This window comes from Medicago truncatula, chromosome 4 (assembly GCF_003473485.1).
Source record: "Medicago truncatula cultivar Jemalong A17 chromosome 4, MtrunA17r5.0-ANR, whole genome shotgun sequence".
In the NCBI taxonomy this organism is placed as follows: domain Eukaryota; kingdom Viridiplantae; phylum Streptophyta; class Magnoliopsida; order Fabales; family Fabaceae; genus Medicago; species Medicago truncatula.
The window spans coordinates 8,256,174-8,360,467 of NC_053045.1; the positions used below are offsets into that span (position 1 = coordinate 8,256,174).

The 104,294-nt window shown below is 32.9% G+C and overlaps 12 protein-coding genes and 4 pseudogenes across 12 annotated transcripts; 9 read left to right on the forward strand and 7 right to left on the reverse strand.

The window, feature by feature from the left end:
• The first annotated feature begins 10,469 nt into the window (after nucleotides 1-10,469).
• On the forward strand, nucleotides 10,470-14,557 carry LOC11428155 (O-fucosyltransferase 20). Its single transcript, XM_003604979.4, has 6 exons — nucleotides 10,470-11,520; nucleotides 11,942-12,107; nucleotides 12,358-12,447; nucleotides 12,530-12,813; nucleotides 13,188-13,446; nucleotides 13,909-14,557. The coding sequence occupies exons 1-6, from the start codon at nucleotides 10,679-10,681 to the stop codon at nucleotides 14,137-14,139; spliced, it is 1,872 nt and encodes a 623-aa protein (XP_003605027.1). The 5' UTR covers nucleotides 10,470-10,678; the 3' UTR covers nucleotides 14,140-14,557.
• Nucleotides 14,558-14,991: 434 nt separating this feature from the next.
• Nucleotides 14,992-19,925, reverse strand: LOC112416093 (disease resistance protein RPV1). Its single transcript, XM_024782422.2, has 5 exons — nucleotides 19,306-19,925; nucleotides 18,067-19,162; nucleotides 17,665-17,940; nucleotides 16,780-17,583; nucleotides 14,992-16,678 (listed from the first exon to the last, which is right to left on the reverse strand). The coding sequence occupies exons 1-5, from the start codon at nucleotides 19,773-19,775 to the stop codon at nucleotides 15,038-15,040; spliced, it is 4,287 nt and encodes a 1,428-aa protein (XP_024638190.2). The 5' UTR covers nucleotides 19,776-19,925; the 3' UTR covers nucleotides 14,992-15,037.
• Nucleotides 19,926-21,630: 1,705 nt separating this feature from the next.
• LOC11413092 (TMV resistance protein N) lies at nucleotides 21,631-27,275 on the reverse strand. The gene is made up of 6 exons (XM_024782418.2): nucleotides 26,761-27,275; nucleotides 25,168-26,272; nucleotides 24,786-25,061; nucleotides 23,852-24,655; nucleotides 22,004-23,740; nucleotides 21,631-21,859 (listed from the first exon to the last, which is right to left on the reverse strand). Exons 1-5 carry the CDS (start codon nucleotides 27,273-27,275, stop codon nucleotides 22,121-22,123), a joined length of 4,320 nt encoding a protein of 1,439 aa, XP_024638186.2. The 3' UTR covers nucleotides 21,631-21,859; nucleotides 22,004-22,120.
• A 1,753-nt stretch (nucleotides 27,276-29,028) lies between these two features.
• LOC11412627 (F-box/kelch-repeat protein At3g06240) lies at nucleotides 29,029-30,150 on the forward strand. Its single transcript, XM_003604983.3, has one exon. It carries the CDS (start codon nucleotides 29,029-29,031, stop codon nucleotides 30,148-30,150), a length of 1,122 nt encoding a protein of 373 aa, XP_003605031.1.
• A 4,638-nt stretch (nucleotides 30,151-34,788) lies between these two features.
• LOC11413093 (F-box/kelch-repeat protein At3g06240) lies at nucleotides 34,789-35,853 on the forward strand. The gene has a single exon (XM_003604984.1). It carries the CDS (start codon nucleotides 34,789-34,791, stop codon nucleotides 35,851-35,853), a length of 1,065 nt encoding a protein of 354 aa, XP_003605032.1.
• Nucleotides 35,854-36,117: 264 nt separating this feature from the next.
• Nucleotides 36,118-36,229, reverse strand: LOC112421462 (uncharacterized; annotated as a pseudogene).
• A 704-nt stretch (nucleotides 36,230-36,933) lies between these two features.
• Nucleotides 36,934-38,228, reverse strand: LOC11421259 (F-box/kelch-repeat protein At3g23880). Its single transcript, XM_003604985.3, has one exon. It carries the CDS (start codon nucleotides 38,193-38,195, stop codon nucleotides 37,035-37,037), a length of 1,161 nt encoding a protein of 386 aa, XP_003605033.2. The 5' UTR covers nucleotides 38,196-38,228; the 3' UTR covers nucleotides 36,934-37,034.
• Nucleotides 38,229-41,724: 3,496 nt separating this feature from the next.
• Nucleotides 41,725-41,836, reverse strand: LOC112421461 (uncharacterized; annotated as a pseudogene).
• Nucleotides 41,837-49,793: 7,957 nt separating this feature from the next.
• LOC11418934 (F-box/kelch-repeat protein At3g06240) lies at nucleotides 49,794-50,996 on the forward strand. The gene has a single exon (XM_003604988.3). The coding sequence runs from the start codon at nucleotides 49,837-49,839 to the stop codon at nucleotides 50,947-50,949; it is 1,113 nt and encodes a 370-aa protein (XP_003605036.1). The 5' UTR covers nucleotides 49,794-49,836; the 3' UTR covers nucleotides 50,950-50,996.
• Nucleotides 50,997-53,464: 2,468 nt separating this feature from the next.
• On the forward strand, nucleotides 53,465-54,529 carry LOC11423053 (F-box/kelch-repeat protein At3g23880-like; annotated as a pseudogene).
• A 1,979-nt stretch (nucleotides 54,530-56,508) lies between these two features.
• Nucleotides 56,509-56,620, reverse strand: LOC112421463 (uncharacterized; annotated as a pseudogene).
• Nucleotides 56,621-64,009: 7,389 nt separating this feature from the next.
• LOC11423054 (F-box/kelch-repeat protein At3g06240) lies at nucleotides 64,010-65,086 on the forward strand. Its single transcript, XM_003604991.1, has one exon. It carries the CDS (start codon nucleotides 64,010-64,012, stop codon nucleotides 65,084-65,086), a length of 1,077 nt encoding a protein of 358 aa, XP_003605039.1.
• An 11,765-nt stretch (nucleotides 65,087-76,851) lies between these two features.
• On the forward strand, nucleotides 76,852-77,925 carry LOC11431144 (F-box/kelch-repeat protein At3g06240). Its single transcript, XM_003604994.1, has one exon. It carries the CDS (start codon nucleotides 76,852-76,854, stop codon nucleotides 77,923-77,925), a length of 1,074 nt encoding a protein of 357 aa, XP_003605042.1.
• Nucleotides 77,926-86,334: 8,409 nt separating this feature from the next.
• On the forward strand, nucleotides 86,335-87,411 carry LOC11428637 (F-box/kelch-repeat protein At3g23880). Its single transcript, XM_003604995.3, has one exon. The coding sequence runs from the start codon at nucleotides 86,335-86,337 to the stop codon at nucleotides 87,409-87,411; it is 1,077 nt and encodes a 358-aa protein (XP_003605043.3).
• A 3,441-nt stretch (nucleotides 87,412-90,852) lies between these two features.
• Nucleotides 90,853-91,976, forward strand: LOC11430440 (TMV resistance protein N). Its single transcript, XM_024780402.2, has 3 exons — nucleotides 90,853-91,124; nucleotides 91,338-91,683; nucleotides 91,725-91,976. The coding sequence occupies exons 1-3, from the start codon at nucleotides 90,853-90,855 to the stop codon at nucleotides 91,974-91,976; spliced, it is 870 nt and encodes a 289-aa protein (XP_024636170.2).
• Nucleotides 91,977-98,547: 6,571 nt separating this feature from the next.
• On the reverse strand, nucleotides 98,548-104,054 carry LOC11434065 (TMV resistance protein N). The gene is made up of 5 exons (XM_003605001.4): nucleotides 103,400-104,054; nucleotides 101,556-102,651; nucleotides 101,185-101,460; nucleotides 100,255-101,058; nucleotides 98,548-100,157 (listed from the first exon to the last, which is right to left on the reverse strand). The coding sequence occupies exons 1-5, from the start codon at nucleotides 103,873-103,875 to the stop codon at nucleotides 98,751-98,753; spliced, it is 4,059 nt and encodes a 1,352-aa protein (XP_003605049.1). The 5' UTR covers nucleotides 103,876-104,054; the 3' UTR covers nucleotides 98,548-98,750.
• Nucleotides 104,055-104,294: the final 240 nt, after the last annotated feature.

The following is a 104,294-nucleotide window of genomic DNA, read 5'->3' on the forward strand; positions in this document are numbered from 1 at the left end:
GATCCTAAGTTAATACCATCATACCAACTCAATTGAGCTAATAAAAAATTCTTATAATTATCAAATACACATATGAAAATGTCCTTCCCTCTACATCGTTTGAATAAGTTACCTTCTTGATGTTATAACCATTATTATTATTGAAGACATACAATCCAGTACAAAAAGAACCAATATAATGGAATATCATTCACATGAAGATCCTTCAATATAATGGTATATCCCTCTTAGTTTAATATCATATAGAACCCAAAAAAAATAAATTCACGTGATTTGTTTTAATTAAATCAATAGACAAATTTGTACTAACATTTAATATTAAATAACTGCATCGTGGTATATATGTGCCAACTAATTTTGATTTAAAAAATAATGTCATTATTTTATTCAATTAATTGTATATTCAACTCTTGTTATGTTTACAAAAGAATTTCTTGTCTACATGATACAATAGGTTGTCAACATTTTTCCGATAAAAAATAGATACAATGCATGTAGGGATGATAAAATGGGTTGAACCTGTCAGATTGACCCGTTTAATCCATTTTTTTAGCGGAATGAGTTGAGATTTTAAACTCGCCACTTGTAGGGTGCTTGTTCCGCTTAACCCACGAAAAAACAAGAATGGGACGGAGTGGGTTGATCCGTTGGAGATGATGTATGTACTTATATAAATTATACTTAAGGGATACTAATACATACTCAATTCTGACCGAAATATAAACAAAATTAACTTTATTTTTAGAATAATATATATATATATGTATTATTCTAAAATACTTCTACTTAATTTCTTCAAAAAGGAATTATGAAGTTTTTACTTGGGGATTCATATCTTGGCCAAAGTAGGATCGTGTTACACGTTAATATTCCCAGAACATTAATGATATCCGGCTACATTATTTTCTTCAACTATACTCAAAGTCAAGAGCATATTACAAAAGGTTCAAGATTGCATATTCATAACCAATATTATGATATCTTAGTAAAATATAACCATTATTCAAGTGGTAACTTGTTCGTACAATATTCCTTGCTTAATAATTACAACAAAAATTGAAAAGGTTCAAGGAACTTGAGTTATTAATTAATGCATAATTCAACCTTGTTCCCCAACCATTCCTGCCTAAGAAAATGTGTGTCCTACAACGATTAACTGAAACACACCTTCATTTCTTTGTTTCTGTGTGCTTGTTTGTCATTAATTTATAGACACAAACTATATTATTCTCACATGAGTTGTTCTAATGATTTTGACCCATTAACTACCTTTTTTTGTCTTTTGTATTTGATCCAATCTTTTCTCCTATTACTTTAAAGTCTACCAAAATACCAAATGATTTTAATTTCTTCAACATGATTTACTTTAAAAGGGATTATGAAGCTTTACTTGAGTTCCAAGGATTTAAAAGGGAAATTAGGGATGGAAAAACTGATCAACCTGTCTCCGTTTTTCCTTTCTTGCAATCAATCCGTCTAAAACGAGGCGAATGATGTGTGCCGACCTAGATAGGTGGGTTGAAACTTCCACCTCGTTCCACCTCTCGAAAAAATTGTGTGTTTAAACATCAATAAAAAATAAGAAAATAAAATTAAAAACAAAACAAAAAAGTATAGATTTTTAGGCATTAAAAGAGAAAAAACTTCAAAACTTGTATATTAAAATTCAACATGTATAATCCATGAATCATAGGCAAACAAAGAACATTTATTAGATTAGTTTCTCGGGTTCAATGAAAACCACACGATTCGTACGCATATATCTAAATTTTAACACATGCTCTTATAAGATATGAGTCGTGTCGTGTACTTACTACATCAACATTTGTTTGTATAATTTCAGTTTCATCAAAAAGAAGATGGATAACTAATAGGTTAATATTGGCTTTTTTTTTTAGAGGATGATAATTGGCCCTCTTCTTTTGCCATTGATATTATGAAGTTTAATTCTGGCATGTTTGCTAAAGTCGCCTACGAAAAATCATTTTCAGATAATGACATTCGTGTAACCACTTTCTCCTAAAATAGGACAATAATTTAGAGTTAATTATTATATGGTTTAGTTGTTAGAAACAAATATACAACCACCAAATAATCACACAAAAAAAAAAAAAAAACTTAAATCATTTTTTCACCAAAAATCACCTAAACCATTAATATAATATCATATTAGAGCCCTTTTATTGGTCCAATTGGTGTAGTTAAGATATGACAATGAATCAATGATTTCTTCCAAAAACAACTCCACGTTTTGTCAAGTCTAGGGCTTAATATATGTTGAATTTGATGAATATGCCATAAGACAACCCCATGATGTGAGAAACTAGCCAGTGTGTCATAACGATGAAATGAGGCAAACCCTCATCCACATTCAACTTAAAAAAATCTTCGCTAAATAGATAGTAAATTCCTTAATCACTAAATTTGTCTCTAAATGATTGTCAAGGCAAAAGGATGGCAACATGGTTGTTATGTTTTTTTCTTTCTATAATGATGCATTTGCACCGCATTAGTCTTATACAAATAAAAAAAATATAGTGTATTTATTAATAATTAAGGATAAAAGAATTAAAAGTATATTTTTATAAAATAAAGACCTCGATCAATTATTGCATGCTCATGTGCAAATTAGAAAGTGATGTACGGTACACCAAGTAGAAACTACTCCCTCCGTCCCTTAATAAATGACCTAGTTGACAATATACATTATTGACTTGACATACTTTGACCATACTTTTCTACTAATTTACAAAGATAAATAATATCATGTAAGATGTTGTTGGATTCGTCTCGATGAATATTTTTAAAATATTAAATTTTTATAATTTTTTTTAGTAGAGAATTGAATATATCAAAGATAAAACATATGCATTGATACGTGTGTCGGAGTCAACTAGGTCATTTATTTAGGGACGGATGGAGTATAGTATAACTTCCATTTGATGAGAAAAAGAAAATAAATACAGATTACTTCCTCGTCCCTAACTACTCACACCGATTTCGTAAGTAAGAAAGAAAAAAAAATTCATGATATTATTTTTTGGTAGTAGCTGGGGTTTGAACCTCAGACCTTACATATTTGATGCATTGTCTCAACCAACTGAATTAATCTCACGACGGCTCATGATATAAAACATAAACAAAAGTGTACTAAAATTATTTAAGTATAAAAAAATTGTAGAAATTACGATGAATTCAATCCAAATACTTTGAGCGGAGATTACCAACCAAAAAGGAAACCATCAAAACCAAACATCTTATTATGTGACCCTACTACAACCCCACACACAAATTAATAAACCACATAATACGTGAAGTTGCACAGCTGGATTATCGTGTTCGAATTTAGCTTATGATTATTGATTCATTGGATAGAGAAGCATAGACAGATAGTACAAACTAGAACTATAAAGGTGTCATTCTCAATTCTTATCCTTAATTATTATAGGTTGTAATTTATCTTTTCAATTATTCTCGGACGCTTTACATATTCACATTAAAAAAAAAGTAAATTTTTAGCATAATTAGGAACAAGAATACTGAGAAGTAGAGAATGAGAGAGAAATAGAGAGAAGAGAGATGATCTATTATTCTCTTATATTGTCAATTAGGTTACATGTGAACTATGTTTATAGAGAAATATAATGACTTGCTGAATAAGCATCAACGACTTGCGAAACAAGCATAATTGTATGCATGAGTTAATAGTGACCCAATAACCCAATTGATATATGAACATCCACTTATAATATTTATAACACTCTCCATTGAATATTCATCGAGAATATGGTTCATTAAAACTTTACTAATGAAAAACCCACTTGAAAAAAATTCTAGTGAAGGAAAAAAAGTACAACATCTTTTTGTGTGGTAATCTATCTCATTAAAAACATTACCATAAAAACTCAATGAGATAAAACTATGGTTAAGAAAAAAGAGGGCAGAACACATATGTATCTTCCCATCGTAAAGATAATTATACATGAGACGAAGAAAGTCAAATAACCTTTTATACTAGTTGCTCAAAAGTTTTACTTGACGGTGACTTTATAGAAAGATCTGACTTATCTCCATGCTCTTCTCTAAATTAGCACAACTTGATATATTATCTTGATATTGAGTTGTTGAAAGAGTCTCCTTGTAGAACAAGAAAATCACATGTTTTTGTATGACAAATTCATAATCCTTAATAAAAGAGCATCCTCCACTTTCTTGATTATGTTTATGTTATTTTTCTAAGATACAAAATGTATGCTTGACTTTGTTCCGATATCTGCATTTACTAATATTGACAAAAGCAAAATACCACAATACATATAATTAACAAAATACACATCCAGTAACTATTATAAGTAAAAATCCACATTTTAGATTCATTAAATAAATAAAATATGTAATCTATAATAAAGATCACATACATCATTAATTTAATGAATTTAAAATATAAATTTTTGCTTATAATAAAGACCGGATGATGTACGTTAATGTTTCCGTTTGAACCAAGATATGATACTTCATGACCAATTCAAGTTGGTCATTATTTTCGGAAGGACATGATCTATGATGAATTTTGAAATCACATAAATAAATTTTAAAAGTTCTCACTGAGGGACCATTTTCCTCAACAAATCCGTCAGTAATGTGTATTACTGAGGGATTTGATACACTACTGAGGGATTAAATATGCCAATAATAACCAAAATTCTTATAATGACATTAATCGGATAAATAAATTTTGAAATCATGAAATGAAGGTGACATTTTTATTCTTGAGAATAAAACACAAATATCAATAACTACTCATTGTTTTCCTTAATAAAAAAAATACTCATTGTCCTAAAAATATCAAAAAATTTACCAAACACATTTATAAGAATAATATCCTCCAAAATAAACTTATGAGAAAACTATTCTAAGAATAAATTTTAGGTAAAATATATCTTTTAGTCCTTTAAGTTTGACAAAAATACTAGATTAGTCTTTTATGTTTTTTAAGTTTCAAATAAGTCCTTATTACCCTTTTAAGGACATGTTTAAAACATAAAAATTTTAAAAACTTCAAATAGGAGCATTAAATTAACGACTTAAAGGACCTAATTAAAACTTAAAAAAACTTAAAGAACATATTTGAAATTTAGAAAAACTTAAAACTATTTAAAAATTAAAAAATTTAAAGGATTAACCCAATATTATTGTCAAATTTAAAAGATCAAAATATGTATTTTGCCTAAATTTTAAAATCGTAGTCTTCGATAACATAACTCAGTTGACAGAAACGTTGTAATATGTAAGAATTGAAATTCAAATTTTAAATTTTCACTTATTTATTTAAAAAGGTGAATTTTTAGTCGGTAAACTACTTAAAGAAAAAAAGATTAATCATAAAATAATTATACCCCCCTAGAAATCAAAATTGAATGGAAAGGGTTAATGAAAAAATATAAAAGGTGAAGCACCCAAAACCGAAGAACCTTTGAAAGCTGTGAAGTCGTGGCATCAGTTGATGTGTCACCATCGTCCCCGTGGCAGATATAATATATTAGATATGACCAGGATCCAGCAGAGCATAATAATACATATACATTTTATCCAAGTAAAAAAATACTAGAAACAATCCAATATTACTGTAAGAGTTCAGCAATCAAGAATCCAGAAATAAGAAAAACAATAAAGGAGAATGTAGAAACATATTATTAAAACAAGGATCGTGCTAAACCACGTTGCTTGGGCTCTAGTGGCAAGGAGCTCCTTTCAAGTACGTATTCGAGGAATATCGGGTTCCAATCTCAGGGGTAACAACGCTTGGCCAGTGCACATGCCTCTACGCACGATCCAGATTAGTCGTCCATCTTTGGTGAATCGAAAACTGGTGCGAAAAAAAAAAACAAGGATCGTGCTAACAAGAGTTTCTCACTGGAGAGGATCCTCCAGAGATCAGGGAGAAGGTTGTCTCCTATGACTTTTTCCTCACGTGTGATCCTGACTATCTATTAAAGAAGTGAAATAACATGTTTTAATATTAAAAAAGGGAATGGAGTGTAATTAATGGTGAGATTTACTGAGAGGAGAAAACATGAGTGTTTCTCACCGGAGAGGAACATATTAAAATTCTACATAAAAATATTTATTGTTAAACATTAGTAATTTTTAACTTTTTGATGAATAAATTGACACAAGTGTTATGTACGTGTAACTCAATTGGTAGCTATCAAAGATATTATTTATTGAATTTCAATATAACTCTTTTTACATAAGTGTCATGTAAGTGTGTAACTCAATTGATAGCTATCAGAGATATTATATACAGTGATCGAGATTGAAATCTAGATTTTCCTCTGTATATTATATGTGAATCTAATCATTAAACTTGACAAAAGAAAATAAGAAAGGAAAAATACATCTATAACCACATTTTTCAATAATAAACATCTAATATTTTTACTTCATATCATGTGCCTATTTAGCCATGTAATAGATATTTAAACTGGTCCCCTCAAAAAAATAGATATTTATCCTAATGGATAATTATCTAGAATATGCACATGTAGTTCCAAAGAAAGTTTGGATTGAAGACTACTCAAGCAATCTTTCTCACATAATTAAATCTGATTGACCACTTATAGCCAGCCCATTTAATAAAAATGTTTCCCTTTCAAAGAAAAACCTAGGATAATAAGATGCATATCTTGTCAAAAAATAAATATAGATAGATAACAGGATCATCTTAACGAAAATAGATGTAGCACCTGCTAATCATATAATTAAAGGATAATGAGATTATCTTATGAAATAGATGTACTACCTACTAATTATAATTTTTTTCCTTATAAATATACTTTTTTAATCCTCTCTCAAAAAAAAAAATACAGAAAAATTAAACATAAATAGAAGACAAACAGACAACAAGTTGCATCGTTGAATCTTTTCAAATAACAAAATCAATTATTGTAAACATAATAATATATTACATCCGAATATTCATTTCTGCGTGGGGCGATGCGGTATGATAGAAGATGTAAAACACTTATTCATCTCTTGTGATTTTTTTGGCAAACTTTGGTATGACATTTCTCATTGGCTGGGTTACCAATTAGTGCTTCTGGAAAATGTGTTAGACCATTTATATCAATTTGGCACCTTTAACGGCTTCTCTAACAGCAAACGCTCAACTCTTAATCTTATTTGGCTATCTTGCGTGTGGGTGATCTGGCTTGAAAGAAATGCTCGCATATTCCACCAAAAAGAAGCTTCTTTTAATCAATTGTTAAATAAAGTTAAGCTTCAATCATACTGGTGGTTGAAAGCGAACCGACCTAGTTTTGTTTTCTCCTACCATTCATGGTGGTTGAACCCTTTACCTTGTTTAGGAATATTTATGTAGCAGGGTAGCCTTCTTTTTTGTTCTTGTTTTGGCCTTTTGACACTCTTGTAATTGACTCTTTTAGCTTAAGTTTTGGCACTCCTTGTGCTGAAATCTCCATGCTTTCAGTTTTTTAATCCATTTTAGTTTATTAAAAAAAAAACATAATAATATTTATGAATCTACAAGACATAATATTGCTACGTAGATAATATTTTAAACTCTATGTATAACGTCAACAAGCCCTATTGCCAGCAAGTCAAACACAAACCCTATCAAATTAAACTTTATTTTGTGTTTTATTATTGATCATTTTAAAATTAAAATGAATAGTAATTTTGATAATTAATACAGTAATATTTTATTGTGTTGTTATAAAGTTAGGAAAATGCAAATAGCTAAATAGTGTACTGTCGTGGAATGACAGAAGTCTTGAATGCTACCTTTCTTGATTGGTTCATTCATACTTGGCAGCTGGCCTTTACCATGAAACAACACACTTATCTGTTTTTTTCTGTTTATAAATATATATAATTAATACAATTATTACATGTATATATAAAGACTGAAGCCTAACCAAAGATTCCATTCCATTCCATTCTGACTGACATATCATCCATCTTTTTCTTTAACTTTTTTCACACTCCAAGAATACTACAAACTATTTCAACATGTGTTTTTAAAATTCAAATTCTATTGGTTTGTTCTCTCCATGTTTACCATTCTGTATGAACTTTTTCTTTACCATTCTAGCTTGACTCTCAATTAAAAACATTAAAAGATTAAAGAGTTAAATATATTTTTGGTCTTTATAATTATACAAATTTTTGATTTTAATCTCTTTAAAATTTTTCTTTAACTTTTAGTCTTTATAAGAATTTAAATCACTATTTTTGATCCCTATTTTTAAATTACTTTTTGTATTTTTTAATAAAATTGTGCAAAAATGTGTAGAATATTGTAAAAAAAATTCCTCAAAAAAATAGATTTTTTTTAAAAAACAAATTAAATATGATTTTTTAACCTTCAATAATATAAAAATTCATATTTAATTCATGTTTTGTTAACAAATTCTATTTTTTTGGGAGATATTCTTATAATATTGTAGATTTTTCTGCAAAATTTTATTCAAAAATATAAATTCTACATATGAGTTTACTTTAAAGGGGGAACTAAAAGTGAAGATGGGAAAAATTTGGGGATTAAAAGTTGAAGAAAATTTTTAGAGGGACTAAAACGAAAAATTGATATATTTATAGGGATCAAAAACATATTTGATTTAAAATTAAAATTATCTATTAACATATGCAAAATAATAAGTTAAATAAGTTATTTTGCTGCGGAGATAATACAAATGTAAAAATCAAAAGAAACAAAAAAAATAGGAAAATGTTAGATATCAAGAATGATTTTATAAGAAAGATTCAAGAATGACATTGCACAATAATCACCTTTAGATTTCAATCTCATTTATTAATATTTCATAAAAAAAAAATACATAACACCCACCACCCCATGATTTCCGGCCAGGCTGAGATTTTATTGGCTAACATTAATTTCAGGACTATTTCTTGATAAAATCTAAGGGTGATTATTCTGCCATGTCATTCTTAAAATTTTCTTGATAAAATCTTTCTTGATATATAGCATTGCTAAAAAAATATAAGATCTATTGTTTTGGTTTTTTCTCAGCATTTTCTTCTATTAGGTTTTTTTCTTCTATTGTAAAAACAATCTCTTTTTCAAGCAAGACCTTAATTAGTAACTTAGATGGATGGAGAAAATTAAAAATAAAATAAAAAACTTAGATGGATGGAGCAATTGATGATTAGATTACTAATAACAGTATGGCCTAATTTAGGCAGAAAGTTCTACCTAAAAATGTGTTTATTTATCGAAGAAAACGAGCAAAGGCAATGTATGTATTTTTTATTTGTCAGGAAGGGACATAGATATAAAAATAATAGTACTCCCTAACGAGCATACCATAATTATTAATTAAACTACAAAATTCACTCACAAAACGAAAGAAACACTCACTTTTAAACCGTAAAAAAATTCCAATAATACAAGTCCAATATTTTATATTTTTAAAGTCAAGTCCAATAATTTATTATTAATTATTTCTTCCGGTCTTGAAAATAAAGAGAAATAGTACACATGCCCCATTCATACGCCATATTTTTACTATTTGAAATGTTAACGAGTTAATATTTGTTAAAGATAATGTATAATATATGTAAGGTTTAAGGTTTAAATATTGGAGACAAAAAAAAAGATTAATCATAATATTTTGTTTTATATTTTTGGTCAAGAAGTCTAGTGGTTATAAATTCTTCATTAAAGAAAAATAATTGGGTATCCGAAGTTCGAACACTGATCATAATATTTTTGATACTATAAACAAATCAATTATATTCTGCCTTTTTAATTATTCAAATATCTTTCTTCTTGCATTTTTTGTTGGAAAATAATTCATTTATAATAGAATTAATCAAACCAAATTTAAAAAAAAAAAACTATATAGTACTAACTATTAACTCAAAATAATAATTTTGATACCCTTAGGAAAAATGGTATCCTCAGTTGCTGCTGTATCACTTTTTAAAGGCTTTAAATAGTAACTTTTAATAAAAATATGTGTATTTAGTGCATTGAAAATTGACATGTTTGAAGACTTTGATTTGAAATTCTTAAAGAGTATCTGAGACGCTCTTAACAAAACATACCTTATAGCCATTTGTTGGCAGTTTTTTGGTCAAGTAACTTAGTGACCGGAACTCGCACATTTTAAATGCAGATAAGTGAAGTGTCCGAGATTTGAACTACGATCTTATATACAATATCTCTATCAAGTGAATTAAACTCACGGAACCGTTATCATTTTCTTTAAAATTACAAATCAAAACTATAATTGACCAAAAAAGAAAAATTCAAATCTATAACGAATAAACATGAATGAAATGCCAATTTAAAAGAAAACGAGTAAAAATGAATAGCAATGAATGAAAATAAATAAAATATTGTCACACCCATCAGCTCTAATATTTTCAATTCACGCGTATGTATGATCTGACTTTGTTCTTCCCGCCGCCCTTTCTCTCTCTACCATTCTTCCTCTCTCTTTCTCTCTCCTTTTATTCCATTTTCTATAGTGAAAAAGAAAAAAAGAAAAACATTTAACAACTCAAACCCAACACAACAAAGCTTTGTTGTAAAGAAACACTCTTTCTTTCTTAGTATATAAAAAAAACCAAACATAGAAATTTAACAAGAAAAACCAATACTCTTTCTCTCTCTCTCTCTCTTTCATCTTCAATGGCTAAGTCAAAGAACAATGCAAAGAAACTCTCATACATCTCAGTTCCTTCACAAATAATCAATTCCATTTCATCTTCTTCTATTCAATCATTACTTGATGATCAAACTCCAAAGAAATCTTCAACAAAAATTGCATCTAACTTCTTCTTCACCACCTTAACAAAATGGAAAAACCCTTCAAGATTGTTCTTCTTGTTCACACTCTTTTTTCTTGGTGGTTTTGCTTTGTTTATGATTGGTTTCAATCTTAAAACACCGTTTTCTAAAAGCCCATGTGCTACAAATGTTGAAAAGTCCTTAATCTCAAATGGGTTTGGTTCAAAATCTGAACTTAAGGTTGTTTCAATGAATAAAAATGAGATTTTAAATGGTGGTGTTTTGGTAAAATCTGAACTTGGGGTTGTTCAAAACCCTTCAATCTCAAATGGGTTTGATTCAAAATCTGAACTTGGTGTTGTTTCAGTGAATAAAGATGAGGTTTTGAATGATGGTAGTTTGTCAAATTCACTTCCTTTGATTACTAATGTGATGTTGCAAGCAAAGGTTCCTAGTGGAGTTGACTTGGAGGATGAAGAAAAAGGTGAGGGAGTTGAAAAAGGTGAGTTTTGGAAGCAACCAGATGGGTTAGGGTATAAGCCTTGTTTGGATTTCAGTAAGGATTATAGAAGAGAAAGTGATGGGATTGTTAAGAATAGAAAGAGGTATCTTATGGTGGTTGTTTCTGGAGGGATGAATCAGCAGAGGAATCAAATTGTTGATGCTGTTGTTATTGCTAGGATTCTTGGTGCTGCTTTGGTTGTTCCTATTTTGCAAGTTAATGTCATTTGGGGAGATGAAAGGTAAACTATACTATTCTTCTTGTTCATGGTTTGTGATGATTTTAATGAATGAAGCTTTTATGTAAAGTTTAGTTGTTACAGTTTTGGACTTAAATCTTCCTAATGATCAATATTGGAGCATAATCTAAGCCTAAGCATAGTTTGATCTTGTTTCAATATTGTTTGATGAAGACCAAATTTGGATATATATTTAGCTGTTACAAATTTGGACTGAATCTTCATAAAGAACAACTTTGGAGCTTAAGCTTTAAGCATAGTTCTATTCTAGCTATAGTTTCAATCTTTATGTTCTTGATACTGGTTATGTAACTTATGTTTCGTTGTTAATGTTGATTAAATTTATTTCCTTATTTGTGAATGCTAGAAGAGTTTTCTGTAATTTATTATGTTTTTCCTTATTGGTTTTGGTTTTGTTTTGCAGTGAATTTGCTGATATATTTGATTTTGAGCACTTCAAGAATGTTCTTGCCAATGATGTGCGGGTGGTTTCGTCATTGCCATCAACACACTTGATGACAAAGCCAGTGGAGGGAAGCCCTCCCCTTCATGTCACTCCAAGTTGGATCCGTTCGCGCTATCTCAAAAGAGTAAGATTTTTTTGTTAATTACTCTTTCTTATTTTTTAGCATCTTTAGGTTTCAGTCCTAAGTTTTTGTCTACTTTTGCGTTGAAAAATTTGACACAATGATTGCCTCTTTGATGAGAAAGTGTATTAGCTTGTATATATCATGTTAACTAATAAAAGCTTTGACTTCTGTGGAAATAAAAATTTGGGCAGTGAGTGATTGTTGTTCTTGTTGAACTAGGGTTTAACATGGTCTTTGTTGTCCTTTGCAGTTCAACAGAGAAGGTGTTTTGCTTTTACGCAGCTTGGATTCAAGGTTATCGAAGGATCTTCCTTCGGATCTTCAGAAGCTTCGATGCAAGGTACTGTGAAGTCTCTAGTATCTTCATTTGTGTAACAATCGGTAGCATATTCTAAATGTTCTCATCTCACCTATGTTTTCAGGTTGCTTTTAATGCATTGAGATTTGCGAAACCAGTTCAAGAACTTGGAAACAAAATTGCTGAGCGAATGCAAAGCAAGGGACCGTACCTTGCTCTTCATCTAAGAATGGAAAAGGATGTGTGGGTGAGGACTGGTTGTCTACCTGGTCTAAGTCCCGAGTTTGACGAGATTGTAAAGAATGAGAGGATACAACGACCGGAGCTCTTGAAAGGAAGATCAAACATGACTTACCATGAAAGGAAGATGGCTGGTCTTTGTCCCTTGACTGCCATGGATGTTACCAGGTAAATATTAAATTCTTCTACTTTTGTATAGGAGTCTGTTTGGATTCTCTTATTCGAGTTTATTACTGGCATTTACACTTATGAAACTATTTGTGAGAGCTTATGGAAACAACTTATGACATGTCTGCTTCCAGCTTATTCCCACAAGCTCTCCAAGATAGCTTATGAAATCAGTTTAGTTTATATAAAAATAGTTCGATTTTATTTTCTCTTTTATTATAGAAATAGCGTATACATAAACACTTATATGGTAAACACTTATGCTATAAGAGCTTAGTTAAGTTGTTTATCCAAAGATCATATAGGCTTCACTTTTCAATGGTTTTCTGAATATTAGTGTGACGGAGTTTTGTTTATTTGTTTTGGATTTATAGGTTGCTTAAAGCATTAGGAGCTCAAAAAGATGCAAGAATTTATTGGGCCGGGGGACAACCATTGGGTGGAAAAGAAGCTTTGCATCCATTAATCCATGAGTTTCCACATCTTTATAATAAGGAAGATCTTGCATTGCCTGGAGAACTAGAACCATTTGCGAAGAAAGCTTCTCTAATGGCTGCCATAGATTACATAGTTTCTGAGAAGAGTGATGTTTTCATGCCATCTCATGGAGGAAATATGGGCCATGCGCTTCAGGTATGACTATATAATGACAGCAAGAGTGCTTTGCAATTAAGATACTCACATAAGCATTGATGATTGTTGCATAACTATATTGTAATCATGCTTACATATATTGGCCATGCATTCATATATACTGGATTCACACATGTTTTATAAGAAAAGATTGCGACCTTTCAACTTTAGTCCCTATAAAATTTGTACTCACCTTTAGTCTTCATATTTAAAAAAAATAGTGTGCTTTTAGTCCTTAAAAAGGACTGAGGATACAATCAATTATTTTAGGGATGTTGATGAGTCGTGATTTTATAGGACCAAAAACATATTTTCTCCATAAATTGTAATCATGCAATTAAGATAGTACATTGATGGATGTTGCATAAATATATTGTAAATGTAATCATGCATACACTTATTTAATGTAGATTCTTCATTCGACAATTTCTAATATCTGAACCTAAATGTTATTCCTTCCAGGGTCACAGGGCCTATGCAGGACACAAAAAATACATAACCCCAAACAAAAGACAAATGCATCCCTATTTTCTGAATCCTTCCCTCCCTGAAGCAGAGTTTAACAGCATTGTCAAAGAATTGCATCAGAATTCATTAGGACAGCCGGAACTCAGGACTAGCAAGGTCGGGAGGGATGTCACGAAGTATCCTGTCCCAGAGTGCATGTGCAACGACTCACATAATGATTCGTAGTCAAAGATTCAATGCCAAAGCTTTTGGTATAAAAATATTACACGGAAACGGATACTCAAGCGTGGAAGCAAGTAGTACTTTTGGCAAACATGTACAATTTTGATCCCTCAAAAACTACTTGGAGGCTACTTTAAGGAAACCATAGTTCTCAAAAGCAACATTTTGAAGAGCTTAAATGTCAGCCAGTCTCCGCAGGTGTACACGCATTATTCCTTAATATGTACGCAATTTAGGTTTCATTTGATCCATTAAAGGGATGATACATACACAATAGATAATTCTTTGATTCTTTCTAGAGCTTGTATAGGATATATGTTCTTTTGTTTGTTATGTAATTCTTTATAGTATATAAAGCCTTGTACATATATCTGAATAAATGATCAGTTTTGATTATATAAAGCCTGCAAAATTTTCTGATTGTTTCCAGCTCCATCTTCATTATCTACAAACTACTGTACATATACGGATATGGAAATATACAGTAGAAAAATGAAAGAGAAGCCTCCTTATATTTTGATACAAAATTGACATCAATGTTTGACAGAAAAAGCTAGATGCTTAACCCAATTTAAACGGGTTTAATTACGTTCGGTAAACGATTAATGAATATAAGAAAGTGTCTCAATTCTTTAACCATCCACTAAACCCAATCAGCTACAAATTTAGAATGTCATACCATGATTTCCAGTGTTCAAATATTATACAGTAAACGAGAATGAGAACAAGAAGGATAAAAAATGCAGTCATGTTAAAGGATCAAGATCATACCTGAATGCAATTCAAGACAGATCTTCTCCTAGTGCAACTATTTTTGACAGAGACGTAAAACCGTTATGGACAAAGTTATAGACCTTCAACCAACATAACTTTTGTGGACACATTTATAAACATTCTGCCACTACAATTCCTTCTCTTTTATTCTCCTAATAATCTCGCCAGTTCCCCTGCATAAGTTTTTACAAGCAAAAAAAATATGCTTGACAAGCAACCAACCCCACCCTAATATCTTCCTTATTATTGGTATCCTATGCAAATAAAGGCACACAAGTACAAAAAAAAGGCACACAAGTACAAAGAAATAAAATGACCATATAATTAGAGCTTGAATCACCAAGGTCGAAACCCAGAAACTTATCCTCAGTATGCGGAAAGGGTCGTCCTCTGCCCTTATCTTCCCATAAGGTGTGATCTTGAACTTGGTCACTGATCCAAACATTGTCAATTTTCCTAAAATCATTAGTCTTCTGAAGATTAATGTTTCCAATAGATATTTTTCTGAAATGGACTCATCAGTTTGAACAATAGATGCCTTCATTTTCCCATAAGATTTATTCAAGCTCATAGCATCTTGCTCTATCCTCCTCATTAACTCTTCCAAATCAGGATTGTAGTTTCCTTCCTCCAAGGATTCTTCAAGGCTAGAGCTTGAAGCTTCCTCTGTACCTACAGGCTGGCATTTCAATTCAACAATGATTACGCTCAGCTCAGACGTTCCAAGTCCCCAGGCAAGTTGGTTTTGCCTCTTCAACACTGGTTTGTAAAATGGATCTCTCAATTTTATCTCCATGATTCCCCAAAAGCGTCGATGTGTAGCTCCTGATGCATCAGTATACCCTAGTATAATAGGCATACCAATGTCCAAGCCATTTTCCTTCATTAATTCTACCCGTGCCCTCAATATTCTTTCCAAAAATCCGGTTGCAATTTGAAGATCTTCAGGAGATGAATCGGCAAAATATTCTGATATATTCTCTTTGAACATCTCTAACACTTGAATCACATCCTCTACAGAATCTTCATGATCTTGCTTTAGACTTACCCCATAGGAAGAGGAAGAAGTCTCTTCTACAACTTCAGCCTTGGCATTCCTCAAAGACCGCAAAAGCAATTTTAAAGATCCGACTGGACCTGCTTCTGATTCAAATACAGGCAAATGCTCGTGAAACATGTCTCTTGGATTGAAACTTTCCAACACACGTTTCATTTGCTTCCCTGGAGATCCCTTTGGAACTAGACACGACGATGCCATGTACGAAAATGAATTGTGATTTGGAGGTATGAATTGAATATCATCCATGCTTGTTTCTTGCTTGTACACATAAACTCCCCAATTAATTAGAACCAAGTCTGAATCATATTGAACCTGAATGGCCTTCCAGTCATCTCCAAGATTTGCATCAAGGTCCTGCCACTCTTCATCACTGAACAAAACCCGTAGATCACACAATAGCACATGATCTTCCCCAACAATGAAATATTGACAACCCATGCCACAAAATTCTTGGCCATCAATAAATAAATGGAGGCCAACAGTGTGCCAGCCTTTGACTCCAATTAACAAATTTATATCATCAAAGAATTTAGAAACATCGTCCGTCTTTTTTACTGCCTGGAACACTAATGCTATAGCAACGATGGGAAACTTATGGCGAGCCCATAAAAGCGGAATCTCTTGACTGCTAACGCAGTCAAACCATTCTGGAATATCCCTTTTTGGCATCGGCATCACTACTTGTATTCTTTGGATCTCTTGCGAAACCTGTGAAGTCAAAACAAATGACATTAGTGTGTTTGCATCAACATACTACATACAGATTGATGGTATTTCTATTATCTAAATAATGCAGACAGAAGTAAAACCTTGGACCAAAGCACACTTGATGCATCTAAAGTTAAGGATTTACAGTGTCTTGCATCGATCTTCTGAATACTTAATGGAAGTTCTGAAACTTCCGTAAGGTTTCTGCAAAAACTCACATCAAGACTTTTCAAGTGCATAGATCCTCTGATGCAATTTGGGAGGGATACAAAACCATTGTGTGAAACTTTCAAGTATGCCAGTTTTGGAAAATTTTCAATAATGGCATTAACATCTTCATCTGATAGATTAGCCTCGCTAAAATGAAGTGCTTCTAAATTTGAATATTTGTTTGCCACTGAATGGCGTTCGTTGAACCGTTGAAATGATTGTCCAAGTTGAGAGCAGCCATCAATTTTCAAAGTTACCAGTCTTGGAAGCAATAAGAAGCTACTTGAAAGATCTTTAAGCCCTTTACAAATTGACATGTCTATATACTCAAGGCCTGTAAGGTTAAGAATAGACTTTGGAAACTCCTTAATGGCAGTACTTATCATGTGAATCTTTAATGGCTTATCCATCTTCTGCATTACTTGAGGGAAGTATTCAAATTTTTTGCAGTAATTGAATGAAAGCACTTGAAGGGAGGGTAAATATATTTTTGGCACAAAACTTTTAAGCTCAGTGCACTCAGAAGCACTTAAATACACCATATTAGGCATAAATCCAATGGATATATCAAACCTTACCAATTTATGGCATTTATCAAGTGTAAACACTCTTAAGTTTTTAGCTCCAGACAAATCAGGAACTTGAGTTATGGATTGACTATGGGAGAGATTGATGAGCGTTAAATCCTCAAAAATCTGCAAAACAAAATATAATTGAAATGACTAGAGAATACTCAATTATGTTAATTTATAAATCCTTATAGCTAATAGGTGTACCTGAAAGGGCTTTTTCAATATCATAGAACTATGAGGTAACTTGAAATCAACAATTCTGTATGGATAAAAATTTAGTGGGAAATCCTTTGAAGGGTAGCACTTCCAATCGAGTAGCCGTAAATTATTTGGCAAATAGCTAGGTCCTGATGAAAATAATGTATTCCTTACAATCAAAATTCTGAGGTTTTTCATCTTCTTAAAGGCAGAATAAGCCCAATAATCTACTTTTTCTTGTTTTGGGGGATGAAGCATCATTCCTTCTACTTTAGTACTTCCCTAAAGAAAATACATGAAAAATAAAAAATACATTAAGAACAAAATTCTTACCAATAGAACTTAGTACATGCCAAAGTTCAAAAATAAAAAGGTCTATTAAGAAAGTAAAGATGATATAATTCTTACCAAATTTCCTTTCAGTACATCAAGAACATCTTTATGAGACCACAATCTGCTACGTTCACCAGGGTTTGATGTTGATTCTTTCCGTACAATCTCTCTACCCATGTCTTGTATTAGATCATGCATTTGTAGCAAACCATTTTCATCAACAGTTATGAGACATTTACTATTAAACGCTCGTATAACTGGGTAGAAATCACAAGCGTCTAGTATCCTTTTAGCATAATCCCATCTTTCCCCTTTGAAGAAACACGCGATGTCTAGAAAAATTTTCTGGTCCAAGTCAGATAGGCCTTTGTAGCTGATTTCCATTACACCTTGAATCTCAGCATCTGGGACCTTTCTATATTTCTGAAGTTCAATATCCCATTCTTCAATGCTTTTACCTTTCAAGTTGGATCCTATTACTCTTAAAGCCAATGGAATACCCTTTGCATAACTTATTGCATGAGAAGATATTTTTTCAAAGTTTTCTACAGGTCTGCTCATGTTAAAGGCATACCAACAAAAGAGTTCAGTGGATTCATGATGATTTAGCTCTTCGAGTTTATATGGTTTAATTTTAACATCATGCTTATGTAGAATATCTATATCTCTTGTAGTTATAATGATAATGCTACCAGAATTAAACCAATCATGTCCTCCAGCAAGTGATTCCAATTGTTTTACAGAATCAACATCATCCAGTATCAGAAGAACTCTTTTGTGAGAAAGCCTGTGTTTTATTTCAGAGCTTCCTCTAAATGAGCTTCCGAACACTTGTGTCGCCTCACCTATCTCATTCAAAAGTGTCCTTTGGAGATTTTCCAGACCACCAATGCTTTCATTTGATTTTTCTCTAACATTAGCAAGAAAACTCGCAGCTTCAAATTGATGTCTGATCTTGTTATATATATGCAAGGCAAACTGGGTTTTGCCTATTCCGCCAGCTCCGTAAATTCCCAACATGCAAATACGTTCACTAGAGTTGATATCAATAATAGATTTCACCTGTTTGAAACGAGTATTGAGGCCGACTAGGTGTTTGATTTGTAAAGGCACGGTCGGTAGTTTAGTAGAGATATCTCTGACAATCTTTTCAATAAACTCAGATTCATAGCTGCATAGAATGACAAGATGAAGAATGAGAGATATCAAAGGAGCGCGAGGAGAAAATGATTCAACTAAAAAAGAGAGAATCTGAGAGAGTTGATAGTTTACAAGTCATTTTCCTTATAATTAGTTAAATGTTTGGGGACTTACACATCGTCCTTGCAATGTAATCCACTGAGAGCACAAACTCGATTCAAAGCCAACTTCCATGCTTTCACCTTCTCCGATTCCCTTCCAAATCTCTTTTCATGTTTCCTAATAGCATCTTCATAACTATTTTTCTGATACCTAACATCGCTAGGTTCCATCTTATAAAATATAACGAAAACCGATTTTCCATTATTTTCATAACAGTCAACGATCTTAACAAGTTCATCAAGGCACCAAGTTGAAGAAGCATATTCTTTACACAGCACAACGATTGAGATTCTAGAAGCTTCGATTGCTTGTAGGAGTGAAGGTCCGATTTCATGGCCGATCTTGAGGTTTTGGTCGTCTCTGAAAACGTTGATTCCTTGACGGAGAAGTGAACGGTAGAGATGATCGGTGAAAGAGTAGCGTGTTCCGCCTCTGAAACTCAGAAAAACATCGTGAGTGAAATCTTCGTAGTGATTTGCCATTGATGAAGATTATGGTGAAGTTTTAATTTTGAGTTTTGAGGTTTATGTGTAAAATTGTAGAATGGTTTAAGTTTTAAATGAAGTGTGGAGCTTCAAAAGTCAGAAGAATGCGGGATTACAAAGAAACGGTCTACATGATGATGCAGAGTTAATTGGAAAGTCACGTACTCAACTCTCTATTTTTTTTATATGAATCATGGATTTGACTTTAACCGTAAAATACAAAACACTCCATAATACTCAACATTATCATAATATATATACTCCTTCCATCCCAATTTATAAGCAAAAAACACCAATTCACACTTACTAAGAAAACTATATTTGAATAAATAATTAGTTTTATTTAATGCAAATTGCATAATTATTGAGTGCATTCCACGAAAGGCATGCTGCCATCTAGAAGACTAGAACTCATGAATCAGAACTTGAGCCACTGTAGTCATTAAAAAAAGTAGGACTCCAACTCCAACTTGTAATCATGCAATTAAGATGGTCACATTGATGGATGTTGCATAAATATATTGTAAATGTAATCATGCATACACTTATTTAATGTAGATTCTTCATTCGACAATTTCTAATATCTGAACCTAAATGTTATTCCTTCCAGGGTCACAGGGCCTATGCAGGACACAAAAAATACATAACCCCAAACAAAAGACAAATGCATCCCTATTTTCTGAATCCTTCCCTCCCTGAAGCAGAGTTTAACAGCATTGTCAAAGAATTGCATCAGAATTCATTAGGACAGCCGGAACTCAGGACTAGCAAGGTCGGGAGGGATGTCACGAAGTATCCTGTCCCAGAGTGCATGTGCAACGACTCACATAATGATTCGTAGTCAAAGATTCAATGCCAAAGCTTTTGGTATAAAAATATTACACGGAAACGGATACTCAAGCGTGGAAGCAAGTAGTACTTTTGGCAAACATGTACAATTTTGATCCCTCAAAAACTACTTGGAGGCTACTTTAAGGAAACCATAGTTCTCAAAAGCAACATTTTGAAGAGCTTAAATGTCAGCCAGTCTCCGCAGGTGTACACGCATTATTCCTTAATATGTACGCAATTTAGGTTTCATTTGATCCATTAAAGGGATGATACATACACAATAGATAATTCTTTGATTCTTTCTAGAGCTTGTATAGGATATATGTTCTTTTGTTTGTTATGTAATTCTTTATAGTATATAAAGCCTTGTACATATATCAGAATAAATGATCAGTTTTGATTATATAAAGCCTGCAAAATTTTATGATTGTTTCCAGCTCCATCTTCATTATCTACAAACTATTGTACATATACAGATATGGAAATATACAGTAGAAAAATGAAAGAGAAGCCGCCTTATATTTTGATACAAAATTGATATCAAAGTTTGACAGAAAAACCTAGATGCTTAACACAATTTAAATGGGGTTAATTACGTTCAGTAAACGATTAATGAATATAAGAAAGTGTCTCAATTCATTGACCATCCACTGAAACAATTAACTACAATTTAGAATGTCATTAACCATGATTTCCAGGTGTTTAAATATTATACATAAAACCATTAACCAACCAAATTATCTTAAAATATACATGATATTCATTAACTACGATTTGTGTTCAAATATACACTTAAAAATCAGGATTGGTGATGTTTAAAACCGGCTGATTACTTGCATTCAGTGGATGGTTAATAAGTTGCGACACATTGTTATATTCATTAATCTTCAATTAAACATAATTATTAACCACATTTAAACTTTGTTAACCATATAAATTGTTGCCAAAATTTGATATCCATTTGCTTATCATAATAGAATATTAGAATATACCAAAATATGATTTCTATTATATTATGGATTCTTTCATTCTTAATATACAACTAGGACTTTATCACTATATGAGACTTACAAACCTATCAAACACTGAAACTGTTTGTTTCGCATCCTCAATGCTACATAATGACTTCAATCCAATCAAACAAAACACACACGCACAAGAACTTTTCTTTCTAGTGCAATATTCCAAAATGACTCATTCGCTTCTCATTCTCATCCATCACCATGTCCATTCAATCACCTTAGTCATACCTGTTGATGATTCAAATGGCACAATTTCAGTCAGAAAGTTATTTCCGCGAAACTTTACCGAATTAATATGACTGCTGGATGCAGCAAATGAGAATGAGAACGCAAGTTAAAAAGTGCAGTGATGTTAAAGGATCAAGATCATACCTGAATGCAATTCAAGACAAATCCTCTCCTAGTGCAAAAATGTAAAACCCTGATGGACAAAGCTATAGACCTTCCACCAACATAACTTTTGTGAACAAAAGTACAAACATTCTGCCACTACAATTCCTTCTCTTTTATTCTCTTAATAATCTTGCCAATTCCCCTTTTTAACTTCCTACAAGTCAAAAAAATAAGCTTGACAAGCCACCAACCCCACCCTACTAACTTCCTTATCATTGGCATCCTATACAAATAAAGGCACACACGTACAAATAAATAAACTGACAATAAAATTAGGGCAAGAAGACCCAAGATCAAACCCCAGAAAAATCTCCTCAGTCTGCGGAAAGGTTCATCCTCTGCCCTCATCTTCCCATAAGATGTGACCTTGAACTTGGTCACTAATCCAAACATTGTCAATTTTCCCAAAATCCACAGTCTTCTGAAGATTAATGTTTCCAATAGATAATTTTCTGAAATGAACTCATCAGTTTGAACAATAGATGCCTTCATTTTCCCATAAGATTTATTCAAGGTCATAGCATCTTGCTCTATCCTCCTCATTAACTCTTCCAATTCAGGATTGTAGTTTCCTTCCTCCAAGGATTCTTCAAGGCTAGAGCTTGAAGCTTCCTCTGTATCTGCAGGCTGGCATTTCAATTCAACAATGATTACCCTCGGCTCATACGTCCCAAGTCCCCAGGAAATTTTGTTTTGCCTCCTCAACACTGGTTTGTAAAATGGATCTCCCAATTTTATCTCCATGATTCCCCAAAAGCGTCGATTAGTAGCTCTCGATGCATCAGTATACTCTAGTATAATAGGCATACTAATGTCCAAGCTATTTTCCTTCGTTAATTCTACCCGTGCCCTCAATATTTTTTCCAAAATTCCGCCTGCAATTTGAATATCTTCAGGAGATAAATCAGCAAAATTTTCTGATAAATTCTCTTTTATCATCTCTAATACTTGAATCACATCCTCTACAGAATCTTCATCGTCTTGCTTTAGACTTACCCCATAGGCAGATGAGGAAGTCTGCTCTATAACTTCAGCCTTGGCATTCCTCAAAGACCGCAAAAGCACTTTTAAAGACCTGACTGGACCTTCTTCTGATTCAAATAAAGGCATATAATCATGAAACATGTCTCTTGGATTGAAACTTTCCAACACATGTTTAAATTGTTGCTCCGCAGATCCCTTTGGAACCAAACACGACGATTCCATGTAGGAAAATGAATTGTGATTGGGAGGTATAAATTGGATATCATCAATGCTTGTTTCTTGCTTGTAAACATAAACTCCCCAATTAGTCAGAATCAAGTCTGAATCATATTGAACCTGAACGGCCTTCCATTCGTCTCCAATACTTCTATCAAGGTCCCGCCACTCTTCGTCACTGAACAAAACTCGCAGATCACACAATAGTACATGATCTGAGCCAACAATGAAATAATGGCAATCCCTGCCACAAATTTCTTTGCCGTCCATAAACAAATGGAGGCTAACAGTGTGCCAGCTTTTGAATCCAGTAAACAAATTCATACCTTCATAAAACATTGACCTACTGTCTGTCTTTTTTGCTTCCTGGAACACTAATGCTAAAGCAAAAACGGGAAACTTCCGGCGAGCCCAGAAAAGCGGAATCTCTTGACTGCGTTTGCAGTCAAACCATTCTGGAATCTCCCTTTTCGGCATTGGCATTACAACTTGTATTCTTTGGATCTCTTGTGAAACCTGTGATGCCACCAAAACAAAAGACATTTAGTGTGTTTGCATTTAGTGGGTTTGGATCTCTTGTATTCTGGATATCTTTTATTAAGTAAATAATAAAGAAAGAAGTAAAACCTTAGACCAGAGAAAACTTAATGCCTCAGGAGTTAAGGATTGACAGTGTCTTGCATCTATTTTCTGAACACTTGAGGGAAGTTCTGGAATTTCTGTAAGATTCCTGCAGAAGCTCACATCAAGATTTTTCAAGTGCAGAGATCTTCTGATGTAATTTGGGAGGGCTACAAACCCATTGTGCGAAACTTTCAAGTCTTCCAGTTTTGGAAAATTTTCAATAATGGCATTAACATCTTCATATGATAGATTCGCCTCACTAAAATGAAGTGTTTCTACATTTGGATAGCCGTTTGCCACTGAATGGCGCTCTTTAAACCTTCTAAATGATATTCCTAATTGAGAGCATCCATCAATTTTTAAAGTGACCAGTTTTGGTAGCAATAAGAAGCTACTTGATAGCTCTGTGAGCCCTTTGCAAATTGACATGTCCATATACTCCAGGCCTTTAAGGTTACCAATAGACTTTGGAAACTCCTTAATGGCGGTACTTATCATGTGAATCTTTAATGGCTTATCCATCTTTTGCATTACTTGCGGGAAGTGTTTAAATTTTTTGCAGAAATTAAATGAAAGCTCTTGAAGGGAGGGCAAATACATTTTTGGCACAAAACTTTTGAGCTCACTGCACCCTGAAGCACTTAAATACACCAGATTAGGCAAAAATCCATTGGATTTTTCAAACCTTACAAGTTTATGGCATTTATCAACCGTAAGCACTCTTAAGTTTTTAGCTCCAGACAGATTAGGAATTTGAGTTATGGATTGACTATGGGAGAGATTGATGAATGTCAAGTCCTCAAAAATCTGCAAAACAAAATATAATTGAAATGACTAAAGCACAGTAAATTATGATAATTTTTAACTCTTGCTAGTTATAATGACAATTTTACCACATAATAAAATAAATACAAAATGTTGAAGCAAATGTGTGTACCCGAAATGAATTTTTCAATATCATCGAGCTATGAGGCAACTTGAAGTCAACCATTCTGTATGGATAAAAATCTGGCGGGAAATTCTTCGATGGGTACCACTTCCAATCAAGTAGCCGTAAACTATTCGGCAAATAACTAGGTCCAAATGAAAACAATGTATTCCTTACAATCAAAATTCTGAGGTTTTTCATCTTTTGAAAGGCATTATAGGCCCAATGATCTACTTTCTCTTGTTTTGGGGGATGAAGCATTATTCCTTCAACTGTGGTACTTCCCTATACATAATACATGAAAAATGTAGATAGTTTGAGACTAAAATATATTTGCCAAAGTTAAAAAAAAGAAGGTATATTAACAAAGTAAAAATGATATAATTCTCACTAAGTTTCCTTTCAGTACACCGAGAACATCGTGATGAGACCATAATCTGCTGCGTTCACCAGGGTTTGATGTCGACTCCTTCCGAACAATCTCTCTACCCATGTCTTGTATTAAATCATGCATTTCTATACAACCATTTTCATCAACAGTTAAGAGACATTTACTAACAAATACTCGTATAACTGGGAAAAAATCACAAGCTTCTTGTATCCTTTTAACATAATCCCATCTTTCCCCTTTGAAAAAACAAGCAATGTCCAGAAAAGCTTTTTGTTCCAAGTCAGATAGGCCATTGTAGCTGATTTCCAATACACCCTGAATCTCAGCATCTGGAACCTTTCTATATCTCTGCAATTCAATATCCCATTCCTCTATGCTCTTACCTTTCAAATTGGATCCTATTGCTTTTAAAGCCAATGGAATACCTTTTGCATAACTTATTGCTTGAGAAGAGATTTTTTCAAAGTTTTCTACAGGTCTACTCATATTAAAGGCATACCAACAGAAGAGTTCAGTGGATTCATGATGATTTAGCTCTTCAAATTTATATGTTTTGATTTTAATATCATGCTTATGCTTATGTAGAACATCGATATCTCTTGTTGTTACAATGACAATGCTACCAGAACCAAACCAATCTTGTCCTCCAGCTAATGATTCCAATTGTTTTACCGAATCAACATCATCGAGTATCAGAAGAACTCTTCTGTTAGAAAGCTTGCATTTTATTACAGAGCTTCCTGTAGATGTGCTTCCAATCATGGTTTGTGTCTCCACACCCATCTCAGACAGAAGTGTCCTTTGGAGATCTTCCAGTCCCCTAGTGCTTTCATTAGATTTTTCTCTAACATTAGCAAGAAAACTAGTAGCTTCAAATCGATGACTGATCTTGCTATATATATTCCAAGCAAACGTTGTTTTTCCTATTCCACCACCTCCATAGATTTCCAACATGCAAACAGCATCATCAGAATTGGTATCAATAAGAGACTTCACCTGTTCGAAACGAGAATCGAGTCCGACTAGGTGTTTAATTTGTAAAGGTATGGGAGGTAGTTTAGCTGAGATCTCTTTGACAATCTTCTCAATAAACTCATATTCATAGCTGTACAGAAATACAATAAGAATGATAAATCAAAAGAAAGTGGGGATAAAATGATTATGTGCAATATTGCTAAACTCAGAAAAAAGGTTATTTTATTAATGATATCATTAAAGAGAGTATAATTAAGTAAAATATATAACAATCATATTGACAAAGATCATAATTTGGAACTATTGATCCTATATATATGTACAACATTTGTTCTATTGTTGTATACTTCGGTGTCCTGAAACATTGAACTCAGGGAAGGATCTTCCATAGTCTTTTCTGCCACTGAAGTAAAATCTGCCACTCAACACCATAAGCTCAAATTCTTTAACCTTATGAAGCACGGACACCTCTAGGATTAGGCGTATAGCGGTGTCTGACACTCCTATGACACTCGTATGACACATGTTCAAAGCAAATGCTTGGTAGCTTTTACGACTCCATTGTTGGCGTACTATCCTACTTAAGAAAAATAATTAATTAATGGTTTGAGAACTTACATATTATCTTTGCAATGTAATCCACTGAGAGCACAAACACGATTCAAAGCCAACCTCCATGCTTTCACCTTCTCCGATTCCTTTCCAAATCTATTTTCATGTTTCATCATTGCAATTTCATAACTATTCCTCTGATACCTAACATCTGAAGGTTCTATCTTATAAAAAATAACAAATACTGATTTTCTATTTTTGTCATAACAGTCAACGATCTTGACTAGTTCATCAAGGCACCAAGTGGAAGAAGCATAATCACGGCACAACACAACGATTGAGATTCTAGAAGCTTCAATTGCTTTTAGAAGTGAAGTTCCGATTTCATCACCGATGTTGATGTTTTGATCGTCTCTGAAGACGTTGATTCCATGACGGAGAAGAGAGTGATAGAGATGATCCGTGAAGGAGTAGCGAGTTCCGCCTCTGAAACTCAGAAATATGTCGTGTGTGAAATAATCATTGTGATTCGCCATTGATGATTTTTGTTTGGTTTGTGTGAATGGAAGTGTTGAAAGCATTTGCTTTTGAAAGGTCAGAAGAACGCGGGAATTACAAAGAAACTGTCTCTAGATGCCAACGTTATGAATTTTGTCTTTCACACCTCTAAACAAATTCTTATCTTAAATGATGTAATCATTCATTCTTGGGTTAATACCATTTTAGTCCCTGCAATATGGGCAAATTCCTATTTTAATTTCTGGAAAACAAAAATTTAGATTTTGTCCCTGTAATTTTATATTATTCCAGTTTAATCCCCTCACTTAACTTGCAGAATCTAGCCACATGTCATGTCATGTTGACTATGTCATTTTAATATTTTTTAATCCACTATGTCAATACCGATAGAAACTCAATGAAAACTTTTATAAAATGACATTTTTTTTCTCGTGTTTAGTTTTATCTTTACTTTTTATTTCAAAATCGATGTATGTATGTTCGACTATATTTTTTAGAGAATGATAAAGGGTGCGTTTATTTCACCTTTAAAAAAATAGATTTTGTGCTAAGAGAATCTAGATATATTTTTTTAGATATTTAGAAAAAAAATCTGGAGTTATTTTTGTTTGCCTACTACCCATAAAAATCTAAGAGTTTTAAATTGTACATGTATTACCTCCTTGTTTTTGAAAAAAAAAGTAGATTTTGAGAAAAGCTATTCCTTATAGCTTTTCATTTTACGGTCAAACTAGATTTTTTTGATATAGCAATTTTTGTAAAAATCTTAAACAATCACTTAAAAATAAAAATAAAGTGATTTTTTTTAAGAAAAAATCTTAAACAAACGGGGCCAAAATCTTAGTCTTTTACATTTCTTATAAAATATGATTACTTTTTGACCACGTTTTTAATTTGGTCTAAGTTGTTGAATGAAAATGAAATTGTAATGTTGGAAGAAATTTGAAACATTCTTGGAAACATTGATGCAATTATGTTGTGTTTTAACTTTTTAGCTCGATCCAATCCAAACCGCATTGGTTTGATTCAGATTTTATTTTAATACTGAATTAAACCAAACCAAACTGCATTGTTTTTTATCTTGTGGTTCAGATGACTTTTAATCTCAAAACCAAACCAACTACACCACGAGCACCCCTAGTTAAAATACTCACTCCGTAGTAATTTTTATTCATCTTAAGAGGTGAAAATTTTTCTATTAAGCTATTTGACAAAAAAAAAAACCTCTTCGTCAAGTAGCTGTGTTATGTACTAATGTGTCACATTAAGTCACATCGTATTGTCCAAGTTTCATACCGATTAGAAACTTATTTCTTTTAACAAATTTATTGAGCTTAAGTGATTTATGAAATTTATCAATGACCAAATTGTTCAAAAGAACCTGAGTTCGATTTTTGGGGAAATTTTTTTTTGGTTAGAATTTACTTACCTTACAACCGAACTCCAGATTATTAAGGCTCTTTTCTTGAGAACCGGAAGATTAACACAAAAAAAAAATACCTAATTTTTTTTTTTCAAATTACTATGGGATTTGATTTGTTAGAGTATGTAGGTAAAATGAGTAATGAAATGAACACAAATAAAATGTTGTTTCTGTTGCATGTAAGCAATTAAAGGCGTTGAAATAGCAATTTGCTAAATGTTTTGTTAAACCTATGTAGCGATAAGAGCCCAAGCCCACCACTCTCTCTACCACTGCGTGTAGATATTTTCTTTACCATTCTGTGCGTGTCTTTCGCTATCATTTTGTCTTAACCGTTTGAAAAAATTAGGGTTTACTCAAAGCAGAGAGTGAAGAATAACGCTGCTCAAAGCATGGATCTTCCTCAAGAACTGATCATTCAATTTCTGTTGAGGTTACCGGTGAAGTCTCTCTTAGTTTTCAAGTGCATTTGTAAGTTATGGTTTTCTATTATCTCTGATCCTCACTTTGCAAATTCACATTTCCAACTTAACCATGCAAAACACACTCGTAGATTTTTATGCATTTCAGCTCTATCTCCTGAAATTCGATCAATTGATTTTGATGCATTTCTTAACGATGCTCCTGCTTCACCCAACTTTAACTGTTCCCTTCCAGACTCTTATTTTCCCTTTGAAATTAAAGGGTCATGTAGAGGTTTTATATTTATGTACCGTCATCCAAACATATACATTTGGAATCCATCCACCGGATCGAAAAGACAAATACTTATGTCTGCTTTTAATACCAAAGCGTATATTAATCTATATGGTTTTGGTTACGATCAGTCTAGAGATGATTATGTGGTGGTTTTATTGTCCAATAAAGTTAATCCATTCTCCGTTGGTGTTCCTCAATCACATTTGGAGTTTTTCTCGTTTAAAGACAATACTTGGAAAGAAATCGAGGGTACTCACTTACCTTGTGGCGACGATTATAGAGAAGGAGAAGGGGTGGTTTTTAATGGGGCTATTCATTGGTTGTCTTCGCGTCATGATATAGCTTTGGATGTCATTGTTGGCTTTGATTTAACGGAAAGGATATTGTTTGAGATGCCTCTTCCAAATGATGTTGACCACACAGCATTGGTACATTCTGGTTTGTGGGTATCTGGAGAATTTCTCAGTATATGGGTTAAGGATACTACTAATGATACAATTGAAATATGGGTGATGAAAGAATACAAAGTGTATTCGTCATGGACTAAGACACTTGTTCTTCCTCAAAATGCCATTCCTGATCATGAATTTGACCCTCTGTACTATTCCAGATTTGTGGACTACTTTCACCCTATGTATTCTACAGAAAATGGTGATATTATTGGAAAATATGGTGGTACTAAATTGGTGAAGTATAATGACAAAGGACAGTTTTTAGGGCATCACTCCTTCTGCAACAGTCCATCCGAAGTTGTCGTGTATACCGAGTCTCTACTTTCACTCTCTGGTGACAATGAGCACAATCAAGAACAATGAGGTTGTGAAATATTCTACTTCATTGTTTTATTTATGTTGAATTATGAACTCTTGAGTCGCTGCATTTGTAACATGTGCTAAGCTGCTATGTTTTGAAATGTTTATTAGTTTAGTATTTGTCATATTCTTGTCAGAAATATTGACAACTTTGTTTCTTTGTTTGTATGCTTCAATGTTGTTTATGCATGTGTAACTGGATTGCATTCTAAATTTATGTTATTGTCACTACTTGAAATTGTTTCATGTGGTAAATTAATCTTTTGAGTTTATGCATGTTGAAGGATATATAAGGTTTTGCTCTTTAATTTCTACTTTAGCTCTTGCCATTTCTCTGTTTTCAACTATGATCCTAAATAGTGTTTCAGTTACAAGTTTTAACACTTCATTTAATGTATAATGTAAATATTCACTGGCAAGATTTTTTTACACATCTGCAATGCATGTTTAAATTGAACCCAACTTGAAGTCTTGACACTTCATTCAATGCATAAAGCTATCGAAAATAAGATAGATTTTTTTGTTAAAATGTAACACATGTACATGTTCTTTTCTATACTTAAGTTTGCGAAGTCATATCTATACTTAAGTTTGCGAAGTCATATCAATAGGAAATACCTAAAATTATTCATTCATTGCTTGTAAATGGTGAAATGGAATAGACACGCATTAGATAACTTCCAATTTTAGTTTTTGTTGTCCTGTCTTCATATCATTAAACTCTTATTTATTTATGTTCATTATTCGTTGTTTAATTTCAATCTTGATATGATTGTATAGAATCAATTTGTATAGTTAGAAAAACCCAGTTTAGCATAATCATAGGAATCTGTTAGGCATATTTTCTGGATGTTTGCTCCATCGCTCCTGTTTGAAAGGATGCTGAAACTTTGTGATTGAATATCCGTAAGTTTCAGAAGATCAAAAATCTACAAAATCTAATTGTTAGGAATGCAACATTTTCAACAGGGTCTAATATTTTCAATTGGATTGGATGGGGTTCCCATCAAAGTACTTTCTGATCCTGAGAAAACTGTTGAATTTAAGTTATCCACTCCACTTAAATAATCTGTCCTTGTAACCAGCATAATCAAATATTGAAAAGTATACTTTCAATTTGCATGGAAGAGATAGTTTCTTCTATAGAAAGCATGCAGCACGTAACTTTTAGACGCCACGGATAATGGCTGCGATGCCTTGCTCTGCGTAATGAAGATGGAATGCATGTCAATCCTACCACCAAAGCTTCCAAACTTTAAACTTAGGGACCAAGTTAGTATAAGTTGAAATGTGAGCAGGATAGGCTAAATGCATTTCTTGAAGGAAAAAAAAGAAAGAAAGTAATTTTATCTGCTTCACAATGGATTTTGCTTGTAAAACTCTTCAATTTATTGCTTTCAGATTAGTTAAAAACAGTTTGTCCACAACCCTCACTCAATGGATTAGCGCCACAAAATTTGAAATGATTTGTAAAATATTGTTTTCACTCTAAATAACATGGCAATCATACCAAATTTTGTGCTGTGTCTAAAATTAAATGACTTTTACTATCAACGATTCGTCACAACTTTATTAATTTCGTCATTAATTCACTCGCTAACATTATTATATTAATTTTCAATCTTGATATGCCAATGTCATCGTTGATTTGGATCGCACATACATTTTTCACCTTTATGAACACTAAATAAGTAGGGCATCATAATTTGTGAAGAATTGTGATACAAATTAAAGGAACATGATTGCCATATATTCAAATTATAACATGTTTTCATACTAAGAGATGGATTGAAGAACTCTACCGTGGGGGTCTTCGTTATAAGTCGTTTAACTATTTAATCGTTGCCTCGTTAGATTGTGAAGATAATGTTGAAAACCTAGACAGTCACGAGTGTAGTTTGCCTCTAATCCATGCTTTATATATGTTCATCCTGTTAAGTTTGTTAATCAGTACTTCCAAAAAAGCACAACAAAACTCCCTTTCTTCTACATCTATCTATGTAATCTTTACAAGAGGGGACTTTGAAAATCACAGTGCATATGTTTACATCTTTAGTTTTTTGAGAATTGATATATTACACTTGTACTGATTTCATTATTTTTCACGTTGGAACTTATCCTTGTCTCTCATAGAAACTATACTTAAACTTTTATGTAACTATATGAACAAACATGTATCCAAAAATTATTCTCAGCATTAACTTTCTCATGAAATAAAAATGAGATCTTAATCCTGGGTAATTTTTTAAAAATGTGTTTGGTTCATATTTATCACATTTCTAAAAATATTTGTAAAACTGATTATATGCAAAGTTATTAGAGCATCTGATGTTTGTCTAATATCATGTAGAGCTTATTAGATAGCCTCATTGAAGAACAAATAAGAAGCAATGATGCAAGGCCTCTCTCTCACACACACACAAATATGACCCCTTTATATATTTTTTTTAAGATAGCCTAATGACTAGAATTTCATTTTTAAAGTGAATAAGTGGGGTGTCCGGGGTTCGAACCCCGGCCTCTGCATATAATAATGACCCCTTTATGATACACTCTATTCAATGGTTTCCTTATATTTAATACAAAAATGTTGTGCAAACATTTTTATAGTTTTTAAAAGGGAAATGCTAATCGGTACCCCCGGGGCACTGGTTAAGGGTATGAAAAAGGAAATTATATAGTAGTTAATGTATTGAAATTGTGTAATTAATTTATAATAATGTTAAAAACAGTTTCCTTTTATGGTAATAATTCTCTTTTATGGCATACTTAACCCGTGCCCCGGGGGCACCGGTTAGCAGGACCCTTTTTAAAATGTACTAATGTAAAATTATTAGTGAGACCCACTTAATAATTTTTTAGGAGTTGTTAGATTGGAGTGAATGAATGCTTACCTTTAACAATTGATTGAATAAATGATGTATACACACGAGATTACTTTAAATTTATCTTCATAAGAGAATCATTGGAGATTCACTTAGCTGATTACCATGGGCGGTTTCACCGTCCGGCGACCCCAGGCGGTCGCCCGGGCTCGATCGATAATTTTTGTCGAAAATTTATAAATTTTTTGTGTAAAGCCGTATTTTAACGTTCTTAACTCGCCTCTAACAAATCATGAAAAAATTCAATCTCTCGGTTACTTTTTTGGACTTCGCGTATATTACAGGGTTATAAATAATAAATTTTTTGAATTACATGGTCAAAATACATGTTATTTAATTACATGGCCAATTTTTCACATATATTACATGGTCAATTTTAATTAATAATTCTATTTTAAATTGTACTTTTATTGACAAAATGATAAACCTCTTTTATTTCGATTTTTTTAATTATTAAAATTAAAAAAAAAGATTTATGACTGTTGATATAATTTAGGATAAATTTTTCGCCCGGGCTCCATAAATTTCCTGGCTCCGCCACTACTGATTACTTATATTTTCTTTTCCTTCCCACCTTTATGAGAATGTTTTATTCCCACTCATTTTCTTGGGAATAAAAGTATAGAAAAATGAAAGTTTTTTTATTCCTTGTAATGTTATACACCTAAGAATTAATTTAAGTTAATTTATTGATTTTTTTTTTAATCTCCAAGTTTTTAAAAATAACTTTTCAACTATGATAGATGTTCAAAATTGCTCTTTTCTTCAACTACCACATACTCAACGACAATTAGAAAAATATGCAATTTTAAAAGTGAAAAGAGCGATTGTCTAAGAACCCGTTTGTTATAGTTTTTTTTAAGAAAAAAATTCTTATTTTTCTTAAAAATAATCATTTTTATGAATATTGCATCCGTTTGTTACAACTTTTAAAATAAATCAGAATCTAAAAAAAAAAAAAAACAACTTCAAATGATAAGAGGTTAAGAGAGCTTCTCAAAAAATATATATTTTTTTAGAGAAAAGAGAAAATATGGATTAAAAGAATTGAACTAATTTTATAACAAAAAATTGCTTTTATACAGCAGTATCAAAACAAACTAAATTATTTAAAAACATAGAGTGATTTTTATTAGCATAAACAAACACAAAATCAAATTTTATTTTACTCCGTAATAAACGAACTTCAATCTTTTGTTAACCCTATGTAAGAATACCAGCCCAAGCTAGCTATCTAGCTATAATATACTTCACCCGTCCCAAATTGTATGTCAATTTAGAAAAAATATTTGTCTCAAATTATATGTCACTTTACAATACAAGGAAAAATTAATGTTACTTTTCCTATTATATCCTTAACTATTTACTGTTCTCTCTCTTCTTTCAATTCCTTCATTTATCTTTCCCATATCATTTATTGAGAACAATTTTGTAAAACAACTCATAATATCTCTTTCCCACACAATATTAATTACATCCTTAATATGTGGTGAAATGCCCAAAACGTCGTACAATTTGGGGACGGAGGGAGTAACAAAACTAAAATCTCTCTCTAACCTAAGAAACACAACGCTGTGTAGCTATTCTTCTTCTCTGTTCTTAATCTTTTTTCTGCTCATTTTTTTTTCCAGTTGGTTCGATGGGTTTTTCCGGTTCGGCGTGTTCTGGTTTAATGACATTATCACCGGTTTTTTAAATTAGGGTTTGCTAAAATTAGAAGGTTGTAAAATTAGGGTTTGATCAAAGTAGAGTGAGCATGGAGAAAAAGACAGTGTTGTATCTGCCTCATGAACTAATAATCCAAATTCTGATGAGGTTGCCGGTGAAGTCTCTTATATGTTTCAAATGCGTTTGTAAGTCTTGGTTTTCTCTTATCTCTGATCCTCACTTTGAAAATTCACATTTTCAACTTGCCTCTGCAACACACACTTGTAGATTTTTATGCATATCAACTCAATCTCATGAAATTCGATCTATAGATTTTGAAGCATTTCTTAACGATGATCCTGCTTCAGTGAACCTTAATTTTTCGCTTCCAGAATCTTATTTTCCTGTTGAAATTAGAGGTTCGTGTAGAGGGTTTATACTTTTGTACCGACCTCCAAACATCCACTTATGGAATCCATCCATTGGATTTAAAACACAAATACCGGTGTCTCCCTTTGATTCCAAATCAATAGCACATTGTCATGGTTTTGGTTATGACCAGTCAAGAGATGATTACTTGGTGGTTGAATTTTCCCATGTTTCATCACATTTGGAGGTTTTCTCATTTAGAGATAATACGTGGAAAGAAATTGATGGTCATACTCACTTCCCTTATGTCGTCGTTCCTTCTCAGAGAAAAGGGTTTCTATTTAATGGGGCTATTCATTGGTTGGCTTATCGCCGTGATTTAAAACTGAATGTCATTGTTACGTTTGATTTAATGGAGAAGAAAATGTTTGAGATGCCTGTTCCAAGTGATTTTAACAATGGATATCTTTATAGTTTGTGGGTATTTGGAGAATTTCTCAGTTTATGCGCTAAGGATTATGATAATGATACAATTGTAATATGGGTGATGAAAGAATACAAAGTGCATTCGTCATGGACTAAAACTCTTGTTCTTTCTGTTGATGCCATTCCTGATCACTACTTTCAACCTATATATTCTACAAAAAATGGTGATATTATTGGAAGAAATCTTAGTACTAGATTGGTGAAGTATAATGATAAAGGACAACTATTAGGACAGCGCTCCTTCTGTAACAGTCAATCTGAAATTGTCATGTATACAGAATCTCTGCTTTCACTACTTGGTGACAATGAGCATGATTAAGAAGATGTCACAAACAAAAACAATCAGTTTGAGAAATATTCTTCTTCATTGTTTTCTTTATCTTTATAATTATATTGTTTTATGTACTCTTGGGTGGCTGCATTTGTAAGCTTAACCAGTATGCATAATTAGTTGAAGTTGAATGTGAGCATGATAGGCTACAATTTATTGGAATTGAATGATTTAAATCTGCAGACTTTAATGACAACCAATTTTGAGAAAGTAACTTTATCTTTTCCACAATGATTGGTACAACAATAGATTTTGCTTGTGAACCATTTCACGATGTATGCTTGCCATCCTTACGCCGGGTGCCATGCTAATCTTCTCTGTATCGTTCCAATTTTATCAGAGGGACATCCGAATATAGATTTTCTGTTTGTACTAATTTTCTTTTTCAATCAATTTTTCAAGTTGTCTTGTGACAGGGCAAGATAACTGATTTTTTTCTTGAAAGTTAAACGTACTACTCAAACTTCACACATTCTCTCTTCGTCCCAAAATAAGTGATCTAATTTGAATATATACTCTATTCATATAACATATTTTGACTATACCTCTTAAAAAAAACACAACTTGAACAATACCAGTTGAATCGGAAATCATGAAAACAAGCAAAAAAAACAAAAAATTGATGGTTGTGTGGAGACAAATCTCTTCTGCATGATAACTAAATAAAGAAAAAAGAGCTTCACACCAAATATACAAACAAAAAAGATAGAATCGGTCATGAAAACCAACAACCAACATGCCCATTAGAAGGCAGAAGAGTTTATACTAACCTGCTTGATATATTGTATAGAATCACATTTTAATAACAAGTCCACTGATATTAGAGAACAAAAATTTATTTTTTTCCTTCAACATGTATAAACTCATCAGATTAATTTACCATATAAAACAATTTCAAGCAGTGACAGATTGAGTTACACATCACAAACAAAGTTGTCAATATTTCCAATAAGCCTATGACAAATAATTAACCAATAAACATTCCATGACGTAATGATTCAGCTCATTTACATAATAGCTCATGTTACAAATGAGGTTACCAATACAGTCAAACACATATTGCCCTACAAATGCAACCATCAGAGTTCATAATACAATATAATTATAATTATGAAGAAAATAGTTGAGAATATTTCACAATGTCGGTCTTCTTGTTTGTGTGATCTTTCTTAAATTTGCTTGTTGTCACCAGGGCCAGGGAGTGAAAGCAGAGACTCAGTATACATGACAACTTCGGATGGACTATTACAGAAGGCGTGATGCCTTAATAACTGTCCTTGGTAATTATACTTCACCAATCTAGTACCATGATTACTTCCAATAACATCAGACATGTTTGTAGAATGCATATTTCTTCCAATAATATCACCATTTTTTGTAGAATATATAGGTTGAAAGTAGTGATCAGGAATGGCTTCAACAGAAAGAACAAGAGATTTAATCCAAGACGAATGCACTTTGTATTCTTTCATCACCCATATTTCAACTGTATCATTAGCATTATCCTTAGCCCATACACTAAGATATTCTCCAAATACCCACAAACCAGAATGTACCAATGCACTATGGTGAACATTATTTGGAAGAGGCATCTCAAACAATTTCCTTTCCATTAAATCAAAGGAAACAATTACATTCCAACGTAAATCACGACGCAAAGCCAACCAATGAATAGCCCCATTAAATAGAAACCCTTTTCTGCGAGAAGGGATGACACAATAAGCAAAGGGAGCACCCTCAGTTTCTTTCCATGTATTATCTCTAAATGAGAAAAACTTCAAACGTGTTGAAACTACGGTTATATGATAGGACAATACAACCACCAAGTAATCATCTCTTACCTGGTCATAACCAAAACCATGTATATGAATGCTACAAAGTTTTGCTAATTTGGAACGAAAAGGAGACCCAGGTATTTGTTTTTTAAATCCAGTGGATGGATTCCATATGTAGATGTTTGGGTCACGATACAAAAGTATAAACCCTCTACACGAACCTCTAATTTCAGCCGGAAAATAAGATTCTGGAAGCGAAAAATTAAGGTTCACTGAAGCAGTATCATCATCGTTAAGAAATGCTTCAAAACCTATAGATCGAATTTCATGAGATAGAGATGATATGCACATAATTCTAGGAGTGTGCGTTGTGGTGGTGAGTTGAAAATGTGAATTTGCAAAATGGGGATCAGAGATAAGAGAAAACCATAGCTTACAAACACATTTGAAATGAATAAGAGACTTCACCGGCAGCCGCATCAAGATTTGAATAATCAATTCATGAGGAAGATACGGCAGTGTCTTCTGCTTCTTCTCCTGCGTGCTCTCTACCATCTTGTAAACCCTAATTTTACAGAAAGGGAAAATAACGATCAGTGTTGTTATAAGCCGAGTTTTAAAAATCGGTGATAGTGTCATTAAACCAGGGAAAAACTGGATTGAACCGGCTGAAACAAAAAAAAAACTTGTGCGGAACACGAAATAGCAGCAGTTTGCCAAAACTGACCTTGATTTTAAAAAAGTTTTGAAGGTAGTTTGGAGATTTCTCTTAGACTTTAAAAATTGATTAAACTAGATCTTCTACCAGTGCTGCCGCACGGGTCATAAACATCTTTGCAAAATACCGTACTACATTACAATCCATCACTTGTACAACTAATTATTTCTTCAACATTGGATGTCTAAATATTTTGAAAAATCTCTTTATATATTATTACATTTGATGTTGATGCAATGGCCATTTTCATCAATCAACAAAATTTTAAGACCAATGGGAAACCGCAAGTATTATGGATGGATGTGATTTCAGATTAGGGTGCCAAACACAATGGCTCGACAACCATGGACATTGGAAAACAGGCAAGTGTTTAGCTTAAGATACCTTTAGAGCATACTTATCTTGAGTGTCGCATAGGGTACAACAATTACTCGCATTTTGCACCGTAAATTCATATAACTCCTGAATTAAATCAAAACCCACCAATTGATAAGAAACTGTAACATGTAAGAGAGAATAACATGAGGGAGAAAAACATTGTTGAACTAACTAAAAGTAAGAAACATAACACTTGCAGTTCCTTCAAAAAAACTTGCCGTTAACTCCATATGATTTTTTTTTATAAAATATGACATGTTCCCTTTTTGTCACCTGCAAGAAGTTTTCACAAAGTGAAAATCAAATCAATGTATATCTCAGAGTTAGAGTATTAAATATTACAAAGTTATATTTATAAAATCTCCTTATCAAATGAAGAGACTAAAGTCTTATTCATCCACCAATAACGTTAGATATTGTTGTATTATGAGGACTTGCAATTTCACATGATATTCACTTCAACAGAGGTACTACTTGAGTCATGCACATGAAAATTCTGAAATAAAATAAAAGAAGACACTTAAATCCCTCAATAAAGTGTTTATTAGTTTCACTGTGCGGAAGATTAAATGGGGTGCTGCACTAACATTCTTTCACTTCCCCTAAACAAAGCCAACACAACATTATATAGAAGGATTGAAGAAAAAAGAATGCACGCTTACTTTAAATCATTAGAAAAGCCTGGATTGTAATTATTTTTATCGGCCTTAAATTTTAAGCATTCTTACAATTTCAACAACGACATTAACTTAATGAACACAAAACCAAATTCTTATTCAAAGGCAATTATAATCAATTTGCTGTGGAGTTTTTTGGGGCGTTGTTGTCATAGTATGTTCTTGTGGGCTGCTGCACTGTTCTTTTGCTGTTATCGCCTCTGCTGTGCTGCTTTTCTAGCAACTGTGTGCAGCTGTTTTGGTAGCCATGTGAATGTGTGTGTTAGGACAGCTTGTATGTGATGATGTGGGTTTATTTGGTGCTTTTTCTGCTGAGTTTTTTTTTCTTCTTCTGTTTTTTCAGCTGGTTTGGGGCCTTGTTTGGTGCTTGACCAGCTGCGCCGTTAATCTGCTCCTTGTGTAGTCCTGCTGTCCCGTTTTGCACTTCTGTGCCGGGCTCGTTATCAACATATACGCTGATTAAAAAAAAAAAAAAAAAATTTCTGAAAACTATGTGTAATAGTTAATGCATGCACATAGCTAAGAACAAAAATCAATATTTGCATTCCATTTTTCAAATCATAATATGATATTTAAATGTTACGAATAAAAATACTAAATTAACTTCATAGACATTCATGCCTTGAAAAAAATCACATTTCATAAGACTGACTTAGTGGCAGAATTTGCTATAACATCACCAATTAAAATCTTAACACAACTAACAGGAAAAGTAGCAATAACAGAACTATATTTATAATATGATAAATGCATGTTGCTAACATGTGATCCAATATTTAACAATCTTCCCACAAGCATGTGCACAAAAAGCTTAACAACTTAGGTTATTGTCATAAAATAAGTTAGGCATCACCCAAAGCTATAAAATGTTGAAAATCAGATTCAGAAAAAGAATTTACATGTCAAGCATGTAAATTGACTTAACAATATATAGTCGTTTTGCAACAAAAAGAAGAAATAGAACTGGGCTTTTCAGACAAAAACAATTGTGACTCATTTAATACTGTTCACTTGAAGCATGCTTATGCTAGTCAACCCACTAACGTAGACACGAAGCATGCTTCTGCCACACAACCCATTAAAGTAGACATGATACATACCACCTCAGTCCCTAAATATAGGAGCCTTTTGCCAAAATTGCGGAGATTAAAAAAGTTGGTTGTAGTATTAAATTTGTATATAATTACTATTGTTTTTACAATTTTATCCTTAAGAGAGAGAGAGAGTAAATTTATGTTTTCAATATAATATTTATTGTCGATTGAAGAAAAAATGCAAAATAAATAAGGGTATGTTGCTAAAGAAATATTTAATGTCCGCAAAATGGTGTAGTGTCCCATCCAAAAAATTTAAATAATTCAATTATAGGTCTATTTTGCGAGACTTTAAACAATTTTTCAACGATTATAGTTTCCCGCGGTTTCAAAAGTGGCATATGTGATTCTTGTGATGTGCTTATACTTGATATTGTTAGCGAAGACTTTTAGACCTTCGAATTTGCATGGGTTTCAAATCTCCTGCATATTGTCATGTCAACTGAAAATTCTCTCGGTTAACCGTCGTAATGTACAAAAAAATACTTCAAAATTGATAGTAGTTGTTAAATACATAATTATTTAAGTATACATCCTAACTGTTTAGTCAAACTCCGTCATTTCAACTTCGTACTTAATGCTTATTACAATTTTAATCTGTGTTTTAATTTTAGTGGCCCACACGATTTTTTTTTTTCCGGCTTCGCCACTAGTAGTCCTTGAATATACACCTCGCTATCAATTTATAGAGAAGTTGACCGATTAAAAGTTGAAATGTCCTTTCCAAATTAAATTTCGGAAATGCTGACAAAACACTGCTTTTGCATAGACAAAAACACAGTGTATTAAATTTTGTTTCCCGCCCAAACATAACACATGAAACTTGCGAGGGGTTACCCCTGGTAAATTTCCCAGGAATTTTCCCTGGCATTGGTCCTAGTAAATTTGCCAGGAGTTCTTGCTCCTGGCATAGTTCCTTGGCTAATTGCATGATTTCTTGTAGTGTGCGCTGCACATAATAGTTTTAGTTATAACTTCAGCTCCAAATTGCAGCTTCAAATAGTTTTACATATAACAGCGTACCACCAAAACAACCCAAAAAGACCATTTTAAAGTCAGCTTAACCAGTATGCATAATTAGTGGAAGTTGAATGTGAGCATGATAGGCTACAATTTCAATAGTGGAATTGAATGATTTAAATCTGCAGACTTTAATGGCAACCAATTTTGAGAAAGTAACTTTATCTTTTCCACAATGATTGGTACAACAATAGATTTTGCTTGTGAACCATTTCTCGATTTATGCTTGCCATCCTTACGCCGGGTGCCATGCTAATCTTCTCTGTATCGTTCCAATTTTATCAGAGGGACATCCGAATATAGATTTTCTGTTTGTACTAATTTTCTTTTTCAATCAATTTTTTAAGTTGTCTTTTGACTGGGCAAGATAACTGATTTTTTTCTTGAAAGTTAAACGTACTACTCAAACTTCACACATTCTTCCTTCGTCCCAAAATAAGTGATCTAATTTGAATATATACTCTATTCATATAACATATTTTGACTATACCTTTTAAAAAAAACACAACTTGAACAATACCAGTTGAATCGAACATCATGAAAACAAGCAAAAAAAACAAAAAATTGATGGTTGTGTGGAGACAAATCTCTTCTGCATCTCTAACTTTCTACCTTGCAATGTGAATTGATAAAATGAGGGGAGGAGAGTGCTCTTAGGAAACTAAAGGGAGTGTGAGTGACATTTTGACATATCTTAAAGGAAGTTAGTGTAATTTGTCCTTAAACTTAACATGATATAAGTGCAATAAAGTCCACAATAACTAAATAAAGATAAAAGAGCTTCACACCAAATATACAAACAAAAAAGATAGAATCGGTCATGAAAACCAACAACCCAACATGCCCATTATGTCAACTATTTATTAAACTATACTGCTTGCTGAATTATTTTTAAATACACATGAAACAATACAATAATCAAGGAATGACAATAAGACTGAACAAAGAAAAAAAATAAGAAATAAGAGAAAATGTGACCGATGAAGAACATTATGAAAATGATTATGATACAAGCTAACTCAAAAATAGCAGAAAAATTGAAGTCTGCTAGAAAATTAAATGTCAATTTAGATAGAACTGTGATGCAAACATTAGATCCATCTATGGAAGTTAGTAAAACCTTTGGTAATTTAAAGTTCTCTTCTTCGAAAAGACTTCAAGCTTGACTTATACATGGAGACCAAAGAGAGTGTATGCCTAAACATAGCTGGAATGAAAATTAATCTGTTTTAATTTTAAATTAGTTTTTTTTTCCTCCCAACTTTCTCAAATAATCTCCTCCAATGTTAAATTAGTTTTTTTTCCTGGTTTGAAACAGAGAAATGGAAAGGGCCGCGAAGTTAATAGAATGAGAGTCCATATATAGAATTCAATCCAGTTACACCTGCATAAATAGCAGCAAGTCACACATCACAAAGAAAGTTGTCAATATTTCCAATAAGCATAACAAATAGTCAACCAATAAACATTCCATGATATATCAGGTCAACTCATTTACATACTAGCTCATGTTACAAATGAGGTTACCAATACAGGCAAACACATATTAACCTACAAATGAAGTTCATAATACAATATAATTATAATTATGAAGAAAATGGTTGAGAATATTCCACAACCTCGGTCTTCTTGTTTGTGCAATCTTTATTAAACTTGCGGATTGTCACTAGGGAGCGAAAGCAGAGACTCCGTATACATGACAACTTCGAATGGACTATTACAGAAGGAGCGATGCCTTAATAGCTGTCCTTCATCATTATACTTCACCAATCTAGTACCAAGATTTCCTCCAATAATATCACCATTTTTTGTAGAGTTACAAGAAATCCTGCAATTATCCAGGGGTGGATTCCTTGTGAAATTGCAAGAATCCCTAGGAAAAAGCCATTTGCCCGGGCTTTTGTGAGGAGCTGAATCAGTGGAAAATGTGCTCCTAGGAAATTGCTATGCCAGTGCTTTTGCTCATGGCAAATTTGCGTGGGACACACTCCTGTCTGAACCCCTCTTATAACTCCTGGCAAAACCTTGGCAGGGCTGGCAAATTGTCTGACTCAACAACCTGTTTACCTGACGCACTGCAGGCTTTTCTGATACACTGTCAAATCAGCTGCAGTACCCAAAATTAGACAGGAGTTTTGAGAGGGGTATACGCAAATTGCATAGATAATTTTTAAAAAAAATGGTTTTTAATTGTTTTTTAAAAAACGTTAATTTATTAAAATAATTAAAATAAATTTAAAACGATTTTAAATTGCTTTTTTTAAAATCATACAAAATAATTTAAAAAACATAATTAAATGGTTTTTTTTTAATTTAATTGCTTTAAATTAAGTAGTTAAAAATAAAAATTAAAGTAATAGCACCCACAAAATATTAAGTCTAACAGTAATGAAATTAAAATTATACGGAATAATGTTACAGACCATAAGTAGCAAATAAGTAGCAATTGTATCGGAAAGCATAACAAACTTCCCCAAATATTACACCCCATAGATAATAAAAGCAAAATAAAATAACATGCATGAACACATCATAAGGGTCCAACTTCACTCCTCATCATTGCTCTCAATCTCCTCGCCTCCACCTTCGTCATAAATCGGAAAAGGCTCTACATTGGGATCCGTGATGTAGTATTTTTGCATCAAACAATAGTAAGTATTTATATCGTCTCCTCAGGGACTAGTGCGATATCGCGGACCGTTCGACACTAAATATCATTCTAAGTTAAAGATGATTTGTTGTTTGTTTTAGTAACGAAATTGCAAATGATAAAAGTTGAGAGTAATAGGGCGTAAAACTTGTTAGGATTAGAGTTCCTTGATTAAGCGTCACACGTAACCTAATGATCATACATGGATTCTAGCTTTTCTTTGATATTATCACGTATCCCTCGACAACATCATTCGTGTCCAAACAATATTACGAAATCAATTGTATCATTCAATCGTCGATGTCTCAAACTATTGAATGATTCAAGAGTCAGTCTTATCAAAGATAAACATGGATAAACATTAAATCAAAAGTATTTCTAAACCTAGATTCAAAAGTATTTCTCAATCACAATTAAATCAAAGATAAACATTAAAGTGCAAGAATAACATCAATATCAAATCAAATGCTAGAACCATATATTTATAGATCAAAAGATTACATGTTTAAGCTAAGATCAAGTACCTCTAATCCCAACAAAGGAGATTTAGCTACTCATTGTCATGGAAGCCTTGCAAGAATGAATTGAAGAAGAAAGATTCATTACAAACTTGTGATTTCTCAACAAATGATGAAGAATCCACTTTCTATCACTCTCACTCTATGAAGAGCAAGCCCTATCTCTCTCTCTAGAAATATTATAAAATGAACAGTATGAAAATCTAAGCTAAACTAAGTATCTATGAAATGGTTAAGTGGGCTTATTTATAGAATTCTGATTCTGCATCAACTCGCCTCACGAGCTCCTTCATTCGCCATGGCGAGTTGAGGTTCCTTCACCATTGGGTTTGTGCCACGTCATCTGTGAAGAGTTAAACCGCCCTAACTCGCTTCACGAGTAGACACATTCGCCATGGCGAGTTCGCTCGCCTTCCACTCGCCATTGCGAGTTGGTGGCGAAGGATCTTTGATGCCTACTGGAATTGCTCGCCTTTGCTACTCGCCATGGCGAGTTGGAGGCGAGTAACATCATTTCTTGCCTCTTTGTACTTTTTCTTCATTTTTGCTCTTTGCTTGATGTCTTGAGTTCAAATCCTGCGCAAATGGGTGAAGTAAGATATAGATAAAGCGTAAAAAGGGAAATAATCACTTATCTCTCGGCTTTTCCCTCAATAACTTGCAAAACAAGTAACAAAAGTACCTAAAATATATCATGAATTTAACCCTTCCTAGCACTTATCAATCCGGAACTGGTGCTTGCTGACTTGAACTCCCATCCTCATGTGCTTTCCTAAACCGAGCCAATTGCTCCTCATATGTTCGTTGGCGGCTAAGAAAATCTTGTACAACGGCCTCGTGTCTCGCCATTTGCTGGGTGAGCTGCTCTTGAGTCAATCTTTGAATAAGGTCACGCATCTCAGGGGTCAGCGCAGGCTGCTGGGAGGATCCTTCACCATGATTAAGGGTAAATCTGAGGGTTGTTGCAACACCCTTCAGGTAGTTAGCGGCCAAGTTACCGGCACCATATAATTTTCCTTTGGTTTTATCGCCAGCAACTTTGGTCCATGGTTGGAGGGCCAAACTATGATCAACAGTTAACCCTTTAGAAATAGCCTCGGCAAGCTGTCGGTCATATTCCTCCTATTCAAATGATAACAAAATAGTTAATGACAAATAACAATTATTTTTTAAAACATAATATTAGCTAAAGCAAATAATTACAGTATACTTATTGGTGAATGTTAAATTGTATGTTAGATTTAATCTCTTGCACTGAGAATCATAGGCTTTCATACAATTGAAGAAGGTAAACAATTTATGGCAACAATTTGTGTAATACAATCCATAGTTTTCTCTATCTAAATCCTATCATTATCAAGCAAAACAAATTTAGCGAAGAAATGAGTAACTTGATTTCAATTTCTACCAACGATAGCAACTATAGGAAGAAAAAAATGTGGAGGAATCACTTGAATATACGGGACACCTCGCAACCCCACAACAGCAAAACTAGCCCAGCCTAAACATGCTAAAACCGCACCACATCAGGAGAAGAACCTTAGCAGAAAAAATATGCCCACAGACAGCTGATACAAGAACAAAACAGCAGCAGAAAAACGAGTTCCACCTCAGACAACAGCAAAACAGAAATTATTTATGTGGATACTGTGGTTTTCATGATGGTTTTCATGTACAACAAAACAGCAAAACGAGTTCCTTGATGGTTTTAATGTACATGTAATTATGTTGTGGATACATGCAGGACAAAGCCATCATTTATGTATGGAATACAGCCAGCTAGAGAACTTCATTTTGTTAAACACACTAACCCTAGGGTTGTTTGATTTGATAGCAATTTAAGCAAAAACTAAAACTAAGTAACAGACAAAAAGTTTAAAATGCTACAATGTTCCGTATGATATTTGTTCAAGACATAATGAATGTGAGATTATTTCCGCTCATATTTGTTCAATCCAAAGAGAAGCTTCACAATTTTTTTCACATAAACAGCAACAAAAATCAACACAACACATTATAATTAAGCTAACCTATTAAACAGAAAAGAAAAGCATATCCAAAGAGAAGGCTTCACAGGAGGTGGAATTGAAATCAGATTTGCAAATGGGTACAACACTATTGTAGCAAACAAAACAAAATTAAGTCAAAAAAATAAGTTTAATATTTATTGTAAAAATAAAAGAAATATAAGTTAAAGATTTTTTTACCAAAAAATGAGAAAAGTAGGAGATGAATGTATTGGGGAGAAAGAAGAAAAGAGAGAGGAATTTTTTTTGTAAGTGTTGGAACAATGAAGGGCTGAAGGCACGCAGGTTGAAATATAGTATAAAAGATGCCAAGGCCAAAGCCAAGAGCTGCCCCTGGCTAAATTTAGGGAGCAGTCAACGTTGCAGGCATGGTAGGCTTTGCAGGAGAATGATCTAATCTCCATTTGCTTTTGCAGTGGTGATGTCGCTTCTGCAGCAGCTTTGCAATTTTCCTGGGGCTCTCACTCGGATTGCTCCTGTCTTTGCTTGACAAAACTCAGTTTTTGCAGACAAATGCAAAATTAATCTTCCCGCCTAAAATGATGCCAGGGTTATGGAGGGCCACGTCCTCTGCAATTTTCCTGGGGCTCTCACTCGGATCACTCATATTATAGGGACCAAAAGCGGTATTAACTTTTAATTTTTTATATGATAGTAAAAAACTAGAATAAACTGCATTTTGATTTTTGGGTCTGAAAATGTTAGTGTTGTTGCTCCCTAAATTTTTTAAGGTCGGTTAAAATTAGGATGTTAAAAACCAAACCAATCCAATAGAAAAATTATAAATTGAACCAACCAAAATCGTATTTGGTTTGGATGAATTCAAATCTTTTTCTACTCAACCGCATTGTTCAATTTGATTTGCAGTGTTAATTTTATCAATCAAACCAAACCGTAATATAAGAAAAACATTTATTAAACCTATGCCACCTAGGTCAATACCGACACAAACTCGATGAAAACTTTTATAAAATGACATTTTCTTTTTCTCTTGTTAAGTTTTTCTTTACTTTTTATTTCAAAAATGTATTTATGTTCTACTAGATTTTTTAGAGAATGATAAAGGGTGCGTTTGTTTGAGCTTTAAGAAAAATAGATTTTGTGTTAAAAGAATCTAGATTTTTTTTAGAGATTTAAAAAAAAAAATCTGGAGTTATTTTTGTTTGCCTATTACCCATAAAAATCTATTTAAAAAAAAAAGAGTTTTAACTTGTACATACCTCCTTTTTTAAAAAAAATGTAGATTTTGAGAAAAGTTAATCCTTATAGCTTTTCATTTTAGGGTCAAACTAGATTTTTTTGATATAATGATTTTTCTAAAAATCCTAAACAAGCACTTAAAAATAAAAAAAAAAGAATTTTTTTAAGAGAAAAAACAGATTTTGTTTTGAAAAAAATCTTAAACAAACGGGGCCAAAATCTTAGTCTATTACATTTCTTACAAAATATGATTACTTTTTGTCCATGTTTTTAATTTGGTCTATGTTGTTGAATGAAATTGTAATGTTGGAAGAAATTTGAAACATTCTTGGAAACATTGTTGCAATTAAGTTGTGTTTAACTTTTTAGCTCGATCCACTTCAAACCGCATTGGTTTGATTCATATTTTATTTTAAAACTGAATGGAACCAAACCAAACTACATTGACCTTGGTTTGAAACCCATTAGGGTTGTTTGATTGGCAACGTTTTGGACTCGTGATATGGGTTCAAAAGCGTTTTTAAGAAACCGGTTGAGTTGGTGTTCCTTGCTTGATTCTCTGATATTTCCAGCTCTTTTGAGATCTGCAGCTCTCGATGCATCAGGCCCGCCTTCACTCTAGTACCGTCTCATTTTCCGTTGCAGTCCTTGGGATTGTTCTCAGAGTGTTGCTCGAAAGAGCGTTATACCTGCTGCTTTGCTCAGGGGATTGCTGGAACGTGGATTTTGTTACCGTGCTGGCTGTCAATCCATACGCCAAGAAAATAAAACTTTTTTAGTCTACCGACGTTCTCTGTCATCTTTTTTGTAACTTGGTTTCGAGCTCGTACGCGGGTTCGCTGGGTTGTGTCAATGATGAGAGTTTGTTTCGTTAGGATTTATCAGGGTTATTTCTGGGTCAGGTCTAATGTCCCCCCATCGCTGTACCTTTTTATTTTATGTTATTCTATTTTTCTTTCCCTTTTTTTTTTGTGTGGTTCAGATGACTTTTAACCTCAAAACCAAACCAAACTACACCACCATCACCCCTAATTAAAATACTCTCTCCATAGTACTTGTAAGCATAGTCCAATTGAAAGAAACATTGCAATGTGTACGGGTTAAAGTTCAAATCCTATATTTAATTCATCTTATAAGAGGTGAAATTTTTTCTATTAAGCTATTTGACAAATGTTGTGAAACATTACATCCATGGAAGGAATGAAAGAAATATGTCAAAGCTCTTTGTATTGATGGAAATTGAATATTACAAATGAGTGAAAGTTACCCACTAATGGGCGGTGATTACAAATTATTTATACTACAATCTACTAAGACTAATACGAAACTAAACTATATCTCCAATAACAAATAAAAAAAAAAACTCTCTGTCAAGTAGCTCTGTTATGTACTAATGTGTCACGTTAAGTCACATCGTGTTGTCCAAGTTTCATGCGGATTAGAAACTTATTTCTTTTAACTATATTATTTAGCTTAAGTGATTTATGAGAATTATCAATGGACAAATTGTCCAGAAGAACCTGAGTCCGATTTTTGGGTAAAATAATTTTTGGTCAGAATTTACTTACCTCACAACCGAATTTCAGATTATTAGGGATCTTTTCTTGAGAACCGGAAGATTAACAAAAAAAAAACTTCAATTTTTTTTTATTTTTTAAATTACTATGGAATTTGATTTGTTAGAGTAGGTAGGTAAAATGAGTAAGCAATTAAACGTGTTTAAATAGCAATTTGCTAAATGTTTTGTTAAACCTTTCTAACGATATGAGCCCAAGCCCACTACTCTCTCTACTATAGCGTGTAGATATTTTCTTTACCATTGTGTGCGTGTCGTGTCTTTCGCTTTCATTTTGTCTTAGCCGTTTGAAAAATTAGGGTTTACTCAAAGCAAGTGAGAATAACGTTGCTCAAAGCATGGATCTTCCTCAAGAACTGATCCTTCAAACTCTGTTGAGGTTGCCGGTGAAATCTCTTATATTGTTCAAATGCGTTTGTAAGCTATGGATTTCTATTATCTCTGATCCTCAATTTGCAAATTCACATTTCCAACTTAACCTTACAAAACACACTCGTAGATTTTTATGCATTTCAGCTCTATCTCCTGAAATTCGATCAATTGATTTTGATGCATTTCTTAACGATGCTCCTGCTTCACCCAACTTTAACTGTTCCCTTCCAGACTCTTATTTTCCCTTTGAAATTAAAGGGTCATGTAGAGGTTTTATATTTATGTATCGTCATCCAAACATTTACATATGGAATCCATCCACCGGATCGAAAAGACAAATACTTATGTCTGCTTTTAATACCAAAGCGTATATTAATCTATATGGTTTTGGTTACGATCAGTCTAGAGATGATTATGTGGTGGTTTTATTGTCCAATAAAGTTAATCCATTCTTAGTTGGTGTTCCTCAATCACATTTGGAGGTTTTCTCGTTTAAAGACAATACTTGGAAAGAAATCGAGGGTACTCACTTACCTTATGGCGACAATTATAGAGAAGGAGAAGGGGTGGTTTTTAATGGGGCTATTCATTGGTTGTCTTCGCGTCGTGATATAGCTTTGGATGTCATTGTTGGCTTTGATTTAACGGAAAGGATATTGTTTGAGATGCCTCTTCCAAATGATGTTGACCACACAGAGTTGGTACATTCTGGTTTGTGGGTATCTGGGGAATTTCTCAGTATATGGGTTAAGGATACTACTAATGATACAATTGAAATATGGGTGATGAAAGAATACAACGTGCATTTATCTTGGAATAAGACTCTTGTTCTTCCTCAGTATGTCATTCCTGGTCACTACTTTAACCCTCTGTACTATTCCAGATTTGCGGACTACTTTCACCCTATGTATTCTACAGAAAATGGTGATATTATTGGAAAATATGGTGGTACTAAATTGGTGAAGTATAATGACAAAGGACAGTTTTTAGGGCATCACTCCTTCTGCAACAGTCCATCCGAAGTTGTCGTGTATACAGAGTCTCTACTTTCACTCTCCGGTGACGATGAGCATGTTTAAGAAGATGACACAGACAAGAACAATGAGGTTGTGAAATACTCTCATTTACCATTTCCTTCATATTGTATTATGAACTCTTGAGTGGCTGCATTTGTAACTTGTGCTGAGCTGCTATGTTTTGAAATGTTTATTAGTTTAGTATTTGTCATATTCTTGTCAGAAATATTGACAACTCGTTTCTTTGTTTGTATGCTTAAATGTTATGTATGCATGTGTAACTGGATTGCATTCTAAATTTATGTTATTGTCACTACTTGAAGAAATTATTTCATGTGGTAAATCTGATGAGTTTATGTACTATGAACTTGTGGTTGGCTGCATTTGTAACATGAGCTGAGCTGCTATGTCATGAAATGTTTATTCGTTTACTGTTTGTCATATGCTTATCGAAAATATTGACAACTTTGTAATTGGATTGCATTCTAAATGTATGTTGTTGTCACTACTTGTAATTGTTTCATATGGTAAATTAATCTGATGAGTTAATGCACGTTGAAGGAAGAAGAAGGTTTTGCTCTTGGATTGCATTCTAAATGTATGTTGTTGTCACTACTTCATTAGACTTCATTGAATGAATATAGCAAATATCAATTCTGGAATGCATGTTTAAATTGAACCCAACTTGAAGTCTTGAGACTTCATTCAATGCATAAAGCTAACAAAAATAAGATAGATTTTTTTGTTAAAATGTAACACATACTACCAGAGGACTAGAGGAAGCATTCTTTTAAAGATAGAATAAAACTGTTGTTTGATGAGAGATTGCGTGAAGACTAGGGTTCATTCTCTCACTGCCCCTTATGTGGAAAAGACATATTCAAGGCAGTGAACATTTGAGAAAGTTGGTTATGAATTGGTTGAAGTCCTGATTTCATTTATTCTTGTCATATTATTTTTTGGATGATATTTATTGTTTGTAAATAGTTATAAATTATAGACAAACATTATTAGGTAACTTCCACTTTTAGTTTTTTGTAGTTATTGAATTGAAAGAATGATTTTTTATTTATGATCATTATGTTTTAGTTGATGGGGATGCATGCACACAAACAACCTTAACATCTGATTCCAAAGAGGGCGATGATCTAATTTGATATGACTGTATAGTTGAAAAAACAAATTTAGCATAATCATATGAATCTGTTAAAACATATTTCCTGGATGTTTGTTCCATCACTCCTGTATATATTTTGTAATGGGATTGTGATTGATCATCCCCTAGTTTAAGAAGATGAAGAATATCATAATTCTAATAGTTAAAGAATGCAACATTTTCAAAATACTAAAATCATAACATGGATATGTCAATCCCACCACGGATAATGGCTGCGATGCATGTAACACGTAACTTTTAGACACCACGGATTGCCATATATACATACAAATATCATAACATGTTTACATACTAAGAGATCGATTGAAGAACTGTCTACCGTGAAGGTCTTTGTCATAAGTCGTTTAACTATTTAATCGTTGCCTAATTAGATAGTTAACGTAATGTTGAAAACCTAGACAGTCATGAGTGTAGTTTGCCTCTCATCATTGATCTCTTATCAGACTACTCTCATACTCACATCCTATTAATTAAGTCTGTTAATTATTACTTTAAAGAAAGCTCAACAAAACTTCCTTTCACCTCATATCTATCTGTATAATCATCTATAGAAGAGGGGACAACAACAAACATTTAGAACTCAATACAATCACACATTCATAAATAAGAGTGAATCATATAAAAAAATTCTTAGGGCCAAGGGAGAGTTTGTTTCATGGATGAAAAAAAATTATGAGATTAATTTTCTCATGAAATAAGAATGAGATCTTAATCCTGGTTAGTTTTTAAAATGTGTTTGGTTCATATTTATCCCATTCCTGAAAATATTTGTAAAAATGATGTATATGTAAAGTTATTAGAGCATCTTCAATGGCAGGTGTTTTGTCTATTATCAAGTAGAGCTTATTAGATACCCCTTTTGAAGAAAAAGTATAAGAAGTATTGCTATGTAGATGCAAAACTTGTAAAAACATTGTATGTCTCTTGCATAAAAATGACCCCATTGCATACCCTATTCAATATTTTCTTAGGAATAAAAATATCGGAAAACGAAAGTTATTTTATTCCTTGAAATGTTATACACCTAGTAATTAATTTAAGTTATTTTCTCGTTTTTTTGTAATCTCCATATTATTTTTAAAAAAAATATACAACTATGAACAAAAAACCCATAAATTAATGTGTTAAAATTGCTTTTTTTGTTTCCTTTTAAAATTGCTCTTTAATTCAATTACTACTGATGACGGTTAGTATGAACAAAAAGTCAAAAAGAGAAATAGTCTAAATATTTTGTAACAATAAGAGCCGAAGCCCACTATATAAGAAACCTAAAATCTCTCTCTCTAACCTTGCATCCCTGCCTTTTCTGGTTTAATAAAATTATTATCAACGGTTTTTTAAATTACTGTTTTCTCGAATAAGGTGGTTATAAAATTAGGGTTTGATCAAAGCAGAGTGAGCATGGAGAAAAAGACAGTGTTGTATCTGCCTCATGAACTGATAATCCAAATTCTGATGAGGTTGCCGGTGAAGTCTCTTATATGTTTCAAATGCGTTTGTAAGTCTTGGTTTTCTTTTATCTCCGATCCTCACTTTGAAAATTCACATTTTCAACTTGCCTCCGCAACACACACTTGTAGATTTTTATGTATATCAACTCAATCTCATGAAATTTGATCTATAGATTTTGAAGCATTTCTTAACGATGATCCTGCTTCAGTGAACCTTAATTTTTCGCTTCCAGAATCTTATTTTCCTGTTTAAATTAGAGGTTCGTGTAGAGGGTTTATACTTTTGTACCGACCTCCAAACATCCACTTATGGAATCCATCCACTGGATTTAAAACACAAATACCGGTGTCTCCCTTTGATTCCAAATCAATAGCACATTGTCATGGTTTTGGTTATGACCAGTCAAGAGATGATTACTTGGTGGTTGAATTTTCCCATGTTTCATCACATTTGGAGGTTTTCTCATTTAGAGATAATACGTGGAAAGAAATTGATGGTAATACTCACTTCCCTTATGTTGTCGTTCCTTCTCAGAGAAAAGGGTTTCTATTTAATGGGGCTATTCATTGGTTGGCTTATCGCCGTGATTTAAAACTGAATGTCATTGTTACGTTTGATTTAATGGAGAAGAAAATGTTTGAGATGCCTGTTCCAAGTGATTTTAACAATGGATATCTTTATAGTTTGTGGGTATTTGGAGAATTTCTCAGTTTATGCGCTAAGGATTATGATAATGATACAATTGAAATATGGGTGATGAAAGAATACAAAGTGCATTCGTCTTGGACTAAAACTCTTGTTCTTTCTATTGATGCCATTCCTGATCACTACTTTCAACCTATATATTCTACAAAATATGGTGATATTATTGGAAGAAATCATGGTACTAGATTGGTGAAGTATAATGATAAAGGACAACTATTAGGACAGCGCTCCTTCTGTAACAGTCAATCTGAAGTTTTCATGTATACAGAATCTCTGCTTTCACTACTTGGTGACAATGAGCATGATTAAGAAGATGTCACAAACAAAAACAATGAGTTTGATAAATATTCTTCTTCATTGTTTTCTTTATATTTATAATTATATTGTTTTATGTACTCTTGGGTGGCTGCATTTGTAACATGAGCTAGTATGTAACATGAGCTGAACCCACATTTCATGAAGTATTTATTGGTTAACGATTTGTCATATGCATATTGGAAATATTGACTGCTTTGTTTGTGTGACTCACTGTTATTTATGCATCTGTAACTGGATTTGCGTTTTAAATGTATGCTGATGTCATTGCTTGAAATTGATTTATATGGTAAGTTAATCCGATAAGTTTAGGCAAGTTGAAGGAAAAACAATTTTTTGTTCTCTAATTTCAACTTTTGCCCTTGCCATTTCTGTTTAACACCCGGAAAGAAAGCTAATTTCAAATTACTTAGCTACACCTGAATTTATATGAATCATTTGTTGTATGCCTAATTTTATTTCTTCTGTTGATATTATCTTTTGGATGATAAATTATTCATCCATTGTTTGTAAATGGTGAAATGGAATAGACACAGATAAGGATAACTTCCAATTTTAGCTTTTTTTTTGTGTTGTCATCATATCATTAAATTGTACAAGGTAATGATAATCACTCAACAAGGTAAACCCTGGGACCTTTAGTCTCCTTATATTGTGGTTATGGAATTGATAAGCAGAACCATTTTTGTGTTTTATAATGCTATGGAAGGGCTGACATGCATATAAAACTCATCTCTTCTTCATTATTCTTATTTGGTTATTATCATTATTCTTATTTGTAAATAGCATGATCAAATAGTGAAAAATTATACTGTGAATTTGCGTGGATTTGTTATGTGTGTGTTGCATGTTGAGAAATTCTTCTTTAGAAATGCATATAACACGTAACTTTAAGACACAATGAATAATGGCCGCGCCACCTTACTCTGCAATAGACACAAGAATGATGACCGCGGGAGAATGACTTAAAACACGTTATGTTACTCTTTTCTTACAAAAACAATGTGGTGTGATAGAGAAGAGCAGAACGATAACGGCGAGGCGGGAGAATGTCGTGACAGCGTTGTTTGCAATGAAGATGGTTCTCATGACGACAAGCAATTGCGGAATAGGGGATTCGGGGTCTCGAAGGGTTTGTTGGTTCAATTAGCTGATATGATTTAGGTCTTGAGCTGTAGAGAAGAAGAACAATTTATGGGTTTGGGGATTTGGATCTTGAATGGTTTGGTCTAAAGGTGGATAGAATAAGAAAAGTTAGCTTATGCAATTTGGATCTGGAAAGGCTCAACTATGATGGGAGGGGAGAGAAGAGGAAAGGGGTAAACTGTGAGTGAAAGAAAGAAAATGAATCTGAGGTGTCCGATTTTTTATTTTTAGCCAAAGCTGTTTAATAGCGTTTTCTGGCAGGCAGGTGTACTTGCATGCATGTAAGGGATGCCACTTCGGAATCTGCTTCACCATTTCCGAGGGGCATTCCCACGCAAAACACCTGGCAAATGCTGACAAAACACTGCTTTTGCAGAGACAAAAACACAGTGTATTTAAATTTTGTTTCCCGCCCAAACATAACACATGAAACTTGCGAGGGGTTACCCTTGGTAAATTTCCCAGGAACTTTCCCTGGCATTGGTCATAGTAAATTTGCCAGGAGTTCTTGCTCCTGGCATAGTACCCTGGCTAATTGCATGATTTCTTGTAGTGTGCGCTGCACATAATAGTTTTAGTTATAACTTCAGCTCCAAGTTGCAGCTTCAAATAGTTTTACATATAACAGCGTATCACCAAAACAACCCAAAAAGACCAATTTAAAGTCAGCTTAACCAGTAAGCATAATTAGTAGAAGTTGAATGGGAGCATGATAGGCTACAATTTCAATAGTGGAATTGAATGATTTAAATCTGCAGACTTTAATGGCAACCAATTTTGAGAAAGTAACTTTATCTTTTCCACAATGATTGGTACAACAATAGATTTTGCTTGTGAACCATTTCTCGATTTATGCTTGCCATCCTTACGTCGGGTGCCATGCTAATCTTCTCTATATCGTTCCAATTTTATCAGAGGGACATCCGGATATAGATTTTCTGTTTGTACTAATTTTCTTTTTCAATCAATTTTTCAAGTTGTCTTTTGACAGGGTAAGTTAACAGATTTTTTTCTTGAAAGTTAAACGTACTACTCAAACTTTTCACATTCTCTCTTCGTCCAAAAATAAGTGATCTAATTTGAATATATACACGTCATGAAAAATAAAATAAAAATAAAATTGATGGTTGTGTGGAGACAAATCTCTTCTGCATATCTAACATTCTACCTTGTAATGTGAATTGATAAAATGAGGGAAGGAGAGTGCTCTTAGAAAACCAAAGGGGGTGTGAGTGACATTTTAATATATCTCAAAGGAAGTTCGTGTAATTTGCGCTTAAACTTAACATGATATAAGCACAATACAGTCCACAAACACTAAATAAAGGAAAAAGAGCTTCACAATTAGACCTGATCCCTTTTAAACCAATGACACCAAAGATACAAACAAAAAAGATAGAATCGGTCAAGAAAACCAACAACCAACATGCCCATTATGTCAACAATTTAAACAATATACTGTCATGAAGTTGAAGGCAGAAGAATGTATACTAACCTTCTTGATATATTGTATAGAATCACATTTTAATAATAAGGCCTTAACCAAAAAGAATGAAAGTGAAAATAATCAAGGAATGAAAATAAGACTGAACAATGAAAAAATTAAAGTCTGCTAAGAATCTATGATTCAGGCCAAATGTCAATTTAGCTAGAACTTTGATGCAAACATTAAATCCATCTATGAAAGATAGTATGCCTAAACATAGCTGGAATGAAAATTAATCTGTTTTAATTTTAAATTAGTTTCTTTTTCCTGGTTTGAAACAGAGAAAAGGGCGGAAGTTAATAGAATGAGAATCCATATAAAACAATTTCAAGCAGTGACAACAACATGCATTTAGAATTCAATCCAGTTACACATGCATACCAAATAGTCAACCAATAAAATTTAAGATAAAAGTAACAAAATTTGAACGTAAAATCAAATAATTTAGCTTATATTTTGCGAATGAATTGTTTACAACATTCTAAGACTGTCGGCACACTAAAAAATCATGTTAAATTAACATAAGAGCGTAAACTGCATGCAGAGAAACTTTGTAGGACTAAAAAGATTATTAAAATCAAGTAATGATTAAAATATATGTAACACAACCAAAAATTTTGTTCGTCCAAAATGGGGTAAAACATTATACATAAAAAAAAAAGTGTATTTCTTTTCCCACCCTATGGCAATCTCACACACCCTGTAAAATTTTAAAAAATGCCCCTTTACGGTTCGGATTTCATAATCCGGACTATGCTTATCTATAATCAGCAATCATAATCTCTTCCATTTCAGCAATTTTGAATTTTGCTTTTAAAAACAACCAAAAAAATGGTCTATTCATGTCAAATGAATATCCATGTTATAAATATGTTCAAAATTGGTGTTGGTGTTGTCCGAATTACGTAATCTGGACAGCACCAGCACCATGAAAAAAATGGTGTTTAGAGGGTGTTCAGATTCTTTAATCTGAAAAAAATCAAATAGCGCACCCTAATTTTTTGAGATTTTTGGATTATTTCGGATTACAAATCCGAATTGGTGAAAAACTCATTTTTTTTTTCACCCTATTAAAAAGGAAAACACCATTTTGGATTTTAAAATCCGGAAATCTCAAAGGTATTTTTGAAAAAAAAAATATAGCGCGCGAGAAATGGATAGTGTGGGAAAAGTAATACCCAAAAAAAAAAAGGAGGATGAGGAGGCTTTTCAAAATGAAGGGTGTCTTTGCTTCAAATTATGGTTGTTACAAGTTTAATAAATATTTGAATTATTCTAATTACACCATATGCATTCCTAATTACATCCTAAAATGACAAAATTACCCTTAAATAAAATTTAATGTAATCTTAAACTCCGTTTAAGTAGGTCATGTAAACTGAGTTTATTTGTACATATTAAAAGATAAATTTAGTTTTAACCTCTTCAACCTTGTTTAATGATTCTACGTAATCTTATTTTAAGTATGTCCATGTAAACTCAGTTTACATGTACCTACTTAAACTGAATTTAAGTTAACTTGAACAATGTTAATTATCGTTGTTCGTGCTGCACCATTTAATAACTCAGTTTAAAGTGCATAACATATAAACATTGAACAACATGAAAAAAATAGAAACTCTAGCGTCATTGAAAAAGAAGGAGAAATTCAATTATTTACATGCAATAGAATATGAGAAATGATATTTGTACAACCATTTTTGTACAACTTTCTTTCTCATACTTACATTATCTTCTTATTCTCTCTCCAATGTTTTTGACCAATAAGAAGAAAGAAGAAAAAAAAGTTGTCATAAAGGTTGTATCAAATGGTTGTTCAAATATCATTGCTCATAGAATATAGATGAAAGATGTTTCGATTCACTCTTTATTCTTTTATAGAAATTGACTGAACATTCATGATTGTTTGTGGGTGAAAATTTTAGAGTGACAACGAATGAAATTAGGGTTTTAAGAAAATTTATATGAAAAGGCAGTTTTGGTATTATTATAAAATTTTAATAAATTTGGGTGTAACTAGAAATACACGGGGTGCGAATAGTAAACTTAAAATAACATCCATAAGGAAAAAATCATTGCTCTTGTTGAAAAAATCAAGCTAAATTCATTCTTTTGGATAAAATCTAAACAGGCATCCTTTTGTTATAGTTATACTGATCGGTGGAAACATCCGCTTTTATGTATGGGTGTACGGATGTAATTTTCGCTGTTTTGTTGTTACTGTTTCTTTAGCAGCTTTGTGACTGTGTAAATAATTTTCCGATGTTTCTCCTTTTGCACGCCTTGTGCAGGTCGAATCACCGTGGTTAATTCATATCTCATTTTGATTTGTTCAAAAAAACATCCATAAGGAAAAAAGATTTCTTATCTATATAAGCTGAAGCACGCTGTTACAAACCTAAAGCTCTATATCTAACTTGCATCGTATCAAGTGTGAAACACAGCCGCTGGACTAGCAGAGTGAACAAGGGAGGTTGAGGGAGATAAAAAAAATGCTACTATGTTTTTTTTTTTTTAGGAAATATATATTACTTTATTTGTTACAAGTTTAATAAATACCCTTTCTAAGAAAAGTTTAATAAATTCTTTACCATGCGTTGTACCAAAAAAAAATAAAATTCTTTACCATGCGCTTTCTCTGCCCCAAACTTTTTTTTTTTGAAGGACTGTCCCAAACTTTTATCTTCCATTTTATTTTACTTTTCAATTTTCTTCTCTCTTCATCTTACCGTCCATTTCCTCTTCTTCACTGTAAAGCTACCATTTCTCATCTGGTAATCTCTTTCCATCATTTTGGCAACTTAATATCACAAAATAAAGTCTTTCTTTGTCAAATAGAAATATAAATGTGCTTCAAGACTTTAGAACCAAATTAACAAGAAGAATCCAGCGTTGAACTGCCCAACACACTCTACTGGCTCTGTAATATGAATCAATTCCCCATTCATGATTGATTAAAATTTGAAGTTGGTTTAAGCACTCAAATCCCATGTTATGAGAATTGGGAATGCATATGTTGCAATTTTTATTATTTAAACCATCAAAGTTTAAAGTCTGATTTAAAAACAAGCAAAAACTAAATTCTAAATTGATATAAAAAATTTGTTCTGCATTTCCATAAATGCAAGAACAGTCCGGATCAATTTCTGGCCATTTAAGACCTGTTTCGAAGAAGCTGAACTTAGTTGTAGGTAGCATGTGAGCGATCAGTTACTTATCCAAACTCTTTTTCATTTTTTATTTTGATAGAAAAATTAAATATATAGCGAAATGGCTGAAAATGCAATCGTGAAATATTCGGGAGATATCTCTAGCGAAATATAGCAAGGCTCATCTTAATAAATATATATTCTTTTTATATAAAATATGCATAAATTTAATAAACTTAAAACAACATCACATAGGGAAAATAGATTTCTTAACCTTATTTATCCTTATTTATTAATTTTGTTAGGTCTGCAGCAATTTAACCTAATTTTTTTCCGCTCATTTGCTTTATTAGGATTGTAATTATTTAACCTAACAAATTTCATTTAAAAAAATGCATCGCACCAATCTCATTCCTAACCTCTTGTCTTTTTTTTTTTTGTGAGTAAATTACACTCATCTCCTTTCAAAGATGCTTGAATTACACTCCCCTCCCCTCCTATGTTAAAATATACACTTCCCTCTCCTCTTATTCAAAACATATTAGAAAATATTACATTTCCCTCCCTTGAGAGAAGCTTGAATTACATTCCCCTCCCCTCTTAAGGTAAAATCTACACTTTAGTCCCTCACTAATTTTATTTATTTATAATAATCTAGCAAAAAACATAATCTAACACACTTCAAAGAAAAATAGCACCGCAGATTCTTTTTAATATAATCAAATTTTGAATACATATCTTTCTCTATTTTTTATTCACAATTTCATTAACATATAGTTTTAAAGCCTATTATAAAATATGAAAAACCTAGAATAAAATTAAAATATTTATAAAATTACTAAAGTCGATTAAGTATGATTATTTAAAAGTGAATTTTATATTCTAAATTATAAAATTAATAACAAAAGATTTAAATTTAATTGTCGTTGACATTTAGATTATAAATAAACGAATTTATATTTTTTAAATGGTATTTCAAAATTAAAATATATTATAAAAATATTTATTTATGTTAAAATAGATTAAAGTGTAGTCCATATTTAATTATTAACGGAGGGGGATGTAATTCAAGAATCTTATAGGGGATGGGAGTGTAAATTTTACTTTTCAAGGGAGGGAAGTGTATATTTTAACATAAGAAGGGAGGGGAATGTAATTCAAGCATCTTTGAGGGGAGGGGAGTGTAATTTACTCTTTTTTGAGTAAATTACACTCATCTCCCTTCAAAGATGCTTGAATTACACTTTTTTTTTTGAACCAATTTCATGCATTTATTTCATTCCTATCCTGTTGCCTTTTTTTTTTTTTACAATATTTTCTACACTTATTTAATACGTTTACAAACAGAATACCCTAATTTCAATGCAAACTCGGCTACCCTAATTTCCATATAAACTTGGTTATTTATACCAAACCCTATACGTGTTTCTCTAAAAAAAAAAAAAACCTAAACTGTAACACACCGTTTTCCCAACTTAAAAATTTCAAACATTCATCAGAGTAAAACATCACATAAACGGGATATCACACTTCTTAAAAATTTTAAATAGATAAATAATAATTTATCCTTCAACATAAATCATCAACGTAATAGCAGCGGATTAAATTCAACTTCATAAATACTCTTGGCAAGCAGTCCTCATGAAAACATCTCATAAGTTCAGTTAAACAACATAATCATAGCATATACGCAAAGGAAAGAGAAATAGCCACTAAAGATCCCCTCCCGTTACGTATCAGAGCAACCTAAGACTCAGCGAGGAAAGGCCACTCACGACAGCAAACACAACAACCTATTCTTGATCACCTGCAAGTTACTCATATGAAGAGCAACATTTCCAACCAGAAGGGGTGAGATTTCACAAAACAATAATATTAAGCATATAATTCAACAATTATATTTAACAACATAAAACATCTTATTATTCATCATAGTTAATAATATATCATAATTCACTTCGTTAACAATTCATATAAAGAATTACAACTTCAACAACTTGGCAACTTATCATCTTTGACTCGACAAATGCGACTATGCAACTTAGACCTCTTATATGCATGTGGTACCAATACAGGGCATCAAGCCCCCATCGCTATTTGAGTATTAATATACTTCCAGGGCATCAAGCCCCCATCGCTTATTGAGCTAAAGCTCCAACGTGTTGAGTACAAAGCTCCAGAGCATCAAGCCCCCAACAATGAAATGCTAATGCATGGACTCGACCTCTTAAACATCTTAATTCGACAACCTCTTATATAATCCAATAATTTAGAACATCATCATCTTCATCAACTTAGACCGACTCATGCAGCTTAGTTAAATAACAACAGCAACATAGGCAGTATACAAAAACAGCATGACATAATAATATCAATTGCAAGTCATCAACATCTTAAATATTCAATTATACTTCAAGTAATGCACATAACATTGTATCACAACATAATCAACATCAACAACTCGTGAAACAAAGGTCGCAAAACCTAACAAGACACTTTGTTTCTGGGTCACTCGCGAGGCGAGAGCCTCTGCTCGCCGTGGCGAGTTCAGGTCAGAATACTACAAGTTTCATTCTACAAACTTTCCAGGTTCAATCTCATCCTACATTATGTCCTAATCATTATTAGTCATGTTCAGGCACTCAAAAGCATCTAAGGATCAACTCAGAAGTCAAAATCACGAAATCTTGCATGCTCTCTGGTCAAGCTCGCTATGGCGAGTTGCGACGTGCAACTCGCGAGGCGGGGAAAGGTTGCTCGCGTGGCGAGCGATGAAGGTCGTTAGGGGCAGAAGTGCAGTTTTTCATCAATTTCATCAATTCTCATGGTTTTAAGCCTAACTTCGATTCCAGAATTCATCATAATCGTTATCTAAGGTCTAGGGACAATTTCTACATCAATCTAACAAGTTTTCACTGTTTAATCATCAATTCTACCAATTTGACCTAATTTCAGATTTCTCTTAAACTCATCCTAATTCATGTTAAATGTAACCGTTGATTCAGAGACTTAATAGAATTGCAAAGTTAGTCTCACCCTTACCTTAACAATGAAAATCGCAGCTTTCTAGGTTGTTCTCCATTCTCTTGGCTTTTTCTCCCTTTTCTCCAAAATTGATCGTATGTACAAATGTTTTTTCTAATTAGGTCTTCCTATTTATATCTCTCCATCTATCTTATCTTAATTCTCTTTTGCCCCCAAAACTCTCTAAAATCTCAAAACAACCCCTAAACTCAATATTTATTTTATTTTCAAATCTTATTTTATTAAACAATAAAATAAGTCACAATTCCTCATAAAATCACATAAAACGACCTCAATCGTATAAATCTTAGAAATCACACATATATTATATAAATATAATATAAACTCATCTTAATAACTTCTAGACTCAATTAAATAATTAAATAATTCAAAACGGACGTTACATAAACCGTGTAAAAATTTCACACACAAAAAAAAAATCATATATTTTGATATTTAGAGCTTTACAAATGGAAATATGTGACCTTACAACTTATTTTTTTCACCGTTTATTATTCGTATGTCAAAACTTTATTTTATATAAGCCCAAACACGTTGTCACAACCCTAAAAATCTATATCTAACTTGCATCGTATCAAGTGAGAAACACAGCCGCTGGAGCTGAGTTGTAATATTAGGGTTACTCTAAACAGGGTAGTAGAAGAGGGCATGGAGAAGAAGAAGACATCGGTGCATCTGCCTCATGATTTGATAATCCTAATCTTGTTGAGGTTGCCGGTGAAGTATCTTATACGTTTCAAGTGTGTTTGTAAATCATGGTTTTCTCTTGTCTCTGATCCCCGCTTTGCAAATTCACAATTTCAATTCACCACTGCAACACATACTCGTAGAATTATAGGCTTATCATCTTTATCTCATGAAATTCGATCTATAGATGTTGATGCATGGCTTAATGATGATCTTCCTTCACCGAACCTTAATTTCTTGCTTCCTAAATCTTATTTTCCTTTTGAAATTATAGGGTCATGTGGAGGGTTTTTATTTTTATACCGTTTTCCAGACATTTACCTGTGGAATCCATCTACTGGATTTAAGAAACAAATACCCGTGTCTTCTTTTGATTCCAACAAACCATATGATAATTTATATGGTTTTGGTTATGACCAGTCAAGAGATGAGTACGTGCTGGTTGTATTTTCCCATGTTTCATCACATTTGGAGGTTTTCTCGTTTCCAGATAATACCTGGAAAGAAATTGACGGTACTAACTTTGATTACGCTGTCGATCCTTCTCATATAAAAGGGTTGCTATTTAATGGGGCTATTCATTGGCTGGCTTGGAGTCGTGATTTAGATTTGAATGTTATTATTGTGTTTGATTTAATTAAAAGGAAACTGATTGAAATACCTCTTCAAAATGATTTTGGCGGACTTACTTTAGATGCTGATTCTGGTTTGTGGGTATTTTGCGAAACTCTGAGCATATGGATTCTAACTTCTGATGGTGAAAGAATTGAAATATGGGTGTTGAAAGATTACAAAGTGCATTCGTCTTGGAATAAAACTCTTGTTCTTTCTGTTGATTTCATTCCAGATAACTTGAACGTTTCCCCTATGTACTCCACAAAAAATGGTGAAATTATTATTGTAACAACTGATGGTTCTATATTGGTGAAGTACAATAGTAAAGGGCAGCTGTTAAAGCATCAATCATTCTGTAACAGTCCATCCAAAGTTGTCATGTATACCGAGTCTCTGCTTTCACTCCCTGGGGACAATGAGTAAGTTTAAGAAGATGACAAAAACAAGAAAATGAGGTACTGAAATATCATCATTCACCATTTTCTTGATACTTAATATAATACACCTTTTAGTCACTGTTATAAGTAAAAAACCATTTTTAATTGCATTGAATAACCATTTTTATCTAATCTGTAACATTGACCAGATACAAAGTTATACGATGAACATAAAAATTTAGTTTTTTGCTTATTGGATTGTATGGTAAAATAATCTAATTAGTTTATGCATGTTGAAGGAGAAAGGTTTTGTTCTCTAATTTCAAATTAATGAGCTATACATGAATTTATAACTTAATGTCTTAACACTTTAATCTTTTGGAAAAGTTCTGCATGTTTCAATTTAACACAACTTGAGGTCTTACCATTTCATTCTATGAATATAGATTTTGTTTTTGTTTAAGTGTAACACATCTACATGTCCTTTTTTAGCTAAGTTTGCAGCAGAGTGTATATCAGTTAGAAACACTACTACAGGAGGCATTCTTTTAAAGCTAGAATAAAAGCTTATACCATAGCCTGTCGTACATATTTTTATAGAAATTGTGACAAAACAATCGTTTGATGAGAGGTTTCTTGAAGAAACGGAGTTTAAAAGGTTCAGTATCTGATTGTGCACATTATGTGGATAATAATACATATGCAAATAAAAACATGATTTTTCTATATGTATAAAAAAACATTTCAACGAAGACAAATACAACAATCATAAACTTGATTTTCATTATTTTGATTAAATAAGAAATTCAGCATGGTAGTTCTTTCTTTTCATATTATCTTTTGTATGATAAATTATTTATCCGTTGTTTGTAAATGGTGAAATGGGATGTATTCGAATAGCTTCCAATTTTAGTTTTTTGTTGTCTTGTCATCATATTATTAAATTATAGAAGCAACCAATGTTTAATAGCTAATGAGAATCATTCATTCAACAGGTTCATGAGTTCTAAATGGCAGCATGCATGCTTCTCTTGTTTCAGCACACATCGCTATGACAGTAGCCCGAAAAAGGAAGGGATCTAATGGGATTATGCACATCATAGTCAATTTTTATAGTTTGAAAAACCAATGACTATCTATCACTGGTGACATGACTGTGTATTTTTATATTTGATTTTGAGATTATAGATATGTTGATAAGGATTGGAAAATATTGGGAGATTTTCTTTATGTGTTATCGTTAGGTCTTTGTTATTGTCCAAATTCTCTTAATTATTATCTACAATCAGTGCAAGATTTTAATGATGTATTTCTTTTCTTTTTTAACTTTTATGAAAACCACGATGAAACAAATATATATAAATAGGTAGAGAACTATTATTATCTAGCATCAGTGCAGGTATGAATGTGAGCTAATAGAGAAAATTGTTAAAGGCACGCACTTGGAAGCATAAGAGTTCTTCTGGTTTTGGATAATATTAACCAGAAACTTGTGAGCATATAACTTGTTGGCTGGAGAACGCGACTGGTTTGCTTCTGGAGAACACGATCGGCGCACTTGAACTCTTTTGTTAGAATGCCTTTGATATATGTCTAGTTGATCCAAGTGTTATGCAAAGGATATACCATTGAGTTTATGAGTAAATAGGTTCCAATTTGAAGGGGAGAAGGAATAGGAAATTGATTTGGAAAAACATAGGTAGGTTCCACATGCTGGTATTCAAGGTGCACCGGAAATAAGCTATTGTAGTTTATTCAAAGGTGAGAAATGTGTATATTTTGAAAGGATATTGCGAAATAAGATCTAGCTGTCGTATTTAATCTATTGTGACTTTATTCAGCTCAGCGACTCAAACCCATAGCAGAATCCCAAAATAGACAAAATCCTAGTAAAGTTGCATCAAAATCTTGAAATCCATACAAAATTGCAAGATTTTAAAGGGTTTTGAATTTTGAACGATTTTGTCCATTTAATTTAGTCATTTATGTATAAGTATTTTGTGGACTTTAAACTGAGTCATTTATGACTATATACAATTTTTTTTTTTTTTTAATCAAAGATAGCCTAGGAGTGAGCTAGGACTATCCAAAATATATTAGAAAAGAAAGAGAACAAATACAAAGCAAGAAAGAGGGGGACCAAACCAAACCTCTTCAAAAGTTTACAAACCTAAAACCAGGCAACCCTAGCCTGTTTTGAACATTGTAGCCTCTAATACAAGCAGGCATATCTAGCCAAATAGTAAGATGGTCTAAAGTGAGACTAATATTAGCCAATGCATCAGCACAACAATTACCCTCTCTATACACATGAGTAACCATAAAATTTATGCTACTGACAATATGTAAGCAATTGTTCCAACGGTTTCTCAGTCTCCAAGGGATGAGTGAATGATTTTTAAAGGCATTAACCACCAATGCTGAGTCTGATTCTAGCCATAGGAAATTCCAAAGATGTCTTGCAGCAATTTCAATTGCTCTCATTGCACCTGAAAGTTCAGCATGATAAGCGCTACCTATTCCAGTGTTCTCTGCAAAGCAAAGGAGAAACATAGAGTCCTTGTTCCTGAAAATTCCCCCACAAGAAGAAGATACATTAGTAGCTGCTCCATCTGTGTTGCATTTAATCCAATCAAATATAGGAGGATGCCAGACAACTTCTTTTATCATGGGAGCCTTTGGAGGATGAATAGATACATTAAACTTCTTCATGATGATAAAATCAGTGATAGATGATGAAGCTACTGTTTGAGAAAGATTACTAGACAAAGAAACATTAGAAATGATTGTAGAGATAGATGACTTCCAGTGGATCTTCTTGTCTTGAAACCTTTGTTGATTTCTAGCATACCAAATAGCATTCAGAATGTTGATAATGGCTGCGGTAATAGTAAGCTTGCATTGAGGGTTCCAATTTCTAGAACAAATTTTCCAAATGTCTTCGAAATTCTGGATTTGCAAATTAATGTTCAATATAAAAGCAAACCATCTCCAGATATTTTTTGCATAAGGGCATTGTAAAAACAGATGATAAGATGTTTCAAAACAAGACAGGCAAAGAGAGCACATGGAGGGAAGAGAACATCCTCTTAGGGACAAATTCTCATCAGTGGGAAGCTTGTCATGCATGAGCCTCCATGCAAGGAGGGATTTTGATGGTGGAATGTCACTTGACCAAATTGATTTTGTCCAGTTCAGCTTTGGAAGATGTTTTCTTTTGAATTCAAAGGCATCCTTGAGGGATAGAGTACCTGTTGGATTATGTTTCCACACCAAACCGTCATCTTGATCATGCATAGGAAGAGTAACTTGATGCACAAGATTTCTCAAAGAGGGAAAGACTTGGGTTAGTGATTGAGGAATGCTCCATTGATTATTAGATATATAACTATTCACTGAGGAAGGAAAGGGAGCAATCAAATCATTAGTTTCATTTAGGATCTGAAATAAAGAATCACCACACCAGTGATCAAACCAAAAGTTGATTTTCTTCCCATCACCCACTAGCCAAGATGAATTTTCTCTAATAACTTGGAATTCCATTTTGATACCACTCCAAATAGAAGAATAGATATGATGATTAATACAAGAAGTACCTCTAAGGACTCTACTCTTAAGGATTTTTGCCCAATGTTCTTCAGACAGCAAGAGATCCCAACAAAGCTTTAGATTAGTGGCTTCATTAAGACAAACAAGAGATCTTAGATTTAAACCTCCTTCTTCATAGGGAGCACAAATCTTTTTCCAAGCAACTGCAACTATATACAATTTATAACTTGTATTTAGCATTATTGGATCAAGTTAACGATTCTCACATCCTTAACACACAAACCTCCCTTATTTTTTGGTTGACACACTTTCCTCCACTTAACCCAAAAAATCTTCCTACCACCACCCACCCCTCCCTAAAGAAAAATCCTCCTTGGATATGGGTGATCATCTTCACCACCTTTATCGGCATTTTCAAAAAACAAAGATATAAAATGGGGAAAGAATTCAACACCGAGTTAAGAGAACAATCCGACCTCCAAGATTCACAAATCGTATTTAAATACGACACAAACCGGCATAAATATTTCTGAAACCTTATTATTTCTCGTTGAATTATATCTAAACCTTGGTTTCGAGTTCAAAATCCCCAATGCACAATAGAACTTAGAACCCAAAAGGCTCCAAATTCTGAATTAATTCTATCACAGTAAATTCTGAATTAATCCTCACTAGAATCTTTAGCGAGGTCTGATTTTTGGTGAACAATTGATTATGCTAAACAGGAATGGAGATTCCTCGATTCTGTTTTCTCACTGAATTGATTTAAGACAAGTTACGTGCTAGATTGATTTTTGTTTTTTAAAAACTTCTAGTTGGGTCTTGTCCCCTTTACTGGATTTGTTTTCGCTAAATCCAATTCTATCTTTGATTTTCGTGTTGATATAGGCATTATAAGTTTTCTTGAACTCAACTAGAAGTGTACTTTAATTTTCGTAATGATATTTATATGCAGAAATTAATGTTGAGATTGTATAATCTTAGTTTTTTTCGTTGGATTGATTTTTCTGAGAATTGTGAAATGTTGAGATAGTATAATCTTAGTTTTTTCGTGGGATTGACATTAAGTTATAAAATCGATGCTTGTTGGAGGATGATACTGATTTGTGTTATTTTGAGCTTTATGCGTTTCGATTCATTTCCATTGTTAATCTCTTTCGATAGGTATTTTACTCAACATATTTGTTTATGAACTTTGTAGCATAGTTGTTTGAAACTTGGTGATGATGGTTGGCATGGAAAGGGGCCATATGTTCCTCCCTGGACTTTCCACATGAAACTATTGTTTATCTCAATTCAACTTTAAGGTTATATTCCACATGCAACTTGGTTATTTTTCATTTTTGATGAAGAATTATACAAAAGAATTTGAATTTGCATGTACAAGAGATTTATTGTGATTGAGTAAAGTTTCTGCAAGTTTGATTTTGATTGAGTAAAGTGTCTGCAAGTTTAATTTTGCAATGTATTCATGTTTACAGAAACAGATCAAAAAAGATGTTTAGAAGGTTTTGTTGAAAAGGGAAATACTAAAAATACTTTGTAATATAGAAGAGGAGGTACGACTTTCTCTTTAGCCTTATTGGTTTGACACAAGTCTTCTATAAAAAATGTTGAAAGATGGGGCCTAATTCATAATCACAAAACCGGCTTGTAAGGTGAGGAGTGTCTCCTCTTTATAAGCTATCATCAAGAGTCTATCTATCCGATGTGAGACCTGGGTTTCCTAATGCACCCCCTCACGCCCAGCACTCTTTGGGCTTGGTGCGTGAATAGGTAGGTGTCCCTTGAATTCGAAAAGCTCTGATACCATGTTAAAAGTTGGGGCCTAACTCATCATCACAAAACCGGCTTGTGAGGTGAGGATTGCCGCCACTTAAAAATACATTGTCAGGCCAACTCCTAACCGATGTGGGACACTTTACACACCCCCTCACGCTCAGGACAGGACATCTGAAACGTGGACATAAATGGTTGGTGGCCTGATAGCAGGTAAAATCCAAGCAAGTTTTCTTGTAGTCACTTTAAGTTTTTATTTATGTTTGAACCAAAATTTTCCCTTTTGAAAGAGCAGGATGGAACAAAACGTGACAAGGAAACCATAGATTTCTTTACCAATAGGATTAATTAATTAGTTTGCTTTATAAGTTAACTCCAAGACTTTATATGGAATGTTTTGAACCAAGCTAATATAAACTGCTATGTCATAACTACCTTTTTTCTATATGTCAGGTGAGATCTCTTAAAATGAGTGGCTTTGTGCACTGATCTCTTAAAAAATTTAATTTCTTAGTTTAGTTACAGAGTAGAGTTCTTCCTTCTGAGTTTTCTGCTTTTAAGTGCAAGAAACAAGAAAAAAAATTATTAATACAACCTTGATCAAAAAAATGAAATTTTTGCAACATAGATTTCTATAACTTAACATGATTTACGTTTTTCTATAAAAAAAAACAGAGAGAAAAGTAAAAAAGAAATTAGGCATCTCAAACAGTTTCCGTTGCATTATTTTGATTTTTTTTTTCAAGAAGTCATAATGGAATATATTAAATCACTATAAGCGGTTCATCTCGCACAAGACGCGCAAAAGAGAACCACCCAAACACATTACAAAGTTAAAGATCACCATGAAATAGTAACGATAAAAACAAGATTACACCATAACATCCATACAAGATAAAGGGTGCCGCCACCAATCATGATAACCGAAGGCGAAAGAGTGCATATTGACCTTTAACCACAAGAAAGACAAGTAGTTTAACCTTGTTTGCTTTGTGAACTGAATCCAAACCCTTATGATTAAAAATCATATTGTTCATGTCCTTCCAAAATAACCCATCTTCTTTGGTTTTTTGTCTTGAGAAGAAAAACAATAGTACCGCTCAATCCTCAATTCTTATTAGCAATCGGCAAATATAGAACTTAAATTAGCATCAAATTAAATAAATTTTATTGTTGTATGAACTAACAACTAAATTATACAATGTTAAAAACTCAAAGTAAGTTCATGTATTATTATCCAAAATAAGAATTTGTAAAAAATTAAAGTTAGTATTGTGTTAGTTCATCCATTTTAAAAATTAAAACAACTTTAATTCTCAATCGTATCTTCCCAATTTTTTTATTTTTTTTTAATATATAAAATTTAGAAGAAGTCGTAAGTAAGTTAAATGATGAGACTATGAATTAAACCACTTATCACCACAGCCACTGGAACTCTGATCCAACCTGCAAGATTTCATTTTTACAACCAACAAACAAAACAGATACAACTCACAAAGAACCTGAAATCAAATTAATGAATATGCATATTAGATACATAGATATGCAACTTGAGGATGTGCTGTTACGATTTTTTTCTGACTCTGAGAATAGGTGAATTGGAAGGGAGTGAGGAAGACTCCAGTTCATTGATGATTACTCCATTGAGAACGTCGTTGCCGCACTTCTTGACAGCGCCCTCATCATCTATGTCTAATGTTGTTGCGCTTTCGGATAATCCACATTGTCCGAAGCAAATAATCAAGAAACAAATATAAATCTAAGAAACACAATCCTGACGGTCGATATTTAAAATTCCATGACGATATAAATTATCTTAGGAGATAATTGGTTGTTTAATAATCCAGAATCAAATAAAGAAACCCTCACCGAAATTATAATAAGCATCTCCGGTTGTTCTTTTATTAAGATGTAGTTAAAGTTCTCATGTGTACACATCACTTATTCAATTAAATTTGAAGGGTAATGTATAATAAGCATCCATTCATTAATATGTGGGTCTCACTAATATCTTTACATTAGTACATTTCAAAAACTATTAATATGTTTTATTAAATATGAGGAAAGCAATGAATAAAGTATGCAATTGTGTCATTTTTAAGCAAAAGAGAGACAATGCTTGCACAAGTCTTGCATCTAAATAGCATTGCTTTTTATATGTTCTTCAATATCTAATAATTTTTCTACTTGCATTTTTCTACTTGTAACATGCATTTGTCAATCAAATTATTATAATCAATAAAGTAACGTCACTTATTTTTAGGTCTATTTATTTTTTCGGTTGATTTATAATGTACTTTTGTTTTTGAGATCTTTTTGGTCTATACTGTATCTTTAATTTTATTGACCCTTTTAAAATCTTAAAACTCCATTAAAATCTATATCATGACTCCATTAAAATCTTGCAAAGAATCTTGATTGTAAAAAGTCTTTTAAAATCCTACAAAATCAATACAATCCAACAAAGTCTTTTAAAATCTTCAAGATTTTTTCTATCAAACCAGTCTTTTAAAATCTCAATCCAATACACCCCCTTAGTTGTAGGTAGCATGTGAGCCATCAGTTACTTATCCAAACTCTTTTTCATTTTTTATTTTGATAGAAAAATTAAATATATAGCGAAATGGCTGAAAATGCAATCGTGAAAAATTCGCGAGATATAGCAAGGCTCTTAATAAATATATATTCTTTTTATATAAAGTATGCATAAATTTAATAAACTTAAAACAACATCACATAGGGAAAATATATTTCTTAACCTTATTTATTAATTTTTTTGTCAAAAAAAAAAACTTATTATTCATTAATTTTGTTAGGTATGCAACAATTGAACCTAATTTTTTTCTGCTCATTTGCTTTATTAGGTTTGTAATTATTTAACCTAAAAAATTTCATCTAAAAAAATGCATCGCACCAATTTCATCCGATCCTCTTGCTATTTGATGCTGCACGTTTGTTCTAGAAACTATGATCATATCCTTTTTTATTAATTTTTATTAGGTCTGGAGTAATTTAACCTAATTTTTTTCTGCTCATTTGCTTTATTAGATTTGTAATTATTTAACCTAAAAAATTTCATCTAAAAAAATGCATCGCACCAATTTTATCCTATCCTCTTGCCTTTGTTTTTTTTGAAGGAAATATTTTCTACACTTATTTGATGAGCATATCAATGACCACGTTTGATGCCTTCTATTTTATTATACTTTTTATTTTTTTATTTTATTTTTTGACAATTTTTTGTACACTTTCTTTTTTAAGGAATATTTTGTACACTTATTTAATACTAAAAAAATGAATCTGCATCAATTTCATTCCTATCCTCTTGCCTTTTATTTTGTTATCATCTTGCCTTTTTTTTTGACAATATTTTGTACAAAATACTAGAAAAATTCATCGCACTAATCTCATGCCTTTTTTTTTTGACAATATTTTGTACACTTTTTTTTGAACCAATTTCATGCATTTATTTCATTCCTATTCTGTTGCCTTTTTTTTTTTTGACAATATTTTGTTTGGTCAAGCTATTGTTTACCCTAATCTTAACCTAATTTTTCCCTCCATTGTTTCGGATTAACTCCTTCTATAAGTGCTAATCCTAATCAACATTCCACTTTGAAATTTAACCCTTAACATTCTCCCTCCATTTCATTTGAAATTTAAATTCTGATTATCATTGGAATTCTAATTGTTCATCGTGCCACTAAAACATCACAGTGTGATATTTTTGCTACTCCAATGCACATTAAAATCAATATTCTTTTACCAATTTGAGTTGAACTTATCATATTGCATGGACACTATTCAATAGAAATTGAATTCGGCCACTCTCTCACTCATCTAACTCTAAATTTTCAATCTTATCCTTTCCTCCTTTCTCTTTCACCACGCCAAACATATCTATGTGAATTATGTTCCTCCTTTCACTCTCTATTATCATTTTCTTCCCCCTCCTTCTATTCATATTCCTCCAAATTGCCATCCACCATTTCTTTCATCTTTTTTGTTTTCTCTTTTAGATTTATGAATTTTGATGAGAAGATGACCCTTTGACGGGTTTCTTTTTTTACTTCAGCTATTTCACTTTTTTCTATTTCCCTTTTTTTTTTGTTCTGATTTCATTTTTTTTATAGCTTTTGTCTCTTTGTGTTGCGCCTTTTTTGTTGGGTATTTTATTCAGAATTTGAGGCAAAGGAAGTGAGCGTGCAAAATGAGTGAGTAACCATACAATCACAAAACTATATTGGGTTTAATTTCTTAATTAGAGTTCTTCGATGCTAAGAGTATTTTTATGGTAATGGGTTTTGAGTTTTCAATTGAAAAATTGTGAATTTAGTTTACTTATTTAATTCATCTTCTTGATTGTTCCATCTATCTTCGTTTTTATTCTTTCCTTTATGAAATGAAGTTTCTAAAAAAATCGATATTTCACGAATCACATTGTACCTTACTCTGTATTAATTATCAAGCCACTTTTTGCATAGCTAGATTTACACAAGACATAGTCATGTAGATTAAATCATTTGCTCATTTTTAAAGCAAATTTTTTTCTTTCTTTCTATTCTTCAATCTCTGCCTTATTCAAGAATGTTTTCAATTTCTGGAATTTTACTATGTCCTATTGACATACTCTATTTTAGAAGTATACCAATCAATATTTGATATTCATAAATATTTTGTATATTGGTTTGTAAACATTAGAAGTTTCCTTAGCGTAATGGGAGGACATATGAGTTTTTACGCATTTGGTATTCATTTATAAGCTGACATTTTAACGATGACTACTACGCTTCTAACTATAGATAAATGTGATCTCTATCGTGATCATGACTTAATAGTTCTGTTGTTAGTTTTGATGATTTATAGGCTGCGATGGTGTTTGTTGCTATCATAAACTCCTATTTTGTGTGTATTTTGTGGTTGTTTTTGGTGCTGGACTATTTTCTCTGTTGCATATATTTTCTGCATATTTAGTTATATTGACAGTTGGAGTTTAAGGTTCTTTGCTGCACAAGCTTTTGTTTATTGGATCGTTGTAAGTGTAACTTGATTACAATTTAGACTCTGTTATGAACACTATGAAGGCATATCAATATATGTTATAGAAAAAATTAAGCTTTTTAGCATGTCAAGTACGTGTTACTATTAGTAATAATTGATCCACTTTGTTTGTCCAAAATTGATGCAGAAAGTCATTGGTGATGGAGTACATTAGTGAACTATAGGGTTTGAATCGTTGATTATATTCATCTTTTTTCTTAATCTTACATAAGTTTGATGCGATTGTTGTGCAAGTAGTAAGTGTGCTGGCATATTTCAAAGAGGAATGCAAGTCGTAGTAATTCAAGCTTAAGATATGTGATTATATTGTGTTTTTCATGAGAGGAGATAATTAAATGAAAGGAGAAAAAGTCGTCACATTCATACAATTATATCAGGTGAAGCCATGACAGGAAAGCACTATGCTTTTATTTGTTTTGTATTTTATTATAGGGTCTTGATAAAGGGCACTCTTCAAGGATTCAAAGATTAAGAAATCATTCATTTAAAAAGTCAAATAATTCAATTAAATACTCAAGTTTCATATAAAGTTATTATTTAAGGGAAATTATACATTGCAATTTTTAGAGTTATTTCTATAGAAGGGCGGAAGATATTCATAACCGACGAAGATAATGATGATACTACTATAACATTACATGTGGTTTAAAGAGAAGTATTTCATAATTTATGATTAAGTATGTTAACTATAAAAATACAATTGTATTAAACAATTTATTTATTTAGTTTTTGACAAGTATTATATGATTTATTTAACATCAATTTGGAATGAAGTTTCCACCAATGCTTAGAATCATTAATCTCAGTAGGGGAACCTGTGGGGCACAGAAGGTGGATCCTCCCCTCCTAATCGGTCCTTTTCCATACGCATGATCCAAAAATTAATCTCTAACCCAAAAATTGTTGGTAATATCATTTTTTTCTATCACATAATTTATTCTTATATATTACGATTAATAAGACCCGTGCGAGACACGGGTCTGCGATCTAGTACGTTTACAAACAGAATACCCTAATTTCCATGCAAACTCGGCTACCCTAATTTCCATGTAAACTTGGTTATTCATACCAAGCCCTAAACGTGTTTCTCTAAAAAAAAAAACCCCTAAACCGTGTAAAAATTTCACACACAACACAAAAATCATATATTTTGATATTTAGAGCTTTGCAAATGGAAATACGTGACCTTACAACTTATTTTTTTCACCGTTATCAATTATATATTGCATTTTTTTATTATTTGTATGCTTTACAAAAAACCCGAGCGGAGCACGGGTCAAAAATCTAGTTTATATAAGCCCAAACACGCTGTCACAACCCTAAAAATCTATATCTAACTTGCACCGTATCAAGTGAGAAACACAGCCGCTGGAGCTGAGTTGTAAAATTAGGGTTACTCTAAACAGGCTAGCAGAAGAGGGCATGGAAAAGAAGAAGACATCGGTGCATCTGCCTCATGATTTGATAATCCTAATCTTGTTGAGGTTGCCGGTGAAGTATCTTATACGTTTCAAGTGTGTTTGTAAATCATGGTTTTCTCTTATCTCTGAACCCCACTTTGCAAAGTCACAATTTCAATTCACCACTGCAACACATACTCGTAGGATTATAGGCTTATCATCTTTATCTCATGAAATTCGATCGATAGATGTTGATGCATGGCTTAATGATGATCTTCCTTCAGCGAACCTTAATTTCTTGCTTCCTAAATCGTATTTTCCTTTTGAAATTATAGGGTCATGTGGAGGGTTTTTATTTTTATACCGTTTTCCAGACATTTACCTGTGGAATCCATCTACTGGATTTAAGAAACAAATACCCGTGTCTTCTTTTGATTCCAACAAACCACATGATAATCTATATGGTTTTGGTTATGACCAGTCAAGAGATGATTACGTGCTGGTTGTATTTTCCCATGTTTCGTCACATTTGGAGGTTTTCTCCTTTCCAGATAATACCTGGAAAGAAATTGAAGGTACTAACTTCGCTTACGCTGATCCTTCTCATAGAAAAGGGTTTCTATTTAATGAGGCTATTCATTGGCTGGCTTGGAGTTGTGATTTAAATTTGGATGTTATTATTGTCTTTGATTTAATTAAAAGGAAACTGATTGAAATACCTCTTCAAAATGATTTCGGCGGACTGACTTTAGATGCTGATTCTGGTTTGTGGGTATTTGGCGAAACTCTGAGCATATGGATTCTAACTTCTGATGGTGAAAGAATTGAAATATGGGTGTTGAAAGAATACAAAGTGCATTCGTCTTGGAATAAAACTCTTGTTCTTTCTGTTGATTTCATTCCAGATAACTTGAATGTTTCCCCTATGTACTCCACAAAAAATGGTGAAATTATTATTGTAACAACTGATGGTTCTATATTGGTGAAGTACAATAGTAAAGGGCAGCTGTTAGAGCATCAATCATTCTGTAACGCTCCATCCAAAGTTGTCATGTATACCGAGTCTCTGCTTTCACTCCCTGGGGACAATGAGTAAGTTTAAGAAGATGACAAAAAAAAGAAAATGAGGTACTGAAATATCATCATTCACCATTTTATTGATACTTAATATAATACACCCTTCAGTCACCGTTATAAGTAAAAAACCATTTTTAATTGCATTGAATAACCATTTTTATCTAATCTGTAACATTGACCAGATACAAAGTTATTCGATGAACATAAAAATTTAGTTTTTTGCTTATTGGATTGTATGGTAAAATAATCTAATTAGTTTATGCATGTTCAAGGAGAAAGGTTTTGTTCTCTAATAATACATATGCAAATAAAAACATGATTTTTCTATATTTTTTTTATGAGAATGGAGTATAAAAAAACATTTCAACGAAGACAAATACAACAATCATCAACTTAATTTACATTATTTTGATTTAATAAGAAATTCAGCATGGTAGTTCTTTCTTTTCATATTATCTTTTGTATTCGAATAGCTTCCAATTTTAGTTTTTTGTTGTCTTGTCATCATATTATTAAATTATAGAAGCAACCAATGTTTAATAGCTAATGAGAATCATTCATTCAACAGGTTCATGAGTTCTAAATGGCAGCATGCATGCTTCTCTTGTTTCAGCACACATTGCTATGACAGTAGCCCAAAAAAGGAAGGGATCTAATGGGATTATGCACATCATAGTCAATTTTTATATTTGATATTTGAGATTATAGATATGTTGATAAGGATTGGAAAATATTGGCAGATTTTCTTTATGTGTTATCGTTAGGTCTTTGTTATTTTCCAAATTCTCTTAATTATTATCTACAATCAGTGCAAGATTTTAATGATGTATTTCTTTTCTTTTTTAACTTTCATGAAAACCACGATGAAACAAATATATATAAATAGGTATAGTACTATTATTATCTAGCATCAGTGCAGGTATGAATGTGAGCTAATAGAGAAAATTGTTAAAGGCACGGACTTGGAAGCATAAGAGTTCTTCTGGTTTTGAATAATATTGACAGCGTAGAAAAATATAACTTGTTGGCTTGAGAACGCGACTGGTTTGCTTCTGGTAGCTGGATGATATTAACAAAAGGGGACGCAGCTGTACTATATAATCATAATGTTCTAAATGATCGCGATTGGCGCACTTGAACATAACTCTTTTGTTAGAATGCCTTTGATATATGTCTAGTTGATCAAAGTGTTATGCAAAGGATATACCATTAAATTTATGAGTAAATAGGTTCCAATTTGAAGGGGAGAAGGAATAGGAAATTGATTTGGAAAAACATAGGTAGGTTCCACATGCTGGTATTCAAGGTGCACTGGAAATAAGCTATTGTAGTTTATTCAAAGGTGAGAAATGTGTATATTTTGAAAGGATATTGCAAAATAAGATTCTTCTAGTACCTTCTAGCTGTCGTTCTATTGTAGCAAGTTCCCATTTTATATATGCAAAATTAACTTTCAGTTAGTTATGACTATTGTTAAAATCCCGACTTAAATCCTAAAATACAGCATTTTGTGACTTTATTCAGCTTAAGCGACTCAAACCCATAGTAGAATCCCAAAATAGGCAAAATCCTAGTAAAGTTGCATCAAAATCTTGAAATCCATACAAAATTGCAAGATTTTAAAGGGTTTTGAATTTTGAACGATTTTGTCCATTTAATTTAGTCATTTATGTATAAGTATTATGTGGACTTTAAACTGAGTCATTTATGACTATATACAATTTATAACTTCTACATAAATGACTTAGTTTAAAATGGGCACAATTGGTGGGATTGATCTGTAAATTTTGTGATAAAGTCATTCAAATTTTGTAAATTGTGAACACCCTCTAAATTTTGTGATCGTCACAAAATACTTATACATAACTTTTGAATGAATGTTCTAATTTAAAGTCACAAATTCTGAATTAATTCTACCACAGTATATAAAAAATAATACTTTTTTTTAAGTAAATTAAGTAGGTGAATCTCACAAAAGGATCAACGACTTAGGAGTCAATAATCAAGGAATGGCAATAAAACAGAAAAAGTAGCTGATGAATAAGACTATGATGCAGAAATAACATATAGGTTAAACGCTGCATGCAGACCACAATTGGTGGGATTGATCTGTAAATTGAACGGTTTAGAATCAGGAAAAGGATGATAAAAATTTAGTAACATTAATAATGTCACACGCATTAGCCTCCTTATGCTTAAAAATGATATCATTCATTGATTTCGAAATGAACTAAACGGTTGCTAACTATATAATGTTGGTTCTTTGACAAGTCATGAAAAGACCATCAAATTAATGGACATTTGTCTGTTTTTGTTGTTGTTGCTTGGAGACACTCCCCTTTGCACCACACATCTGTGTGAGTTTATCCGGATTCACAACAATTATGATACAAGCTAACTCAAAAATAGCAGAAAAATTAAAGTCTGCTAGAAAATTAAATGTCAATTTTGCTAGAACTGTGATGCAAACATTAGATCCATTTATGGAAGTTAGTAAAACCTTTGGCAATTTAAAGTTCCCTTCTCCAAAACGACTTCAAGCTTGACTTATACACATGGAGACCAAAGAGAGTGTATGCCTAAACATAGCTGGAATGAAAATTAATCTGTTTTAATTTTAAATTAGTTTTTTTTTTCCTCCAAACTTTCTCAAATAATCTCCTCCAATTTTAAATTAGTTTCTTTTTCCTGGTTTGAAACAGAGAAAAGGGCGGAAGTTAATAGAATGAGAATCCATATAAAACAATTTCAAGCAGTGACAACAACATGCATTTAGAATTCAATCCAGTTACACATGGATACCAAATAGTCAACCAATAAAATTTAAGATAAAAGTAACAAAATTTGAACACAAAATCAAATTTAGCTTATATTTTGCGAATGAATTGTTTACAACATTCTAAGACTGTCGGCACACAAAAATATCATGTTAAAATTTAAATTAACATAAAGAGCGTAAACTGCATGCAGAGAAACTTTGTAGGACTAAAAGGATTATTAAAATTAAGTAATGATTATGTAACACAACAAAAAAATTTGTTCGTCCAAAATGGGGTAAAACATTATACATAAAAAAAGTGTATTTCTTTTCTTACCCTATGGCAGTCTCACACATCCTGTAAAATTTCCAAAAATGCCCCTTTACAGTTCGGATTTCGAAATCCAGACTATGCTTATGTATAATCAGCAATCATAATCTCTCCCATTTCAGAAATTTTGAATTTTGCTTTTAAAAGTAACCAAAAAAAGGGTCTATTCATGTCAAATGATTATCCATGTTATAAACATGTTCAGAATTGGTGTTGGTGCTGTCCAGATTACGTAATCTGGACATCACCAGCACCATGAAAAAATGGTGTTTAGAGGGTGTTCAGATTCTTTAATCCGAAAAAATCAAACAGGGCACCCTATTTTTTGAGATTTTTGGATTATTTCGGATTACGAAATTCAAATTGGTGAAAAACTCTTTTTTTTTTTCACCCTATTACAAAAGAAAACACCAGTTCGAATTTTAAAATCCGGAAATCACAAAGGCATTTTTGGGAAAAAAAATAGGGCGCGCAAGAAATAGATAGTGTGGGAAAAGTAATACCCAAAAAAAAAAAGGAGGATGAGGAGGCTTTTCAAAATGAGGGGTGTCTTTGCTTCAAATTATGGTTGTTACAAGTTTAATAAATATTTGAATTTTTCTAATTACACAATACGTATTCCTAATTACACTCTAAAATGACAAAATTATCCTTAAATAAAATTTAATTTAATCTTAAACTCCGTTTAAGTAGGTCATGTAAACTGAGTTTAAGTGTACATACTTAAACTCGATTTATGTAGGTCATGTAAACTTAGTTTAAGTATGTAATGTAAATTGAGTTTAAGTGTACACACTTAAACCCTGTTTAAGTAAATCATCTAAACTTAGTTTAAGTAGGTCATGTAAACTGAGTTTAAGTGTACATATTAAAAAATAAATTTAGTTTTAACCTCTTCAACCTTGTTTAATGATTCTCCGTAATCTTATTTTAAGTATGCTCATGTAAACTCAGTTTACATATACCTACTTAAACTGAATTTAAGTTATAACTTGAACAATGTTAATTATCATTGTCCGTGCTGCACCATTTAATAACCGTGTTTAAAGTGCATAACATATAAACATTGAGCAACATGAAAAAAAATAGAAACTCTAGCATCATTGAAAAAGAAGGAGAAATTCAATTACTTATATGCATTAGAGTATAGATGAAAGATGTTTCGATTCACTCTTTAATCTTTTATAGAAATTGACTGAACATTCATGATTGTTTGTGGGTGAAAATTTTAGAGTAACAACAAATGAAATCAGGGTTTTAAGAAAATTTATATAAAATGGAAGTTTTGGTATTATTATAAATTTTTAAGTAAATTTGGGTGTAACTAGAAATATACGGGGTGCGAATAGAAAACTTAAAATAACATCCATAAGGAAAAAATCCGCTACATCCATTGCTCTTCTTGAAAAAATCAAGTTAAATTCGTTCTTTTGGATAAAATCTAAGCAGGCATCCTTTTGTTATTGTTATACTGACGAGTGGAAACATCCGCTTTTATGTATGGGTGTACGGATATAATTTTCGTTGTTTTGTTGTTATTGTTTCTTTAGCCGCTTTGTGACTGTGTAAATAATTTTCCGATGTTTCTCCTTTTGCACGCTTACCGTGGTTAATTCATATCTCATTTTGATTTGTTCAAAAAAACATCCATAAGAAAAAAAGATTTCTTATATCTATATAAGCCCAAGCATGCTGTTACAAACCTAAAAATCTGTATCTAACTTGCATCGTATCAAGTGTGAAACACAACCGCTGGACTAGCAGAGTGAACAAGGGAGGTTGAGGGAGATAAAAAAAAAATGTTACTATGTTTTTTTTTAGGAAATAAATATTAGGTTAAATACCTCTTTTCGACCATATAATATTAGCGAATTCCGGTTTTAGTCATGTAAATAAAAAGATTTAGATTTTGTCCCTGTAATTTCAGATTCTTCCACTTTTGGTTCCTCCTTTCATCACGTTAGTAAAATCTGCATCAATTACGTCCATGTAATTTCAGATTCCTCCCACTTTTGGTCCATGTAATTTCATATTCCTCCACTTTTGGTCCCTCATTTTACGTGCCATGTATGCAGATTCTGCTGACGTGGTGGAATGAGGGACCAAAAGTGGAAGAATCTGACATTACAGGGACAAAATCTATTTTTTTTTATTTTTTTTTACAATGACTAAAACCGAAATTCGCTAATATTACCGGGACGAAAAAAGATATTTACCCTATACATTACTATATTTGTTACAAGTTTAATAAATACCATTTCTAAGAAAAGTTTAATAAATTCTTTACCATGCGCTTTCTCTGTCCCAAACTTTTTTTTTGAAGGACTGTCCCAAACTTTTATCTTCCATTTTATTTTACTTTTCAATTTTCATTTCTCTTCATCTTACCGTCCATTTCCTCTTCTTCATTAAACATTCATCAAGTATTTCACGTAAAGCTACCATTTTTTTTCTCATCTGGTAATCTCTTTCCATCATTTTGGCAACTGAATATCACAAAATAAATTCTTTCTTCGTCAAATAGAAGTATAAATGTGCTTCAAGACTTTAGAACCAAATCAACAAGAAGAATCCAGCGTTGAACCACCCAGCACACTCTACTGGCTCTGTAATATGAATCAATTCCCCATTCATGATTGATTAAAATTTAAAGTTGGTTTAAGCACTCAAATCCCATGTTATGAGAATTGGCAATGCATATATGTTGCAATTTTTATTATTTAAACCATCAAAGTTTAAAGTCTGATTTAAAAACAAGCAAAAACTAAATTCTAAATTGATATAGGGCTTCTATGAACCATAACATCATGGACAAAAACTCTGTAAAAAATTTGTTCTGCATTTCCATAAATGCAAGAACAGTCCGGATCAATTTCTGGCCATTTAAGACCCGTTTCGAAGAAGCTGAACTTAGGGGGTATATTGGATTGAGATTTCAAATGATTTTAAAAGACTTATTTGTTTTATAAAAGTTTTGTGGTATTCCATCAAAATTTTCAAGGAATCTAAAACATTTTTGTGGTATTCAATTAGGATTTTCAAGATTTTTTAATGAGTCCATAACTTAAAAATTGTCTACTAGTATTCAAAACTCTACGGATTTTAATGAATTTTTATGAGATTGTTTAGTGTAAAATGCACCTACTAACAATCTCACACCTAGCCTGGAGACTTTTCTGTCTCCCACACATAGCCTTGGGATTTTGTATTACTCTTCCAAATTCTTTTTTTTTTTTTTTTTTACGTTTCTTCCAAATTCTTTTATGTTCTACTATAACAATGACAGGTTATATATTTTGTTTGGCAAACTTATTGTCGAAATCATCATGCCTCTAACTTGCACTTTTCTTAACATAACTTTTACGTTCATTAAAAAAAGAAAGTACTGTATAATCTTGTGGTTAATTTACCATCTACCTATATATCAAATTATTATAAAAATCACAACTTTAAGTTCATTGGTATTATAATAATTTTTCTACTTGCATTTTTCTACCTGTAACATGCATTTTTCAATCAAATTATTATAATCAATAAACTAACATAACTTATTTTTAGGTCTATTTATTTTTTCGGTTGATTTATAACTGTACTTTTGTTTTTGAGATTTTTTTGGTCTGTACTGTATCTTTAAATTTATTGACCCTTTTAAAATCTTAAAAATCCATTAAAATCCTTTAAAATCTATATCATGAATCCATTAAAATCTTGCAAAGAATCTTGATTGTAAAAAGTCTTTCAAAAAAAGTCTTTTAAAATCCTACAAAATCAATACAATCCAACAAAGTCTTTTAAAATCTTCAAGAATTTTTCTATCAAATCAGTCTTTTAAAATCTCAATCCAATACACCCCCTTAGTTGTGTGGGTAGCATGTGAGCGATCAGTTACTTATCCAAACTCTTTTTCATTTTTTATTTTGATAGAAAAATTAAATATATAGCGAAATGGCTGAAAATGCAATCGTGAAAAATTCGCGAGATATATCAAGGCTCTTAATAAATATATATTCTTTTTATATAAAATATGCATAAATTTAATAAACTTAAAACAACATCACATAGGGAAAATAGATTTCTTAACCTTATTTATTAATTTTTTTGTAAAAAAAAAAAAAAACCTTATTTATTAATTTTGTTAGGTATGCAGCAATTTAACCTAATTTTTTCCCGCCCATTTGCTTTATTAATGTTGCAATTATTTAACCTAATAAATTCCATCTAAAAAAATGCATCGCACCAATTTCATTCCTATCCTCTTGCCTTTTTTTGTTGAAGGAAATATTTTCTACGCTTATTTGATGCTGCACGTTTGTTCTAGAAACTATGATCATATCCTTATTTATTAATTTTGTTAGGTCTGGAGCAATTTAACCTAATTTTTTACTGCTCATTTGCTTTATTAGGTTTGTAATTATTTAACCTACAAAATTTCATCTAAAAAAATGCATCGCACCAATTTCATTCCTATCCTCTTGTTTTTTTTTTTTTTTTTTTTGAAGGAAATATTTTCTACACTTATTTGATGAGCATATCAATGATCACGTTTGATGCCTTTTATTTTATACTTTTTTTTTGACAATTTTTTGTACACTTTCTTTTTTAAGGAATATTTTGTACACTTATTTAATACTAAAAAAATGAATCTGCACCAATTTCATTTCTATCCTTTTGCCTTTTATTTTGCTATCATCTTGCCTTTTATTTTGCTATCATCTTGCCTTTTTTTTTTGACAATATTTTGTACAAAATACTAGAAAAATTCATCGCACTAATCTCATGCCCTTTTTTTTTTTGACAATATTTTGTACACTTTTTTTTGAACCAATTTCATGCATTTATTTCATTCCTATCCTGTTGCCTTTTTTTTTTTTTGACAATATTTTCTACACTTATTTAATACGTTTACAAACAGAATACCCTAATTTCCATGCAAACTCGGCTATCCTAATTTCCATGTAAACTTGGTTATTTATACCAAGCCCTAAACGAGTTTCTCTAAAAAAAAAAACCCCTAAACTGTGTAAAAATTTCATACACAACACAAAAATCATATATTTTGATATTTAGAGCTTTGCAAATGGAAAGACGTGACCTTACAACTTATTTTTTTCATCGTTACCAATTATATATTGCATTTTTTTTATTATTTGTACGTCAATCCCTTTACAATAAACCCGAGCGGAGCACGGGTCAAAAAATCTAGTTTATATATAAGCCCAAACACGCTGTCACAACCCTAAAAATCTATATCTAAATTGCATCGTATCAAGTGAGAAACACAGCCGCTGGAGCTGAGTTGTAAAATTAGGGTAACTCTAAACAGGCTAGCAGAAGAGGGCATGGAGAAGAAGAAGACATCGGTGTATCTGCCTCATCATTTGATAATCCTAATCTTGTTGAGGTTGCCGGTGAAGTATCTTATACGTTTCAAGTGTGTTTGTAAATCATGGTTTTCTCTTATCTCTGATCCCCACTTTGCAAATTCACAATTTCAATTCACCACTGCAACACATACTCGTAGAATTATAGGCTTATCATCTTTATCTCATGAAATTCGATCTATAGATGTTGATGCATGGCTTAATGATGATCTTCCTTCACCGAACCTTAATTTCTTGCTTCCTAAATCTTATTTTCCTTTTGAAATTATAGGGTCATGTGGAGGGTTTTTATTTTTATACCGTTTTCCAGACATTTACCTATGGAATCCATCTACTGGATTTAAGAAACAAATACCAGTGTCTTCTTTTGATTCCAACAAACCACATGATAATCTATATGGTTTTGGTTATGACCAGTCAAGAGATGATTACGTGCTGGTTGTATTTTCCCATGTTTCGTCACATTTGGAGGTTTTCTCGTTTCCAGATAATACCTGGAAAGAAATTGATGGTACTCACATCGCTTATGTTGTCGATCCTTCTCATAGAAAAGGGTTTCTATTTAATGGCTCTATTCATTGGCTGGCTTGGCGTCAAGATTTAGAATTGGATGTTATTATTGTCTTTGATTTAATTAAAAGGAAACTGATTGAAACACCTATTCAAAATGATTTTGGCGGACTGACTTTAGATGCTGATTCTGGTTTGTGGGTATTTGGCGAAACTCTGAGCATATGGATTCTAACTTCTGATGGTGAAAGAATGGAAATATGGGTGTTTAAAGATTACAAAGTGCATTTGTCTTGGAATAAAACTCTTGTTCTTTCTGTTGATTTCATTCCAGATAACTTGAATGTTTCCCCTATGTACTCCACAAAAAATGGTGAAATTATTATTGTAACAACTGATGGTTCTATATTGGTGAAGTACAATAGTAAAGGGCAGCTGTTAGAGCATCAATCATTCTGTAACAGTCCATCCAAAGTTGTCATGTATACCGAGTCTCTGCTTTCACTCCCTGGGGACAATGAGTAAGTTTAAGAAGATGACAAAAACAAGAAAATGAGGTACTGAAATATCATCATTCACCATTTTATTGATACTTAATATAATACACCCTTCAGTCACCGTTATAAGTAAAAAACCATTTTTAATTGCATTGAATAACCATTTTTATCTAATCTGTAACATTGACCAGATACAAAGTTATTCGATGAACATAAAAATTTAGTTTTTTGCTTATTGGATTGTATGGTAAAATAATCTAATTAGTTTATGCATGTTCAAGGAGAAAGGTTTTGTTCTCTAATAATACATATACAAATAAAAACATGATTTTTCTATATTTTTTTTATGAGAATGGAGTATAAAAAAACATTTCAACGAAGACAAATACAACAATCATAAACTTAATTTTCATTATTTTGATTTAATAAGAAATTCAGCATGGTAGTTCTTTCTTTTCATATTATCCTTTGTATTCGAATAGCTTCCAATTTTAGTTTTTTGTTGTCTTGTCATCATATTATTAAATTATAGAAGCAACCAATGTTTAATAGCTAATGAGAATCATTCATTCAACAGGTTCATGAGTTCTAAATGGCAGCATGCATGCTTCTCTTGTTTCAGCACACATTGCTATGACAGTAGCCCAAAAAAGGAAGGGATCTAATGGGATTATGCACATCATAGTCAATTTTTATATTTGATATTTGAGATTATAGATATGTTGATAAGGATTGGAAAATATTGGCAGATTTTCTTTATGTGTTATCGTTATGTCTTTGTTATTATCCAAATTCTCTTAATTACTATCTACAATCAGTGCAAGAGTTTAATGATGTATTTCTTTTCTTTTTTAACTTTCGTGAAAACCATGATGAAACAAATATATATAAATAGGTAGAGTACTATTATTATCTAGCATCAGTGCAGGTATGAATGTGAGCTAATAGAGAAAATTGTTAAAGGCACGGACTTGGAAGCATAAGAGTTCTTCTGGTTTTGGATAATATTGACAGCGTAGAAAAATATAACTTGTTGGCTGGAGAACACGACTGGTTTGCTTCTGGTAGCTGGATGATATTAACAAAAGGGGACGCAGCTGTACTATATAATCATAATGTTCTAAATGATCGCGATCGGCGAACTTGAACTCTTTTGTTAGAATGCCTTTGATATATGGCTAGTTGATCAAACTGTTATGCAAAGGATAGATATACCATTGAATTTATGAGTAAATAGGTTCCAATTTCAAGGGGAGAAGGAATAGGAAATTGATTTGGAAAAACATAGGTAGGTTCCACATGCTGGTATTCAAGGTGCACTGGAAATAAGCTATTGTAGTTTCTTCAAAGGTGAGAAATGTGTATATTTTGAAAGGATATTGCGAAATAAGATTCTTCCAGTACCTTCTAGCTGTCGTATTTAATCTATTGTGACTTTATTCAGCTTCCGCGACTCAAACCCATAGCAGAATCCCAAAATAGGCAAAATCCTAGTAAAGTTGCATCAAAATCTTGAAATCCATACAAAATTGCAAGATTTTAAAGGGTTTTGAATTTTGAACGATTTTGTCCATTTAATTTAGTCATTTATGTATAAGTATTTTGTGGACTTTAAACTGAGTCATTTATGACTATATACAATTTATAACTTGTATTTAGCATTATTGGTTCAATTTAACGATTCTCACATCCTTAAGACGCAAACCTCCCTATTTTTTTGGTTGACACACTTTCCTCCACTTAACCCAATCCTACCACCACCCACCCCTCCCCAAAGAAAAATCCTCTTTGGATATGGGTGATCATCTTCACCACCTTTGTCGGCATTTTCAAAAAACAAAGATATAAAATGGGGAAAGAATTCAACACCGAGTTAAGAAGAACAATCCGATCTCCAAGACTCAAATCGTATTTAAATACGACACAAACCGGCATAAATATTTCTGAAACCTAACTATTTCTCGTTGAATTATACTAAACCTTGGTTTCAAGTTCAAAATCCTCAATGCACAACAGAACTTAGAACACAAAAGGCTCCAAATTCTGAATTAATTCTATCACAGTCAATAAAAAATAAGACTATGATGCAGAAATAACATATAGGTTAAACGCTGCAAGAGAATCTTTCATGCAGACCACAATTGGTGGGATTGATCTGTAAATTTTGTCTGTTTTCCACATAAGTGTGCAGTAAGATAATGAACCCTTTATAGTATGTTTCTTCAAGCAAGCTCTCATCAAACATGTTTTACCATGTCTACAAGCAATTTATCTAAGCATACATACATATCATGTATTTTAATTTGTATTCATCATGATAATGTATTTGTGTTGTGTGAGGAGGATTTAAAAAAGCAAACGGCAGAGGTAGAAAATTCATAAGTCACTCGATTAGTGTTTCTTATCATGGACTATTACTAGAATCTTTAGTGAGGTCTGATTTTTGGTGAACAATTGATTATGCTAAACGGGAATATTTGGTTAATCTCTTGACAGCGCCCTCATCATCTATGTTTAATGTTGTTGCGTTTTCGGTTAATCCACATTGTGATTCTACAACTTATAATCTGCAATCATTCATCAAGAATTCGGATCAAACACCTAAGTGAACGGTTTAGAATCAGGAAAAGGATGATTAAGCCCACTCCATGATAAAAATTTAGTAACATTAATAATGTCACACGCATTAGCCTCCTTATGCTTAAAAATGATATTAGCTTGCAACAGAGGTAACACTGCGCAATCAACTACCGCCTCACACAACAACTTGTAAGCTTGCTTAATTGAATCATCACCTCTATGAAGGTTGTTCCAAGACCACTCATCGTCAACTTAAACCTACACTCATCCAGCACCACCACCCTTCAACACCCTCTCTATCCAACCTAATAATAGCAACAACAGGGATTTGTTAGTAAATAAACTAAACAACCTACAAAAGTATAGGAATTCCTATACTTTTATTCCCAAGAAAATGAGTGGAGATAAAACATTCTCATAAAGGTGGGAAGGAAATTTAAGTAATCACTTAAGAGCATCTCCGGTTGTTCTTTTATTAAGATGTAGTTAAAGTCCTCATGTGTACACATCACTTATTCAATCAAATTTGAAGGGTAATGTATAATAAGCATCCATTCATTAATATGTGGGTCTCACTAATAATTAAGTGGGTCTCACTAATAACTTTACATTAGTACATTTCAAAAACTATTAATATGTTTTATTAAATATGAGGAAAGCAATGAATAAAGTATGCAATTGTGTCATTTTTATGCAAAAGAGAGACAATGCTTGTACAGCAAGTCTTGCATCTAAATAGCATTGCTTCTTATATGTTCTTCAATATCTAATAAGCTCTACATAAACGCCTCTCATTGGAGATGCTCTAATATTGATTGGAATAAAGTGCGCCGACTTCGTCAATCTATCAACAACCACCCAAATGGTGTCAATCTATTCAAGAATGTTAATGGTTGTGCTATGTGAAAACTATGGATTTTCCACTTCATGCCTTGATGAACTGGCCAAGATCACTCAGTATATTGACAACAAAAAAAGTAATGTAGCTGCAATTTTCTATAAAGTGGAACCATCATATATACGGAATCAAAAACTTTCGTATGAAGTAGCTATGGATGAACATGAAAAGAGATATGGAAAAGAGTCGGAGAAGATTAGAACATGGAGAAATGCTTTGACTAGAGTTTGTGATCTAAGTGGAGTGCATTACAAAGATAGTGTGTAAGTTTATTATTATTATTTTAGTCCTTGAAATCATAAGGTTTTGATAATTACGTATTGAACTCAGTATATGTTGATAAGGAATGGAGAATGTTGGAGATTTTCATTGTGTAATTATAGCTAGGTGTTTATTATTATTTAAATTCTCTTAACTAATAGCTAGCATCAATCAATACAGATAAATAGGTAGTGTATTATGTTCCTTGCCTGCAGGTATGAATCTGAGATCATAGAGAAGATAGTTAAATACATATCGACTAAAGTAGCTCCTGCACCTGTGCAATTGAAACACATGGTTGAACTTGATACTCGTTTTAAAGAACTGAAATCAGTTTTACATGTTGAGTGTAATGATACTGTTCGAATGTTGGGAATTTATGGAGCTGGTGGAATAGGAAAAACCACATTTGCAGCTTATTTATATGACAAGATCAGACATCATTTTGAATCGTCAACTTTTCTTCTTAATGTCAGAGAAAAATCAGACAAAGGCATCAAAGGCCTAGAAGATCTCCAAAAGACACTTCTATGTCAGATGGGTGAAGATATTGGAACAATGGTGGGAAGTAATTTCAAATGAAGTGTTGAAATCAAACGCAGACTTGCAAGAGAAGAGTTCTTCTGGTTTTGGATGATATTGATAGCATAGAAAAATTGAACTTATTGGCTGGAGGACGTGATTGGTTTGGTTCTGGTAGTAGGATCATAATAACAACAAGGGATGAAACTGTGTTAGATTATCATGATGCTGAAATTGAGAAATTTAAAATGGAGGCACTAAATGATTGTGACTCACTCGAACTCTTTTGTTGGAATGCCTTTGGTGTTAACAGACCTACCAGAAAAATTTGAATATATGGCTAGTCGTGCAGCGAACTTTTGCAAATTCTATACCATTAGCTTTATGTGTAATAGGTTCCAATTTGAAGGGTAAAAGCATAGAAGAATGGGAATTGACTTGGGAAAATATAGGAAGGTTCCACATGCTGATATTCAAGGTGTACTTGAAATAAGCTACTATAGTCTATCTGAACTAGAGAGAAAAATATTTTTGGACTGTGCTTGCTTTTTCAAAGGTGAGAAATGGGTATATGTTGAGAGAGTATTAGAGGCTTGTGATTACTCCCCAAGTTTTAGAGTATTTGCTTCTAAGTGTTTAATGATTGATGAAAATGGCTGCTTGGAGATGCATGATCTAATACAAGATATGGGTAGAGAGGTTGTTAGAAAGAAATCGCTATTAATCCCTGGTAACCGCAGCAGGTTATGGTATCATAAAGACATTCTTCAAGTACTCAAAGAAAACTCGGTAAGAATGAGTATTCTACCTTCTATTTGGGTTTTTACTTTTGTATGTTTTTCAGCTATGACAAATGTAATAATTCTCTGGCAAGTAAAAAATAGATCGTGTAAATTGTTTGGATCTACATAAGAACATGTCATTTAAATTTTCTCACATTTATTGTGAAGGTAATCATTGTGTTGATAAGCTTGCCTCTATTGGTATGTCCTAGTTTTCATTGGTCGGATGGCGCTCCTTCTGTTATTTTAGAGGACCTTGGTAGAAATATGTTAGGTCTTCCCTATTATAGATTTTTTTAGATGATATTGTTTTATTGTGTTTTATATATTGCTCTCCACTCTTATTCGCTTGTTTTTGTTTTATCCCATGGGATTTTCTAGGCAAGGTTTTTAATGAGACAAATGTTGAACATAATTTTATTTCCTTAGGTTTTTGGTCAAGTCCCCCAAGCTTTGTTTTCTTTTCTTTTATTAATAAATTTTAGCTGCCAATGACTAGGTCTCATGTGATGCTATGCACTCTAGTTAGTCTTAATAAAAAAATAACTATGCCAAATGTTTTTTACAGGGAAGTTGTGAAATTGAAGGAATAATGCTTCACCCCCCTATGCATGATGTGGTAGATCAATGGACTAATACTGCTTTTGAGAAGATGAAGAATCTCAAAATTCTTATTGTTCGGAATGCAACATTTTCAACAGGACCTAGTTGTTTACCGAATAGTTTACGGCTACTTGACTGGATGGGGTTCCCATTAAAGTTCTTTCCACCTGATTTTTATCCCGACAGAATTGTTGACATCAACTTATCTCATAGCCCTCTGATACTGGAAAATCTTCAGGTACACGCATTCCCACTCTTAATTCATATCTTTCAGTAGAAACGTGTAACAAACTGGCCCTTGTAACTAGCATGATCTAATACTTTACATGATCGAATATGCTACTGATCGTTGTTAATTTCTTATATTTCACAGAAATTTGAAGATTTGACGTTCATCAATCTCTCCCATTGTCAATCGATAACACAAATACCTGATCTGTCTGGAGCAAAAAGTTTAAGAGTATTGACACTTGACAGATGCCATCGGTTGGAAGGGTTTCATGAACTCTTTGGAATATGTATGTCCAACCTTGTATGTTTAAGTGCATCAGAGTGCACCATACTAAGAAGCTTTGTGCCAAAAATGTATTTTCCATCTCTCGAAGTACTTTCATTTAACTTTTGCACAAGACTTGAACACTTCCCAGATGTAATGAGAAATATGGATAAGCCATTGAATATTCACTTGTCTATTGGTAAACTTACAGGGCTTGAGTATGTTGACATGTCAACTTGCAAACAACTCAAATATCTGTCAAAAAGCTTTATATCGTTGCCGAAACAGATCACACTAAAATTCGATGAATGTTCTAAACTTGGAGAGTCATTTAAAAGATTCAAAGTGAGCCATTCAATGGAAAATGGCTGCCCAAATTTCAAGGAACTATATTTCAGCAAGGCTAATCTATCATGTGAAGATCTTCACATAATTCTTGAAATATTTCCAAAATTGGAATATTTGAATGTGTCACACGATGAATTTGCATCCCTCCCAGTATGCATCAAAGGATCTTTGCAATTGAAAGTTCTTGATATAAGTTTTTGCCGGAATCTTATGGACATTCCACAACTTCCATCAAGTATTCAGAAAGTAGATGCAAGATATTGTCAATCCTTATTTCCAAAAGATTCAAACATGTTATGGTGCAGGGTATTATTACATTATTTTCCTTTTTCCATTTCCTTAGTTTAAAGTGTTTCTGCCAAAAATAAAAAACTCATTCGAAATGCTTTTGGAAATAGTTACCCTTTTGGTATGCGTTTTCTTTTCTTTTTCTTTTTCCAATTCCAGTGATATGTGTTTTAATTAGACCCTATGATCTCAATTCCCAAGTATAAATTATAATGAAAAGTTTACTATCTTTTAACTCTAATTTTGGGGATGCTACCTGTTTAATGTCACAAGTTTGTGAAGAGAAAGAAAGAATACAAGTAGTGATGCCAAAAACGGAAATTCCAAATTGGTTTGATTATGCTGGCAGTGAAAATATTCCAATTTTTTGGGCTCGCCGGAACTTCCCATTCGTTGCATTAGCATTCGAGTTCGGTGAAGTCAAAGAGAGTGATGAGATAAAGATGAACACTTTATTAAACTCGAGATTCTTACTGAACTGATGTCAGATAAGTCCTACATCATTGATCTCCATTTGTATATAGAAGGCCAAGAAATATGTCGCAAAGATTTCTATTACTGCAGTGTCGGGAAACATCATGTATTAATGTGTGACCTCGGGACTTTGATCCACGATGAAGAGTGGAAGAGTCTTGATGCATGTCTTGGAGATAATTGGAAGTCCATCCAGGTTCAATGTGAATGACAGTTGATTATTAATCGTTGGGGAGTTTATGTTTACAAACAGAAAACAAACAGTGATGATATCCAATTCAGTTGTCCCTATTCAACAGACGATGTGCCAGTGCCATCATCACCTCTGATTCAAAAACCATCTCCAAAGCAGAAAATGAGACAAATAGAAAATCTTGATCTAGTAGAAACATTTGTCCATTATTTAAATACTTTTAAATCAGAACATTGTGCCTCTGTTGCAGATGAACTATTGGGTTGGTGCAGGTATGCTATGGCTGATGTCAAAGGGGAACCTCATTCAGCTTGTACCTATGGGACAAGTTTAATACAAGAACACGCAGAACATGTGTGGCATGTGGGACATATTTTGGAGATGTTGATGAGAAGTGAGACAAATCTAATTTCTGATGCACAAGTTCAAAGTGCAGGCCAAGTGATTGTAGATTTACTGACAACAACAGCACGACATGTGAAGGAAAAAGGCCACGAGGCATTGTATATTAATATAAGTATACCAATTATACTAGAGGAATGTGAATGTCTTCTTCATGCAGATTTAGCCGAACAATTGGAATCCTCTCAGACCCTTCTACCTCAGCAGCAGAAAAAAAGAGGAGTGAAAGCACAGAGAAAGGATGTATAGAATGAAGAGATGTGTCAAGAGAAACCGAGAGGAACTGGAGAGAGTTTGTTCTGGAAAGGAGCCGAAGATGAAGTCTCAGCTCCAAGACGTCGCTATTGGGGAAGCGTTGAGTTACAAGATGGAGATCCACTTGTTTGGAGAAGCTGGAATGGGAAAGAAACCTTTTGGGAGAGGGTGAGAAATATTGTTATTCTGTTGAAATGCCAAAATTGTTCTGTAGAGGAAGCTTCAAGCTCAAGTAATGTAGAGTATTTGGATCCTGAAGTGGAAGATTTGTTGAGGAGTATAGAGAAAGATACAATCTCAAGGGAAATTGAAGGCATATATTGTTCCAGAAGATGTACCTATTTCTGAGAAGTACATGATGGAAACTGCAATCATCAAAGGACAGGAAAGATTGGGAAGGTTGGGATGTAATTTCAAAAGGACAACTTATGGGAAGCTGAGGGTGGAGGTTGATGCTAAGTGTGGTAATATTAGAATGGAGCACAATGCTCAGAATCAGAAACAGCGTGAGTTGGGAGGTCAAATTCACAGCACAAATCAAAAACAGAATAAGATGAGTTTGAGCAAGAAAAGTCTTATTATGTGGATTGGATGCTGCTGCTGCTGTTGTGATTGAATAATAATTGATTTAAATGAAATTGTTGTAAGACTCATCCTTAGGAGTAGTTGAAATTGTATTGAATCGTACCCCTTACATGGGTGCTTCAGGGTTTGAATATACCCTCAAACCCTGCAATGATTTGATAGAGCATTTGAGGGGCAAAGATGGTGAAAAGAGATATTTTTTGCTAGTTAGTACATTATAAATTTCCATTAAAGTCATAATTTGCAAGAAGATAAAAGCAGGAAATGAATAAATTGAAAATTGTTAATATGTGTATGCAACACACAGATCAATAAAACTATGTAAAACAAATTTACAGTAAGCTTTCTGTTCTAGAAGGGAGCTTCTTGAAGAAATTACTTGGTACAGAAGGTAGTTTGTTCCTAAACCTCGTATGTTTCAAATCATACAAACTTGTCACCAAAACCAAAGATCTAAGAGTTTAGTCTGCAAACATCAAGTCATCTAAACCTCGGTAGTTTGAATCCTACTGCAAGTATGCAACCGTTCAAATCCTATCATACCTCATTCTCACCATATCATGTGATCTTGATGTTGGAAATGTGTCAAACACTTTATCAAGTTCATCAGGATGAACATATTCAGCCCATGAGAGTTTAGTCTCCATGTAAAGTGATTGTGGAGGACAAAACCGATAGTTCCATAAGCCAATGAAGAACTTGTAGAGAAGAAAAAGTTGGTAGTATCAATTCAGGATACTACACAAGTATCAAAAAGAGGATGTGAACTAGTATTGATGTAATGTGATTCTTTGAATGACAAACATCATTGAACCATCTCCCAAATGTGATCAAACCGAAGAAAAATAACATCAAGCTAAAGAAGTTAGGTTTCCTTGTTCTCATGCTCCATAAATTGTAAATTTGATTAACTGTGAAATGTTGTAAATAATATATCTTTGGAAGCGAAGTTTGACAATATATATGAAACATGTTAGCCTGTGAGTGTGTAGTAACCCCCTCGCTGCAAGTTGAAGTTCACCTATTCTCTTTACTCCCTGTTGGTGTAAAACAAGAAGTGAATAAGAATTGGTGTAAGTTATATCTAGCTCACCAGAACATGAAACCTCCTGTATGACATTAGTTGGGTCCATTCCTGACCATATTTGGGTACACGGTATGCATCTATGCTACCATGAACATCCTTCATTTTCTTAGGCAGAAGCCCTTTTTATCCTAAGATGCCTATTTCAAGTATTCCATTAGGCTGCTACCGTAGCTTATGTTCGTCTTTGAATTTGATCACTTATGTACAAAGTTGATTCATCCTTAAAGACAACACACTCACAGGCTAACATGTTTCATATATATGGCCAACCTTTACTCCCAAAGTTGCATTATTTACAACCTTTCACAGTTAATCAAATTGACAACTTAAGGTACCAAGCAACGAATATTGTAGCAATGAGGCTGGGTAGAGCTGAACCTCCACTTTGGAAGGAAGTTGTAGAATACTGTTAGGACTTAAGCCCATGAGGGAAACCCAACCCAAAAGACTAGTCCATTAGGTGGGAGAGCCTCATGACTTAAGTACCACATCAAGCACTTTTATCTACTCCTAACAAATACATATCGGATGTTGATTCCAATATATGGAGCATGAGAAGAAGCAAAGCTAACTTCTTTCGTGTGATGTCCCTTTCCTTCGGATTAATGACCATCGGAAGATGGTTCAATGATGTTTGTCATTGGAAGAATCACATCACGTCAATTCTAGTTCACATCCTCTTTTTGATACTGATATGGTATCCAGAATTGATACTACCGACTTGATTTCTCTTCATGTCCTTGATTGGCTTATGAAACTATCAATTTCGTCCTCGACAACCGCCTCACATGGATACTAAACTCTCATCGGCTGAATCTGTTCATCATGATGAACTTGATGGAGAGTTTGACACATTTCCAACATCAAGATCGCATGATGCAGTGAGAATGAGGTATGATAGGCTAAGAACTGTTGCAGGTAGGATTCAAGCAATTGTTGGTGACATAGCTATACAAGGGGAGAGGTTTGTGTCTCTACTGAGCTGGAGAGACACTAGAGGAACTACACTGTTTATGTTGTTTAGCCTTTGTGCAGCTGTGATTTTCTATGCAACACCATTTAGAGTTGTGGTTTTAGTGACAGGTTTGTATAATTTGAGACATCCAAAGTTTAGGAACAAACTACCTTCTGTATCGAGTAATAAGAGGCTCCCTGTTAGAACAGATAGTTTACCGTGAATCTGTTTTACAAATAATAATATCATTTCAGTGATCTGTGTTCATTATTATAACTTTAAAATTAAGTAGTTCCTTCAGGTTCCTTCTTCTCATAATGTGACTTGGCTAACATTGTTGGCAAAAAGATTGAGACTACTAGCTTGCTAATGTACACCTTCGTGTTTTTAGGTGGGTGTAAATTAGCAGCCCCCATATATATATTAAAGTAATGCTTAAGGACTCATGGAGGTTTCAGTGGATTAATAATTTATCATCCAAAAGATAATATGAAAATACAAAATAAAATTATGACTCCAAGTAATTCATAACAAAGTCCTAACAGTGAGCAAATTTTTATGATTGTTTCCGGCTTCATCTTCACTATCTACAAACTATAGTACATATAGACATGGAATAGTTATCATTCAGCACATCGTCAGAATTCGTCTTCTGCCCTCATCTTCCCATATGGTGTGATCTTAAACTTGGTTAGAGATCGAAACGTTGTCAATTTTCCCTCAATCGTTTGTCCTTTCAAGAATAATCCTTCTGATAGATGATTTTCAGAAATTGGCCTATCAGTTCTAACAATGGATGCCTTCATTTTTCCGTAAGTTCTATTCAAGCTCATAGCATCTTGCTCTATTGCACTCATTAACTCATCCAATTCAGGATTGTAGTTTACTTCCTCCCATGATTCTTCAAGGCTAGAAGTTGAAGCTTCCTCTGTACCTGGAGGCTGGCATTTCAATTCAACAACGGTTACCCTCTTGTTAGATCTTGAGGATTCCTTGCTTTCCCAATGTTTCCATGAAAGTTGGCATAACCTCCTCAACAATGGTTTGTAAAATGGATCTCCAAATTTTATCTCCAAGAATCCCCAATAGCGTCTGTGTTTAGCTCCCAACATATCATCATTCTTTAGAATAATGGCCATTCTGATGTCCAAGCTGTTTTCTTTCATTAATTCCACCCGTGCCCTCAATAATCTTTCCGCCAATCCGCCTGCAATTTGAAGATCTTCAGGACAAAAATCAGTAATATGTTCTGGTACATTCTCTTTTATCAACTCTAATAATTGAACCACACCCTCCGCAGAATCTTCATGGTCTTGCTTTAGACTTTCCCCATAGCCAGAGGAGGAAGTCTCCTCTATAATTTCAGCCTTGGCATTCCTCAAAGCCCGCAAAACCACTTTTAAAGGCCTGACTGGACCTTCTGATTCTAATAGAGGAAAATGCTCATTAAACATGTTTCTTGGGTTGAAACTTTGTAGCAAATGTTTCATTTGCTGCTCTGGAGATCCCTTTGGAACCAAACATGAGGATGGCATGTCGGAAAAGGAAACATGATTCGGAGGTATGAATTGGATATCATCCATGCTTGTTTCTTTCTTGTATACATAAACTCCCCAATTAGTAAGAATCAAGTCTGAAACATGTTGAACCTGAATGGTCTTCCAGTCATCTCCAAGATTTGCATCAAGGTCCTGCCACTCTTCATCACTAAACAAAACTCGCAGATCACACAATAGCACATGATCTGGCCCAATATTAAAATAACGGCAATCCCTGCCACAAATTTGTTGGCCATCAATAAACAAATGGAGGCTAACGTTGTGCCAGTCCTTTACTTCAGTCGTCAAATGTGTAGATCCAACCAATTTTGATAAATTGTCTGTCTTTTTTACTTCCTGGAACACCAATGCTAAAGCAGCAACCGGAAACTTCTGGCGAGCCCATAAAAGCGGAATACCTTGAGTGCGAACACAGTCAAACCATTCTGGAATCTCCCGTTTTGGCATTGGCATCACAACTTGTAATCTTTGGATCTCTTGTGAAACCTGTGATGCCAAAAGATGTTATTGTATTTGCATCAACATAGTATTTAAAGATTGATAGTATCTTGTGTTATGTAAATAATGGAGAAAGAAGTCAAACCATAGACCAGAGAATACTAGATGCCTTTGAAGTTAAGGATTGACAGTATCTTGCATCTATCTTCTGAATATTTAATGGAAGTTCCGGAATTTCTGTAAGATTCTTGCAAAAGCTCACGTCAAGACTTTTTAAGTGCAAAGATCCTCTGATGCAATTTGGGAGGGATACAAACCAATTGTGAAAAACTTTCAAGTCTTCCAGTTTTGGAAAATTTTCAATAATGGCATTAACATCGTCATTTGATAGATTAGCTCCGCTAAAATGAAGTGTTTCTATATTTGGATAGCCATTTGCTCCTGAATTGCGCTCTTTAAATCTTTGAAATGATGTTCTTAGTTGAGAGCATCCATCAATTTTTAAAGTGACCAGTTTTGGAAGCAACAAGAAGCTACTTGATAGATCTTTGAGCCCTTTGCAAATCGACATGTCCATAAGCTCAAGCCCTGTAAGGTTACCAATAGACTTTGGTATTTCCTTAATGGCGGTGTTTATCATGTGAATCTTTAATGGCCTGTCCATCTTTTGTATTACATGTGGGAAGTGTTCAAATTTTTTGCAGAAATTAAATGAAATCACTTGAAGGGAGGGCAAATACATCTTTGGCACAAAACTTTTGAGTTCAGTGCATCCCGACGCACTTAAATACACCAGATTAGGCATAAATCCAACGGATTTATCAAACATTACCAGTTTATGGCAATTATCAAGAGTAAACACTCGTAACTTTGTTGCTCCAGACAAATTAGGAATTTGAGTTATGGATTGACTATAGGAGAGATTGATGAATGTTAAGTCCTCAAAAATCTGCAAAAGTAAAAATTTAAATTGCTAGAGCATACTCAAATAATTAATTTTAAAAACTTTCTAGTTATACTGACAATATTACCTCATGTTAAAATAAAAAGAGAAAATGGAAAGTAATGCGTAAACCTGAAAGGGCTTTTTCAATATCATAGAGCTATGAGGTAACTTGAAGTCAACGATTTTGTATGGATAAAAATTTGGCGGGAAATCCTTTGATGGGTAGCACTTCCAATCGAGTAGCCGTAAACTATTCGGCAAATAACTAGGTCCTGATGAAAATACTGTATTCCTAACAATCAAAATTCTGAGATTTTTCATCTTCTTAAAGGCAGCATCGTCCCAATGATCTACTTTTTCTTGTTTTGGGGGATGAAGCATTATGCCTTCAACTGCAGTACTTCCCTATTGAAATACATGAAAAATGGAGAGAATTGAGACTAAAAATATTTGCCAAAGTTCAAAAATAAATGGTTACTTATGAAAAAAATGATTCTTACCAAGTTTCCTTTCAGCACATCAAGAGCATCTTTATGAGACCATAACCTGCTGCGTTCACCAGGGTTTGAAGTCGATTCTTTCCGAATAATCTCTCTACCCATGTCTTGTATTAGATCATGCATCTCTAAACAACCATTTTCATCAACAATTAACAGACATTTGCTAACAAAGACTCGTATAACTGGGTAGAAACCACAAGCATCGAGTATCCTTTTAACATAATCCCATCTTTCGCCTTTGAAAAAACAAGCAATGTCCAGAAAAACTTTCTGGTCCAAGTCAGATAGGCCTTTGTAGCTGATTTCCAGTACACTTTGAATCTCAGCATCTGGAACCTTTCTATATTTCTGCAGTTCAATATGCCATTCATGTATGCTCTTACCTTTCAAATTGGATCCTATGACTGTTAAAACCAATGGAATACCCTGTGCATAACTTATTGCTTGAGTAGAGATTTTTGCAAAGTTTTCTGCAGGTCTGCTCATATTAAAGGCATACATACAAAAGAGTTCAATGGATTCATGATTATTTAGCTCTTCGAGTTTGTATGTTTTAATTTTAACATCATGCTTATGTAGAACATCTATATCTCTTGTTGTTACAATGATTCTGCTACCAGAACCAAACCAATCATGTCCTCCAGCTAATGATTTCAATTGTTTTACTGAATCAACATCATCCAGTATGAGAAGAACTCTTTTGCGGGCAAGTCTGCGTTTTATTTCAGAGCTTCCTCTATACGTGCTTCCCATCATGGTTTGTGTCTCCTCACCCATCTCAGACAGAAGTGTCCTTTGGAGATCTTCCAGTCCCCTAGTGTTTTCATTTGATTTTTCTCTAACATTACCAAGAAAACAAGCAGCTTCAAATCGACGCCTGATCTTGTTATATATATCCAAGGCAAATGTGGTTTTGCCTATTCCACCAGCTCCATAAATTCCCAACATGCAAACAACATCAGAATCAATATTAATAAGAGATTTCACCTGTTCGAAACGAGAATCGAGTCCAACTAGGTGTTTAATTTGTAAAGGCGTGGGAGGTAGTTTAGCTGAGATGTCTCTCACAATCTTCTCAATAAACTCAGATTCATAGCTGCATAGAAATACAATATGATGAATGAGAAATCAAATTAACAGAGTGTGGAGAAAATGATTCAATGCAATATATTTGTTGATTAAAAAAAAATAATGAGAGATGATAATTTATACACATACACTCCTTCCGGAATGAAATATAAGGAAAAAGTGTAGTTGAAAAGTTGATGTGTGAGGATTAAATGTTTAATCATATACATTGATTTTTTAAGTATCACTTTTGAAGGTATATGTAGCCTCAGTTCACGTAAGTTAGGTGAACTTAGTTTTCATACATGTATAAAGAAAATTTCGGTATTATCATTTAATTTTAATTTTAATTAAAATTGGGTGTAACGAGGAATTTTTGAGGAGTGACTAGAAATTATCTTCCAATAGTGATCTTATATAATTGTAGAGTAATTCTTCTATTCTGGTAGACTTTACAATATCAATATAATATAACTTTTGTTCACTTTTTCTAATAACACTCCCAATCCAAACAGACATGTTTGGATAATTTATGAAAACAACTTATGACAATTTTCATAAGCTTTTTTCAACTTATTTTCGTAAGTTCTTCAATCTAGCTTATAAAAACAATTTATAGCATATACAAAAACAATTTCACATCAATATATCCCTTGCTATAAAAATAGCTTGGGAAAGCTTATACATAATCACTTATCATGGTAAGCACTTGTGCTAGCTATAAGTTGTAAATAAGTTGTTTATTTAAACAGACTCTTAGCCGTATATGAACTTACATATCGTCCTTGTAGTATAGTCCACTAAGAGCACAAACTCTTTTCAAAGCAGACCTCCATTTCTTCACCTTCTCCGATTCCTTTCCAAATCTCTTTTCATGTTGAATCATTGCAATTTCATAGCTCTTTCTCTGATGTCTAACATCAGAAGCTTCCACCTTATAAAATATAACAAAAACAGTTTTCCCTTTCATCTCGTAGTAACAGTCAACGATCTTAACAAGTTCGTCAAGGCACCAAGTGGAAGAAGCGTAGTCTTTACACAGAACAACGATTGAAATTCTAGAAGCTTCGATTGCTTGTAGAAGTGAAAGTCTGATTTCGTCGCCGATGTTAAGGTTTGGATTGTCTCTGAAGACGTTGATTCCGTGACGGAGAAGTGAACGGTAGAGATGATCGGTGAAGGAGTAGCGAGTTCTGCCTCTGAAACTGAGGAAAACGTCGTGAGTGAAGTCTTCGTCTTCGTGATTCTCCATTAGCGTGATGATTATGGTATGTTTTGATTAGTGGAACTGTAGAAATGTTTGTTTGAGTTTTAAATCAAGTGTGGAGCTTCAAAAGTCAGAAGAAAGCGGGATCACAATGAACCGGTCTACATGATGATGCTTGCTGAGTTAATTGGATTTCATTTTTTAAGTGTTTTGTTAATCACCTGAGACACTCATTCTAGGCAATAATTACAAATATTTAAAAGAGTTTTTAGAGACACTCGTTAACATTTCACTTTAATTAATAATATTATGTTTTTATTACTTAATCTTTTTTATAAAAAAAAAAAAAAATTAATGATGATTGGATAAGTACTAAACTTAATTGTTTTATTGATCACTGCCGGTACTCTTCTCTCTTGTCAACCAGCTAGATGTTCCTCCCAAGTGTTAGATATTTATTTAGT

Coding starts and splice junctions, on each gene's coding strand:
- LOC11428155 (XM_003604979.4), top strand. CDS start 10,679: ATGGCTAAGTCAAAGAACAATGCAAAGAAACTCTCATACATCTCAGTT. Junction 11,521..11,941: donor GTCATTTGGGGAGATGAAAG/GTAAACTATACT, acceptor TTTGTTTTGCAG/TGAATTTGCTGATATATTTG. Junction 12,108..12,357: donor GTTCGCGCTATCTCAAAAGA/GTAAGATTTTTT, acceptor TGTCCTTTGCAG/TTCAACAGAGAAGGTGTTTT.
- LOC112416093 (XM_024782422.2), bottom strand. CDS start 19,775: ATGGCAAATCACTACGAAGATTTCACTCACGATGTTTTTCTGAGTTTC. Junction 17,941..18,066: donor ATGTACTGAAAGGAAATTTG/GTAAGAATTATA, acceptor TATTTTCTTTAG/GGAAGTACTAAAGTAGAAGG. Junction 17,584..17,664: donor TATTGAAAAAGCCCTTTCAG/GTACACCTATTA, acceptor TTTGTTTTGCAG/ATTTTTGAGGATTTAACGCT.
- LOC11413092 (XM_024782418.2), bottom strand. CDS start 27,275: ATGCTTTCAACACTTCCATTCACACAAACCAAACAAAAATCATCAATG. Junction 25,062..25,167: donor GTGTACTGAAAGGAAACTTA/GTGAGAATTATA, acceptor TATTATGTATAG/GGAAGTACCACAGTTGAAGG. Junction 23,741..23,851: donor TAAGTTTTCTCTGGTCTAAG/GTTTTACTTCTT, acceptor GTGGCATCACAG/GTTTCACAAGAGATCCAAAG.
- LOC11412627 (XM_003604983.3), top strand. CDS start 29,029: ATGGATCTTCCTCAAGAACTGATCATTCAATTTCTGTTGAGGTTACCG.
- LOC11413093 (XM_003604984.1), top strand. CDS start 34,789: ATGGAGAAAAAGACAGTGTTGTATCTGCCTCATGAACTAATAATCCAA.
- LOC11421259 (XM_003604985.3), bottom strand. CDS start 38,195: ATGGTAGAGAGCACGCAGGAGAAGAAGCAGAAGACACTGCCGTATCTT.
- LOC11418934 (XM_003604988.3), top strand. CDS start 49,837: ATGGATCTTCCTCAAGAACTGATCCTTCAAACTCTGTTGAGGTTGCCG.
- LOC11423054 (XM_003604991.1), top strand. CDS start 64,010: ATGGAGAAGAAGAAGACATCGGTGCATCTGCCTCATGATTTGATAATC.
- LOC11431144 (XM_003604994.1), top strand. CDS start 76,852: ATGGAAAAGAAGAAGACATCGGTGCATCTGCCTCATGATTTGATAATC.
- LOC11428637 (XM_003604995.3), top strand. CDS start 86,335: ATGGAGAAGAAGAAGACATCGGTGTATCTGCCTCATCATTTGATAATC.
- LOC11430440 (XM_024780402.2), top strand. CDS start 90,853: ATGGTTGTGCTATGTGAAAACTATGGATTTTCCACTTCATGCCTTGAT. Junction 91,125..91,337: donor GTGCATTACAAAGATAGTGT/GTAAGTTTATTA, acceptor CCTTGCCTGCAG/GTATGAATCTGAGATCATAG. Junction 91,684..91,724: donor GTGAAGATATTGGAACAATG/GTGGGAAGTAAT, acceptor AATCAAACGCAG/ACTTGCAAGAGAAGAGTTCT.
- LOC11434065 (XM_003605001.4), bottom strand. CDS start 103,875: ATGGAGAATCACGAAGACGAAGACTTCACTCACGACGTTTTCCTCAGT. Junction 101,461..101,555: donor ATGTGCTGAAAGGAAACTTG/GTAAGAATCATT, acceptor GTATTTCAATAG/GGAAGTACTGCAGTTGAAGG. Junction 101,059..101,184: donor TATTGAAAAAGCCCTTTCAG/GTTTACGCATTA, acceptor TTACTTTTGCAG/ATTTTTGAGGACTTAACATT.